Source organism: Heterocephalus glaber, unplaced genomic scaffold (assembly GCF_053883595.1).
Source record: "Heterocephalus glaber isolate CG9 unplaced genomic scaffold, H.glaber_assembly_v1.0 deba00000738, whole genome shotgun sequence".
In the NCBI taxonomy this organism is placed as follows: domain Eukaryota; kingdom Metazoa; phylum Chordata; class Mammalia; order Rodentia; family Bathyergidae; genus Heterocephalus; species Heterocephalus glaber.
Genome location: NW_028258161.1, coordinates 14,116,145 through 14,238,040, shown reverse-complemented (window position 1 = coordinate 14,238,040; position 121,896 = coordinate 14,116,145). Strand labels below are relative to the sequence as shown.

The 121,896-nt window shown below is 48.9% G+C and overlaps 1 protein-coding gene and 1 pseudogene across 11 annotated transcripts; one reads left to right on the top strand and one right to left on the bottom strand.

Moving 5' to 3' along the window:
• The first annotated feature begins 9,948 nt into the window (after nt 1-9,948).
• Jcad (junctional cadherin 5 associated) lies at nt 9,949-91,966 on the top strand. Of its 11 annotated transcripts, XM_087207042.1 has the most exons (5): nt 61,432-61,666; nt 62,066-62,156; nt 62,285-62,421; nt 76,309-80,015; nt 89,492-91,966. In XM_087207042.1, the coding sequence occupies exons 4-5, from the start codon at nt 76,472-76,474 to the stop codon at nt 89,524-89,526; spliced, it is 3,579 nt and encodes a 1,192-aa protein (XP_087063168.1). In that variant the 5' UTR covers nt 61,432-61,666; nt 62,066-62,156; nt 62,285-62,421; nt 76,309-76,471; the 3' UTR covers nt 89,527-91,966. The 11 variants fall into 11 exon arrangements, with proteins under 11 accessions (XP_004861845.1, XP_021097652.1, XP_087063164.1 ...); XM_004861788.4 differs by lacking the exons at nt 61,432-61,666; nt 62,066-62,156; nt 62,285-62,421 and adding exons at nt 9,949-10,452; nt 60,687-61,026; XM_021241993.2 differs by lacking the exons at nt 61,432-61,666; nt 62,066-62,156; nt 62,285-62,421 and adding exons at nt 51,034-51,240; nt 60,687-61,026.
• Nucleotides 91,967-109,390: 17,424 nt separating this feature from the next.
• LOC101716797 (centromere protein H pseudogene) lies at nt 109,391-110,113 on the bottom strand (annotated as a pseudogene).
• Between the last annotated feature and the right edge of the window lie 11,783 nt (nt 110,114-121,896).

The window sequence follows — 121,896 nt, the reverse complement described above, 5'->3', positions numbered from 1 at the left end:
TTTTCCTTGGAAGTAAACTAACCTCTTCTCTGGATATTAAGCCATTCTCTGAGCCGCGCTGAGACAGAGATGAGCCTTTCTTCTTAAAATAACTCCCTGTTCTTAAATGCTCTTCGAAGCCCTGTTTCTGGCTCTTCTTTCCTCAGATGGAATTGGCATCGGTGAACTTTTCTGCGGGGCTCACTTCGATTGCCGACTTGACTTGCTCTGCTTTTCCATCCCCCACTCTCGAAAATTGCAACCGCGACCGAGAGGAGTAAATTAAGACAATTTTTGATTGTGCTGTGGGCCAGTGACGGATGAGGCGTAGCTATTGTCCACTCCACTCCTGTTCAGTCTCTGCACCGTATTGTTCCCAAGGCCACAACCAAAGGCGCTCAAGTGTAAATGGCTCCCAAACCTCGGGGAAGGGCAGCAGTGACTTGGCCGCCTTCCATGTCATGACTTCTCCTGCTCAAGGCTATTTTTGGACCTTACCATGTCCTGGGGCCATCCAAGGTCCTAGACTCATCTACACTGGACTCATGAGCAAAGTGACCTTCTAGAGGGAGGACATTTGACTCCATTCATGTCAAAGTCACCGTGAGACACTTTTCTTGTCTCCTCTGATGATCTGAGGTATTTGGGGTAATTGGGAGGAGGCTGTGCCTGTGGCAGCCTTCTCTGGTAGGGTCCTCTGTCCCAGTCCCAGAGGGACAGGGCCACGAAGTGTGTCTGGGTGTGCCTTCTCTCCAGTGCCCACATGCAAATGTGGTTCTCAGAATTCTTTACCCAAGTGTTATTTTATCTGCGAGCTGGAAACCCTGGAGATGTATTTGAGAGCCTCACAAAGGGAAAACTTGATGTCCTGAGAGCCTGGATGCCATTCCGATGAGCTCTCTGGAGAGATATGGAGGGGAAAAGTAGGACATTGTGAAATCAAACCAATAATTATAGTGTCTTATAACTTCAACATGGTTGTGAATTATTGATTCGAGTCCCACTTTCCACTGAGCCTGTGAGTAGTGTTCTTAAGAAAGAATTATGTAGGTCCTTGCTAAATATCTGTTAGTCGGGTTTATTTCCAGCAGGCCCCTACGTGTCCTTCCGTCTGATCCGCTGTCCTTCCTCCCAGCTTAGTGTCATTTCTGAGGCCCCATGGCTGTCACAGGGGTGCTCCGTGCCTTTCTAGTCTCAGCACATCCTGTGCCGCATTGACACCTACGCAGAGCCCCTTTCTGTCTCATGTTTTCTTTAATTCTGTCCTCGAGATTGTTCATCACTGAAGGTGACCCTGGAGCTACGCTTCTTTTTCCGCCCTTGGTAGAGTGTAGAAGAAGGAGCTTTACACCAGTGGGGCCCCAACCCTGTCAGTTTCTGGAATCACCTGTGGAGTTTTACAAAAGATCTACCAAATCAAAATCTCCGGAGGCAAACCCAAGAATTTGTCTTTAACAAAGAATTACAGGAGATAAGCATGGTGATAGGTATAGGTTGAAATCCACCCAGCAAATCTGGGAGGACTTTGTGTGGCATCATACTCATGGTACTTCGATGGTGGAGCTGCTGAGACTCGGGTTGGTCCCAAGATACAACAGGCCCTCCTTCCTAGGGGGTACCCTGCAAGTTTGTGCTGTTAGTGTCCTTGAAAACATCTAGCTGCTATAGCACCCAGACAGTGAGATATTGGCTCTTTGTTCTGCACATGTATTTATTTATTTTTTAATATCATGCATCCCATCCACTTCCAAGCTCAATATCATTGCTCTGCCTGGCTAATCAATTTTGTATTGAGATATACAAAGCTTCGCTTTGCAACTATCACTTTCCATCCCTCCTACTTGGAAAGAAGGTGCTTCCTTGGTCAATACACAGAACAAATTCTGTTGGGCTTAGTGAATAATAATGGTTTTGCTCAGGACATGCTGGGCCATTCCTGGTAAGTACAATGACGATCCCGAACATTGCCACATGCACCATACTTTTCTAGGCAGGGCATCTTTAAATGTGGTGTCTGTTCCTTACCCATTCATGCTCTGGGCTGCAGGGTCTGACTTTAAGACTCCTGGCCCATTTTACTCAAATGTTATCTGCAGCCATACTAACCTGTGGCTTGGACCATCCCCATCAGCCACTGACCTTGTGTCTTGGATATTCTTGGACATGTCCATGTGATAAATCCACACAACAGCTATTTCTTTCTCTGAAGGCATCAAATGTCACTTCCTGTGTAATGCCTACCTGCTTCATTGTCAATGACTAGGACAATGTAATATCAGTCTCAATAAAACCCCTTGTTAAGAAGGTGATACATCTAGGGCAATGTACTGGATAGGTGCTACAGATCCAAAGACTAATAAACCCAGATCCTTGTCCCAGACAAGAGCATACTCTGATGGGAGAGACAGACAGCCGTTCAGCAAGAAGCATTTACAAGGCTGGAAGGCAGATGCCAAGAACCGAAAGAACAGCCCGCTGAACTCCGCTGGTGCTGCTTGAAAACCTCACTGAGGCCCTGTAACATAGGGCCTGGTACACAGCAGGGGCCTAACACGTGCTTCCCGATGATGGGACGCGCAAGTGGGTAATGGTAAGACCTGAACTGTGCCTAGAGCTAACTCAGAGAGCACACACACACACACACACACACTCACACTCACACACGCACAAACACAGACTTCAAATCTGCTCTACAGGGAATAACATGAGTAAGAAGCTACAAAATCACACCCTTTCGTTAAGCTTCATCTTTGCATTATTGGTGTTGTCATTTATGAGTGATAACTAAATTAACGGCACTTACTAGATATTGTGTATTTGGTGTACATGTTACTGTGAATTCACTGATGTGAAATATAACAAGAAGACGAGGGAATTGTCTGTACAATAAGCCAGGCCATGTCGGTAACTACCTGATTTAGCTTGCAGTCTAATAATTTATATCCCACATTCTTCCCAAACAAATTTGAGGTCAAACAAAACCCAACATAGGAAGCCAGATATACAGGGGGTGAGGAAGGGAGCAGAAGTTAAAAAACGTCCAGAAAGAAACTGGAAAAATTGAGTCTTCCTGCAGATTGAGCTAGAAAGAAACTCTGGGGTTAATTAGAACTAGGGAATAAGCACATCGGGGGAGAAGAAAGACAACATCTTTCTCTCTTTTTTTTTTGCTCAAATTCTTTTAGTGGTACATGTTAGGTATACAATACGTTTACATTTATCGTTGGGTGCTTGTTCCTGTACATGATGTTGCTTCTTATTTTTCCCCATTCCCTGCCCTCCCTTTACCCCCTCCACTCTTCCCTATTTACAAAGACTTTGTTTCCACTTTTTTCTTTTCTCATAATTTTCCCTTTCCCTTCTTTCCTTTCCCCTTCCCCTCCTACTTCCCCTACACCTTTGAACCTTTTCTTCCTATTTCACATTATCAATTATTCATTTTAATCCTTATTTATACGTTAGGTAGAACCCTTGAAGACATTGGCATAGGAAAAGACTTTATGAACAAAACCTCAGTAGCACAGGAACTAGCACAAAGAAGCAACAACCGGGATCTCATCTTACTAAAACGCTTCTGCACTGCAAGAGAAACCACCAACAGAGCTAAGAGACCACCTACAAGGTAGGAAAACACCTTTAGCAACATCTTTCCCTTGATCCCCATTGCTGAAGGAAACTCTGTGGCAGGCCACTTTCAACCCCAGCCTATTCATTGACTGCTGCTACTCCTACTTTTACTACTAGTGGAACTCTCACTGCCGGCTAGATGGCCGACTTTATGTGGTCAGCACTGTGTGAAATCATATACGCATTTAAAAAACTGATCCTCCTCAGGGCATGGTGGCACTTGGCTGTAACGCCAACCCCGCGGGAGGCTGAGGCAGGTGGATCACAAGTGCAAGTTCCACCTGGACAACCTAGCGAGACCTTATTTCAAAGTTTCAAAAGGGCCGGGGATGTGACTCAACAGTAGGGCATCTCTGAGTTTGGTCTCCAGTACCACGAGCACTACCACTACTGCTGCTGCTACTACTACTGATGTAACAAAGCTGCCCTGAAAGTTGGTCCTATCACTCCCACACACCTCAGCCTTGCACACAGCCCCTTTCTTCTGCCGTCTTTCCCAAGGCAGCTGGATGCTTTCCAGGAGCAGGCGGGTCTTCTCCAGCCCAGGAACGGGCAGAATGTGGTGAGCGCTGGATCTGGCAGCAGCCCCTTGTGCAGATAAGATAAGCTGGCTTCCGAGATGGCCTTTATCTGGAGGGAGGAGCGGGCGGGCACGCAGCTGTGGGGGACGCGGGGAGGCCGAGCATGGGGCAGCCCAGCTGGGCACCGGGTACATGGGACCCACCCTCAGTCTCTCAGAAGCAGCTGTGACGTGGAAGCGAAAGAGCTGGACGTGAGGTCCGAGATTCAGGCCCAGCTCTGCCGTGCGGCTGTCACAGAGACCGTCTCGTCTGACTTTTCTCAGCTTCAGTTTCTTCATCCGTCTCCGTGGAGCTTTACCATCTACTGAGAGTGCCCACAAAGTACAGAAAATGGCGGTGTGATGTACCATTTGGCCCCAGTCTGCAGTGCTCTGCACTCTTGCTTCTACAGGCTCCTAAGAAGCACCGAGGTCCCAAATCGCCAGGTCTCCGGACTCCCTTACTTTTTCCTTACTGCACGTCACAACCTCAGTGTGCCCTCCCGTGCGTCCCACACCTCGGTGGCCGCTGCCTGAGCCCTCCCTCCTCTTTCATGTCATCACTGAGCATTACACAACCCTAGATAAGAAGGGGAAAGGATGGAAATAATATTTATTGATGTACAAGAGCCCACCCGGGCCCCTCAACCAATGACGCCATCATTTCCCCTTGCCTTTCTTAGGCCATCCACAGACAGCCGTGGTTTTCAGAGTACTGTGAGCAGAACAGATACATTATCTGCTTCTGCTAGTTTCATTTATTTAGCACGGCTATAAATATTCCCTAACTTGCTTCATCCCTTCATAATTATCTCTGCTACTTGTTGTAAACCATTCCGTGGGGTGAAGCATCATATTGAGAATCATAATTTTCTAACTGTTGGGTCTTAGGTTTATTTAATAAATAATGCCATAATGATTACCTTCCATTTATAGCCTCTCTTCCCTCATTATGAGTTAAGAGGAAAATGTGTTTATACTGTTTTTTCTAAAAGCCGGGCAAGGTTTTCCAAACTCCCTATGAGCTAAGTATTTATCAGCCACCCTGACTCGTCTTTGCTTTATCTTGCTATATTTTCATGGGCTCTTCGGGTCACCGAGGAAAGGATTTAGCTGCTGTTCTAAGCATGAATTTTCCCATCAACAAATGTCTGAACACTGTGTCTTGTTCTCCGCAAAGGCCGAAGCTTCGCAGATCCCTTGCTAACACTTGGCTCATTGTAGCCCTCACTGCAGAACTGATTCTGTCCGCAGCTAGAGGAGGAGGAAGAATCCCACGGAACAGAGCACAGCCCTGCAGGCCCAGCCATCGCCAGCCTGATATGCAGGGGCTCTGTGAGCTGGGCCTCTAAACCCAGGCCCGGGGCCTGAGAACCACTCTGGCTTGAAGCAGAGCACATGTCGTAGAGTCCTGCCATCGCCCGGGCGGTGGAAGGGCCTAGTCCAAGTGGGGCAGGGGAGGGGCAGCTGAGAGGCTGCAATGGGGAGTCACTCGGACCCCCAGATCAAGGACGGACCCAGAGGCACCTGGCAGAAGCTGTGCCCAGGAGCCTGCCACACAGAGCTAAGGCGATGAAGGAGGCGACACAGCCCTGCTGGAGACCCCGACTGAGGCAGAGAAGGATGGACATGGGCTTCATTTGCAGCCTCTAGCAAGGCTGAGGCATAGCTCCATGGTACAGGTCCTGCCTGGGTCCCCTGAGGTCAGTCAGGGACAGACATCCACTCATGCACAGCTGTGTTCCTAGTGGTGGGCCGCTCTGTCAGCTTTCCATTACCAGGGCAAAATGCCAAAGGAGGAAAGGTACTTTGGCTCACAGTTTCAGAGGTCACCGTCCATGGTTGACAACTCTGTTGCTTTCAGGCCTGTGGTGAGGCCCAAACGCCATGGTGGAAGGCATGGAGGAGGAAAGCTGCTCACCTCTTGGAAGGCTGGAAGCAGATGGAGTGGGGAAGAGCCGAGAGGAGGGGCCAAGGGGAAGATAAAATCCCCAGGATTGCTTCCCCATGATCCACTCCCAGCCAGGCCCCACCTCCTGCTTCCTTCACCTCTCCGTAATGCCACCAACTAACTGTGACCCCACCAGTGGGGTACCCCACCCTGTCCAGGAAGCTGGATAAAGTTAGACACCCTATGACCCAAGCCTCTCCTGGAAGGCCCTCCTCTGGACACATGAGCCTTTGGGGGGCATGGCAGGCCTAAAACACAACATCCTCCTCACTAATTTGAGGCAAAATTGATTCATTAAAGGATGTCAGTAGGCCACGGCGTCTCGGGGAGGCCAGAGTCAGACCAGGAGTAGCAGGCACGGGCCCTGGTGAGTTGGGTAGGCAGCTCCCGCAGAGGCAGAGCAGGCCCAGGATTCCCCTCAGACCCTGGGCAGGACACTGAGACTGGCCCGTTCCGCAGCTACCCCAGAAGCTTCCGCCTTATGCCACTGGCCACCCCTCTTGGCAGTGGACTGACCCTCTTCCTGTGCACTCCTGGATTTCACTAGCTCCACGCTTCTGAGGTGCCTCTGGCTGTGTGGCCTGTGGCACCTGCCTGTGTGCAGCCGCAGGAGAGGCTGAAAAGAGCCCTGGCTTCTACTTTGGGGAACGGAGTCTCTGTGTGCCACAGCTACGGAAACGCTCAACCTCGGTGCGCTGCTCCTTGTTTGCAGTGTTGCTACACCCCTGACCTTGGTGCGAATCAGTGGAGCGGTGGTTCCACCGACACCTGGCCTGTGGCAGGTGAGTGCCTTGGGGCTGTCTGCTCTCTTGGCCATGCCGTAGTTTTATCTCCCACAGGCATCAGGACCACGGTGTGTGTTACCACCCAACTGCAGAGCTAGAGCGAGGCTCAGCCGCCAGCCAGCCTCCTTCCCACCCAGCCCCACACCCTTCCAAGTCCCCAGCAGCTCCACCTGCTAGGAAGATTCCCTTTTTCTAATTGCAGTTGATGTATATTTCTGCAAGGAAATGTTTTTCCAAAAATTCAAAATTAGATAAATAACTATCACAAGAATGTGTTTGATCCACTCCTAGAATCCCAGCACTCCGGGAAGCTGAGATAAGAGGACGGAAAGTTCAAAACAAGCCTGGTAAAATTTAGTGCGATCTTGTCTCAGAATAAAAAAATTTGAAAAGGGCTGGAGGTATAGCTCAGTGCAAAAGCCACGAGTTCAAGCCCCAGTGTGGCAAAAACAAAACCAAAAACCAAAAACCAAACCCCAAGCCTAAAACCCAACAACAACAGCAGACCAGTGGGTAAAGTCAGCCCCGTCTAGGGGCAAGGGTTAGAAGATTCATTCTGGGGAAGAACATTTAAAAATCCTAGTCTTATAACTAAGCTATTAAAACAGCCAGGGTATCTGTCAACAGATGAATGGATGAAGAAAATCATATATGCAGTGGAATATTGCTTAGCCAAAAGGAAGAAGCCAGTCCTGTCACCTGCAGGAAAACAGATGGAACTTGAGACCATCATGCAAAGCAAAATAAGTCAACAAGAAAGTTAAACATCGCACGGTTTCTCCTTATTGAGAAAACCTAAAATAAAATTAAATAAATGAATAAAAAAGAAATGGTAGGAAATAAGAAATCAGTATCTTGGAGATGAGAAAGGAGATGGAAAGAGATGGAAAGAGATTGCAAACAATCAAGATGTTATGTTACATGCCTGTGCTGTTTCTCCAAAACAAACATCCCCACTCTGTATTGCAAACATACATCAATAAAATACAATGAAAAGAATCTACTCTTCAGGGAAGAGCAGGCAGCCAGCCTTCCATTCATCTCCTCTAAGGCTGTGTTCTGGCAGAATCAGGCTGGGTTATTACTGTAATCACCATTAACAGAGCGAGTGTCTCCCTATGTCTTTCCCTGGATGGGTTCTAGGGGTAAAAGATGAATAAGACTTGGTTCTTGCTCTGAAGAAACCCAGAGTCTGGTAAGAAAGGGAAACCTATGAATAGATAATGGGGGTGTAGCTAAGAACTGCAGGAGCAGAGAGGAGAAAATGTGGTGAGACCCTGGGGTGGGGGGAGGCGGGCAGGAAGCACCAGAGCGGCTGAGGCTGCACTTGGCAATCGGAAGGAGGCCCAGGGCTTCTGCGGCTTTTACTGAGAGCCAGTTGGATGCAGTTCTGAGGGACACAGCCGGACAAACAGCACAGTGCGACCAGGCAGTGACAAGGACACAGGTGAAAGAGTTGGAGGACGGATGAGCTTGGAAACTCAGGACCTCTGCGGGGCTGGTGTTCCTTCCGTAGAACGGCCTTTCGGGGTTGTGGAGTCTCTTGTCCCTCTCTTCCACCCATTAAAAATATCAATGCAAAACAAAATCGCTCCACAGACCAGGTTTGGTGACTCAGACTTGTAATCCCAGCACTCCAGGAGGCTGAAGCAGGAGGATCGCAAGTTTAAAGCAAAGCCTGAGCAACTCAGTAACTTAGCAAGACCCTCTGTCAAAATGAATTTAAAAAGGGCTGGGAGTGCAGCTCAGTGCGAAGGCCCTGGGTTCAATCCCCAGTACCACAAACAAACAAACTCTCCACACAGGGATTGCACACTGTCCCAGTAGAGGACCGGACGGTAGATGGTTTTCAGACCTCAGTGCACTGATTTCGGCTCCCAGCACTCCACTCTGCCCCCGCAGTGCAAAAGCAGCCGAGACTGAACTCGCACTGGGACCTAGGCATCCGCAGGTTCTGCATCGCTGGATTCCACCAAGCATGGATTGAGAATATGTTTTCCCATCTGCATCTGTACTGAGCATGCGCAGACTTTTCATGGTGTTATTCCCTAAACAATGAGTGTGACTGATCACACCCATTTACACTGTATAGGTATTGTGTCATCTACAGAGGATTTAACGCTGCCTCTGGACCTGCCTATCTGCAGGATCCTGGGCCAGTTCCCTGGGGACAACTGGAAAGGAGCGTGGCTGGGTACCAATAAAGCTTTATCAACAAAAACTGGCTAAAGCAAACACCAACCTCACTCTATAGGACCAAATCCAAACACCATCATTTACCTCTTAGTTTGTCAGCTGCTTCCCAGTGCACAGTTCAAGCCTGTGTGTTCATGGGTAGGGCGAGGGAGACAAAGGCCACCGAGGAAAGGCAGAGGGCACCCAGGAAGCAAAGTGGGGTGTGGAATGGAGAAGCCGCTTTGTCTGCATGTGGGAAAAGCCACACTGATAGGAGGACAGGCCGCATTCTTCCTCCCCGAGTTCTCCAGCCTGCCAGTCCTGCTGCCTCACTGTGGCTCCATGCTGACTGCCTGCCCCTTGGCCAGCTGCTGCCGGGCAGGAGCTGTATTCCATCCCTGAGGTGACTGTGCATGCGATAATTTATATTTTGGTGCAAAAGCACCTCCAGCCCCTTCAAGATGAAAGACTCCATATAAAACTGAGTTATGACCCTGCTTACTGGGAGCACCGCTGAGTGTTTCCAAAAGTGGAGTTAAGCCCCTTTGGCACCGGGGGAGGGCTGGCTGTGAAGGATCCTCGGCCATGTCAACAGCCCTAGTTTCTGGTGTTAATTCTGTGGACGATAAATCATTGTCCTCCAAGTCCGAAGGTGGCGTTTGCCAAAGCGAGGAAGATCTCTGACTGGTCCAAGCTGAGGCTGGAGCTCTGGGAGATGAGGAACACACACACACACATGCACACACTCACATATCAGTCTTCCAAGTCACATGCTGCAGAATAGCTATTTCCTTGCCTTGTAACTGCTGATACATTCTCATGACACTGGTTTTCTTTGCTTTTCAATCAAAGACCTGACTTAGTCATGCTCCTTTGTTATTTTTTGCGAAGTGGCTCTTCATGGAGCAAAGGTGTCAACGGGTGTAGCTTTCCCCTGTCCCAAGCCCAGGACTCTGAGGCCAAGCAGCCCTGTTCGGCCCTGAGCTTCTCCTCAGACACTGCTCCACAGAGCACACCAACCTGGCTCTTTAAAGAAAAGATCGTGTCTGTCTTACTCCTGCGGGATTTTCCACGTTTATGTGACCTCTAGTTCAGGAAGGGTGGGTTGGAGGGCTCTCTGCATCTCCCAAACTCTTCCGTCAGGGGCCAGCACTGCACTCACTGGAGGTGGACGGGGCTCCTGCTGCCAGCCTACTCAGTACCATCTCCCTCCTGACGGGAACCTTGTGGTTAAAATAACAGCCTCTGTTCAGAGCTCAACTTAGAGCTGCTTTCCGAGACAGACTGCGGATCTAAAAACTCAGCAGGAGCATCCACGTTGCTTTTGGAAAATTCAGTGTTTTGGCCTCCCAGGAAGAAATCAGGGATCTCCTCAGGTAAATGTTTTCTTCCCTTTCTTCATTGTTCTGTCAAAAAACTGATGAAGAAAATTGGGTCAGTGAGCTTTGGAGGGAGCCAGCTGCTTTCTGGCCTTTTCCTGGTTCTTTCTCTGAAAGAGGAGTAGGGAGAGGGCAGAAGAAAGGCGGGAGAGGAGAGGAAGCTGAAGGTGTGTTCTCTGTGGAGAGAGGGCTGGTGTCTGTGGAGGGAGGGACATGTTGCCTGGGTGCAGCCCTGTGGCCCCTGGCCTGTGCCTGAGGTATGCGCGGTGGGGACCCAGGGTCCCACTGGCTTGCTGGCTTTATCTCTGTCCCACACGGTAGTGCTGGGCTGGAACCCTGGGCGGCTCACCTTGCCCGCCCAGAGTGGCTCCAGTGCGGTGTGGATCCTTTATTGTTACTGAAGAAAACTAAGCCGGGTCTCCCTGCTTCCGCTTCCTGCCTCTCTTCAAGCGCCTGGGTGCTGCTCTGTCTGTCTGTCTGTTGCTCTGTCTGTCTGTCTCTGTTCCACAATTTCCTCTACTGTCTGTTTTCATAGTTTGTAAACTCACACCATTCTCCAGTGATAGATTGCAGAATTTGTCCGAAGTCTGTTTTAAAATGTGTTAACATTTTCTTTGAATATCAATGAAAATAACTATGATCTTCTGAAAGAAAAGAAGGATGCATTTGCCGAGGGAGCCATTTGTTTGGAAAAGCTTGCCACCTTGCTGGGTCTTTCTTGACTGTGTAAGTTTTTCTGTTTGTAAACATTGTGCCTGTGAAATCTCTTTACATCTCATTATGGCCAATCTATAACTTTTTTTCTGAGTGACTGTTATTATTTTTAAAGTTTTCATTCGAACAGAATTTGATTCCTATTTAATGATAAGCCAGGCCAATCAGCTAATGACCCAGTGGTTAGTCCAACATTCATTCAAGATGTGCTCTGCAGCCGGGCCGTCTACAGGGCTGGGGCAGGCTGTGTCAGAAGGTCAGCACCAACCCTGGTGCCTGTCAGGTACCGGGACTCCCACCTCCGCGGGTCAGGCAGGAGGACTTGCAGTGCTGACTTCCAGGCTTCGGTGGGGTGGGACTGAGGTGGCAGTGCAACTGTTGCAGGACCAACACGGACAGCCCCTTGTGCTCCAGGTAGCACACTGAGTATTTGCAGTCTTCTCATTGTATTCTCCACAGCCCTCGTTTTACACACGAGAAAGCTGAGAGGGAAGGAAACAGCCCAGCGTTGTCCACAGCCATAGTCTTACTCATGCTCCAACCTTTAGTCTGAGGCCAAGGCTTGTCGGACAGCAGCATCCAAAAATGTGCCCAAGCAGAAGTGGGCCCTGGGCTGGGGCCAGAAAGGTCATGGGCCATGGAGACGGCAGGAGGAGCAGTTCCGCAGCGAGGGACAAGCAGAAAAGTCTAGATGTCTGGGGGCCACGCAGCCCCACGCCCTGTTGGGAGGCAGGAAGGGAAGCCCTGGGAAAGGAGAGCTAAAGGGCTGGGAGCAGGAGGTGCCACTGTGAGAACAGGAGGGGTGCAGGAGTCCCGCTCAGAGCAGCCTGTGGGCTTCCTGCTCGCTCGCTCACTCGCTCGCTCTCCTGTGGGCTTGGCCTGGTTCATGCCAGCCTCCCATCCCCAGCTCGGGGCTCTCCCACACCTCCCCCCAGCGGCCAGCCTCGCCAACTGAGGAGCACCCTGTGAGCGCCCCGCTGGCTTCCTCTAAACCCTGGCGAAACCCATGTAGCATATGATTTGCCACCTCAGCCTATGTAGAGCAGGTGACTCAGTGGTATTTAAGTATGTTCAGATGCCATGCAGCTGTGACTGCTGTCCAGTTCTAGGCCATTTCATTGTCCAAGTGGAAGCCATGGCCATCGGGCAGCCACTCCCCACTGCTGTCTCCCCGCTCCTGGAAACCACTAAACTGCATTCTCTCTCTGTGGATGTCCCCACATTATATGGAATCACAAATCATGTGGCCTTTTGTGTCTGGCTGGTTTTCCTCAGCGAGGGTGTAATGTCCACCTGCGGTGTGGCACCTGTCAATACTCCCTATGCTTCACGGCTGAATGACATTTCCTTGTATGGATATATCCCATTGTGTTTATCTACTCATCCGTTGATGATCATTTTGATTGTTTCCACCTTTTTCCTATTGTGAACAGAGCTACAATGAACATTGGTGTGCAAGGTTTTACTTGAGCATATATTTTTAATTCTTTAGGGCATATACTTGGGAGTGGAATTGCTCGATCATATGGTGATTCTATGTTTAACTTTTTAAGGGACTGCCAAACGCTTTTCCACAGCAGCTGCACTGTTTTATACTCCCACCATCCATGGAGGAGTGTTCAATTTCTTTACATCCTTGTGCCAATACTTATTTTCTGTTTTTTTAATAGAGCTAGCCTTGAAGTAGGTGTGAAGCGGTGTCTCACTGTGAGTGTGAATTGCATGTCCCCAGTGACTCATGATGCAGAACATCTCGTGTATCTGCTGGCCCTTTGTCCCATTTCCTTTTTATTCCCTTGTCTGACTCTTTCTCCTTATAGATGTCCTATGACACACCATGCCACATTACACCCGTATTTAAATAAATTCCTTGTTGAACATATTCTTTTAGGGCTACATCACCTCAGCGAGGCAGGAACTCTCTTCTGTTCATTATTGTATCAATACCTAGGACAGTGTTCAGAAATGTAAGATCTCTCTTTCTCCTCTCTCCCTCTCCCTCTCCCTCTTCCTCCCCCTCTCTATTTCTGTTGCTTTCTCACTGCTGAGACAAAATACCCAACACCTAAGGTTAAAGGAGGAAGGTTTATTTGGCTCACAGTTGGGAGAGGTTCAGTCCATAGTGGGCTGGCTCCGAGGCGGGGTGGTGTGGCAGAGGAGCGTGGCAGAGGAGCATGGCAGAGGAGAAAGAGCTCCAGTGCAGCCTCCCAGGCCACGCCCACCATGACCCGCCCCTTCCCATCAGACTTCGCCTTACAACATCACACCCAGCAGTAAGCCCATCAGTCGACTGAGCCAATATCACAGACCCACGACCCAGTCGCCTCCCAGGGGGCCCACCTATGAGCACATAGGCTTTGGAAGGGCCTCTGGATATAAGCCATAACGCTTTCTCCCTCTCTCTCTCTAGCTAGCTAGATCTATACATGAACACACATATACACATAAACATGTGCACATACATGGCAGCTGGGCCGTGCATCGGCAGGTGCATACCACACCCCCTCCCCGGCCCAGCTGATGACCTGGACCATATCACCTTTCCACCTCCACACACCATGGGGAGAGGTGACCACCCGGGCCATGGCTCTGAGCGAAAGACAGCCCGTGGGAGGGGGGCAGACCGTGCCCTGGAGACTCTGTAATGATGGCGTCCTTGACGTAGACACCCTCTGAAGCTGCAGTGGCTTCTCGGTCCCATTGTGTGGATTCTGTTCTTCCAGTCATTGCTGCCCCCACTGCGGAGTCTTGGTAAAAAGTGACCTTGGTACACATGGATATGACATCCATCGGAGCAGCTGAGTCTGAGAGCCGGGGCCTGGGCACGAGGAGGGCCAGGTGACGTGCAGAGCCCTCCCCAGCTGTCTGTCCACCACTCTGGCTCCCATCCACAGGGCATTTGGGGCCGAGAGTTCCAAGCTGTGCCTCTCTGCGATTCAGGACAGAAAAGTCTATTCCCAGAACATTCCTGGGCAGCACACTCGTGGGAGCTTCCCAGAGCATGTGATAGTCACTTTTTTAAATGCTGCATGTATGGCAGGGGTCCTTTTATTTCACTGGGAATTTTCTCTTCCCTGGAAGTGTAGGCCGAAATATGGTTTATGAGGAAGGCATTTCATATTTAGGTGGAAGAATTTTGACTTCTGGATGAGAATTTAGTAGCTTAAATTTCTTCCCATGAACTTAGGGGAAATTAGAAGAGGATGATGGCTGCCATCATTTCTTTCTGGCTGTAGACACAACCAGGAAGCTCATGCATGAGAAACAGGTTTCAGTAATGATGGGAGGCTGACTCTACCTAGGCTTCTACTTCCTGTCTGTAGTGCCATCCTTGCCCGAGCCTCCCCAGTAGAATCATCTCCTCCCCACTGCCAGCAAGGTTGCCAGTCATACGGATGCAGCCCCGTCCACACTGCTCCCCTTCTAGCTGGAGTAAAGGGGAACCTTCTGAGAGCTACACACACACTACTGCCACTCCGTGACAGCCACCTGCACGGTGCCATTCTTGTCACAAGACAAAGCTCTCGACGTGCTCCTAGAGCACAATCTACAGGTTAAGGAGTCCTGGGTAGAAAAGGGCATTTTTCAGGATAGGGGTACAAGTTTTGTTAAATGGTTCAGCAAAACACAGATACATTAAAAGTTTTCAAGAGATTGTCCTTTAGGCAATTTGAACGCGAATAAGAGTTTTGTTTTCATTTGGAACTGATGGGGCGATGTGTTTCTTTCTTCCCTTCCCATTGTTGTATTGTGATAATTTTATGCATAAGAATAGTAAGAACTTCTAAAAAATGGAAGAATTCCAAGAGACGTAAAGAAACTCGAGAGACTTAAAAATCAAAAAATGTTTCAGAAATGATATAGTCTAATGCTATCTTTTCATTGAATGCATTCAATAGAATATTGTCCTTCTCTTTACTGCTTTATTTTCAGTACTGGGAATTGAACTCAGGCCATTTGCACTGAGCTACATCCCGATCCCTCTTTTTTTGGTACTGGGGATAGAACTTGGGACCTTGCACTTGCAAGGCAGGCGGTGGAACCACTGAGCTAAATCCCAACCCCATTCCTGTCCCTTTTATAGAAACTTTTAGTATGAGACAGAGTCTCACTAAGTTACTAAGTTTCCTGGGCTGGGCTGTTCTGATCCTCCTGTCTCAGTCTCTCAAGAGGGCTGGGATTACAGGCATGTGTCACTACGCTTCACTCCACTCATTTCTAAAACATGTACTAAAATTAACTTTTATCTTAGATAGAAAAACAATATTGTATGTATTAACTGTACATGTCTGTGTTTTCTGACCTCATGCGATCACTGGATGATCGGGATGCTTATTCATCTAACAAGCACAGCGTGCGCCACTCAGCCCATTAACAGTCCCACTGGGAGGGGTACCAGGAACCCTGTCCCTAAAAGACTCAGGACTGCCCCGGGGCCCACATGTGAGCGCAGAGAAGGGCAGAAAAGCAGGGGCTACAAGGGAAGTTATCAGGACACCTCGGTGCAGTGTGGTCTCCCTGCATCTGAGCTGATGGTCACCCTCCCAACCCAGCCAGGGGACAGGGACTGAGAAAGCTTGTGCACAGGCTTTGCAGGGCAGTGAAGCTCAAGGAACTGCTGTGTTCATCAAGTCAACCTGAGGGGCCGGGACTGCTGCAGCTTTGCAGCGGCAGAGCTCGGGGCTGTGTGCTTGCCTTTCCCTGCAGCGAAGCAGCACTTTGCAGTGCCAGGTGCTGTGAGAGCACCTCACACCATCGTGGCTCTCCTGCTCTGCTGTTGTGGTGGAACAGAAACACTGGCTGGAGTCCTAGGGCCAGAGGACATCTTGTCCTGCATGGAGCGATGGCTTCCTCCCAATACTACCCTAGGAAATGCATACTTTACACAGCAAACGCCGTGAGGTTACTGCTGGGAATGGGCCAGTTCGGGATAGAGGGTGGCAAGGGACCAGTGTGGATCTCGATACAGACGCGGTAAAACCAGCCCTCGGTGCTCTCCATGTATCAAGTGCAGTAATATCAGTCCACGTCAGTGCTCAAGTGCCACAGCAGGTGGTAAAAAGACATCAGCACCCCACTGGCACTGGCCTCTGAAAAGTACCATGTGAATTAATTTTTAGTAGCTGCACTAGCCTAAATTTGAATTTTCTTAAATTAATATTCAAATCCTATTGCATTGTTTCAGCACAACTGTCAGAGCCACAGCCCAGCCTTGCCTTTGTCTTCTATCATCCTTTCCAGCCCAGGGAGGTCACAACATGACCTCCATCTCTGCCCATCTGTACCCCTCTCCAAAAGCTCACTGCCAGTTGGACTCAGCCATACCGAGCAATACAGAACCTCGGTTCTGAGCATACATTCGAGAACAGAGTTGACCGGACGGTCTCCGCATGTGCTTCTTTCTGGCACAGGACTTAACCTCTCTAAGCTTCAGTTTCATAATCTGTAAAATAAAATTAATAAAAGCTCCTAGCCCACGTGATTGTTGTGACAGTCTAGTGAGCTAAGGTGTGCCGAACTCTTAGCAATTCAATCAATTAACTGTTATTTTGTGGATGACACAACTGAGCTGCCATTTTTCAACCAGCCACCAACCGCCTCTCTTCCCTCTCCCGAGTGTAGCCATGAAGCAGGGGCTAATGAAGTCACCCCTCTGCTCAGAAACCTGTGGCCGCGTAGGTTCAGAGCCTTCAGCAAGGCAGTCAAAGCTGCGATGAAGTCGCTTCCCTGCTGCTGTCCTCGCAGGCCCTGCGTGCGAGTCCTTTATTCCAGCACCCAGGCTGCATTTCCATTTTCCTGAGTGCACCGTGCACCAGCAGCTCCATGCACCAGCCTCTGAGCTCCTCCCACCCTCTGCCTTTTCCTCCCACCCTGCCCGGGGGCTGGCTCCCAGCAGAATCCACTTGGTTTCCTTGGGCGAATTCCCAGGATGCTCTCCCTGGTCCTTTACCATAGCCTCCCTGCTGTCTCTTGAGACTGTGTCCCGAGGTTGCAGAGCAAGCTCCTTGAGAATGGAAGCTGCATCTTGTTCATTGTTGGCCTCCCCTGCCCAGAGTACTTTGCAAGCTGCTTTGCATACAGCCAAATGGCAGAAAAGATTGGTTCACCTGAATTGAAAAGTTGATTCCCTAATGGTTATTGAGAGTAGGCCATGATGCTAACAGCAGAGAAGGGCTTGTTTGGGAGAAAACAACTGGAGATACAGCTGTGTGTGTGTGTGTCCCCGTCTATAAAACACACATACAAATCTGAAGTTCCTTCCAAATCTCAGTGATGAATCTAAGTTGTTGGCCTCTATCTTCTTAGAGTATACTTTAAAATATTACAGCAAGGGCCAGGATTTAGCTCAGTGGTGCCGCCGCCTGCCTTGCAAGTCAAGGTCCCATGTGTGATCCCCGGTGAGAAAACAAAAAAAATTACAGCAAAAGAATAACCAGTTTGCTGGATCAAATGATAGTTCTATTTGCAATTTTTCCAGCAAGCCACTTTTGAGTACACATTCCTAAAAACTGGAATAAATATCTCAAAGAATTCTCTGTGCTTCCATGCTTACTGCAGCATTATGCCCAGCAGGCAAGATACAAACATGATTCCCGCAGTGTCCACAAGCAGGTGAAGGAGCAGAGAAAATGCAGGGCACACCTCCGATGGGGCAGGATTCAGCCTCCAAAAGCAGAAAATCCTGCCATGTCCCACAATATGGATGAACCGAGGACATCACACTAAGTGGATTGATCCAGTCACAGAGACAAATACTGCAGGATTCCACTGGTCTGAGGCGCCACTGTTCTAGGGAACTCACACAGTGGAATGCTGGTTGCCAGGGATTTGGGGGAAGGGAAATGGGGAGTTGTTCAGTGAGCATAAAGTTTCAGTTATGCAAGAGGAGTAAGTTTTACAGGTCTGCTGTATGGCATTAGGACTGCTGTACGACACTGTGTGTACACTTCAAAGTTGTTAAGTGGTAGCTCTCGCGTGAAGTGTTCTTACCTCAGTAAAATAATAATAACCAGGGCTCAGCCACCGAGGGCCCCCAGAACTTGCCTGGCTGTGAGTTGAGTTGTGTGTAGGGCAGAGCACTGCTCATCCCCTGGGCTGCAGCGGAGTTGCTGTCCGAAGTTAGAAGGTCAGAGGTTTCCTGTCGCTCACTGCACACTCACCTGTGTGTTAGCACCAGACCTCAGGAGACGCCACTCAAAGGTTTCTGGAGGGAAGGAGGGAACTACCTTCCCTTTCCTTAAAAAAAAATGGGACAAAATAAGAACTGTAAATATGTTATGGCAGGACTCCGTGCTTGAACAACAAAGTTATAATTTATACCGAGAATCATGAGCCCTTCTCTAGGTTAGTATAAATCCAGGTTTTTCCACTGTACATAATATTATCATGTAGCATTACTTATGCAGCCTATCAGTACCTAAAATTGTAATATATAGAATATACCTCTTTCCATGAAAGCAATCTCCCAGAAGGTAAGGATTTTTTTCACTTTATTCACTTTATTCATTGTTTTTTCCCTAACAAAGTAAATGCTTAAGAAACACTTGCTGAAGAGAATTGTGACTATACTGACTTCATTACTAAATAGGGTCTATTCAAATGAAAAAATCATTCAACTAGTGTAGAAACTCATTTCCAAGGAAACGAAGCCTGAGGCATCACAATTTGGTTGGATCTGGGGAAGGAAATTAGGACTTATGGGAGTTTACTCCTGATTTCTTAAGTAAAACAATGGAAGGACACAGAAAAATGTGAATTCTCTGAAGGTTCTGGCAATGATTAAACAAGATTTTCCTTTTGTAATGATGTTTATGCTTTAAATTGTGGGTAGTGAGAAGAGTTGGGAATAAGTTTAGGTTTTATGTTCCCCACTTTAAAAGACGTTTTCTTTAGCAGAGAAAAATAAGGAATAGAAAGATTGAAAAGTTAGAAATCTGTGGTAGAAATCACAGAAAAAGACTCCATGGAGAACACCTACAAATCTCAAAAGATATTCCCACTGTCATGGTAGAAAGCAAGTTAGCAAGGAGCTCAGGGCCTCTCAGGAAATTCAAGTGAAGGAAAGAGTAAAGACATGAAGGAAATTACATTGCCAAGGAAAAAAATCACAGATGTAATTCAGCTTGCCAACATGAGCCCTAAGCGTTCAAGAGAAACAGGAAGATTTTTGAGCCAATGCGGTGAGTGGAGCAAATAAGAGAGAAGTGGGTGGAATTCTAAAGTTGAAGTTTTCATGACAATGAGTTGTTGGACAGTAAGAACTCTGCAATGACACGTAACAAGAATATGAATCATCTCAGAGACTAAAGACATGTTTAAAAAAAGATGTGAAAGTGTTAGGCTTTGGAGAAGACTTGTTCTACTGAAAATCTTACAAAGAAACTAGAATCCATTTTTTTTCACTTGGCATTTTTTAGCATAATCTAGACATGGGGGGTACAAAGGTGAATGGATAAAGACAAGCGCAATCTCTGCTTGCTTGAAGTATATTGATAAATCATGTAATCTCGCTGGTGAAGATATACATTCAAGTAGTTGCTGGAGGGGAAGGAATTCAGATGGGAGAGCAGCTGGTGAAGGATGCAGAGAGGAACAGATAGGGGAGTCAGTGGGCTCTCCAAGGAGCTAGAATCTGAGAGTCCCAGGAGCCAGGTAGGGGAGAAGGTGGAGGTAGGTGGAAGAAACCTTCTAGACAGAGGTTCTGTGGAGGAAGAATCATAGCACCATCAGGAAACAGAAGGAAGATAAGCACAGCTTGAAAAGGTCAAGATAAGACATGTAAACTGAAGCAGGAATGGTAGATGAAGCTACCTCAGCTCTATCCTATGGCAACAGCAGTCATGTGAGGTTTAATCTCAGGAGCAATAGAATATCATAAGGTGCTCCAAGTTCTTCTGGGGATGAGACAGGCCCTACTGGACTCTCCAGGTAACCCATTCTCACCCGTTTGTGTGCCAAAATTGTTCGTATTTTTATCACCTTCAATGGACCAAGGTTTGGATGTGGCTTGTTCATTTTCTCTCCATGTCCTCCTAAAGCACGCATCCCTGAACTCTTAACATTTTCTCGGTGGCCAAAGACATCAAGTTATCTTAGTCACCTTCTCGCTCGTTGCTGGGACAAAATACCAGACCCCCACAATTTAAATGAGGAGAAGTTTATTCTGGTTCAAAGCTGTCAGAGGATTCAGCCCAGAGTCTGCTGGCTCCAAGGCAGGAAGGGCCCGTGAGAAGGATCTGGCCAAGGAGAGCTGTTCACATCATGGCGGCCAGGAAGCAGAGAGCAAAGTGAGGGCAGGGTTCAAAGAAGATGCACGCTTCCTGGTCACGACTCCAGTGACCCCTTCTTCACCCAGGCCCCACCTCCGAAAGCACATTTGCTAGGGATTACTTAGTGGGTTAACCCACCGAAGAGTACAGTGTTCCCTTGGTCCAGTCCCCTTCCAAAGCTCAGCATCTGCATGAGCCTTTGGGGGATATTCGAGATCTAAGCCATAGTGCAAGCTCTAGGCTTTGGAGGAATAAAGGCTCCTCGACAATATGCTCAAGAATCCTGCAGTATTTTTCCTTGTTGAGTTCTGGTCTGTTTTTAAATGGTTTCATTTTGTGTTGCTGCCATTGTACGTTTCTCTCTAATTTGATGCTGTCAATAGTCAGAGGATAATAAATGAGAGAACCCAACTTCCACTGAACACTAGTACAAGGGCTGAGACTCAGGCTCCCTCAGTGCCACTCGGGCTCCCTCCTGGTCCCCGCCATGCTCCAGGTGGCTTAAGGGAGCCCCATTTAGTACCTCAGTGCTGTGCTTTCCGAGGTGGTAGCCACTAGCTACATATTTAAATTTCACGGGATTAAAATGAAGTGAAGAATTCTAAGGCATCTGGCCACAGTTCAAGGGCTCAACAGCCACGTGTGGCTGGTGGCCACATAGACAGCACAGGGACTTAACATTTCTGCTATCGCAGAAAGGCCTATTGTACAATACTGCCACGGCATGTCCCAGACAGCATGAACCAAGGGATTGACATTATTGCTGTTAACACGGCTAAACTTCTATTTGATAGCAACTTCAGGCATGCACCATATACAGAGCTGGATGTGGCCTTTCTTATTCTGCGAAGCTTACAAAAATACGTCCTGCAAATTATTCCTTGCAGAATTGTTATAATTACTGTAATGCTATTGAAGAAATGCTCAGAGATCTGCTATTTCCAGCAGAGAAAAAAGACTCAAAGCTAATTAAAATTCTACAGTTGCTCCCTGGAAAATCTGAGCTCTTGCTTAATTCACCTTCCCAGTGTCTCCAAATAGACGCAAGTTCACACAGTCTCAATGGATTTGAGAAATCCCATGACCCCAGCAGAGCCTTGGCCAGTTTACCGCTCAACCCTAAGAGACCAGGTGTGAGCAGGAAATGGTGGCCTTTGCACAAACAAAATGCTCATTTTTAAACAGAAAAATCAGTTCATTGAATTGATGAGTGAGTTACCCTGTGCTCTAAGCTCAGAATAGCAAATGAAGAACAGATCAAACTATTCCAGCTGAATGTCATATAAAAGTCATGGCAAGGTGTGATGAATAATGCATTAGTGACTTCTTGATTTTCATTCTGTACCAGCTTGAGAATGTGATTGAGCTTTGAGATTTACATACTAATAACAACAGTAGCAGCAGTTATCCATTAGCGCTAAGCCCATAATAAGTTAAGGTAGTGAGTAGCCTTTTCCACATCTGCAGATGAAGACCCCGAGTTGCAGGATGGTCAGCACGGGTTAGCAGGAGCTCAGCCTGGGACTCATCTGGCACAGCAGCTTCACGCACCCACTCCTCCGGTGGCCATGTGGTTCCAGTGGACCAATCCTTGACTTTGCAGATGAGAAAAAAAGTAAACACAGCATTTTTTCCCTTGACTTGTGATTAGTCGACTTAACACAATGGGTTTCAAGAAGTTCCATTGTATTTGAAAAACGAACAGCAGGCAAATAGACATGAAAAAGCCTGCCAAAAGTGTTCAGGATGAATGAGCCCAGCCAATATCTTACTAATTTGGTCATTTTTCAATCACCACTGAACTGGGCATAAAGTCCCATCCCAGCAAAGCCAGGGTTATAGGACACTGCTAGGCTTCTCTCCTGGGCAACTGGCTGCTAACCTGAGTGACCCATAAATATTTTCTGGGCATCTCTCCCGTGCCAGCCACTCACATGCAAGAGGTGAGTAAGGCCTGGTCCTTGGGTGAGAGCTGTTTCTGGTCTGCCCTGGGAGACAACGAGTGACCAAATAATTAAGACACAAGATCAAGTCTCTAAAGTGGGGACATATGAAATGCAAAGGAGTATACCACGAAATGCGCACTTCCAGCCTCCAATTCAAAGCTATGGTGGGTCTGATGGGGATGCAAGCTTACAAACAAGGCGAGCTGGTAGAGCAGAGGCCAGATGGACAAGGCACCTGGGGCAGTGATGCCCACTATCAAGCCCACAGGGCCCTTGGTAAGGCCAGCCCTGGAATTTATTTAGAATTGTGGGTTCAAAAGCCATGATTCATTCACCCAGGAGAGGAATTAGCTTTAATAATTGACTGGTAAGTATCTATCAGCAAATCAACTAAAAGGGAAGACATAGATTAGGGGGTCAGAGAAAAACTTCCAAGAATAAGAGCCATGCACTCATTCATGGGGAACCAAATTGGGAACTTCAAGCTCAGTGCAGGAGAGGAAAATGGGGACAATTGTCCAAGGAAGGGTTCAGAGCCCTAGGGCACATAGAAAAGACACGGAGTCGGCCCCAGGGCCAGATGGAAGTGCAAGGGGAAAGGATGAGATGATCCAAGCCTCCCAGAACCACACTGGAGCTGGCAGAGCCTCAGTCCAAATCCACCCTGGACTGAAATACATATCTCTTGGGACTGACAACCTACACAGACAATCTGAATGGAACTCATTTCCGGTGCAAACAAGATGTTCTCCTTCACACTCCCAAATGGGGGATTTGGCGCACTTATTTCAGAGTGTGTAGGAGGAGACAAAGATGGGAAACTACTCCACACCTCAGCAAGTCAGGGGAAGAGAAATCTGGGTGATGAAAGTGACAGAGAATGGGCAGGCTAAATCTGGGAGGTGCGTGGGAAAGGAGACAAGGGAGGAGCAGCTGCTGGTCCCACAGAGGCAGGAACGACGCCTTTGTTTCCAGCAGCAAGGGGAGCCCTTCCCTCAGATTGCCTTCCAGCTCCTCTAGGACAGCCTAGGGGACCTTGTGGGCAGTAGTAAAGCCCCTCTGCTCTCCACATCTTCTCTACAAAGCGACAGCAGCTCGATGGCACCTGGAAATGTGACTTGCTCCTTTATAGAGCCTCTATTTCAAAGTAACCTTCCGTAAGCAGTGAATGGACTTTCATCTTGACTTCAGCGTGAGGGTGACAAAGCAGGAAGGCTAGTTCCTAAAGATTTCCTAAGTCAGCCCGGAGAGAAGTGTCACATTCTTTCCTCTCACATGATAGCAACCATCTCATGCTCAGTCCTCCTGGTTTTAGCAAAGTGCTGTGCAAGGACGACAGAGCCCAGAGAGTCCCCAGCCTTTTTATGAGGAATTGTCTAATCTGTCAGGTGAGGGTGTAATTATTGCTAGCAGTAGTCAGGATCCCAACATTCCTCACAACCAAAGAGTTTAGTTTCCCTTGAGGACATTTGCCAAAGGACTTGGCCCTCCAGACCCTGGTGGGGTCTGTGAACTGTCCTCTACCCTGGGGCTTTGCTTGGCTTTTGCTTGCCAACTAGAGTTCTGCCCTAAATCTCAGTGCAGGGGTCAGGGCTCAGGGTACATTTTCGGGAGCTAAGAGTGGAGGGCACTGGCCAAAGCCATTTGCGCCGCTGATTCTGTGGACCCCGCAGCCTACCTTTCTGTTCGGTAGTCCTGACGGGGCCAGCTCTGGGTCTGAATCCATCTGCACTCCTCACTCCTCTCTCAGGCAGTTGTATGCTCTGGTTCCACTAAAAAGTCAATTCCAAATTATGCAAACTGACATGTGCCAGAAGTAGAAAATATCTTGTAAGCAACAGTAATATGTGGACACTGAATGCTACCACTACTGGGCTCATAGGCAACAATAACATGGGGACATCAAGTCATCGCAGAAGGAATACCAACATTTAAAGCTCTCCCAGCATGAGCTGTTCCGTGTTCATGCCTGAAGGCAGATTTGTTTTGTTGTGTGATCTCAGTATCTGCATCGACGACCTGGCTCTTTCCTACTTCAGAGCTGAAAAAGACCATAGATTCAATAACTGAACTTTGGTGTATGTTCACATTTTGAATTCTTCCTATAATATGGCCTTTTCATTTTTTCTAAATTTTTATTGTGGTTAATCCATTATTTTCAAATTTATCTACAACTTCTATTTTCTTGCTAATTCCCCTGGCTTAGAGCAGACCACATTCTTTTCATTTTCAAAATTCACAGAAGTAATTGTCTTTCTTTTGGAACAGTCTTAAACCATTTTGCATCTCTGTTACAAACTACTCAGTATTTTATACAGCAAAGAGGTTTGCTTAACTTATGCTTTTGGAAGCTGACAGTCCAAGACGGTGACTAGGTAGCTCCATCTCTCTGGCTCCTGGTTGCAACACGACATGGCAAAGAGTATGTCTTAGTTACTTTTCTTGTTGCTGAGACAAAATACCTGGCACCCAAAGGTAAAGGAGGAAAGGTTTATTTAGCTCACAGCTTTTAGAGGTTTCAGTTCATAATCAGCTGGCTCCAAGGCAGGGTGGCATGGCAAGCAGGAATTGCAGAGGAGAAACAGTTCATGGTGGGCAGAAGGTAGCAAAGCAAGCAACAGAGAGGACCTTAACAGTGTCTTTCTGCCCATTTTATATTGTATCTAACCTACGAGGATTAGGGCGGTGCCAAGCCAGTCAGTGGAATGATTTAGTAATCACCTACCCTTAATCTACACACAATGTAGAACCAGCCACCTCTGAAAAAGCCCCAAAGCATGATACTTTGGGGGGACATCTAGACACAGCCATAACAGAGCATTGTGTGTATGTGTGCATATGTGCATGTATGCATGTGTGTGTGCCTGTGTGTATGTGAGTGTGTGTGTGTGTGTGAGATCACGTGGTATGGCAGGAAGCAACAGAGAGTGGGAGGGGCCAGGCTCACTCTCTTGCAACAACCTGCTCTCCAGGAACTAATCCATCACCATGAGACCTGACCCCTCCGTGAGACCCACACTTGAGACCACTTCACAGAGGTAACCATGACTCCACCCTCCACCTGGCCCTAGCTTTAAGGCCTCATTTCAATCCCACCACACCAGGGACCAAGCTTCCAACACAAGAGCTGGTAAGGCACAAACCATGGTAACGTAGCAGGCTATGTCCTGTCGTAAGCATAGCCACATAGGACACTCCATTTTTCAATAGCACCTCCAAGAGCAACAGGAAAGTAACGAAACCTGAGCTGAAATGGAGCTTCCAGGCAGGGAGCTAGGTCCATTCTAGCCCAGGCCTCAGTGGAAGTCCAAATCACTACATGCCGCAAGCTCTGGGCAGCTGCTCACAAAGAGTCAAAGCCAGGAAGATGAAATGTTCAGACGCCAGGCAGCACACATACTGGCTCCTGTGCTGTTACGAAGCTGGCCCGCAGACAGGAGGGTGCTTCCTTCTGGAAGGCTCTAACCATTCACTGGGTGGCTCCTGACACCCCAAATGGACCTTGTGCTGAGGATGAGGCCCGTGCCCACTGCCCCTGGCCTGGGAAGCTAAGAACAACACTCAGGCTATGTCCTGTGGGCAGGGTCTGGGGATGAGAAAGGGGTGCAGGGTTGGTAGCTATGGTCTCGACTCCAGTGGAAGCTCCCGGCTGCTGCGCTTTGCCTCTGCTAGATGCCAGGAGGTGCAGTTCCACAGCAATGTGCAAACGCTGCTGTGGGCTTACGTGGGTGGGTCCCGGGACACAAAACAAGGCTTAACCCTGCCCACCCTGTGTTCCTCCCTTCCCCTCCTCCCTCCCCTTCCCCATGCTCTTCCTCTTTCTTTTCTGCAGTGCTGGGAATAGAGCCCAGTTCGAGTCCTTCTCTCTACCACGGAGCCCACTCCAGCCCCTATTATACTCTTCTGTCTCCTTACAGAGGATCCCTGTCTTACAGAAAATGTATTCCGATCTTAGAACTTAAGTAGATCGACTTTAAAGAACTTGAATAGCGTGAAAAACTGTCACTGCTATCGTGAGGAAATTGAAGTCATCTTTTCACGCCTTTCCACCCTCGCCCCTCCTCCCACGCCCTCGGCAACCCCTGACGTGAGCCCCGTGTGCTGTCCCACCTTCCCCACCTACCGCCTCGGCCCTGCTTTTGACTGGAGCTCCCCTTAGAGATAAATTTAAACAGAAGTTCCGTTGCTGCTATTAGAATCTCATCCAGAATCACATCTATTTTTGAGGTTTTTTTCTCAGCTCTGTTTAGTGGTCTTTTCATTATGTCAAATGCCTGTCAGAAATCGTATTGCGAAGCTTCTTGCAAATGTCCCAGTGGGTTGTTTTTAAGTCACCATCTTGTTACTCCTCTCGAGCTTCAATGGTTTTATTTAGCCTGGAGGAAGCCACCGGGCCTGTGCACCTGGGGCGGAACCAGACAGTGGGCCTGGAAGGAGACGGATGGGCGTGGCCCGGCCTGGAACTGTGCCGCCCAGACCTTGGCTCTGCTTCTTCCAGGGCTGGGGCCGTATCCCACTGGCGTCTCTAGCCCTGCTGTTGGCTCCCGTTCCTGCCCTACCTCAATCTTATTCATCAGTAGCATGGGAATTGGAGCCCTTCTTGAGGGCAGCTATGTCCCGAGACCTAGACACAGCATGTTCTACAGTGACTTGATTTTCAACTTCCTTCCTCCTCTCTCTCTCCCACTCTCTCTCCTTCTCTTTTTCTGTTTGAGATGGGATTTTGCTGTGTTGCCCAAGCTGGCCTCAAACATGAAATCTTTCTGGCTTAGCCTCTGAGTGGCTGAGATTTATCAGAATACACCACCATCCTTGGCAAATTCAGTTTCTAAGATCCTGATCTGCTAGGACCTTCGACTGAACACAGAAAGGGATTTAGGAAGAGAGAATAATCAGAAGTCCAACCTTCAGAATTTTTTTTCATTTTTTTTAGTACTGGGGATCAAACTTGGGTCCTTGTGCTTGTGCAGCAGGCAGTGAAACCACTGAGCTAAATCCCGGGCCCTCAGATTTTTTTTTTAATCACTTCTTTTGTGCACTCTTCCCCCAGTAGCTATCTATCAGTTTTGCAAATATTTACTCCTAAAAATTTCCTCAAGTAATTAGCAAGTAAGCAGAGGGTATCCCTGATGATTCTGGGCCTTTATGTCCTATCAGGGCATTTTGGAGACACTAGCTTTGGAATGAAAGGAACACACAGAGCAACATTTACCACATCCCTGGGTTTTTAGGCTTTTTGGAAACAATAAGCTAAAGATGTTAGCACTTAGTTAAACAGGCACCTATCAAGTTCAGAGGAAAATGGCAACATATTCTCTAGCTGTTGGTGAGTTTAGCCGGTTATGTAGGATACATGCATTCTTTTTGACCATTTTCATAAAAATAAGTGGAAACAAAACAAACGAGTCATGTTAAATTCATTTTAAAACAATCGTGTTTTCATGAATCGTGAATAACTTATACAGTGGAGTTGACATGTGCTTGCATGTGTGCGTGTGTGTGTGTGTGTGTGTGTGTGTCTTTTAAAACCTCGAAATACAGAAAAGCTCTGCTGTTCACTAGACATCTGGCATCTGCTGCTCTATTCCAAGTGATTAACTCATCCACAGTGACTTCTTCTCCTTTCGGATAATGAGACGGCACCACTGGCTTCAAGAATTGTGGCGGCCACCTGATACTGTGTGACACAACCACCTAGTGAGCTCTAGATATTTCTGTGCATTTCAGAAGAGATTTCCTAAAAGGTCTTCCAACATTTCTCTCCCTAGACATCCATTAGTAGCAACTAAAAAAAATATGAAAGAAGCAACTGCATTGCACACCCTCTCTCCCTGATGCTGCGCTGAGACTGGGCAGATGGAGTCGCAGCAGTAGTTTGGCAAGTGGCTGCTGAGTGGGGCAGCCCGACCAAGCAGGGAGAGAGGAGGGGCCAGGGGCGGGTGCCCTCACCACCTCAGCTTCTCTTCCTCTCGGGTAACCATTCCCTGACACTCTGTGGTCCCGAAGCCGTGGGAGTCAGGACCACCGCCCACCAGCGATGGGAGAAAGGTGCCCAGCCCTTCAGTCACAGAGGGCCTCTGATGTCCTTTGTCAAGGACATGGGACGAGTGGGAGAAGCCGGCCTGGAATCCAGTTCAGCCCCAGCACAGGGCATGAAGCACCTCTGCCCCGGTGTATCACGCTGGAGGGAAAGGATGTGAGCAGGTTTGCCGTCAAAGGCTTCTCAAATTTTCCCTGAAGAGGGAAGTGCAGCTCCATTCCGGTTCGTGAGCATTCTTTGTGCACAGTGTCCCTTGGTTGGGATAGAAATGCGTCGCCTGTTCTCATTCTCTTCTCTCCCCATACCCCGTCCTGGAAACCAAACAGATTTCACCCAGTCCCTGATGTTGGGTCTCTGTATTTTTGAATCTTATAGTTTTTAAAAGAGACAGAAACTGAAATCAAATCAGGCCCTTTATCTTGCTAACGCCTAGACTACTTGATTCAGAACCTGAACACTGAGCTGGCAGGTCTCTTGCCACTTGCTCTAAACAAACGAATAAGAGGTCTCAGTGAGGATCCCTCCGGCTGTGGCTGTGGCTGAGCCTGACAGACTGAGATCAGCGGTGTGCGCCGGACCTCCTACAGGTGACAGCTTCTGCTGAGCTTCTCGCGGCCAGAATGAGCGCCCACTCTCCATTCTGCCACTAATGTGGCCTTGGGAGCTTGCAGCTGGACCAACCCTCCAGTGGCCTTCCTAGGGATGACTTTTACACCCAGGCTGCTTGGCTTTCTTCACTAGACCCACTCTCTACCTTCACTAGTTTTAAGTAAAAAAGAACCAAAGATTTACCACGGTCCTGGGAGGTCTCAAGTATTATGCTAAGCCTTTTCCAATAGGGATGAATAAATAATAACCCCACGCACCCGCACACTCAGAATCAGCTCGGTGGCAATTGTACGCTGATGAGCTGACGCTGGTGAACGGTGCTTCGGCCTGCCCAAGGAGTGGCCCTGTACCATGGTCCAAATTAGATCCAGGTTCCCCGTCTCAACAGCCTCACTGCTGTGCAACCCTGCACCTGGGCACAAGTAAGAGGCCTGGCAGGCTCCAGGGGAGGGAGGGGGACAGGCCCGGCAGAGGGTGCTCAGCTGCTCTCGTCTCGTGCCTGACCGCTGACACCAGCCGGCCTCCTGCCCGGTGCAACGTGGAAGGGGAGTGGAGTCTGCACTGTGCTGCCTCACCCAGGGGAGCCAGGCCACCATTCAGGGGAAGAGCGACACGCCCGCCCCCGAGGCTCCTGCCACTCAGCTCTTCGGGGCCACAGCGAAATACCTGAGGCGGGGCATTTTATACAAATAGAGGTTTATTTAGCTCACAGCTCTGGAATTCAAGGGCTTGCACCTGGTGATGATGTTTTTGCCAGCAGAGTCTGGAGGCGGCACAGGGCAAGGGGCAGGAAACATGCTTGTGTATTTGTGTCCTTCCAGTCTCGCTCTTTTTAGAAACGCAGCAGAATCCACTCGTGGGGCCTCTCACGGCTGGGGCCCTAAGCAACTTCCAAAGACGTCATCTCTGAACACCAGACTGCGTTTCCATGCTCTTCATACCTCAGGACAAGGCCTAAACTGCAACACACAAAGCCTGGGGCAGAACTAAAACCATATCCAAGCCGTGCTAGCTCCACACCCCAAGTTTGGGGTTTATCCCACTCTATTCACTCCACCTTTCTCACAGAAAATAACAGCACCCGTTCTGTAGCAAGAAATTGAAATCTACTAAAACCCAAGAAATTTGCCCTGTGGTTTAAAACTAGAGAGATAAATGCCTGTCACCTTTTCAGAAAACTATTTGATTCTCAGGCTGATCTCCTTCTTTGTTTATGAGACATGGTCAGACATTTTTAAGTCACATGCATCAGGTCAGATTGGAAAGCGTCCAGTTCTGCTGGTTTGAAGAAATTTGGGGTACCCAGTGTGGACCTAGAGCAGCATCACTGTTAGAGAAAGGGCGGTCGCCTCTCTCAAAGCACTGGGAGACTTTTTTCAGCACTGGGATTGGATTTGCACCCAGGCTAGGTAGTAAGTAATGATCAGAGTTTGTGACATGGCTCTCCACATGCAGGATTGCCTGGAAAACCCAAAGCTAAAGGCACAAACGCATTGCACACATAGAGCTTCCCACCTTGGCTCTGCTCTCCTCATCCTGGGCTGTGTACTGCAGCCACTGGCTCCTCAGTGGACGGTTCCTGCACTAACATGCTCCCTCCCTCTGGTGAGTGTGGCACCCCAGTGTGCCCCGAGGTCACAGAGGGCAAGCTCCATATGCAGAAAGAGGTGGACAATAAGTAGACTTTATCTCTGCTGCTTTTCTGGACAGTTGCTCTTTAGTGCTTTTTTTATATGTTCATTTTTCCTTGAGAAAACAATTTTAAAATTAATACTCTCTTATTTTTTGATGGCAATTTATTGTTTTTTAAAATAAATTTTATTTTATCCCATTCCCCTCTCAAACCCCTCTCCTCTCTATGTACAAAAGCTTTATTTCCATGGTTTTTTTCTATTTTCACTTTTTTTCTGGTCCCTCCCTTCATTTCTTCCTCCCTCCTCCCTTGCTCCCCTTCCCATTTGATGATGATTTATTGTTTAAAATTTTTTAAATCTCCTGTCTCTCTAAATAGTTGGTAAAGATATGCAGAACTTAATAAATTTTGTCCACAGTCATTCAATTTGCTACATAATTTCAATTTCCAACATTGCAAAGGAGTTGCCTTATTTTATTTCTTAAATTTTTGTTAAATTATAACGCATATATAGCTTGTAAAAATTATTTTTATTTTAATGTAATACAAGTAGATATTAGTAAAGAAAATATAAAACAGTTCTATGAAAAAATAACTTTATATGACAGAAATAAATAGAGAATAACAGTGGTAAGTACACTGTGTAATGTGACCTTAAAAGAATGTATTTTTGGGCCGAGGATTTAGCTCAGTGGTTCCACCACCTGCCTCACAAGCACAAGGTCCTGAGTTTGATCCATGGTACCCCCCCCCAAAGAAAAGAATATATATTTTCATTTGCTAATCTCTCAACTCATTTCCTAGTAATACTATACCTTTTTTGCAAAAAAATATTTTAATTATTAACAAAGTATCTCACTCTTGGTATAATTTTGAGCAATTTCTTCCTATTTCACAATACCTATTATATATTTTGGTCTTTATTTACATTTTCAGTTTCTCACACCAAAGAGATAATGTGATATTTACACGTGTGTGTTCAATTTATTTCACTTAAGAGTATGATCACAAGGTGCATCCACTTACATAAAAATGTCTCAAGTTTATCCTTCTTTATGGCTGAATAGTACTCCATTATATATAAAAAGCACATCTTTTCTTATTCTTTCACTTGTTGATGGGCACGTGGGCTGTGGTATGATTCTTTTAATTCTTTGGGGAAGACACCCAGCAGGGGAATAGCTGGGTCAAATGGGACCTCTAGCCCTAGTTCTTTGAGGTATCTCCATACTGATTTCCACAGTGGTTGCACCAGTCTGCACTCCCACCAACAATGGAGAAGGGTTCCTTTCTCTCCACAGCCCCTCTAGCATTTGTTATTGATTGATTTCTTGATAGCAGCCATTCTTTCTGGAGCGAGATGGAATCTCAGTGTTGTTTTTTGTTTTTTAAATTAATTTAATGGTACATTTTAGGCAAACAATATAATGACATTCATCATTGGGAATTTGCACTTTTACGTAATCTCTCTTGGTTCTTATTTTTCCCCCTTCCCCTGCCCTCCCTTCAACCCCTCCATCCCTCCCTATTTACAAAGACTTTGTTTCCATTTTTTCCTTTTCTCATATTAATTCCATTCCCTTCTGTCTTTTCCCCTACCCCTCCCACTTCCCCTTTCCTTTTGCTGCTTTTCTTCCTGTTTCACATTATCTATTATACCTTTAGATCCTTATTTATACTTTCAGTTTCTCACACCCAGAGAAACTATTCAGTATTTACACATGTGTGTCCTATTTATTTCACTTAAGAGTATTGCCTCAATGTGCATCAATTTACCCATAAATATCTCTAATTTCTCATCCTTTATGGCTGAGTGGTATTCCATTGTATTAAAAAAAAAAACACATTTTCTTTATCCAGTCTCCAGTTGATGAGCAATTCGGCTGTTTCCAAGTTTTAGCTATTACAAACTGTGCTGTCATGAACATGAGTGCACATATATTGCTGCGGTGTGATTCTTCTCATTTTTGGGGGAAGATACCCAGTAGGGAAATAGCTGGGTCAAATGAGACCTCATCATACCACAGCAATATATGTGCACCCTTGTTAATAGAGTGTAGACTGGTGCAACCACTGTGGAAATCAGTATGGAGATACCTCAAAGAACTAGGATTACTGTTGTTTTAATTTACATCTCTCATATGTCCAGTGATGAACATTTTTTAATATATTTATTTGCCATTTGAGAAGTGTGTATTCATCTCAGATGTCCAGTTTTGGATCGGGTCTTTAAATTTGGGGGTGGAACTGAGTTTTTTTCAATTCTTTATATGTTCTAGATATTAGTCCTTTGTCTGAAGAAACACTAGCCAAAATTTTGTTGTCCTTTCACTCTGTTGGTGATTTCTTTTGCTGAGCGAAAGTCTAATGATTTGATTTAAACAGAGTGTCTTAGTTATTTTCCTCATTGCTGAAACAAAATACCCGACACCCAAAGTAAAAGGAGGAGAGGTTTATTTGGCTCACGGTTTGTAGAGGTTTTGGGTCATAGTTGGGTGGCTCAAGGGCAGGGTGGCACAGGCCAGAAGGGCGTTGCAGAGGAGAAACAGTCCTTGGCAGGCAGAAGACAGCAAAAGCAAGCGAAGGACCTTAACCTGGGCTTTCTGGCTGCTTTATCCCATCAGACCACCTAGGGCGGGCAGCACTCGCCCTTAATTCTAGCGCCCTTGAGCCTAGCACTGCACCATGAGTCCATCCCAGCGTCACACCCTAGATCCAGCCACCCCTGGAAAAAGCCCCGCCTATGACCGCATGAAGCTGTGGGGACCTAGACACAGCCTCAACACGGACTTTCGGGAGGAGGAAGAGATTCATGTTGGAAATGGGCTTAACAGAACTCTGTGATGTCACAGATTCTTCCCACACAGATGTGGAGGGCGTGCGGTTAGGGTCCCCCAAATTGAGAAACGTCCTCTCAAGTCCATGAACATTCTTAAGTAGAATAGGCAAACCGAGTCTCGTGTGATGCAAGGGGACCCGGCCAGCCTCAACCCCTGCCGTCCCTACTGCACCCCTCAGTGCGACCCCTAACCTGCATCTTTGGTTCTGGAGACTGACTCCCATTTCTTTAGCTCCTGACTGATACTGCTCCTCGAGGGGAAGCCTTTTCCCTTCCCACGTGAGCGGGAGCTCCCCCCCCCCCCCCACGTAATCTTCTGTGATGGTGGGAGGTGCCATCGAGCCTTTGCTTACACGGAGGAGCTGTTGCGAAACACTCGTCTGTGTTAGAATCCAGCACCTCTTCTCTCTGACTCGAGGAGAGCAAGAGCTTATTCTTACTGAGAGCAAAACTGTGTTGCTTATTCATTACATATTTTTGAGCTAGAAGGAATCTTACAGTAAAGACTATCTGACAAATATAAAAATACCATGGAAGTGCAAAGACCAAAATAAGTTTGCATAAAAATAGTGCAGATAAAGCAGAACAAGACCGTGTATTAAATCTCAGGATGTGCTCATTTCTGCAGAATTCACGTATTTCAGGCCTGGTCTTGTCCCCACAATTCAAAGCCCTCTGACTTTAACACCAAAGGTGCAGATCGTACAGACCCGCTCAGATCAAAGGCAGTCAGATTATTCCTCTGAAATAGGTAAAATATAAAAATTGAACTTGAGTTCCTAAGAAACCAAAAGAGTAAAACAAGAAAGGGTATGTATCTTGACAAAACGAAGCTAGTGCGTGGCAGGTGGCTTAGTGCTCTGGCATTGGGATTGTTGCTTCATTTTCATCAGGGGAGAACAGGAAGGAAAATCAATTTGCAACCTGAAAGTACAAGCAGAATGCACCTTGATTGGGTGGCTATGATTATGAGCAGAGTGCAGATGATTGGCCTGTGTACTCAACACAGTTCTCCATAGAGACAAACCTGACAGTGCACATGCAGACAGACAAACAGATACATGGATACATGCGCTCTGTTATAAGGAGCTGGCTCATGCCAGTGCGGAGGCTGAAAGGACCCAAGACCTCTGGCATAAGCTGGCAGGCTGGCGAGTCAGAAGAGTGGATGGTGCAAGTTCAAATCTGCTGCGCAACAGGCTGCACGCCCGGAAGAGCCAACGTTCCTGTGTCTGTGTAAAGGCAAGGAAAGCCGATCTCTCATTCAGAGAGAGCAGGAGGAAGGGGTCTCTTACCAAGCAGGATCCGTCTTTTCATCCTGTGGGGCCTTCGACTGACTGGACAAGACCCACCCACTGTGCTTTACTTAGTCTACTAGTTTGAATCTCTTTTCTTTTTTCAGTGGTGCCTATCAGTTCCGAAGGCTGGTGGGTTTGGTTGGGGAAGATTTGTACATGAACGTGACATGCTTTGGTTGTTCCTCCCATTACTCTCTCCCTTTCCTCCCATCCTCTTCTCCGACAGTCTCCCTTCTATTCTCACATCAGTCTCTCTTTTTAAAATGTTTCCCCAAATTCCTCATTTGACCGTCTGGGTCTGACTTATTTCCGTTACCATGGCCGTAATCTCAATGTCATGCCAGCAACCCTCACAGAAACACCCAGAATCGCAGGAGACCAAGTATCTGGGCACTCATGGCTCAGGCAAGTCAAAACACAAAATCAATCATCACACCTTGTGTTTTCTGTTCAGTCAAATTCATTTCTCTCTTCCACCTCATGAATAACAATTTTGTTTCCCAATTCTTTAAGATTGCTTTGCCCATTTGGCTCTTTCCTGGTTGAAATCCCTGTGTTTCTGATTCATGCCTCACTTGTGCTAGTGCTGGTGGACAGAAGTTTTATTTCATTTCTTTGTAAAATTTAAACCCACTTTGATGACTTAATAAGTAAGCACGTAACATTAATTCGGAAAGTGGCCCCTGCTGCCTCTAGATCTCTGCACACAGAGAACTACTCTGTTGTTTCCCCTGAGCAGAGAGGGACACTTATACTTACATGTATTTGTTTATCTTGAAAACACTTTGTGGTCAGCAGAAATGTTAAAAAGTCACTTGTCAAAATACTCAACCTAGAAGATCCACACCAACATGCGTACCTAGGAACTCTGACCTGAGTGCCTCTTTATAGATGCTCTGTGTGAAAACGACTGCCTGCCAGAGGTGGACAAGTCCAAAGGGCACAGAACGGGAAACATGCTGCCTGCTTCTTGCTGTGGCTCAAATGATTGGCAGACCTGGGATAAATGACTCACTTCACCCTTCTCAGGGCCTCTCTCTCCCAAGTAGAAATGTCTACTTTTGTATAATCATAGATCATTTCTTTCTCCTTATTATGGTCAACGCAAGAGATAACAAGCTCCACCAAGGGAGACAGGAAAACCATGCATATCTGGAAAACCCCAGAAATTTTCATCATTGCATACCAAACCAAGTCCATCACCTTTAAAAATACAGTGTAAATTAATTTCACATCATTTGATCAGAAAAATCTTTTTTTTTGGCAGTTTGTGACATTCATTAATTGTGAGTTGCCACTATCTTCCTATGCCAAAATTTTTAGAAAAGAGCCCATATCCTAAGGTATTAGAATATGCGAGAGCTTTTCTTAGCACCACCTGAGAACAAATTTTATTTTTCATCCTACGGGAAGCTGGGTTTGACAGCTAATAGATCTGTTTTGTTCTAAAACTATCATATGTTCCAAGGTTCTTTTAAAGGTTTCTATCATCTCCATTATCTGTGAACTATATAAATATATATTCACAATTATTCATTTCCAAGAAAAAACATAAAAGCACAGTTACACTTGGACATAAAAGATATAAAACTTAAACAATGTAGTAAGGTTAAGTTTCAGCAAATTAAGAAGTTCGTATACCCACCGACCCTCCAGCTCCAGGCACATTTGCTATCTCTAAAAACAAAAGGAACGTCCTACTTCAAAAGAATTCTAGTAATGTCGGACTTGATGGTGCTACACACAGCATCTAAATATTCTACTAATATTCTACTAATTCCCGGAGCTGCTGGGCTCCTGCAGTCTGATTTCTTCCAGAGCAGATCTCGGGGACCGTCTTCTCTTTTCTAGTAGGGCACTTTCTGTGCCATGGCAGAAGTTGCCCTTCATGTTCTAATCTTAGGCTCTGATTCAGCTTCATGCCTTCATTTAGCCAGCCCTTTCTCCAAACCTGTAATCCAATCAAATCTTTCAAGATTCATTGACCAAGATACTTCAAACTTGATGTGGGTCATTTCTAACCAAAAATTCTTTTACTAATACTTTAAATATCAAAATGTAGCTGCTCTTCTTTTCTACCTTATTCCTTTTTTCTAACTAATCTGGAAAATTTGTCCATAGTATGAGTTTATTAGAAGCCAATAATGTCTTCTTGCTCCCAAATAACATAGGTGCCCTGGCCGCTAGACCTCAGTAACTTGCCGTCCTCTGGGGAACAGGGCGTGGTCAGCAGCAAGGAGAATCTGGCCAGAGCCAGGATCTGACTCTTCTTCAGTGAACCGACACACATGGCTATCTCTGGGACGACACTAAAATAGGGCCGCTGTGCTGGAAAGGAGGATTTGCCTGCTCTTTCCCTAAGCTGAGAATAAGTCTTGGGAGACTCCTGTGTCGTGTGGCAGAGGAGTTGAGGGAGCCAACAGAGCAGCAGGCAGTAAGAACAGGAGGCTGGAGGAGGCACTGGAGGGCAACGGGACAGAAACACAGCATGTGCAGGCCTGGGTTCACGCAGGGTGACTGTCTCTGCAGTAGGATCAAATGGGGCCCGGGAGGGTGGTGGTGGGGCCAGCATTTCCAGGGGCCACAGCCTTTAGACTGGGAGTGGGCCTGGTACTGGGCTGCAGAGTGTGAGAGGGGCCGCCTGTCCTGTGGGGTGGGCTAGTGGTCTCCTGGCGTGTGATGAGGAACCTGACTGCAGGGAGCACATGATGTAGGAATTGGACTGGACAAAGGCTTCGCCATGGTCTGCAGAACAGCAGCGTGATCAGATGAACTAAAGGGCAGATTGTCACCCCGGCTCCATAGGAAAGCTGAGTGGGTAGAGGAGGGTGAATAACAGCCCGATGGACAGCACTGCCAAAATTGCAGGAACAGGTTGGAAGGGATGAATAGGAAGGACACAAAACACTGCAGGACTCAGCCTTGACTTGCTTCTAGGGGAGAAGACAGGAGGCACTGGAAGCTGGGAGCCTTCAGAATCCAGAGGAAACTGGCTTAACACAGCTATCTGAAGGTGGAAGGGGGAGAAGAGCAGGGAAACCAACATCAAGCCTTTCAGAAGAGAGGCACAGATGCTGCCTAAAACCTTGGTAGTTCTTCTAAGATGAGAGCTCCAAAGCAGGGAACTCCTTGACTATTAGACCAACCCCTGGGCAGTAAGGAATTAATTCCACCTGCCCTCAGTCTAGGCAACTTCTTAGCTACTCAATTCAGGTAACTCATTAAGGAAAGCATTTTGTGTATATATATATTTGTATATATTTTTCTGCCAAAACAGTAATACTGATATTCTTTCTCATCCTTGCTTTCTTTGTGAAAGGGCAAAGGGTTGTTTGAAAAATTGAATAAATTATTAAAAATAATGACTGGGAATAATTGTTCATGCAAGTAGTTCTGACCTAAGTTCTTTTTGTAATGTATTCTCATAATCTATATAAAGTGTTCTAAGATTTGAGCAGGGTAGATAAATGTGAAGTCCAACCATCTGGTTTTCATAAGTAGAGAATTAAGTATACATATGTCAGATCCAACAATCGCCGATGTGATACCTAGCCCCCCAACTCCAAGAAATTCTCTTGCCCACTTCCCTCTCTTCTTTCACAAAAGCACAGGGGCAGCCATGTTGTGTGTGTGTCATGTGACCCAAAGGCAGCCAATCCATGTTCAGTAACTAGGAAGAGGATTGCAAAGAAATTCAGTCCCTATAGATAAGGATGTCAAGGAAGACTGGTCTGATTCTTCTCTTAGAAATTTTGTTTGTTAGAAACAACTCCAAATTTCAATTCTACCTTTCCGGTCTCTACTGCCTGTTAGCCAGAAACTCTTATAGTACTCCTCCCCCTGACCTACTAGCAAAATAAGTCAGACCCCTATACCAGCAGGTCCAGCAATGGTGAATTTCGCTGCAGTTAATGCGCTAGCTTCACTGCAGTCGGACTGTGAGGGCCTAGAGCCAGAGAGTGGAAGCCTTACGCCCCTGGCTCTTATTCCCTCCATCTCTGCAACATCAGATAAGATGCCCAGGTTCAAGGCACACAGAAGAAATGACTGCAGCTGTCCTCCACTGGCATGCACTTAAGAACTGGCTGAGACTCTTCTGTCCTGCATGTCCCTAGTGTCTGTCCCAGGATAAGAGGCACGGTCCTCCTGGGTGCCATCAAGGTGACGAGCCAGCTGCAGCTCAGACACAGCTAGTTCTGAAGACAACCATGCTACTGATGGCAGCCTTTTAAGGTGGTAGCATAAAGGGGCCTATTGCCATTGGCCAGTCATGCCAGGAGCAGCTCCTCTGATTGACAGCTTCGGATCCAGCGCTTCCCAATTATCCCAAGGATAATTTACTGATCCTGCTGTCAGGTCAGAGCAGTCAGCTTCTTGCTTAAAAGCAGCTGCCTTGGTCCAGTATTCAGCGTTCGGAGCACCCAATTCTATGGGCTTCATGGGCTTGGCAGGTGAACTGTCTGCTTTGCACTAAATGGTAGTCCTGTGATGCTACTCTATTTAAAGAAAGAGAGAGAGAGACCTTTCATCCTGCCCCATAAGGAGTGCAAAGTGCTCTCTTGATTCAGGTGCTTGCCTGTCTACCATTCCAATCTGTCTCTGCATGTTGCCTGTGGTGACAGTTACAAGGCAAGGTCCCTGCAGAGAGGCTCTGAGATTTATCAGGTAATAGGCTTCCTGTGAACATGGTGTGCTGGCATGGGGGAGCTACTGCATTTCAGAAGGAAAGACAGACTTGTCTTTGGTGACTGAATTAGGATTAGTACGGAATGCAAATCAAAACCACAATGAGATATCACTTCACACCCGCTAGGGTGGCTGTTTAAAAAACAACACACAACAAAATAACAAGTGTTGGCAAGAACGTGGAGCAATTGGAACTCCTGTTCACTGCTGGTGGGAATGTAAAATGGTGCAACTCCTGTGCAAAAGAGTTTGGGCAGATGATCAAAAAGTTAAACGTAGAATTACCATGTGATTCAGCAATTCCATTTCTGGGTATATACCTAAAAGAACCAGAAGTAGTAACTCAAAAGAGATATCTGACATCAGGGTTCACAGAAGCATTGTTGGCAACAGCCAAAAATAGAAATCAACTCATGCCCATCCATATGAGTGGATGCACAAGATGGTAGTCTATATAAACAGGGTAGGAGAGAGTTTAGCCTTTTAAAGGAAGGAAATCCTGACACTTGCTACAATATGGATGATTCTTGGAGGTATTATGCTAATGGAAATAAGTCAGGTACAAAGTGAGAAATATGTTGGTTCCTTTGTATGAGGGACCTAGAATAGATAAATTTACAAGCAGAAAATTAAATAGAGTTTTGCCAGGGGCTGAGTGGATGAATACAGAGCTTCTGTTTGGGATGACGAAGGTGCTCTAGAAATGGGCACAGGTGAAGGTTGTAAAACACAATGAATGTGCTTCATGCTAACAAAATGTACCCTCAAATGGTTAAAATGCTAAGGAAGGAGGAGGGGCTGGAGAGGAAAGGGATGGAAAGATACATTTCCCTTTCTGAATGTTTTGCGAAGGGCTTAGGAGGGTCAAGGAAGTAAACCCACTGCTTTGCATCTGGGGTGTGTAAATGTGTTGTTATGTCACAGGAGGGAAAGCTAGATATGCTGGTCCTCTGATTGTGGACAACAGGTTTCAGGCTGCCTGCTGCAGCACTGGGAATGCACTCTGAAATCCCAAATGTCTTCATACATTTTCCCAATCCCAGCCAGACATGTGCCTGTTTCTCTGCCTGCCCTCCTGGGTAAGTAAGTTCTGTTGGAGACCATGCCTCTTCCTCTCCCCCAGAAATGTTTCAAAGGCCCAGCCCTGCAGCCTGCCCTGCTAGGTCCCCACAGCCTTCGGTCCTTTGTTTCCTTCTGCCCTCGACAAGCCTGGTGGCTTTGGGCATATGCTGACTTTGATTCCTGTGAAGCTGAGAATACAGGCTGCCTGTCAGACCCTACTGACTAGCAGTGCCATGCTGCCCAGGATGACACATGTCCCTGCCATTGTCCTAGCCGCACATGGCTTTCCCTTGCCAGTGATGCAACAGGAGTAGAAAGGGAGGATTTATCATGCTAGCTCACTGTTTACCCCACGCTGAAAGGGGAGCCCTTTCCCCATCACTGCGTGTGACACATAGTCTTGCAGGGCTAAGATTTGAAGCTTCGCTTCTGCTGTGGTTTCTGTATTAGCAAATGCCTGTGCGTTGTGAATAGGTTGCTGGAATAAAAAGGCTGCTGTTTTCACTCTAGAAAGAAATACAGCACCTGTGTAGTTTCTGTGTGAGTTCTGTACTAGTCAGCTCCCCATCACTGTAGTGAAATACCTGAGATAATTAACTTGCAAAGAGAAGAGGTTTACTTTGGCTCGTGGTTTTTGAGCTTGTAGCCCATAATCAATTAGCCCCATTGCTTTGGGCCTGTGATGAGACAGCGCAACGTGGCAGTAATGCGTGGCAGAGCAAAACCGCTCACACTTGATTCCAGAAGGGAAAGGGAGGAAGAGAAAGGGACAGGGATCCCACTATCTCATTGAGGTCACGCCCCCGGGACCTAAAGACCTCCCACTGGGCCCCACCCCAGTGTTCCCACAGACTCCAGGCCTTTGACTCATGGGCCCTCAGGGAACACACGGGATCCAAACCATCACAGGTACCAGATGCTCAAAAAGGCCCTGTTTGAACCACAAATATAAATTAGAGTGAAAACACACATGCCCCGGGAAGCATCAGGCTAACTCCACTTGTCATTTCCAGCTATTTGATTTGGAACACGTGACAGTGCTTGGAAATAAGTGTTAAAATATAAGGATACAGCAGTGGCAACCGCAGGAAACACAGTTGATGCAGAGCGTGGCAGCTCCTTTGCTTTGTGCCTAAATACTTCTGAGGGACTTCTTCCCCATCTCACAGATACTGGTAAAACAGAAACAAACCGCCTTCACCTGCAACACAGCTTCCCCCTCCCTACTCACGCCACTCTTCAGTGTGCTGCTCTGTAATCTGACAGCACGATTCTGACAGGTGGGCATCTGCTCATGTTGGTGATGGGCATTTCTGATGTGACACTGGCTTCATTCTGTGTGGGAATTTTTAACTGGAATGCATGTCAGTTCCTAGGCTGGGTTAAGGCCGCAGCTTTGGATCGATATCTAACAGCTGGCACAGATCGTGGGCTCTCAGTCTCCTTAGCCAACCTCTGGCCCACTGAAATGACAAGTATCCAGAGTCACTGGTCCTGACACGAATATTAAGTCAATTAGGTCATTCTATCAAATTAGGACAAAGCTGTGTCAGTGTGATCTGATGCAGGCTAGTGACAGAGCATGTTGTTTCTAAAGCCACACCGAAAGCAGCACGTGACCAAGTCTGTTATGAGCTTGTAGACCACAGGCTTCTTCCTTGTGTCCGAGGACAGCATGGTCACCTTCCGCCCTCTATAACCAAAGCATGCTTACTCCGTCCAGGGGCCAGGACGACAGCTGGGCATAGTGACACTAATCTGGAATCCCTGTGCTCAGGAAGCTGAGGATCATGAATGTTTGAGGCCACCCTGGGCAAGAACATAGAAAATATGATGGTTCCTAGAAGTCTGTATAGATTTCTGATTTGTGCAGTCAAAATTAATAAAACAATTAAGCCCTTTAAAACCTAGTCTGGCTGGGCATGGTGGCGCATGCCTGTAATCCAAGCACTCAGGAGCCTGAGTCAGGAGGATGGCTGTGAGTTCAAGGCCAGCCTGAACTACATAGAGAGATCCTGACACAAAAACCAAACAAACAAAACCTAGTCTGACGTGGGGAATAGAAAGTAAGTATTGCTTCTATGAGAAAGCAATCATGGTGGGCACGCAGCTGGTAATGAACGCTACACGGTCTTCTCCACCAGCAGCCTCCCCATCATTACATTGTTATATAAACACCTCCAGCCTTTCTGGACTCTTCTTCCCCATGGGCATCACTGGCAGCTGGAGGCCAGCACAGCTGCCAGTTCTGCTTCTGGTCTCTGGAAATTGCTGCACTTGTGCGCCAGGGTGGATGCAGAATTTTGCGCCCAGCACTCCCTCTGCACAGCCCACTGATGCTATGTGCGTGGAGACATTGTCAGCTGAGAGCAAGTGGAAGCTTGGCCCCAACAGACAGCAGGGCTCTTCTGGATGCTCAGGTTAGAGATTCTGGCCCCGGGTCTGGTTCAAGGTACTTGACCTTGAATTGTAGCTTTCAGTGAGTTTATAACATAGTCACATTGCTTTCAGCCCAGCCAGTTGCCTGTTTGGAATTGTCCTATTAAATTTGGAGAAAAGGATGAATGGCAGAAAAGTGCTGTCCTAGCCATGGGCACAATGTTGCTCAGTGTTGTGAGTTTAACATCCTCCGAGTGCCTCAGGCAGGCTCGCTTAGCATCAGAGGGCTATTTTGGCCACAGCATTTTTGTGAAGATTTCCAAAGCACTTATTTATCCCATTGTTGGACCCAAACTACTTTTCTAAACTCCAAAAGCTGGAGTTTTTACTTCCCTCTTCACATGCAAGCATCACACATGGCATAAACACACACACACACACACATACACACACACACAGAGCCATATGCTCAGATTAAGTGCTGAGACTTTGCATTTCACATTAACTAAGAATCCTCTTGTTAAAGTCCTCTCTTAGATCTCGTGTTTTCTGAGTTCCCTAGCAGAACGAAGGTAGCACTAAATAACTGGCTTTTAGGATATATTGACTAAATACTTTATGGTATTGCAATAGCTGTGCACATCTCTACTTCTCTACCTTAACCTGAAAATGCACACATTCTTTGTAAAACTATTCTCCTCTGAGGAAAGAAAGAAGAAAGGAAGAGGGAGAGGGAAGGGAGGAAGAGAACTACAATTATGCTTTCCAATTAAAAGGTTGAGTAGAAAGGTTCTTCCTAAAATTTGTTCATCATGTTATTTCTCTAACAGTTTTCCTACAAGAAGCAAATAAATATAGTTCACATAGTTCAGATGAAATAGTTTCCTCCCATGGTTTTCAACAATTCAGGGAATTGTGCAGATAAATTGTATTTAATCCCCAGAAATGGAAGCTAACTGTCATCTGCATGAGGCCATGTTGGGCCAGGTGCTTTGCATAGGTCCCATTCGCTTGCACACGATCTTAAAACACAAAGAGAGCTAATATTTGTGAAACATTGACTCAGTACTGAATGTTTTCATGCAATATCTTATTTAATCCTCATAACCAGACAGTTTGTCTTCATATACGAAAACAGGCTCAGGAGACTGAACTGATTTGCCTAACACTCCACAGTAAATGGCAGCATTGAGATCCACCCACCCCAGTCTGTTTGACTCCAAAGCCTGTATGCTTCTCCCTCCAGGTATGGTCACCTTCTGACACCAGGAAAGCTGGGAACCCTTTCCTCTGAGTATATCCAGCCTCTCAAATGGCCGTGTGCCCTGTGGTTAGTAAGATTTATAGAGCAAGTGGCCAGGTGGCTCGGAGCTCCTGCCAGGGCTAGGTTGTCATTGGGGTTGGTCATGAGCCTTGGCTTTCAAACTTTGGTGCGCTTCGGGATCAGAGAAGTTGTTTAAAACTGCAAATTTCTGGGCTCCACCCTAGGGTTCTAGCCAATTGCATCTAAGCATTGCTTTTTTCCAAAAATAGTTCATGAACTTAGTGATTCATGACTTAATAGATTCAGACGATGTCATTTCTTGTCTTCATAGTTTATCTTGTGAATGGCAGGTGTCACCACCCACCTTGCCATTAGGAAACTCGGAATCTGGTGTGGCAAAAGAGATCTTTGTGCATCTGGGTGTGCTGTAGGAAGGCACACACTGGAATTGAGGTGCTAGAAAAGCCATGTCTAATACAGCAGGGAAGACAAAATAAATTATGTAAGCTGGAAAATAGGAATGTTAAGTAAAGACACACAATGAGTAGCAGGGAGTATTGACTGAACTAAAGATGTTGCATAACCTCTCATTTAAATGCTAGGTAAGTGATGACAGTACTAGCTTCAGGTTACCCACCTCTTATGAGAAAGAGGAGAACATTCTGTTTTCACAAAGCAATGATGTATTGGTATCTGTGGGAGTCCTTTTATTGTGTTTACATTAGAGTTTAAAATCTATATGAAGTAATCTTGTTTGTTTTTTTGACTCTTAAATATATGCTTTTCAGCATAATGATTAAGACCTCAACATTGAAGGGCTGGGGATGTAGTTCAGTGCTGGAATGCTTGCCCATCACTTGCAAAGCCCTGAGTTCAGTTCCCAGTGCTGCCAAAATAAATAAATAAAAACCTTGAACTTAGATAGCATCAGATGGCTGCCATCCACCCTTCCCATCCACAGCTGCTTCAGCACTAGGAGACTATACTGGGTGACCCATTGCTGGGCATCCTCCACTTGCCAGAGCCCTGGTCTTACCACAGCTCATTAGGAAAGACAAGAACTGTACAAACAACAACAATAATATTGGAGCAATGCATTGTGAGGTAGTGGCAAAGAATTAGTAACTGGGAAGTGTTCTACTTTTTTATCAACCTTGGAAAATATAAAATTTATCACAAGCCGGGGATTTAGCTCAGTGGTGCCACCACCTGTCTTGCAAGCACAAGGACCCAAGTTCGATCCCCGGTACCAAAAATAAATAAATAAATAAAATAAAATAGAATAAAATTCATCACAAGCTTATATTTAGATGCGCCCACTGATACGCAGGTGCTATAACAAACAGATGCCTCTGGGCACAAAAAAAGTGTTCCCCAAGAAAGATGTACATTCTGTTTACGAATGGCATGTGTGCTAAGAACAGGGTCTGCTGTGGAGAGAGGGAAAAGAAGTGGGGTAGATTTCATGACATCTGTGACTAGTTAGTTTAGGTAATCTCCAGGTCTTTGGTCATTTCAGCAGAAGTTTTCGTTCACATTCCAGGCATCCACACTGTAGGGAAGACTGTGAGCTTGTGTAGACCAAGTGTTAATCTATCCATTAGTTTGAGAAAACTAAAGAGCACATGCAGTTCCCTGCCGACCTCAAGCTCGTGTTCAATGCCTCCTTGCATGAGGCAGTGGCTACAGCTATCCACGCATGGATGGAGGCCCCAGTGACAGTGGTGCAGAAATGTAGATTCCGCAGGGCCTTATCAGTGGTGATTGGGAAAAATGCACTGAATCGTCAGGGGAGGATGTGTGGAGGATACAGCTAAGGAAACATTGTTGCTGTTCCCAGAGCTCAGAGACACTAACTAATTGTTCCAGCAAGATAAGACACTGGCTTTGGACTGTCACTGTTATTTCTCAACTATTGCTGATGAAAGCTGCCTTTCATTTGATTTATTGTTTTCGCTCAGTCATATTTCGTGTCTATTATTTGCCTTTCCGCAAGGTGTAATCATGGTGTTTGGTCTTTCTTGTTTGCACGTTATTTTCTTTTAGAAGAATTGGTTTATGTTGGATTAAACAGAGCATGCAAATAGCATGCTTGATGTACATATCACCCAGGTATAGAAAAGGGTCCCAGGCAGAGGTTTAGGACAGTAAGCCATGCCTAAAGTAGAACCCAGACAAAGCAGAAACGATCTCAGACACACTGAAAGCGAACTAACAAAGAGTTCAAAATCTGGACATTTTCTGAAAGTGCTAGCCATCTTATCTTTATTCTTATTTATATTCTTCAGTCCTCACCTAACTCCTTAGATCCCATTCATGTGGCAAAGACTTATACCTCAGCCACAGAGTAATGAGTATAGGTGACCAGTTGACTTCAGAGGCATCCAACTGTCCAGTCCAGCGGGTGGCCGTTTCATCTACCTGTTCAAATGGTCGGTGCTTTTAGAAGCACCGACCAAGCTAGGTTGCGGTAGACAATGGGACTGACTGGGGCCTGGATCTTAATACAGGAGGTTTCCAAATTTGTTTCTTCATTTGTTGTTGTTGCTGGGAATTGAACCCAGGGCCTGGAATATGCTAAGTACCGCTCTAGTGTTGGGTTGACTCAGCGCAGGGAGAGCAGAAAAGAAGGGGGTACAGTTTGGGCTCTCAGAATAAACAACTTTGCCTGTTAGTTTGGTGCTGTGACCACTGGAAACCAAACAGACAAACACAGAACCTAAGAAAACACGTGGATGAGCAGGGCCTCCCACTAGCACTCAGAATCTAGTAGCTGAAGCAAGAATGTAGACTGATAAGGCAGATCCAGGTGTATATGCTGAGTGCTGTATTACCAGTGTGTTGTGGCTTGGATCTTACACGCCCCCAGAGGCTCTCCTGTTACAGCCTTGGCCCCAGCCGAGGTGGGAGGTGGTGGAACCTTTGGGAGGTGGGGCCTACTGGGAGGAAGTGAGGTCACTGGGGGGCGTGGCCTTGGAGGGGCTATGGCGACCTTGGTATCTCTGCTCTCTTCTTTTGCTTCCCAGCTGCCATAAAGTGAGCCACTTTGGTCCCCCGTGTACTCCCTACAATGATGCTCTGCCTTACAGAAGCAACACAGCTCACCTGGCATGCACAGAACCTCTGAGAACACAGGCCAGAACAAATATTTCCTTTTCATGAGCCGACTACCTCAGGTGTTTTGCAACAGTGACAGAGAGCTAAATTTACACAAAAGGCGATAGAAGTTTTAGATAGGCAGACAATAATGGGATGGAAAGTTTTCTTTAATGGGAGATTTACATCTACTCAACACCTAGCTGAATAACTACTTGGAATCACCCAACCCTGTTAATAAATTCTATTAACACTAAAAAATTAATTAATAAATTCTGCCCCTATGGTCATGGAAGGACACCAATCAAGGCCAAGCCGACCATCTGACCCATAGGGAAGAAACAAAGAGCCGTTCCACCACGCTCTCCTTCCTCCATGTCACCTTTGTGCTGTCAGCCACCGATGAATGAGTGTAAGGCCGTTCAATCATTCTTTCCCCAAAGGAAGCATTCTTTTTGCAAGTAATGTTGGTAACCAGCTTGGTTCATGCTGTTCACTTTTTGTGGTGTTGTTTGTTTCATTTCAGTAGGTTTGTTTCTTCAGTGCTGGCGATGGAACTGGGGCCTTGCATATGCTAGGCTAGTGCTCTCCCGCTGAGCCATAGTCCCAGCCCTGTTGTTCACATATTTTCTCTTTCAAAAATAAAGTACACAGGATTAAGAGATTAGCTGGCTTACTTTTGGCTGATTCTTTGTTAGCTGGTGTGTGATGGGGGAGAGGTAGTCAAGGGCATTCGTGTCTGGACCCTTCCAGTGCCGGCTGTATCTCTGTCTGCAGGCTCAGATCTCAGCCAGGCACTGCACTGCCTGGACACATCACTGCTTGAGGGTTTTCCTTAGAATCTGGCAGAGTTATATAGACTGCAGGGTGGGGAATGCTGGACTGCCCTCTCCACCATGATAACAGCTGGTTTTGGTGATGGTCAGCAGTGAGCGGGTCCGCGAGGAAGACAAACAAGCTGTTTCCCATTAGTGCATAAACCTATGTGGGGAATGCTGACACAGAGCTCATAAGACCCGATAACTGAAAATGATTTTTCTCATGCAATAACCATGCAGATTCAAGCTCCTTAATCTGAAGGTATACGACTGAAAAATGTTTTATCTTTTTTTTTCAGACCCCAGGGTTGTAAATTTTGTCTCAGTTAATGTCCAGGTTTCCCAGACAGTAGTTACTGAGCCTCAGGGTCACTTGACTCATGAGGACCTTGCTGTGTTGGTCTTTATTTTCACAGTGGTGTCGGTGACTGCTGTGTTTGGAGTGGGTAGTGTGTACTACTCCAGTTACACTGGGGCACACGTTATTTCCATTTCTTATGCTGAATGCTTTTGCCTCTCAGACTTCACTGTGTTTAGGAATCATCTAGACATTTACTTAAAATACAGATTCTGGAATCTCACCCACAGAAAGTGGAAATACTGATCAAATCTATTAATGAAGAGGCGCAAGGGTCTAATAGTCAAATCCCCTCAGCAATCCTGAAATAGTTGCTTCACAGAGTATATTTGGGGAATGATTTTTAGTTCATGGTTAAAAAGAATTACACAGTGTGGCCGCCAAGTTAATATAAAGCATGGAAATATCCCCAAACAAGTTTTACTAGCACTTTCAGTCTTTTCAAGTTTTTGTACAACTATTGTTGTTTGCTTTCTAGAACAAGTGAACAAGAGAGATTTCAAGGACCTTATCAAGAACATTATCTTTTTAAAAAAAATATGAGAACTAGTATTGTTTTTACAAACCAAGGGGAAAATATCAAGGAATATTTAACTCAGCTAAAGGAAACTTTACAGCATCACAGAGGGGCCCTAAAAGAAAGAGAGCAGAGGTTGTTCTAGGCCCTTGGAAAAGCAGTGCATTAAAGAAACAAAGCTTTTTGTTTTTTTTTAAAAAATTGTTTCCTTAAGCAGGCTCTTGAGCATTTTCCCTCTGGTCATCCAACATCTGCCCCGATGACTCAATAATCCAAGTTCTTTCCTGAATCTGTGAAATCCTTTCTCCAGGACTCAGAGGAGGGTGGGGACATGGGGCATCCAGAGCACATGTTCACAGAGTGTGCTAGATTTCCAATACCACTGTGCTCACAGTTGTTTGCAATCAGATTTTATGCTTCATGGTATATAATGATAGGTATTTTTTTCCTGAGTTCAAATCTTCCAACACCAAATAAGTGGGACAAAGGGATTGAAGTTGCAGGAATGTGGAGGGTGACTGAGAGTCGAGGTGGTGAGGAGAAGCAATGTGAAGCCTCTCATAGTCAAATGAAAATGTACACAGGTGTTTTCTGAGGTACGAGGACCCAATATATGAAGAAATGTCTTATGTTCTAAAAACATAACTGTAAACACATGTGTATGCATCTATAGACAGACATACATAAAACACATAGATCGAATGTGTGGGTAGATACACCTCTCTTCCCTGTCTGCTGCCACCACCCACCTCTACACACTGGTGCCAGTGTGGAAATTGGCCGATGGATCTTCTCACTATCTCTCCACTTCAGTTGTCACCATACACTTAGAACCCAGATAATCACCCACTCATCCTCAGCATCTTTTCAACTGTACCCCCCTTCCTCTTCATAGCTCCATTTCCAGATCTTCAGAAAAACCCTCCACAAGGGCCGGGGGTTTAGCTTCGTGGTTTCGCTGCCTGCTGCGCAAGCGCAAGGACCCCAGTTCGATCCCTGGTACCAAAAAAAAGGCTCAGAAAAACCCCCCACCTCTTTCCTTGACTGCTGTGACTGTCACCATCTTCCATCCCCTGCTCTCCATTTGAATTGGCCTTAAGGCTCTCATGGCTGGTGACACACCAGCGCTGAGCAAAGAAGGAAGCCAAACCTTTTGAAACAAGGTCCTTATGATGAAGAGCCAAGGTCAAGAAACCCTTGAACTTATGTAGTCATGTTCTTTTGACTCCGGTGTTTCCATTTCATTACCTTTCCCTAATTAAATCTGCCTTGTCAACTTTTCTGCTAGAACACAATTTGTTATTAAACTTTATTTTGTTTGGTTTAGCTTCTGTCTAGCATTACATCAGTGTTTTCTACTGCAACTCTACAGCGTTTTAGCTCCATTATAAAACTCGTGTGGGGTTGAGCCAGAAACCAACTGCATGACATTAGTCTATGGGGAACAAGGCCTAGTCTTCATTCACAAGCTGATAAATGTTTTTGCAGGGACATCTGGCTCCATATGTGTCTGACATGTAAACAAGTAGACAGACGGCGATGCATGTACAGCTTAGGTGTTCTATATATATGCACACAGACATGCATATATGCATGTTTACGTTTTTAGAAAAGGGGCACATATCGGTGGCCCACAACCGCAGTTACTCCATGGCGTTGGCAAATCGAGAAGAGAAAGGAATTGCATGCCGTAGAAGTGACCCATCCTTGAAAGACGATTTTATGACAAGCCATGAATAACTTACTTCCCACAAAAGTCTGTGTTTCATTCTTCTTTCAAAAATATTTTCCCATCCTATCTCCCCAGCCCGGAGACACTGAGCCCGCCTGGCCCCGCCCACGGCTCCCTTAGCGGGCTCCCCAGTTTGCCCCGGTTACACCTGCCCAGACGCAGTGCCATGCTCAGGTAGCTACTGTTTCTTACCAGGAGCCCGGGCCACGCCAGCAGCTAAGCAGGCGTCATTTCCGTTCACTCTCACGACTGCCAGGGGCTGGGCCCGCTTCCTACCCTTCTGTGAGAGAGAAATCTGAGGCTCACAGAGGTCGCGCACCTAGAAAGTGCTACAAACAGCCAGCGCTGGGGCCTCGGGTGACGGCGTCCGCTCCCCTCAGAGGGCCTGGTGCTGCCGGGGATGCAGCCACCGGTCACGGCAAAGCCGGGGGGGTTCTGAAGACCCAACCTCACTCGCGCCGGACAGCTTGGCCGCACCCTGCCCCGCAGCTCCTGGCAGCGTGGCGGGTTCTCCTCCTCCGCGCCGTGAGTGTGCGCCCGTGTCAGTGTGTGTGCGTGTCCCGAGTATAGTGCATCTCTGCACATTCATGCACAAGTGAGAGGAAGAGGACAGGGTGGCCAGTCCACCTGAGCCTTCCGCGCCTGCACCACCAGGCCTGGGAGGCTCCAAGGCCAGGCCTCCGCCCAGGTGCCGCCCCCAGGCGGGTCTGCGAGAGGAGAGGAGGCCGGGCGGTGGGCGGGGAGATCCGGGCGGTGGGCGGAGCGATCCTGGGCGGTGGGCGGTGCTTGGCACGCTCGGCCGCGGCGGCTGAGGCGGGGCGGCTCGCGCTGGTCCTCGGCCGGCCGGGCGGCGGCGGCGGCGGCGGCGCGGTGCGGCGCGGGGCAGCGTGAGGGAGCCGCTCGGTAAGTCCCGGCGAGTCCCGCGCCCCGCCCCCCACTCACCCCCCCCCCCGCGGCCTCGCCGGAGACCCGCACGCCCAACTTCCAGGAGGGACCCGCGGGTGTCGGGGTCTCCGGGGTCCGCAGCCGGTGGGCGCCTGCAAGGCCGCGGGGGTCCCGCTTAGGCCCGGGCGGCGCCCAGGAACGCGGGTGGGCGCGGGCGGCCGGGCGGGGCCCCTCGCTGGCCCCAGGGGCCGGGCCGTGGCGCCCGGAGCCGGTAGCCGGTAGCCGCTCGAGCCGGTCCGGACCGCGGGCAGGGGCGCGAGGGGAAGCGGCTCCCGCGATCCCGCCCCCCGGCCCGGCCCGGCCCGGCCTCCGCGCCGTTAGGGTCTCCCGCCCGACCCGAGCGGGGTGCAGCGCCCGACAGCGCCGCTGGCCGGACGAGCCCCTGGCCCCGGATCCGGCGCGGGCTGTGGAGGAGAAGCTGCGCTCGCGCTCCGAGCAGTCGGGGAGCGCTCCCGGCGGGCGGCCCGGGTCCGGGGCGCTGTCAGGTGGATGGGGTGTCCCAGGGCCTGCGCCTTTTCCTCCCCGTCTCACTTCACAAGGAATACGCATCCGAGGGATTCGGGGTGCGGCTTGGAAGATGGGACAATGTTGGGGCGGTGGCAGCCAGAAATGTTCTGCCAGGATAAAATAAAAATAGGCTCCGTAGTGTAAGCTGAGCGGTGACGGGCTGACCAGGTAAAACTTTAGGGAAACGATTCCTCATGTCAGGTAGTTTGAGAATTTAAAATGACAAGATCGAGACATCCAGCAAAGCAAAAATGCATGAAGGTCTTTGGAAATTCTACGAAGGCGGTGTTTCTTAAGAGCTGGTTCCCGTGTAAGTGGGAGTTTGGTAAATTCCTCTGGCTTCCATAAGGCTCTGTGGGTTTGGGTTTAATCATTCACCTTGGTATTCGCTGGCTAATTCCTAGTCACCGGCTGAATGTGCTTCCTGGACGTCTCCCTGTTGCTCTGGTTGGACACCAGGCTGCAAACTTTCCCTTGGGCTGCCTTGGCAAGCAAATATTTGTGGAAGAAAGGCCTCTAATCTATTAGGCCTTCCTCCTGAAAAATTTCACCCTGCACTGCAAAGAGTAGAAGGTCAGGCCCTTGGCAGGCCCAGGAGATTTGGGGGACAGGGTGGGTGGAGGAAGCCTGTTGGGGGTGTGCGTCTCCTCGCCCTTGGAAAGAATGCCAGAGTGCCACATGCGGTGAGGGCTGTCTGCTGACTCCTGTGAGAGTTCGGGGTTCCAGGGGCCTGTGGGGTGCTGTCAGTAGCTGCAAACGTAGCTGGTGCTCAGGGATGGGTAAGGAGAGCAGTGTCCAGCTTTTCACCCAAAGGCAGTATGAAATGATTCTTAACATGCAGTGTTAAGGCAAATCCCTTCTTTGTCGCCAGTAGAGCAAGCCCAGGAGCCGGTGGCTTCCCCAAGCCCTCCTTGTCCTTGCTGGGAGAGCCCTCTAGTCTGGAAGAACGGTAAACACAATCATGGTAGGAGGCCAGAGTTCCCCTCCTAATGAGCTTGGCGAGACTCTACCATGATTAATCTAGAGTTTAGAACACAGCGCTGGCTTGAAACGATTGTCCTGTGCTGGCCTGTATTCTGATAAGCAGTGACTCTGTCTCTGAACTCCTCTAGGCCTGTTATTAAGCCCCCGGCTGCATTTTCCTCTGGTTCTCAGCAGATGTTTTTTACCTTTCGGGAGGGAAGGGTTATCTGCCTCTTGGAAGCCTTGTTAACTGGGCTTTGCTCCAGAGGTCTCTGGCTTGTGGAATGCAGAGGGACAGGCACTTGCTATTCCAGAGCCCAGGAAAGGTGCATCAGTCTGGCAGTGCTTCGCTAAGCCCTTTGAACACTAGTGCTGTAAAAGTACAGGAGTCTCCCCAGACCACAACCTCAGCCACCGTGATTTGAATTTGAGATGTCTTATTTTAAATTTATTCATGACTTTTCATATCCAAATGTATTTTTCAAAACTTTCTGTAGATCATATGCTTAGGAACAGCCTGGCCAAACTGGCAAAGACTTATTATCGGTCCACTAACTACCTTTAGAGTTTTCTGCTATTAGTTATCTCTGTATAGCTTACCTAAAAAAGCGGTTTCTTCAGCGTGCAAATGAAAGAACTTAGATGACCTTATGAACAGGCACCAAGGTGAATTTCAAAGAGGAAAGAGTGAAAGTAACTATATATTGAAAGAATAGTTGGCGGCATAGAAACCAAGTGTTGCTGCTAGTTATCTCTTGGCCCAATGGGGTTATTAGGAACTTTTTTCTGCTTTTTTTAAGTACTGAATTTTGTAGTGTTTACTTTTGAAATAATTTTATATGACTTATAGTTAGAAAATAAATAAAAATGGAAAAAATTACATGAAATAATGTGAACTCCAACATCTTCATAAAACCTTGGCTCTTTTATCCTAAAGCAATTTTAAAACAAAGAACAAAATTAGTATGTTAGAAGTTTAACAGAATATTTCAGAAATCTTTATGTGGGGAACTTGATATACAGGATGATAACAGAATAAATTTCTAACCTGTTAGAAGTTTTAGCTATTTTTCTAAATAGCCTCAGATTCCAAAGGGTTTCTTAATGACTTAAAACCTTTCAGAAATGTTAATGAGGTACTTAGGGTCTTATAAAAGTGTGTGTGGGGATAACCAAAGCACTAATTGTGTGACACAGAATTTAAAGGTGAAAGAAAAAAACAAAAGAGGTGTGTGTGTGTTTCTCTCTGTATGTGTGTGTGTGTTTTCAGGCTAGTTGTGGAAAGTCAAGAACAGAAGAGATAATATTTATTTAAAGATTGACTGCGTGATATTTACTATTTGCCTCTTATTTCCCCTTTTCTCTCTTTAAACCACTGCCTTAACACTAACCTGACCGGCAAGATTAATGGTCAAGATCCTTCTGATCTTAGATCCAAGTTTTCCACCTCATTGTTTTCTTTTTGTCCTTCTAAAATGATTGCTTCACCGATTAAATATCCTTCTTATGCCTTATGAGATCTCAGCAAGTGGAGGGCATGGCAGAGCTGGTCATTGACTATGTACAACACTTGGTGAAGACTCATCCCAGAACTTAGTGCGGAACCATGCCGTTGTTTATTGAACAATTAAGACTGGAAAGGGAAATGGAAAGCCTATTGTTCATAATAAAATAGATGATTCTACTGTTAAAAAACAAGCTGTAGGGCCGGGGATTTAGCTCAGTGGTTTCACCGCCTGCTGCGCAAGCGTAAGGACCCGAGTTCGATCCCCGGTACCAAAAAAAAAAAACCAAGCTGTAGAAAGCATTAAAAAATTGCTGTATCAGTTAGCAACATGGTCCACTCTGGTTTGTTTTATGTCTTGGCTATATACCTCTTGTTTAAATAAACTACTTTGTTATATATTAATCATAACATTGGACCTACAACTTGTCATTTGAAGAAATATTTACACTGAATGGCCAACAATTTGAGGGACCAATTACATATTAAGTATGGAATGTCAGTAAGTAAACTGAAAACTTGGAGGTTTTAAAAGGAGTGATAGTGTAATCAAGACCTTTAGAACCCAGACTACAGTCCTGTGGTAGCTTCCTTGTCAGGCATGGACACTAGGCTTCCCAGAAACAAGGCAGTCTCCATGGCTCAGGTGCCCTGCAGCAGAACTTGCTGTAATTTGCTTCTCATTTATTCTCTTCTCCAGTGTTTCTGTGATGGTCATTGAATCTTCCAAGTATGTAATATATTTTCAAAGACACATTTTCGTAATCCTACCAAAGCACCTCTTCATTTTCAGAAAGGTTTTTTTTGGCTAGAACATAAATTAAAAATTAATAAAAAAAAGAGACAAAGACCCATTCATTTGTCAGATTATTGAAGCCTTTAAAAAAGCAGTATTTGTTGTTGTTGAGGGCATAGTTAAGTATATTATGAACTGCATTTTTATTATTTGTTAACAATAGAGATATTGTTCAGTTACAGTGATAAGTCACAACTTAGTATACTAAGTTATGAGTGATGATGACTAATGACATAATTGATGAGTGATAAATACTATTGTTATATTAATAGAAGTTAAGTTGCTATTAATTGTAATGCATATATATTAAGTTATATATACTTAAGCTAATATTAAGGATATGAAGTTAAGGCTAAGATGCTCAGTATATAAAATTGCCAGTATTTGACCATTTTTGACCTGCAAAATTATAGTTTCATATGGTTTAACCTAATACACTTTGTGACAGAACATCATAAAATACTGCACAGTTAAAAGTATAAATAGGGACTTAAAAACAAAACCTTGGAGTCCAGTAACACTGTTGATATTTTGGCTTGTTTCCTTTTGGTGTTATTCCTCTCCTGTGTGTGTGTGTATATGATATGCCTGTAACTGGGAGCACACCGGTCTAGGGTTTCATACCCGACTCCGTTATTTAAAATGGCAGCCCGGACATTTCCTTGTGCTTCTCGATATTTGGAAGCACAGCATGAGACCTGGGTGCACATAGTGTAGCTCACCATGTGGGTTTACTGCAGCAGAATCTCTTTCACTACCCATTCAGCAGACATTTAGTTCAATATTCTGTCAAAAATGAAACTGAGGTGAATTTCCTTGTATGTGTGTGTGTGTGTCTAATTATTTTGTTAAGATGAACCCTAGGAAATGAGGTTATGACTGTAGGGTTTCAGATGTCTAAGATTTTACTGTTCACTCCCCAACCACTTTCAGAGGGGAAAGGCCCGTCTGCACAGAGCCCTCACATCTACCGCGTGGGTCACCATGACCTCACCAGCAGGGAGCACTGCTTTTTAGAAGCCTCAGTAATTAATCTGCTGGGTGAATAATGGCATTTTGGTTTAATTTTATTTGTCTGATTGCAGGAGAGAGTGAACACTTTTTCCATATTTTTAATTGGGTACATGTCTTAATTTTCAGTTCACATTCTAAGCAGATTTTTTAAAAAAACAGCTCTGGTTGATGTAATGAGTTTGTTAATATTTTTTTTCCTTTCACCACCCTGAGGAGCCTTAAACTGTGTGTAGGAGAATAAGAGCGTTCTTTTTATAAATGGAAAGGGAGGGGACCGCGGTGTCTTTTTAGATGGCATTCACTTGCAGCTCTCCACCTAGGCTCCAGAACGTGTGTCACTGCAGTAATTCCTCCCACATAGTAACATCGGCGGGGAAGGTGGTGACTGGGTCTGCTCTGTCTTTGTATTCTGCAGCGGAGCCGGTGTCTCGTGTGTCCAGTGCGAGACAAGCGCCTCGGTGAGTCGAGGCTGGAGTCGGTGTGCAGCACCCTCGCTGGTAGGAGCGCTGCTGGGTGGCGCCTGCCCGGGCCGCCTCCTGTCCGTGTGTGCCCATTCTCCTGGGTGCTCCTGGGGGGCTCTGCGGGGTGCCAGTGAGACCAAGGTCACAGGCTAAAACCCGTTGTACTGCTTCTCCCCTTGAAAATGACTTAGTGCCCCTTCTTTTTCTTATCCCCTTTGCCACTTCTAATTGCTCAGTCCTCACTTCCATCTCTGTCACCTTAGTCCTCCCTTTCCCACCAGGATACCACAGAACGTTTTCCTTGCCTGGACCCATTTGTGGTTTCCTATTACCCACTCAAAAAGTCTCAGTTCTATCAATGTTGAAGCCAAGGCTTGCTGTTTCTATATAGATTTTTTTTCCTTTAGTTCATGCACCAGGTTCTGTAATAGCTCCATGTCACTTAGGAAGGACTAAATGCCCAAGATGGCCCTAGAGTCTTGTGAAGGTCACGAGCTGCCCAGTGGTGTATTTGTGAGCACATCACTTGCTCAGCATTTAGATATGAACACTAGCGTTGCCATCAAGGCATAGTCAAGGCAGGGATTCACCTGTGCGTGGGTGTGCATGTGTGTGAGAAGAGTCATGTACAAGAGGCATCCTCACTGCAAGGACTAGAAGAATTTTTTCATCTTAAATGTAGTTTTTAAGTGTAATGTCACCATGTCTTCTGTATTTTCTTATTTATATTTATGCATTATTTGGGTAGATTGAGAAAGTTGTTGATTGTAAGGAAGGGAACATAAATGGCGAGCTGAAAACACCAGTAGTGGCGTGGATATCAAAGCTAGGCAGATCTGGTTTCAGCCCTCGGATTTCAGCTGCTTGGTGTCTGTAGCCTCAGCCTCTGGGTCGGAGCATCCTCCCCGGCAGTGTGCTGTTGGCAGTGCACGTCTGCACTGGAGAATTTGCTGGGAATGAGAGGTGAATTGGAGTGTGCCATGTAACTAGTGAGAGCGTGGGGCACCTGCCAGGTGCTCGTGGGTGGGCGATGGCCTCTCCTTTCATGTGTCCTGTGATTGTGGCTACAGAAAACAGGTTTTCCTCATAGTTCATAGCCTGTGTTTATGGGGGTCATGGGGCAAGGGGTGCCGAGAAAATTTGCATGAATTGAGAGATTCTTGGTGGACTTGTGCGCCTACTAGAGAGCATGTCAGGCAATTTACAGAGGTCACAAGCATTTCCAAAGGGGTCAACGATAGCAGTTTACAAACCTGATCATTTGCCATTTTAGGTGTGCACGTACCTTTCTGAGATGTGAAATGTGCGGTTACAGTCAGGGAGGCAGTTTAGGGTTGTGCCAAATTTTGTTGTGCATTTGCCTTCACAGCAGTTCTCTGAGTGGATGTGTGGGTCAGAGAATTAAGTGCTGTTGACTTAAAATGCTGGCATTGAAGAAAAGCTTGAAAGGGTCCATCTTTCCAGTCCAGCAGGCCCAGGCGCCCAGTCCCCTGCCTCGGCACTGGTGAGGGGAGCCCGCGTGGCGTGAGGATCGGGCAGAGGGAGGGTGGCCGTGTCCCGTGGGTGTGCTTGGCAGTCACAGGTCACTGCTAGAGCCCGCCCAGCCCGTGGGCCTGCGCCCTCCACTCAGCTGCTGTCCTGAGCGCTGAAGCGCAGGCATTTGGTCTGCCGTGCTGACTCCGTGCATGCGAGCTGCTGGCCTCTGAGAGGAGAAAGAGGAGTTTCCATCCATCGCAGCACTCTTGCCCCCAGACCGCAGGGTCGGTTTAGGGCCTCTTCACGGCTGGATCTTCCTGGGCAGTGTTTGCGGCTTGGTGTGGGTTGTCACGCCGCTTAAGATTTTGCTGAACAAACTGCAGACACTTGGCCTGATCGGAGACTTGCCTCACCCAGGTCAGCAGCCCGCGTGCGACTTTGGGAGAGCTGCTTCTTCGTCACCACTCTGGCAGATGGGCTGCAGTGCAGCCAGCCCTGGGCACACAGCCAGGTTTGGGGGCCCCGGCCTCACCGTCCACGATTTGGGGTTAACTGGGCTGGTCGCAGGAGCCATGGTCCGTCGCATGTAAAAGGCAGCTTCTCCAATGAAATCCTGTGTCCGAGCCCTTCCCTCGCTGGGTGTTGGTACCCAGAGCACCCTGCGCTGGGCACAGGCACGCAGCCTGGCAGTCCCTGCTGGCCGAGCCCAGCTTCTTGGTCCTCCCTTTGCTGAGCTCCCTGGGTCGGGCCGAGGGAGCACATGGAGTGGTGGGGTGGCCGTGGCCGCTGGGCCTCCCCGAGACCGCGCCCGGAGGAAGGGCAGGTGCTGCAGCGCCCCGGGCCTTTCCTGCCCCTGTGATTGGCTGTGCCAGGCAGGGTGCACTCAGGGCCCCGAGAGCCGCGCCGACAGGAAGCACATGGTCTTCCTCGCACCTGCGGGCCAGCAGGCGTTTCCTGGCCATTGTTCGCAGTGGCCAGTGACTGTTTCCAGCCGCCAGGGCTGTGGGGCTGAGGAGCTGAGCTGGCCCGGCTCCCTGATCCGCCCAGCTTCTGTGTGCAGCCAGCTTCCATGGCTGGGGGGTGTGTGACGGGTCTGTGGCCCGCAGGGGCCACTCCGGCTGTGCTCCTGTGCGGACTTCTGTCCACTTCCACCACCCGTGTGCCTTCGGAAAGATTACACTGGGGCAGGCTGCTGTTGGTGTGGCTGCTGAGAGGCATTTGGGGTGGGCCCCTCGGCAGAGAAGTATGAATCTCGTTCCCAGATGACCGGGAAGAAATTTACTTCTGCAAGTATCGTGTGCAGCTGGGTATGTTGGCATGCACCTGTGATCCCAGCACACTGGGGGACTGAGGCAAGAGGGTCGTGAGTTCCGCTTCATCCTGGCAGTTTAGCAATGTAACAAGACCCTGTCTCGAAATAGAAATCAAAAGAGCCGAGGATGCAGCTCAGCACGATGGCCCTAGGTTCAGTCCCCAGTACTGGGAAAAAATAAAGATTCGCGTGAAAAGGAGAATTTTCAGAGTGTGTTGTAGGTCTCACGTGCACACTTGATTGGTGTGTCGTTTGGTCACTGGGAGCCTAGAGACTAAAAACCCATTTCCAGCTGCCAGCTAACCACTCAGGGAGTGCCCGGCAGCCCCTTTGACTGCTTCCACGCAAGCCCATTGTGGCTGTGCACTGGGTAACACTCTTGCTCCTTCGTGCAGGGCAAGAGTTGTGTGTGTGAGACAGAAGCAGGGGTTGTAACAGGCTGACTGCACATTGGTAGCTTCTCTTTTTAGAAACATAAAACAGCAGTCACAGCTTGCACGCCTGTGTTTATGCCGTTCTCGCCCCTCCAGCCTGATGATTTTAGATGGGGAGGCAAGAGGCGGGTGGGCAGGGTTGGACGTTCCTTTGCTTAAATACTGTTCTGACCAGATGTGGTGCATGCCTGTAAGCTCAGCACTCTGGGAAGCTGAGGCCTGCACATTTGAGGCCAGCTTGGACAACTGAGTGAGACCCTATCTCCTAATAAAAAAGGGCTGGGACACAGCTCCGTTAGCAGAGCACTCCTGGATTCAAGCCCTTGCACTGAGAAACAAAAAGCAAGAACCACTACTCAGCATTCTTGTTCAAGAGGCAGCTGTTCTTGGGGTGATCCTCTGCCATGTCTCTGTGTCGCGCTGCCCCACAAGCACTTGGCAGGGTGTTGGGCGCTGGGAGATCGCCACCTTCACCTTTCGGGGTCTGCCTGGGGAGGGTAGGGGCCACTGCAGCTTTGCAGGGACGACGGTCACCCAGAGCTCTCTCCTGTCCCCCTAGTGATGGGTCACGCCACCACAGCGGTGCCAGCAGGCAAGCGATGGTGAAGCCAGCACACCATGTACAGTGTGGAAGACCTGCTGATCTCTCATGGGTACAAACCAGCCCGAGACCTCCCAGGGCAACGTGGGGCAAAGGCTGATGGGCACCCACAGGCGAAGACAAGGCCCAGAGGCAGCCAGGGCCTGCAGAACGGGTGTGAAGATGGCATTGCTGCCCTGGCTCCAAGCAGGCAGGCCCCGGGCCCAGGCCCTGTGAGTGCCCCCGAGGGCCACCAAGGTGTGCCAAGGCACCACGTGGAGCACCACAGGACGTCTGCTTCCAGAGCTCCAGAGGCGGGGTAAGCTTCCCTATTGCACCAGCAGGTGCTTTTGCCTTGGGACGTTGGCCCTGGGTTATGCATAAGGAAACTCTTCCACCTTTTTCTGTTTGGCTGGGGCCGGGGAGGGACCGAAGGGCCCGAGAGGAGGTGCTTCTTCTCGTGCGTCATGTGGAGTATCCCAGCCCCATACAGATCACAGTGCCACCACAGTGGGCCCTCAGGGACCCACACTGAGTGACAGGACACTCTGCTTCTCTTGACAACCTTCTGCTCTGTGTTTTCAGTGGGAATCTTTTAGAGTCTGGTAAAAGCTAGTTCATTTCCATTCGTGCAGTCATGGTACACTGGCTTTCTTCTAAATCCCTTTCACTGTTTTGCAGGCTACAGAGCATCGAGTGGGATCTGTCTCCCCTCCATTTGTGAAAAAGACGACCATCCTTCTATGGTCCTGACTCCACTGGCGTCCCAGCTGTCCCCTTGCATACACACTGGCCCGCCGTGGGGTCCCATTCCCACACAGCTGCCTCTGCGGCTGTTTCCTGATGGACAGAGGGGACTCTAGCAGCTGACCTCCGAGGCAGCATGGGAGAGCAGCCCTGAAACTCTCTTCTAAACAGTTTCAACCTTGAGGAAACATTTGTTCTCTCCTCATAAAACTGTGACTATCTTTAAAACTGCAGTAGGACCAGGATAGCTTGGGATAGGGAGCGTGTTACAGGGGCGGGACCTGGAAACCCCCAGGAGCGGGGGGCTAAGAGACAGAAACAGAAAAGGCAGTGAAAAAGTCCCTTGGGAATGAACTGGTCTTCCTGGCTTATAGATCACCTTCCCCGAGAAAGCTCCTTCCTTATTGGCTGACCGTTTTCGGGCATAATTGGGAGGGTTTTGTTTTGTTAGAGCATTCAACACCTTGGCTCCTGGGCGGGAGCAAAGGCAAGAGTGCCCCTTCCTGGCCTTGTGGGCTTGTATTGCCAAGTCTGAGCTGTCAAGAGGGACAGGGCTGCAGGGCCGTCCAGAGTGGAAAGTGCAGGAGCCGTGCCCTCCCCTTGCCTTTCAGAATCCTGCCACCCCGCTTTCTTGGGCCTCACTGTGCGCCCTGTGCCCACCGTGGCGTTTGGCAGCAGGCTCTCATCCAGAAGTTAGCTGGGGTAAGGCCGCCTTAGCTACCCTCAGACAAACTTGTGTTTGATTTGCTCCTCCCTTCTGTTCTCTCTAGTTTTGTGCTGAGTGTTTCTGTGTCTTTCAGCTTTGTACTGAGCACTTTTTTGTCTTTCAGCAAGGTGCTGAGTTTGTACCTTGGTCTTGTTTCTTTTGCATTTCCTGGAGAGCTTGTTAGTGCTGCGAGATGGTGGTTACTTAATATCTCACCACTGTGACAGGCGCTAAGAAGCAGAAGACTCCATGCCTAGTGAGGTGAGAGCAGTGCCGTGGCGCCCTGCACATGTGCTGTGTAGGTCATGCGAGCCCTCCGCACATGAGCCTGAATGGAGTTGGGTTTCGCAGTAAGGGACAGTAGGACCCCGTCAGGATCCTGAGTGGGCACTGTGCTCCCACGTCTTCCACACCCCGCTCGGGGCCTCTAGCCCTTGTGGGTAACAAGGTCCTAAGGACACGAGGGCCTCCAGCCAGTCCCGCAGGAGGGAGACACAGCCAGATCTGCGAGCCGTCTGTTTCTGTCGTGAGTGAGATGCTCAGATGGGCTTTGGACATCACTGGGGTGTTTTCACACAGATGCCCGAGTGCTCAGTAGTTTCGGCGTCTTCTCCGTGTCTCTGGAATTTGCTGATTAGCTTGCATGGTGGGCAGTAGCTTTTGGATTGAAGTTTGTTACATTGTTACATTGTTCAGCTGTCCATTTCCTGATGGGTACAAATGCCTGACATGCGCAGCTTCACAGAGGATAGGCTTATTTTGGCTCATGAGTTCAGAGGTTTTAGTCCATGTTCAGCTGGCTCCAAGGCAGAAGCATCCTGGTAGAAGGGCATGGCAGAGGAAGGCTGCTTACCTCATGGCAGCCAGGAAACAGACTACATCCTTCATGACACGGCCCTGGGGACCTAGTTCCTCCAGCCAGGCCCCACCTCCTAGCAGCCCCTTCAGCTGTGAACTCACTAGTGACCTGTTGACGAGGTCAGTGCCTTCAGGATCCAGTCACCTTCTAGGCCTCACCTCTGAAGGGCGCTGCAGTGGGGATCAAGCTTTCAGTACACAGGTCTTCGGGATGACATTTCGTGTTCCAGCTGCCTTGTAGGGCAGAAAGGTAAAGTCCATAGGAGGTGTGATTGAAATATATAGTGAATGTTTAAATTTTAAACATTTATTACGGTAAAAGACACATACTCCGTCTTCCTTTGAACACACCGATCCTCTCATTCTTTCTGCTTTCTGAAGCACTCCTGGAAGTCTTCTTTGGTGAGTGTCTTTCCAAGGTATAATCAAGAATATGGTGAATGCTGCTGCCGAGTACCATCAAACAGCAAGACAGGCTTATAAAGATATTATGGTGTGTCCTCATCCACCTTATCCCTGGATCTGGCATCTTGTGGCTTCTAGCTTTTCCCCAGAGTTAAACTGACCTGAAAGGTGCACATTTTGAATCAATTCAAGACATCCAGTCAGCCCCAACAACACAACCGAAGACGCTCACAAATGAGGATTTCCAGAACTGCTCAGAAAGTGGCAAGAATGATAGGATGTGTGTGTGTGTGTGGGGGGGGGTGTTATTTCTAGTGGTATTAACAGCAATATGTCTTTTACTATAATAAAATTTTTTAAAATGTACACATTCAAGCAAGGGATTTAGCTCAGTGGTTCCGCTGCCTGCCTCACGAGTGCAAGGACGCGAGTTCCTTCCCCAGTACCAAAAACAAAAAATACACATTCTTGTAGTTTTCGGTCATGCCTTGTACATATTTGCAAAACTAAGCCAGTGTCCAGAGGCTCAGCACAGGGCTTCCCGAGTTGGCCTGAAAAGACACTTTTCTCTTTAGTAGCCAATTGGTACATGAAAATAGGAGACCACCAGAAAGATAGGCATGGAAGAAAATTATCTTTCTCCATCAGAAAAAAAAAGTGCTTTGGGAGAAAACAAAAAGGTACCAATAGTTACGGCTTTAAAAATGTAGAAAGACAAACCCACCAGACCACGGCTTATGTGAATTCTGAATCTGAATGCCTGAGTGGCACACTGCCAGTGCCCAGCCCTTGGTCCCTTAACAAGAGCGCCTGCAGTCCTGCTGCCTGTCCTGTCGGCCTGGTGGCCGCTGCTGGGCTGGTCTCCAGGACTGGAGGGCACATGGGGCCCAGGGTGGCTCTGTCCAGCTCCAAGCCATCGAGATCATGGGCCACACCTCAGGCTCATCCTCAGCACCCCACTAGTGTTCTGGGAAGGGTGGAAGTCAAGCTGGTTTGTTTTATTCTGGCAGGAGGTGGAGACATCAGCGTGTAGGTCATGATTTTGCGGTGCGGGGGTTCAAAGGCAGGGCCTTCCATGTGCTAGGTGAGCCTTCTGCCGGGGAGCTCTAGCCCAGCCCAGTGTCGCATTTTTCTAGCTGAAGAACTTGGAGCTGTTGTCTGGGCTCATTGGGATGGAATAGAGCCAGCCCACCTAAGTGGAGCCCTGGCTGCCAGTCACCCAGCAGTGCCACCCTGCAGCCATGCTGGGCCTGGCCTGGCCAGCCCCTTCCCGCCAGCTGAGGAGAAAATGCATGCCACCCATGTACAGGACGCGTAACAGGGAGGCACAGTGCTGCTCTTCTGTGGCTGCTGTAAGGCTGAACAGTGGAGGGCAGCAGTGTCCTCAACCTGGGGCTGCTTGGTGTTTTCACTATAGTTTGACAGAGTGCTGCTGAGACCCAGGATGAGGCAAGAGAGGCAGCTCTTAGGTGGAGGGTGGCGAAGGGCTGTGCCAACTGCTTAAACGCTTACATCGACATGTGGCAGGGCTGAGAGTCCACTTTTATTTGTTGGCCCAAATTATTGATTACAGAGAACGTACTTCCTGTTGCCACAGTGTGGGACCACCCTTCTCAGGGTCTCTGCCCCACTCCAGGGCTGCGCTGGCTGCGTGGCCTGCCGTCAGCCCGGTCTGAGCAGGCCTCCTTCGGGCTCACCAGCCACCCTTTCCTGTGCCTGCCGTGTGGCCACCTGGGTCCTCGTGTGCGCCCTGCTCCTTCTCCACTCCCTCTCCCCTTGGAAGCCCCTCCTCATCGGTTCATCTCCTCAGTTCCTTCCTTGGAAATTACTCTGTCCTGTGCATTCTTCCAGCACGTTCTATCGGCCTTGGCCTCAGGGATCCTCTGCTTCCTGCAGGCTGATAACATATCTAATTCATCTCTGATGTGGCTAATTCCTATTTTAAAGTTTTGCATTTAGTAAACATTCATTCCTTAAGTAAATTCACTAGGCCTAGGCATTGTGTAAGCGCTGAGTGTCCAGAGCAGCAGGCTCCCTGGGCCAGGAGGTGTAGATGTGTGCAGTGACTCTGGGAGGCTGTGGGGAAGGTCGGATCTGGAAGAGGAGAAGCACTGGTCTCCTTGACGGTGTCTGTTTCAATTTTGAGATAGAGTCCGTGGTGTCGGACGGCCAGTGGGGCCTTCTGCTTGGTGAGGGTGACCCCTCCAGCCGGTGGGGAAGGACTGGGGTGGACAGACATGGAAGCTGGGGCTTCGGCCATACCAGGGCTGTGCTGAGGTTGGCTTCCAGGCCAGGGATGGTAAGTCCCTTGCTTCACAGACAGTGGGTCTCCGTGCAGACCTCCTCCTGAGTGGCCTCAGCTCACGCACTGTGCATGGAAGTCACTTGGTGGTACAGAAGCTTGCTGGCAGACACAGGCACGTGTGCACATACACAGTCGTCAAGGGGAAGCTGCCCAGCCACTGTGTATTATCTGGGTGCACAGGAAACAGCACATTTCAGATGCAGGTAGCCATCACTGAGGAATAGTGAGCTGTCATTAAAATATGTAGAAGGCTTGTCAGGCATTCACAGTTTCCTTGAGGTGTTTCCTGTGAAATGCCAGAATCGGAGGAAGCTGTAAAATAACTTACACAACAGAGGTTTGGATGTGAAAGTCACACCACAACAGGCTCTTTGCTGGGCCCCAGGAACTCTGCTAAAAAGGTTCTGTTCCTCCACCATGAGGGTGACTTGTAATTATCTCCTGTCATCGGCAGCAGTTGTGACTAATTAGAGGCTGAGCCAAGTGGGAGAGTCTGATGTGGTGGCTTGGGGCCCTCATCTTGGGAGGTTTGTATCTGATCAGTAAACATCTATCCCAGACAGCGCTACTGGATATGGTAAACAGTGGATCTTCGGGCCTTTTAAAGCTTCTCTCAAATCATATCCTGCTTAAAATGGTTTTCCCAAAAAGGAAAGCTCCAAGTTTAACATCTGTTTTTGTGTATCTCTTTCTCTGCAGAATGATAACCCCACATATTATTTGTCTTTTATCCCGACTGGCAGCCGGTTATCTTGGGCTCTCTGAGCAGGGAAAGTTTGGATTCCTGAGCTGCGTGCTCACGGGCACCAGGAGGACTCAGCTCTCCTTTGCCGTCTCTTTGGAAACCTTTCCTCCAGGCACTTTGTCTTGCGCAGAAGCAGCGTGACGGTCCAGAAGTGCCTGGGTCCTGGTCTGCTCTGGCCCGGACACTCGCACCGCTTTCCCTCAGCAGCTTTTCCCACCCAGAAGCAGACTTTCAGAAGCACCATGAAGAGCTGGCACAGCTGCTGAGGGCCTTGTGCACGGGCAGCCAGGCCATCCCACGAGGAGCACGTCCGTGGGGCATCCTTCCTTAGCCAGCGTGCTGGATAGGTTTGAGGGCTCGGGCACCCACAGAGAGGCCCTGGGACACAGGGACAGCACAGGGGCTCAGCAGGCCCCATCGTCTGCTTTTGGGATGACCACTGCTCTGAGTTCCTGATGAAGGACAAGGAGCCTGGACCAGAGCGCGTTGGACATCTGCTGTGCCCCAGCTGTGGAATCTGAGGGCTGTGAGGCGGCTGCCTCGGTGCAGTGACGCGAGGTGGACGGGAGGCTCTCTCTGGATCCTTGGTGGCTGCCTTCCCTCCCTGGCATGGCTTTCACAGAGCAGTGGGTCAGAGAACAGCCCATAAATACGCATCGAGTGAGTGAGTGAAAGTGAGGTGGGTGGTGGGAATATAAGCAGGAAGTAGAAACTCGGGGCTTTTTCATGTCTGCAGTGACACTGGACGGACTACACTAGGAAAGGGAGTTTATCTTGGTAAAACAGCCTCGTCCACATATTAGAAAGAACATGTGAAAACACTGAAACAGTCGGCCTTATGCATTAGATTTACATGGAAACAAATGGATTAGAGATTGCTCTTCCTGTTTTGTTTTAATAAGCTTAGTATTGGTTTGTTCTGCATCACCACTGTGGAAATGGGTGTAGCTTCTTCCTTAGAGACCAGCCTTCCCTGAGATGGGCAGCATCTTGTTATGACACGCCACTCTATCATCATCTCCTGTTATTGTCAAGGCCTATGGGTTATGATTTGGACACTAAGATAATACTGATCTAAAATAATCACCCCTTAAGACGATCTCTCAGCTCTTCTCTCTTGCCTTTGTGTTCACTTGTGCCTCTTTCCATGAGTGACTCAAGGAAAAAGGACTTCAGTATTACCTATCCACTAATAATTCATCTTAATTGGGTTAATAGCAATAATAGCTAAAAACAAGAGTTTTAGAAATACATCAGTACCAAAAAAAATACATTAGTTCCTGCGCTAAGCATTTTAAATGTATTATCTCAGTCCCTTGTTGCCAACTCCAAAATGCAGTATACTTTCCATTGTCTCTGTACAGGTGAGGGGCAGAGGCAGAGAGAGGTTAAGGCTGTTACAGAAGGCAAACAGTCAGGAGGTGCTTGTCCTAGTTATGTTCTCATTCCTGGGACCAGATGCCCAACCCCTGAGAGTCAAAGGAGGCGAGTTTTATTTGGCTCAGACTTTGTGGAGGTTTTAGTCCACAGTCAGCTGGTTCCAAGGCAAGGTGGCGTGGCAGAGGAGAAACAGTTGACTACATGGTGGTGAGCAGCAGAGCAGGAATCAAGGGAGGAGGAGAGTCACAGAATCCTTCCAGGCCACACCCATAGCAACCCACCTCTTCCTACCAGGCTTCATCTGCCAACATCACACCCAGCTGTAAACCGTCAGTGGACCGATCCAGTGACAAGTATCACACACCCATGATCCAGTCACCTCCCCAAATCCCCACCTATAGGTGCATGAGGCCTTGGGAGGGCATCTAGATATAAACCACAGCAGCACTAGTATTGGCATTTAAGCCCATGCCGTCCCTTCATTGTCTGGGCAACACTCACACTGGTGCTGCTCCCTGTAGGTGTGATGAGAAACCAAAGCTAGTGGATGATCCTGTAGCCTTTGCAGGTGCCCCAGCCTTGGCTGCTGTGTGGACCTGGAACAGTCCTCTTTGGGGGTTGGCTGCGGGCTCACTGGGCTCCTGGGCTTGCGGCAGATGTGTTCTTGTTCCATTTCCCTCCGTCTGGATGCTTCCTTCCTGAAGGTAGCAAGCAAGTCAGGAGATAATTAGTAATCTGCATTGAATGTAGGAGCAGCTACCAGGCATGTGGATGCAAAGGGCCACGTCTCAAGGGAAATGGTATCTGCCTCTACTTTTATTGCCAGGGTTTACCTGGTAGCTCAGGTGAGGAACTACCTCTCGTACAGAGCAGACACCTGTAGGTGGTTTTCGCATGGGCTCAGCGATACCCGCCCATCCCGAGGAACAGGGTGACCAACCATTGGCATCTTGGTATGGATAGAAATGTTGGTGCCTGTGCTTGTGTAGAGGCTGCTTCTGGAATACGGAGGACCCAGAGTGTCACCCTACCTTCAGACTCAGTCACCATCACTGTGTCTGTGGCATTTCAGTCAGTAGAACAAGTAGCCTGACTTTCTGACTGACCTCAGGCTGAGGTGGGCATCTGAAACGGGCCTTCCTCTCTGAGAGGGGCACCCAGAGTAGGGTGTTGCTGTGACGTGCAGGTGGAGGCTCAGCCCTCTCCATCTGAGCAACTGGGCCCACAGTCTGGGCCACCCAGCGGCCATCCAGGTCTCCCCTGCCTGCTCTCCATAGGGTTGCTTTTGTTCCTCCACTTGGGTTCCTACCCCTCCCTCTTGCTTCTCTCTTCTTTCTCTTTTTGCATAGATTTGTCTGGTCCATGTGGAGGAGAATTAACTTTACAAGTACCCTCTTCAGGGCTGGGATACAGCTCAGTGGTGGAGCGCTTGGCTTGCCTAGCATGCCAGAGGCTCTGTGGGTTTGATCCCCAACATTGAAAAAAACCCCAAAACAAAACAAAAGAGGAAGACAAAAGAGAAAAGGAAAGAAGAGAGGGAGAAAGGAAGGAGAGAAGGAAATAGGGAGGGAGGAAGGGAAGAAAGGAAGAGAGAGGGAGGGAAATTCCCTCTTGGGTGAGTGTTGCTTCCAGCCCCTGATTTTGTTATATACATTGAAAAGATGTAAAAAGATTTAAAGATTTAGTATCCTGTATCCAAAATACTTGGGGCCAACAAGTGTTTCTGCTTTCAAGGTTGATTTTTTGAGGCGAGTCCCCATGGGTATTACTAGTTGAATATCCTAAACATCCTTAATCCAAAGTTCTCTCAAGAACTTCAGACTTTGCCACATTTTGGAATTTTCAGATTAGGGATACTCAACCTATTGTACTAGAAATATTATTACAGTTTCTGAAGTGGGTCAGTCTTGCATGTCAGCCTCACCTGTGAATTGCTAATTCAGAACACAGTAAACACAAGCAGCAGCCTGCTGAGTAGAGTCTCTGACTGCCTTGCATGTCTAGAGGTCCTCACTGCAGCTGGAGAACTCAAAAGCCCTAGCACCAAGATGATTCAGAAAACTGCTAGTATCCACAGGAGCAGTTCTGGTCCACTTCTCACTATCAGTTTTTAAAATACCATGGCCCTGGTAGAGGAGTTGGCACTACAGGCTGGATAGCTTCCAAATGCCTTTCCCCTGTTAGGAGCTGATTTCAGAGGAACCCAGACCAAGCTCAGGAGTTGGAGGCCCACATGGCTGAGTCAGGGGCGGTCACCCAGGCATGCCAGCAGGGGCTTTTCCCAGTGACCGCTGTGCCCTCGTTCAGATGTCTACATTTAGTGTCTATTCTGGGTCCAAAATGCATTTCACCTTCTCTTCCACACCCATGATCAAGTTTGTGTATTTTTTAACCAAAAAATAACCTCCTACCTGGTGCTTTATCTCAGCTAATCTACACTGTTGTCATCTGCAGTCGTTTACTGGGAGAAGCAGGTGTCATAGTGCGTTAGCAGTCTGAGCCAGTGTTTATGAATTTTCTAGTTAAAACTCTGCCCGTGCAGCCTATAACTTGTGCTCCAATCAAATAGTGATGTTCCTCCATTATGTTTTCTGAGCAGCTTCAGCTTTTCTGACTGATCTTTAATTTATGCTAACCTCTCCATGTCTGTCTTAATCTTCTCTTGACCTCCCGTTTCCCCTTTCCAAAATTAGCCTGCTTGCTGCCCTGTGTCAGACGTTATGTGCATGGTGTGGTCTACTGAATATCTCACAGCGTGCTGAAAGGTACAGTTGCGGGCTTCCTGGCCAGAGGAGCTGCCCGAGCACATTCTGTAGGAAAGATGGCTGAGCCCACACACAAGTTGGTAAGCGCCTCACCCTGTAGCCAGTGAACATGAGTCACCCTACGGAGATGCCCACGGCTCTTTCTGCCATGCTGGTCTGGAGAAGAAAACTCCAGGGTGGAGGCTGAGTTACCTACTCTGCTGTGCAACTGGATTGAAACAGCTGATCTCTCTGGAAGCAGGTGGGCTCTGAAAGAACAGGCTGGGGCTCAGTCCTGAGTGCCCACCAGTCCAGAAGGTGACGTGAGAGTTTGAAGGTGACTGGAAGTAGCAGCAGGCACCTGCTAGACTGCAGACCTGGAGGCCAGGATGGAAGTGTCACACCGGGACGTGCAGGACTCTCGAGAGGCCTCCCTGCCTCCCACACTGACTGCACCTTGGGCACTGCCTGTCAGGGGCCAGGGCTGGGACTGTGTCTGTGGGGAAGCTGGGTGGCCTCGCTCCCGTGGGACCCCCAGTGCAGGCCAGCAGCATTCAGCCCCAGGCCCTGGTCCCTGCTCCCTGGCACAGGTCTAGGCTGTGCTGTGCAGATGTCCTGTGGGGTGGCTCACGGAACCCTGGGATCTGCCAAGAAGGGAGTCTTGCTAGACATCATTCTCAGTACCAGAACTTTACTTTCTACAGGAAGAAGGGCAGGCGAGTGTGGTTCACTGGCAGAGCACGTGCCTGTGTGCACGAGGACCTGGGCTTGGACCCTGCTGCTGCAAAAAGTAAATCAAAGGACGGCAGTACTTTGTACTGCGCTTGGAGGGATCGTGTGCTCTAACCGATTTCTCCCGATTTTCCCCTTAATCAGCTCTCGACACTCACAGATGGATTTGCTAGTTTTCCTTTAGACCAATTGTTTCTCACATGTCCGTGTTTCGCATGCGGTACTTGCAGACTTTTTTATCAGTTACTTTGTTGGCCCCACTGCTCCTTTCTGTGGCGAGATGTGGAGCCTTCCCAAGTGTAACCTCTGCTTGTCCCTGTCCCTTTCTCCCGGGAGTTCCGGGTAAAGACCCTGCCTGTCCCGTCAAGCTTGTTGGCAGTTTACCTGGGCTCTCACATTCCACTCACTGCCTTCGCTTTTTCCCACCCTGGACCATTGTGTTCAGCATGTGTATGAAAAGAGCCCCACTGTTAACTGTTTTCTAGATGTAAGTCATTAGTTTCATTTTTTAAAACAAAAACTTTGATCTCGCCTTTTTTTCTCAGAGGTATTAGAAGACATGTTGTTGTCTTTGAAGCCAGGTGAGTCAGTTAGCACGTATTTTATATGCCAAAGGCATCCTGACCCAAGCTAATGGTGCACACAGCTAACCTGCCGAGGGAAGGGTTTACCAGAGTCCCCACATGTGGGGTCCACACGTGCCTGCCAGAGCCTGGCTCAGGCTGGGTTCAAAATGGATGTTTGTTACATAAATGCTTTCTAGTTTTCTGGGTCATATGGGCCGTGTTTTAAAATAGATTATTTTAAATTTCCCCAGTAACCTGTGTTTCCATAAATTGAGGGTCTGGTACATCGTGCAACACCCACAGTGCTCAGCCATTCTGATTAGTTTTGGCAAAGTTAAGGTGGGAGCATTTTTTGCGGGAAAGAAAACTGACCCCTTTCCATCTGCAGGGGAGTCGCTGTTTATGTTCTTGTCCTATTTATGTCATTTTTTATCCGTTTCCTGATCATGCTGAGGGCATGCACAGGCACAGATAGCACCTTAGGATTCAGCGCCTCTCTGGGCACAGCACACCTGCACTGCGAAACCACAGTGGTAACTGAGACCATGAGCTGCCTGCACCCCATGCCTTCCTCCCGGAAGTCCACGCCTCCAGGAACATTTGCAGCTGAGGAGTAAAGGTGCTGCTCCTCTACTCTTCCCAATGAGGGCTGCTTCCACTGGCTCAAGGACAGAGAGAAGAAAGCAGATTATTTCTGATGCAGAGCACTAGCCTCACCTCCCTCTCGATGTGCTGCGTTTCCCTCTTTCCCAGTGTAGTCTGTGACAGTTTTTAAGTCTTCTCCCAGAGTCTGATGCCCTGCAGCCAGTAGGTGTTGGAGACTTTTAAATGCTTTCTCTTCTTCAGCTTCTCTGGCTGTGGGCAGTGTGCAGGAGTCCCAGGGGAAGGAGTGGGTGTGCGTGGGGACCAGGGCTGTGGCTTCCGAAAGGATGACTCCTCAGAGCCTGACCCAGGAAGTGCTCTGCTTAGCCTTGGAAACCCAAGGTATCCAGAGGTGATTTTGATACCAACAAAAGCAGCAGGGAAACTGGCCTCCTCCCATGCCCAAGGCTGGCAGCCTGCACTACAGGGAGCAGTGTCTACGGAAGCACCTGGGCCATTCAGTGGCGTGTACTTTGCCTCAAAGTGACTTAAGATATTTTCTACCCATAAGTTACAAGTTACTCAGGAGTTGCCCTCACCTTCTAAGGCATAGAATTCCAAAATAAGGATGCTAATACTAAAAGGGCTGGGGATGTAGCTCAGTGGTAGAGCACTCGCCTAGCATGTACAAGGGTCTGGCTTCAATCTCCAGGACACCAAAAAAAAAAAAAAAGAATTGTAATTGTTATTAAAGACATAATTTTCACCAGGGCTTCTTGCAGAACAGCATCATTCTGCCTGTGTGCGGGGGAATGGCACCCCAGCCCAGTCTGTGCCAGGCCTTCATGCCATACTGGACAGGACTAGCAGCTCCAGAGCATCTGGCCGTGTCGCAGTCTGTACTCTGCCCTCCCACCGGCTGCAGGGTGGGCTGTGTGATGGAAATTATTTGAAACTTCAAAATGTGGTTTAGTGAAAAAAATGACCTTACCAATAATCAAAGAAATTCAAATTAAAATAATGAAAAGTTATTTTCACTCTTCTAATAAGGAAAAATAATTGTAATAAGTAGGAATGAGAACATTTAGCAAGACCAGCTGTCTTCTGCCTGATGGGTGGAGCTATAAAGCAAAATGATTTCTCTGAGGTCAGCTGGCTGATATGCACTGTGACCTCCTCACTCCTGACCTAGGTGTCACCTAATAGGAGAGCCCAGACTCCTCCTAGATAGACCTGCATAAGTTTTGTGGACAACAGAGTTCCTCAGGTGTGCTGGGGTGGATTTGTGTAAATGTCCCACACTGGCACAAAGGATAGATGACCCCAGATGTGTCTATACCCACATACATATTTTATATGTACACACATCTGCATCATGGAATTCTGTTTATCCTTGAAAGGCAAGTGCCTGAGGGGTTGGGAGGAGCTCTACAGGCAGGAAAATGGGCTTTACCTTCACTCTTAGAGTGAAATTAGAGTCCTGCCCCAGCCTCTTACCACTGTAATTTTGGAAAGCTGATTCATCTGTCTGTGCCTCAGCAGTTTCCTTATCTTTCCTTATCAAGGGGTAAGTTTACATGAAATGGCCTGTTGGACATGCTTTAGCACAATACCCGAATGGCAAAAGTGGCCAGGAAATGTTAGTGTTAGCGAGTTACTTCTGCGCCTCGGTTTCCTGCTCTGTACGAAGAGTGGCTGGCATTCTTAGCCGAGAGGGTGCTGGAGCGAGTCCGAGGGCAGCCGCCCTGGGTGTCTGAGGCTCGCCAGGAGACACTCAGTACAGTGACCAACTCTGAGGAGGGAATTTATAGGTAATTTTTGGCTCTGGTACTTTCCTATATTCTTTCAACATTCCTTTTCAACAATATATTTTACTTTAATGATTTATAAGAACAATGATTTTAGAGTGGAAACATGCTGCTTCTTGGCCTGTGTTTAAGCATTCGGTCTCCTGGGCTTGCCCTGGTCAGTGGTTTTCCGTGTCACAGCCCTGGAGTCTGGCCACATGCAGGTAGTGCCCTCATCCATACAATGTTCCGGTGCCGTCCAGATACCTCCTTCACTTCCATTAGAACAGTGATCCTAATCTCTACGTGCATGCTAGAGTCACTGGGAGGTTTTATTTATTTATTTATTTATTTATTTGGTACCAGGGATCAAACTCAGGACCTTGCACTTGTGTGGCAGGAGCCGGAACCACTGAGCTAAATCCCGGCCCAAACTGAGCACTTTTTTTTTTTTTTTTGGTTTGTTTTTCGTTTTTTTTGGTACCAGGGATCAAACTCGGTGCTTTGTGCTTGCGAGGCAGGTGGTGGAACCACTGAGCTAAATCCCCAGCCCACTGGAAGGTTTTAGGTATGCTGGTGTTGGGCTGCTCTGGACCAGTCAAACCCAAATACATGGGGTGGAGCCTGGTGTCTGCATTTTTAAAGGCTGACAGGGACATTCTGTGTGGAGCAGGTGGTGTGGAGCGGCCTGCTCCTTAGGACTTTCCCTGCCTCCCTCGAGCAGAGCCCCTCTTCCCAGAGCCAGTCCTAGCAGTGTTTCCTGGCCATCCGCATAGTCAGTCCCCTGGAGAGCTTGTTGAAAATGCCGTTCTTGGGGCCAGACGCAGAGCACACGGGGAGAGACTTGACACTGCATGTACAGCTGTGGGCCTCTTATTGGCAGGACCGCGTTCTGGGAGGTGCATCAGTAGGCGATTTGATGTAGGTGGCACACGTGGTCAGTGGATGCGAAGCTGAATGCAGAAAGTGAGGTGCTGCCAGCGTGATGCAACATGCTGTCTTACAGTCAACCTAGGAACCACAAGAAGTGTATGCTGCAGTGATGATAAAGGTGGTGTAGTCCACATGCAGTCATTGGTTATCGAGATCCAGTATGATGTCTGTACGTAATCACATGTGTGTATCTTTACAAGGCCAGCGTGGCAGTAGGTGTGTTTCCATCTGCCCCACCACAAGTAGTGAGTTACACTGCAGTGTTACCATAGCGATGAGGCGCTAGGTAGTAGGGATTTTCCATCTGCATTTAGTCTGAAGGGGCATTGTCATAGGTGCCGTCTGGGGCTGACTGAAGTGTGGTGCTGTGGCATGTGGCTGCATCTAACAAGCCCACTGGATGAGTCTCACCATCAGCCCAGTGTCTCACTGCACACTGGGGACACCTGGGGAGCCTGGAGGAATTTTCATGACTAGGATTCTAACACAACAGCCTGGACATTAGGATTTTTTAAGTCACTGAAGATCTGGATGTGCAGTTGTGGTTGACGGTCATCAGTAGAGGAATGTCCCAGGGGCAGCAGCATCTTCAGCTGGAAACTTAATAGAGACCTAAAGTGTGGAGCCCTGCCCAACCACAGTGCCTCAGACTCAGGGTGGCACTTAGCACTCAGCGCCTTAGGAACCCTCAGTGATTCTGACACTCACGGGGGCTTAGAGACCACTTCTGTTAAAAGTGGGCTCCCAGAGGTGCTCAGTAGGTCAGACTGAGCCAGGCATGTACTGTAAGTGGTCCAGGACCACACTGTGAGTCCCCTTAGACCCTTGGGTGTTTCAAAGTTGTAAGGGCCTCAGCATCTCTGGAGTACAACCAGCATCCCTGGTGATCCTGCAGCCAGCCTGGTGCTGCCATCCCTTAGCCCTTGATGGCAAAACATGCGGCTGTCTTCTAGCCATAGTCAGTGGGACTTGTTTTCCTCAAAGTTGGCCAATAGTGTGGGAACCTGTTTTTGAGGGTGCTGACCTAACTTTGACTTGAGAGACCAGTCACAGCAGCAGAGAAGGGTGCATTTCTCCATGAATCACATTTCTGCCTCTTTTTGTTTTGTAGGTTCTATAAGCAGCCTGCCTTAGCATGGTCCTCTCAGGCCCAGATTGGTAACGACCAGGTCTGCCGGAGAAGAGGTCAGAAGGCCAGCAGCTCGCTGGGCCCACGGGACCGGGACGAGCCGGAAGGCAGAGGAGTGGCCCAAGCCCGCAGTCTGCCCGTCCACATGAGGGAGGGTCCATGGGATGTCAGAGGAAGGACAGAGCACGTGATGAAGAAGGCAGTCTGGGAAGAAGAGCCGAGGATGTCGGGTCCTGCCAAGTGGCAGAATGTAAGCCTCGAGAGCTGGAACCAGCCAAGGAAGTTAGGGAGGCAGATGTCTGATGGTGGCGGGGAGAAACTGTTTCAAGATCTGTACCCATTCATTCAAGGCGAGCACGCCCTGACTTCTCAGAACAAAAAGAAATCCCAGTCGTTACCTCGAGTCCTTTCCCCCGAGAGCCTGAGTTACGTGGAAGTTCCCATCGCACTGAATGTTGGACATTTGCCAGGTGTTCCCAAAGTGCCCCCATGTCCTCCCAGTGGTGCACCCCATCTAGAATCGACCAAAACCTCTGAGAAGGCTGGCACCTCGGCCCCCTTCCCCCGGCCAAAGTTTGGGAGACCCCTCAAGCCTCCATCTTACAGCTCACACTCACAGCCCAGGGGCGGGGAACGCGGCAGCCCCCAGGACGGCTCCTGCTTCCCCAGAACCAGTGACCCCGGGCATGAGCCCAGTGCGCCTGACTGTGGCTTGGAGCCCCCAGTTTATGTGCCTCCGCCTTCATACAGGTCGCCCCCCCTGCACATCCCAAACCCCTACCTGGAAGATACGATGCCCAAACACATGAGCGGTGGCCACAGCCCACAGCACCATCCCATTGAAAAGCCCAGGGCCAGTGGTCCGCTTCCTCCTGGCCTCCTCAGAACCGGGAATGAATATGGTGTCAGCTCAGGCTCTCCCCAAAGTCTCCGTCCACACCCTCGTCCTGTCGCCACCTATGAAGGCTCCGTTCAATACATTCCCTTTGATGATCCTCGGATCCGCCATATCAAACTAGCTCAGCCCCTGGGTTTCGGTGAAGAAGTGAAGTCCGATGACAGACCCTATGATGCCTGTCCTGTTCCTGCCCCAGAGCCAGCTCAGGGGAAGAGGCACCGCGATGGTGCCGTTCTGAATGCGCAGAGTCTGACGCCCACACTGGGGACTGGGACGGGCCCAGCCTTTGTCGACCCTGGCCCGTGGTGGCTCTGGGGCCAGCTCCCGGGGGATGGAGAATATGCAAGCTTCCCCTACCAGAGAGGACAGCCGGCCCCAGGGGAAGGTGGCCAGCATGGCCACGCAGGGAGCCACGTTTTCTCCCCAGACCCACAGCGCAGTGAGAGGACCTGCGAAACCCAGACCAAGCTCAGAATGTTTGCAACTGGGATGCAGACCAAGAAAAGTTCAAAGAGAAAACCAAACGAGACTGTATTTTGTTTGGTTTCCATCCCAGTTAAATCAGAATCCCATCTGCCAGCGATAGATAGGAACAACAATGACTTAAAACAGAGTGCTGATCAAAAGCCCGGGGCTGATAAGAGCCTCGCCTTGCAAGAACAAAGCCTGCTGAGCTTGTCTTCCAGTGACCTGGAGCTGCAGGCGCTCACAGGGAGCATGGCTGGGCAAACAGAGTTCCCAAAGCAGGGTCTGGGGGTACCAGGAGACAGACACGCAGATGAACTCAGGTTCATCCACCTTGCAGAGCACAGAGCACTCCAGTACTCTGGCTCGTGGCCAGGGCACCAGTACAGGGACCAGCAAACACAAACCAGCTTCCCCGAAGACTCTAAAAGCTCGCAGCTCCTCCCTGCTGCAAGGCTGGGGGACTTGAGTGACACAGCCCCAGACCCCAAATGCTTAGACCCCACTGCCTCTGACCTTCCCGTGCATGTGGCACTAGGGTCCAGTGACCCAAATTGGAAGGCATGCGCCCCTCACCCGAAGGGCCAGATGTCCCTCAGCCCATCCAGCCACAGTGCTTTCTCCAGGACTTCCCCGTCCGCCACTCAGGCACCTGTGCCGAAAGCTGGCCAGACTCAGCCCTGCATGGATGTCCGTGGGCAGGGAGCCAGCCCTGTGCCCAAGCCGGAGGTGGTGAAGGGGGAGTCCACAGCAGGCCCCTGCAACAGTAAGCAGCTGTTCGGTCAGTTTCTTCTGAAGCCAGTTAGCCGGCGGCCCTGGGATCTGATCAGCCAGCTGGAAAGCTTTAACAAGGAGCTTCAAGAAGAGGAAGACAGTCCTGACGGCAGCAGCGGCAGCAGCAGTGAGGAAAATGAGATAGAACAACGACAGGAAGACTGTGTTGGTTCTAGGCCAAGGAGCTGGGGCTTCCACGAAGACAGCCGCGACGGGAGAGGGGAGCAGCAACCGAGGCGCCTGGTGCTGGAGGACCGCGGAGGCTGGTGGGGCAGAGTGGAAAGGGGGTGTGAGACCTGGAGCAGGGAGCCGGGGGCTGGCCACCCGCTGGCCCACCCCCCATCCCCGGGCTTCTCTCAGGTGGAAGACGGCAGAGGCCAGCCCTTCGGGTCAGCAGGTGGAAGCCTGGTGACAGAGACGCGGGAGTGGGCAATGGTAAATGGGACAGACGGGCCTCCAGGCGGCCCAGGCCCTGGGAGAAGAGGGGCATCTTCAAGAGCGAGTGACACAAGGCCAGTGCCCCCAGCCTGGCTGGCCGCCCCGCGGGAGCCAGCAGAAAGTGAGCGGCTCACCGATGAGTGGCTCCCTGGTGCCCTCGGTTCTGTGTGGCAGAGTGGAGTGGTTCCCCCGGAGCTTCCAGGTGCTGAGGAGGGGGCCACGGAGGCCCCACTGACGCTCACTAGCAAAGGCCGAGGCCTCTCCGAGCCAGACTTGCGGTCCATTGGGCTCACGATGAGACCTGAGCCAAGTGCCAGTAAGCTGGACAGGCCTCTGGGAGAGGGCAGGGCAGCAGTAATCCCCCCAAGCCCTAACGAGTCGCTGCAAGCGCGGGCGGCAAGGATCCTGGGCATCGAGGTGGCCATGGAGTCCCTGCTGCCAGGCACCGGGACTGCGGGCCCGAGCCAGTCCACTGAGCCAGACACAAGTGTCTGCAGCCTGGAGCCACCCAGGGAAGGGCCTCTGCCCTCAGTGACCGCGGATGCCTCCTATGGCAGGAGGAAGTGTGGCTGGACCCAGAGCCCCCTCTTTGTGGGGGAGAGGGCCCCCCAGGCTCCAGGGCACTCGGCTGTGGGCCGGGACCTCGCCAGCCCCGAGCCTCAGCTGGGCAGCCTGGAGTCCAGGTCTTCGGAGCAGAAGGATGCGGGGCCCAACCCACCCTTCAGGACCACATTGTTCCACGTTATAGAAAGGACCCCCAGCATGTTGGGCTTAGAGAAGAGGCTCCGAGGCCCTTCCAAAGTGATCGAAAGTTTGCAAGAGAAACTGGCGTCGTCCCCGAGGAGGGCAGACCCCGACCGCCTCATGAGAATGAAGGAGGTGAGCTCGGTGTCGCGGATGAGGAGCCTGAGCTTCAGGAGCGCAGACCCCACCACGGAGGCCGAGGAAGCAAAGGCCGCTGGGGGCCAGGCCTTGCAGCCCCTGAGCCGGGGAGACCGGGCGTGGCGAGCGGGGCCTCCGCCCGCCCTCTCCGAGGGCCTCATCACGTGGGAGGAGAACGGGACTGTGGCGGCACCGAGGGAGAGGAGCGAGGCTCAGCACTTCTGGTGCCCAGGTGCGGGGTCGGGGGGCGGGGCTCTGGTGTAACAGACAGGGCGGGCGGCTCCCGCCCATCTGCGTTCGCACAAGATTGTCCTTCAAAAGATTCTTCATTTCAAAGAATTGTCTAGAATCTTTCCGTAAAAATTAAGATCTTGGACCGGGATTTAGCTCGGTGGTTCCGCCACCTGCCTTGCAAGTAGAAGGACCCGAGTTCGATCCCCGGTACCAAAAAAAAAAGAAAAAATTAAGATCTTGTCACACATTTTAAAGATTATGTCTTTGTAGACATTAAGTAAACAACTATAAAAATTATCTACCTAAGACAACAATAAAGACAAAACAGTGAAGTATCTGGCATTGCTGCAGGCACTTTGATAAATCTTGTTGGAGACCATGGCTTTTGCACTACTATTTCCTCCCAAGATAATAGGCATTCACCCAAAATGACTTCATTGCACTCCATTAGTTTATTAAGAAAAGATATACCAGGTTGATTTGATGAACTGTCAGTCTTCCTACGCTGTCTCACATCGGCACCTTCTGAAATTCTTTGCCTTGGTTTTTCTGTTGTTACCATCACACCCTTTAGGAAAGTTTAAAAGATTTAGTAGACTGGACTAACATTCAGCCCTTTCTCAACACCTCAGTCCCAAACTCACCCACTGTATTGGTCCATTTCTGTTGCTGTAACAGAATACTCGAGACTGGATGATTTAGAAAGAAAGGAGATTTATTTTGGCTTCCTCGTCTGAAGACTGGGAAGTTCAAAATGGAGCGGTCACATCTACTGAGGACTTTGTGCAAGGCAGGCAGGGGTGTGAAGAGAGTCCCCCTGAGAGGGCCCGAGGGAGGTGCCAGGCTCCCTTAGGCTCTCAAGGTCCGCAGCCACCCTCAGGACCACGCTGTCCCCTCTGACAGACCCCACCACCTTTCCATGCTTTGTCCTGGGGACCATGCCCAAGTTGTGTTTCGGTGGTGACAACCATATTCAAGCCGCGGTGCCCCCCTCTTAACTGTGTTTCTTCAAGTCCCCTAAGCTTTGGCTGCTAAGCCTCGGGGGCGGCGTCCTGTCCTGTTGGCCCTTTGTTCTCTTATCATAACTCCTTTCTGGAGCCTTCTCTGGTTGGAGAAACCACAAGGAAGTTCCCAGTGATAGGAACAGTGACTTTCCCCAAACTCAATCCCACCTTTTTTGCTCTAACAAAAACAGGGCTGGAGAATTCTAGCAATCTCTGGGCATTGTCCTTGGAGACAGAGTTAATCAGTTATACATCCTCGGAATGACTAGGAATGGAGGTAAATATCTAACGGTCCACATCACACACTGCAGACTAGAAGTGGCTGGGCCCTTTGTAGAGTGAGGAAAACTACACCTCTGGGTGAGGCTGCATCTCCCTGAGCTGCCACGTGAGCCACGTGGCCCGTGCTCTCCCCCCTGCTTTTCTGATTTGAAATCCAAGAACTTGGAGGTAGATGGAAAGAGCAGTTGTTCATCTGGAAGAAGCTCAGCAGTTTTATTAAACAAAAATAGATGTACTTGGGGAACTTAAATTTCCCCACAAATGCAGTATGACTTTTCCGGGTGTTGGCCAGTGTTGTTCTGAGGATCCATTTGTCACGGGCCTGTTGGACCCTCAGGGTTGACCAGGCGGGTGTGTGCTGAGGAAGAGGATATCGGGGTGTGGAGACTAGGCGGGTTTGGTGGAAAAGGTGTGACATTGCCTGTTTCTTAAGCTGTTCAGATTGATTGATTTTAAATTGACATAAAATTTTGTTCACTTATCTTATACAATATGTTGATATATATATAGTGGAATTGTTGAATCAAGCTGATAACAAATGCGTAGCCTCACGCAGTTATCATTTTTGTGGCGAGAACACCTAACGTGTACATTTTTACATTTTTCAAGAAGAGTAGCCATCAACGATAGTTGGCGTGCTGTATGTGACCGAGCTGGTGAACTCGTTCCTCCTCCTTAACTGTAGTCTTGTGCCCTTTAACCAACATTCCCCGTGCCCTCTGCAGACGTCTGCCCCTCTGTAACCACTCTTCTCTTCTAATGGCTCCATTCCTCGTGGGGAGCTGTCAGTGTGCACGACACATCTTCATTCTTTTTACTCCCCGCTTCCCCCCTCTTGGTCCCCAGATCTTTTGCAAATGGGATCAACATTTCCGTATTGCACCTATCAGAGAAATCATTCCGTACTTGTCTGTGTGCGGCTGTCCTGTTTCACCTAACATCACGCTCTCTGGTTTCATCTGCACTCTCACAAATGATGGGATTTCATTCTTTAGGGTTCAGTAGGATTTTATTGTGTCTGTACCACATTTTCGTCATTCATTTGTCTGTTGATAGACAGGTCTGTTCCATATTTTGATTGTGTGAATAGTACTGCGTTGAACCTGGGCATACAGGTGTCTCTTTGATGTAGAGTTTATCTCCTTCAGATACATCCCCAGGAGAGGCATGGCTGGATCATATGGTAGTTCTACACTCATGATTTTAAGGAACTTTCATACTATTTGCCATGCTGGCTGTCCTAATTTACGTTCCCACTAACAGTGTGTAAGGTTACCTCTTCCCCCCATCTTCACCAACACTTGGTATCTTTTGTCTGTTTGAGAATTTTTTTTTTTTTTTTTGGTACCGGGCATCGAACTCTGGTCCTTGGGCTTTCAAAACAGGCGCCGTGACCACCGAGCTAAATCCCCGGCCCTCTTTTGTCTTTTTGATAACACCAGAGCAATGATATTGTGGTTTTGATTTGTATTTCCTTGATGATTAGTGACACTGAAAATGTTTTCATATACATGCAAGGCATCTGTATGTCTTCTTTTGAGAAATATCTATTCAGATCCTTTGCCCATTTTTAATCAGGTTGCTTGTTTTCTTGCTGTTGAGTTCTTTGAGTTGCTCATGTATTTTGGGATGGTAATCCCTTATCATATGACTTGCAAAGATTTCCTCCCATTCTGCAAATTTTCTCTTTACTCCTTTGGTTTCTTTGTTTTGTTTTTTGCTTACTGTGTAGGAGCTTTTCAGTTTTATAGAATCTTATCTGTTTTATTTTTGCCTTTGTTGCCTGTGCTTTTGAAGTCATAGCCAAAAAGTTCACTGCTCAAACCAAAGTCACTTTCCCTATATTTTCTTCTAATAATTTCATCATTTGGGGTGTTATATTTAAGTCTGTAATCAATTTTGAATTGATTTTTGTATAGGTGAGAGAGAATGATCTAAACTCATTTTTCTTATGAATATTCGGTTTCCCTAACTATTTATTGAAGAGACTTGTTTTATCCTGTGTGTTCTTGGTATCTTGGTTAAAATATCAGTTGAGTATAAATGAGTGGATTTATTTCTGGGCTCTCTATTCTGGTTCATGTTTGTAAGTTCCACTTTGTCCCCTGATGTTTTGCTTACCATAGTTTTGTAGTCAGGCAGTGTGATGCTTCTAGCTTTGTCCTTTTTGTTTAAGATCGACTTGGCTATTTGGGGTCTTTTGGGGTTCTGTGCAAATTTTAAGGTTGTTTTTCTCTATTTCTATGAAGAAACAGGTTGGTATTTTGATTAGGGACTGAAATGACTCTTTAAGTCATTTAGGTGGCCCGGACAGTTTGATGATACTTATTCTTCTACTCGGCCTACCCGAGATATCTTTTCATTTACTTGTGTCTTTAATTTCTTTCATTGGGGTCTTACTGTTTTCAGTGCTCATCTCCTCAGATAAATTTATCCCTAAGGTAGTTTTTGGGTAGCTGTTATAAATGAGATTGCTTTCTTCATTTCTCTTTCAGTATTTTACTAGTAGTGTATTACTGGTGTTGGTTTTATATCCTGCAGCTTTCCTGAACTCATTTGTTAGATCTAACAGTTTTGTTTTGTTTTGTTTTGTTTTTTGGTACCAGGGATCAAACTCGGGACCTTGCGCTTGTGAGGCAGGCGGCAGAACCACTGAGCTAAATCCCCGGCCCAGATGTAACACTTTTTGATGGAGTCTTTAGGATTTTGTACATGAAATAGATTGTGTCATCTGCAAACAGGCACAGTCTAACTTTTTCTTTTCCAATTTGGATGCCTTTTCTTTCTTTCTCTTGCCTAATTGCACTGGGTATGACATCTGGCACTCTGTTGATTAGAAGTGGTGAGAGTGGACATCATGTCTTGTTCTAGATCTTAGGGGAAAAGTTCTTAACTTTCCTTTATTCCACATGATGTTCGCTGTGGATCTGTCATATGTGACCTGTATTGTGCTACCATGCATACCTTTTACCTAATTTTGTGAGGGTTTTTATCATGAAAAGATGTTTCATCAAATGCCTTTTCTGCATCTGTTGATATGACCCTGTGATTTTTTCCTTTGTCCTGTGAATGTGATGTATCACATTATTGATTACAGGTGTTGAACCATCTTTGCATCCCAGCCTGAGTACCACTTGATCAAGACGCATTATCTCTGTGATGTGCTGTTGACTTTGCTGGCATTGCCTGGAGGATTTTTGCATCTCTGTTCACCAGGGATATTGGCCTATAGTTTTCTTTCTGCTGTTGTTATGTGCTTATCTGGTTACATTATCAGGATAATGCTGCTCAGGTAGAATTGAGCTTAGAAGTATTTCTTCTTCTTTTAATTTTTTAGAATAGTTTGAGAAGAATTAGTACTAATTCTTCTTTAAAGCATTTGTAGGACTCAGAAGTGGGATTTTCTTTAATGGAGGACTTTTTATGGCTGATTCGGTTTCCTTACTCATCATTGGTCTGTCACAGTTTCTATTTCTTCATAATCGAATCCTGGTAGATTTATGTGTCCAGGAATTTATCTGTTTCTTCTAGATCATTCAGTTTATTATATATAATTGTTCGTAATAGTCTCTTAGGATCCTTTGTATTTCTGTGGTGTCAGTTGTAATGTCTCATTTTTTAACTCTGATTTTATTTCATATATTTTCATATATTCATTATTTTTTCTTAGTTTAGCTAAAGATTGTGGATTTTGTTTTATCTTTTCAAAAAACCAACCCATTGTCTTACTGATAGGCTCTGGGGCCAATTCATGTTTCGGGGATTCTTCTCCTGCACCCTTTTCCCCTACAAAAGTGTCTCCACTTGATTTGTAAGTGCTAGTTAAAACTTGGCATGGGCTTCCAAAGTGAGTTTCTACATTTATCAGTCCTTCCTCATCCTGAGAAAAGTCCTGAGGATTGTAAAGGCAGGCAAATCCTGCTGTTAACAAAACCCAGCCGTTTGTAAATATTTTTATGTCTCTGTTCAGGGCCACATATTGCAAGGAGTGATTTACAACATAAAAATTCTAGCTCAATAAATTAGACCCCCTCAGATTTTAGCTTGGCCCTTTGCCATGAGTGGGGTCCAGCAGGTATCTGAAAGCACACAGATGATACAGATTTTATCTTGAACCAGCTGTTAAGAACACCTCTTCCTAAGTCTTTAGTTTTGTGTATTTTTATTCCTTTAAAGCGTTTTTGCAGTGCTAGGAATCAAATCTGGGGCCTTGTGCAGGCTAAGCATGAGCCCTGTCACTGAGCTTCAGCCCCAGCCTTTCATTAATGGGTAGGAATTTTAATGCTGTTTTTCTCCTCTGCCCGGGAGGCCCCAAACTCTGCAGGTGGAGAGCACCTCATCTCGGCAGCCTGCTCAGGCAGCCTCACATCCCTGGAGACAGGGTACATGCAGGGGTGGCCATGTGTGCTTGTGGCACACAGGTGGCCTCCTGAGAGGAACATAGATCCTGTGGGGACCTGCTCACAAGTCAGAGTAGAGCTGTGTTGCCGCCGTAAAGGTGAGCGTCTCATCCCCACCCCCCTCTCCCCAGTTCCCATTACTCCAGTGTGCTGCCGCTGATGCAGTGGCTCTGACTCGTTCCCAGATTCACAGTCCATGTCCAGTCAGGTTCTGATCTAGAACCACACAACAAAATGGTGCCGTGTATCTCAATAGCCACTCCCTGCACACGTGCACGGGGCCCTCTAGAAGTTTATCTTGTGTTGCGGTACCTACATATCATAAAACTATTTCAGATGAAGGGTAACCCTTTCAACTCGCATCTTTTAGTGGTCTTTTGGGCTCTGGCTCAAACAGTCAGCAGCCCAGAACTAATTGAGGTCACAGAGCCCCGTGTCTGCTGGGTGGCTTCTTATTCAAAGGTGTGAGCATGGGCACAGAGAGTGCAGAGCCTGCTGGCTCCCTAGCCTGCGTGGCATCCTCTGTTAACATCAGTCGAGGAAGGCGGGAGAGACTTTCTGCTTTAGGCCAGAAATGGGGGAGGTTGGGAAGTGTTAATGAAGCCTAATAACACCATTAAGAGGCTAGGCGTTAGCACATCTTCCAGTGCAGCAGCTTTTAAGGGGTTAGGACCAGTCATAGGAATTGTCTTTGGCTGAAGTGGAGCCCATTGGAAGCGAGGTTCTAAATATCCAGGTATGTTAGCTTTCTGTCACTGTGACAAAATACCTGATACCATCAACTCAAAAAAAAAAGACTGACTTTTGCTCATGATTTCAGGTGTCTTAGTCCATGGTCTGTTGGCTCCATGGCTTTCAGTCATGGGATGATGAAAAGCATGACTTCAGGGAGAGCTGCTCTACTCAGGCCGCTGGGTGGCAAAAGACGGGAAGCAGAAGGGCTGGGATCTCAGCACCCCCTTCAAGGGCTCCACCCCCAAGACCCAGCTTCTGTGTAGGCCCCACCCCTAGAGGACCCGTCACCTCCCAGCAGCGTCACAGGCTGGCAGCCGAGCCTTCAGTGTGTGGGCCTCTGGGGGACCCTTATCAAACCGCAGCGCTGGGAACCACTGCCCCAAGAGCTGGACTGTCCATATGGCAGAGGCCTTTTGTCCTGTATGGCCGAGCACAGGAATGCAGCCTATCCAAGCTGAGATGTGCTGAGTCAAGCACTAATCCCAAAAGCTCAGCACAGAAAAGGACAAGGGCCACAAACTCTTAATACTTTTACATTCAGTCCTTACATGGTGAAGTGGTATCTTGGGTATATTTGGTGAAATAAAGTATATTATTAAAGTTAATTTCACCTTTTTCCTTTTATTTGTTTTAATGTAGCTACTAGAAAATTTAAAACAATATTACATGGCTCACATTATTTTTGTTGGACCAGACTACCTGTGAGCCGGAGACAGAGTCGTTGTTCTACAGACTTATTTCCGTGGCTCCCTGTGGCCATGCTGTTAGTGTCAGCTGTGGGGCTGTGGGCGCAGGTTCGTCCTGTGGAGGTATCTCGGGGTTCTGGGCCTGGGGGGACCCGTGCAGTGTGCTCTCTGCCCATTTCGGGCTCATGCGGCCCCCCACTAGCCAGGAGTGTGCCCCTTCCGCACCTCTCCCCTGGGGGCCACCTGCCACATTCTGCTCCTGGCAGGCTCTCCTCACAGTCGGAGTGCCATTGGCTCCTTGGGCCCAGAAGTGTATGTAGCACAGCTGTGCCTCTCCGACTGTGCATTACAGTGTTGCTCAGTGTCAAGTGGCAGGAGGTGCAGACTCCCTGGGGCCTCCGTGCCTTTAGCCAGGTGGGCCTGGGACAGCTGACCACGCTGCAGAACAGCGCGCCTCCTGAGCCCGCCCTGTCTGTGTTGTCTGCTGAGAGTGCTCCAAGCCCGGGGCTGCCACTGCACAGTCCTCAGCATAGTGGAGATGCATGGCAGCCAGACTGGACAGCTGTGAGGAGGATGAGGCAGACGTCACAGAGAAGGTGGGGGCTCCATGGCCTTCATAGTGCGTGGCTTTCCAGGTGGATCTTAGGACTGTTCTGTAATTGTTTTTCTGTCAAACTGTACCATCCTTCCAGATTTCTTAACGAATCCCCTTTTTCATTGCTCTGAGCCTTGCTCTTTTTGCTTTTGTCCCTGGCTTTATTGGATATGACTGACAAATGAAATGTCTGTGTTCAAGGTATGCAACGGTATGTCTTAAGATGCATAGGCTTTGTGAGATTCATGTCCAAAGCCAGCTGGCGGGCGGACTCAGCCCCTCCCAGAGTCAGCGTCTGTTAGTGTGGTGAAGACTCTTGAGTCAGTGCTCTCAGGAAATTCAGTGCAGGATTATTAACTGCAGCCATCACGCTGCACTTTGGGTCTCCGACACTTACTCACCATGTAGCTGAAGATGTACGCTCTCTCCTTTCCCCACCCCAGCTCCTGTCAACCACCATTCCTTTCTTTCTCTGTTATTCCGAATTTAACCTTTTAGAAAATTCCACCTATAAATGAGATCGTGCAGTTTTTACCTTTCTGTGCCAGGCTTATTTTCCTATCATAGCATCCTTAAAGTTCATCCATGTTACCATAACATGACAGGATTCCTTTGCTTTCTTAAGACTGCATCTACACTGAGCCTGCATACGTAGACTTTTTTTTAATCCGTGCACTGAATACTTAGGCTCTTTCCATATCTTGGCTGTTTTGAGGAATGCTGCAGTGAACCTGGGGTGCAGACAGCCCTTTGCCATGCTGATTTCCTTTCCTTTGGATGCATACCCAGTAGTGGGATTGCTGCATCATATGGTAGTTCTATTTTTAATTTTTTTTTTGAGAACTCTCCACAATGTTTTAATGCTGGCATCCCTTCCAGATTTCTTAAACGTGTTCTCTTCAAAAGTTAGGAAACCTGGGCCGGGGATTTAGCTCAGTGGTTCTGGTGCCTGCCTGGCAAGCACAAGGTCTGAAGCTCGATCCCAGGTACCAAATAAAAAAAAAGTTAGGAAACCTTTGAGCCAATGTGATGGGCAATTGTAACCAAAGGAGGCTGGTGTGTGAGCCTTAGTCTGCTGGCTCCGAAGCTCCGTGAACCAGGTCCTCTGCAGCTCAGGATTACTGCTCCTGCTCTTTTGTGTGGGTCCCGTTAGGAAATCCAGGTCACCTGGGCTCAGTTTGGGATTTTCCGGTACAGGCTGTAGTGGGACCACATGGTGGCCCAGACTCAGACATGCCATGGTCTGGGCAGCCTGAAAATGTGCCGGCAGGTGAGCACCCAGCCTGGGCTGGTGGCTTTTGGAGACCGGAAGCCTGACGCTGCTGGCCTCACAGTCAGGGTGTCAGGTGACCAGTCCTTGAAGGAATAGCAGTTGGGCACAGAGATGCAGTAAACTCTCGCTGGAGGTGTGATTTACAGAAGAAAAGAAAACATCTCAGCGCCAGCCAGGGCCATTACTGCTGGTTAAGAAGCGCTGTCCTTCTAGTTAATTGAGTTCCACTGGAACAACAGCAAGGGGCCATCACAGCAGTGAGTGGTGAGCAGGTCACATTTTTCCATGTGTGTTTTGAGTAACGGCCACGCGTGTTCCCTGAAAACAACCTCTTAACCATAGTGTTTTGCTCCTTAGTAAAAAAATGATTGTTGAAATGTCTAAAAATGAATTTTACAAACTTGTGAATTTTGCCCTTGAAACAAATTTATTTGTAGTCCAGAGGATCAAACCATACCATCGCTGATTTTATTTGTTCCTTTTTCTTTCTTTTGTGCAGACTCATATGACCCCAGCAGAGTGGAGAGAGTGTGACGAGGTGCTAGTGAAGCCCGGGACTGCCTTGGCTTGCTAACTGAGGATTCTCTGGTCCAGTCCGTCCCCTTCTGGCCCAAGCAGAAGCTGGAAACTGCTGGGTTCCGTGTCGCAACCCCCCTCCCGCTCCACTGCCCGCAGCGGGAAACTCGCCATCTGTACAGAGCTGTTCTCAGACGAAGCTCAGTCCATGGGAACCATGTTTGTGTAGCGTGAAAATCTAATGCTTATGTTTAGAGAGGCGTTTTCACATAACCCCTGCAGCCCGATCTCTCCGACTCGGCCATGCTGGTAAATAGCTTGGTGCCGGTCTGTTTCAGTGTGAGAATTTAAACATGGACAGTGCAGCGAGTGGTTCCGACAGGACCACGCAGACCCTTGGTCCTGGGCTGCGTCTCAGGCTGGGGTCCTCGATCTGGTCGGGGTTTGGCCCTCTCACGAGGGGGAATGCGAGTGAGCTTGGGTGATGTGTTTGTAGTCACTTCGGGCTTCTGCCGCTGGAAGTGACCTAAGTAACTCGCCACAGAGAATGGAAGCGGTGTCTTTTAGCTCCCGAAGGTGACTCGTACTGGAATAACCTGAAGGGTATTATTTATCTGGCAATGAAACGCTTTGATCATTTGCAAATATGCCATTGTCTGCTTTGCACTCAGTATTATCTATTTTTATTTTCTGTATGGATGTTTAGAGATTCTTTATATGAAAAATAATTGCTGGTTTAAAAGAGACCATTTTAACAAAGTGACTATATTTCTTTTTACAAAATTGCTATTTTTCTATGATGTAAACAGTAGTTAGGTGGCAGATTTTAAAGGAAGTGTCATTTTATTTAAGAGTCTATCCTTTTGTGTGAGAGGCGCTCAGAGAGGGTTCCTTTCACGTTAAAGTCCGTGTCCCTGGCCTGTTCTCACCCCTGCCACCTTTCGCTCAGTTTAGGAAGTGTCAGTATGGATTTACCACAAGGTTAAGAAACTTTCTGCAAAGATTTTATTTTACAAATGTAGCTGTAAGGTTATATTTGAAAATAACCCTCTCAAGAACCAGTCAACGTCCTTTGACAGTTTTGGGGCCATCTCAACTCTTTACCAAAAGAGACCCCGCCTGTCTCCATGTTCGTCTGTCAGGATCTGCCTTTCCTCCACACACCCCTGCCCTGTCCCTTTAAAGAGATCTGTATTTTGTATTTTTAAGCTAGAGTGATCTTGAATTAGTCCCACATATGTTTAAAAGTGCTTGGCACATATGTAGGTATATGCTGTGCGGAAGCATCACGAGGCTTCCGATACATTACACTGTATCCCACTGTGTAATACCGAATTAACTGCACGGTTTGTGCGCTTTGTATGCATTTGTCACTCCTTTCCAGGTAAGGTATTCTGGCTAGCTCACATTCTCTAAATAATTCCTTGTCTCCTTCCTTCCTTCTCACTTCTTTTTCTCTCTCCTCCCCCATTTTAATTTTTTTTTTTTTGAGATACCACTTTATTTCTGGACATTTCAAATTCCTAAAATGTGAACTGTTGGCCACCCTGTCCTTTGGCCCTGAGCTAACAGACTGGACTTCCCCGGCACCTTGTCGCCACACCAGGTGGTTTTATTTCCCAGGGACCTCGCATATTTGGATGGTGATAAACAGGACAGACTCTGGGCAATGTGACAAGTCGGTCCAAACGCTCCCACCTGCTCCCCCAGGCTCTCCTTTGAGAACCTGGCTCCTGGGAAGAGTTGGAGCAGGCTTTAGTCGTCAGGGCAGCAGTGGCTGGGCCAGGTCCCTTCCCCGGAGGACCCCAGGGAAGCAATGGCTCCTTCTCCTGTGCCTGGGGAATTGCTCCAGGCATCCGACGGCTAAGTGAGGGCCGAGCTTCCGGAGGTCCCTCTTAGGACCAAATGAAAGAATGTTCTGAGCTCCTTAAATTTTGTTTATATCATTTAAAGACCTCTTTTAAACAAAATACTAAATTTTAGCTTATTCCTCAGGAGAAAGAAGAGGATACTGTGCCTATCTCAAACAACCCAAAATACAGTGCTCTTCTGCTTTGTTTTACTCTAAATTTCTGTATTGTATCTTTCTGAATCCATTCTGAATTTTGTTAAAATTACTAATATTTAAACTTCAGTTTTAACTGTTTTCTGGATTCAAGCCTGTATGTCAATTCTGTAGGAGGGAAAAGATGACTTTAAAAGTAATTTGAAAATTTCATTTGTAAACTTTAATATCCTGAGGTGAATAATAAGTCTTTAATAAGAGATTTCCCATAAGCTTTGAATTTAATGCTATTTTCCAGTATTCCTGTTTCTCATAAGTGTACAACTGTGGCTGGAAAAAGTGTTCCTATTTTGTGTTTGTCATTGTTTTTCTTGTAGACATGATTTCCTATTGGCATTTAACAACTGAGAGCTTATAAAATTAAAGTTCTAATTTTGGCCATTTAAACTAAAAGTTGTCTGAGGAAGTACAAATGCAATGTACGGCTGGATTTACAAGAAGAGAATGATGGTAATTTGGCTGCAGTTGCCTTTGTTTGAAGACAGTTTCTGAGCGGTTGAAAATGAAACGTGCGTTGCCATTTTTCAGCCTTTTGTTCCTGCAGACCCCAGAAAGCCCCTCCCTAAAGAGGCCGCTTGCCCACTTGGCGCTTCAGAGTTCTTCCTGGCTGTGTGGGTTTCTTTTTCAAAAGACCCTACAGTATGGATAGATTCACTGACACCCTGATTTCCTTACAAGAGTTGCAGGTCTAGGGCTTTGGTCCACAGGGGAGCTCGCGTGGAACCTTTCCTGCCCCGCCTGGCTGTGAAAGTCCAGGTGAGCAGCCTCCGGGCCGGGAAGAGGCCCTGGCAGCTCTGCCCCAGCGGTGGCCTCTGGCAGCGGACGGGGCTCCCTGACAGCGACTTCCGACTTCCTAGCTCGGTCAGAGGCTCTGCCGGCCGTGACCCAAAGCTGCCCTCTCATCCTGTGGCTCCCGAAGATTGCGCTTGCTTTCTGTTGTCTGTTTACAACCAGTAAACAATGCGTCCTCAGGCATCAGGTTGACCTCTCTCGCAGTGGCCAGTGCAGCAGGATTCTGTAAATATCTGAGCTTGGAGAAGCACCTGGACTGCCTGTGCCCCGCCCACAGTGGCCTGAGTGCAGGCAGCCTTGTTCTTTCTGCCAGGCCCCGCTGTGCAGGGGAGAGCAGGCTGCGGAAGTGGCCGGCCGGAGGGAGGGACGGTTGTGCCTCTTAGTTTTGTCTTCACTGCGCGCTGTGCATCTGTGGGCGGACTGGAGAGCCGCGTGGTGGGACTTGCGTGCTCCGGGAGCCTGGTTGGTGGAGAGCCGGCGGCAGGTCTCCCTGAAGGGAAGAGAGTTCCAACCGCGGGTTCAGCTGAGGCGCTCCCGCGTCCCGGTCTAGCGGGGCCTGCCTAGCCGAGCATCCCCGCAAGGCGGAGGTGGAGGACCCTGGGGCGGGGGGCAGCTCGCCCAGGAGCGGGGCCCCAGATGCAGCTGGGCGGAAAAGCGGCCCCTGGACTCCTGCGCCCGCAGCTCCGTGTCCTGGAGCAGGAGGGAGGCAGAGGCGCGCGGGGATAAGTGACGAGGCCGCGACCCGGAACTGCGTGACCCAGGCGCAAGCCGGGGTGACTGACGGCTGCGAGCGCGGTGGATGGCGGGCCCTGCGCAGCCACGCGGTGCGAACGCCCTTCCCGAGCTGGTGGAGGTCACGCGTGAGCGCATCCCGGGGCGGCCCAGCTCCGGCACCTTCTGCCTCCACTCGGGGTTTCCTGGGCGCCGCCGCGCTGTGTGCTGCACCCTTCTGGCTTTCCCAGGAACCACCGGCTGCTTCCTCCTCTATCCTGCCTGAGAAATGTGAGAATCAGGTACTTGCCAGGTGTGCTGGGTACTCTGCTCCCTGCACTCTGGAAGGCTGAGGCAGGAGGATCGCACGTTCAAGCCCAGCCTGGGCAGCTTAGCCAGAGCCTGTACCAAATTTTTTTTAAATGCTGGGGATATAGTTCAGGGCGAAGGCCTTGTAACAAACCTCCACTAACACGCGCACGCACTCACGCACGCACGCGCACACACACACATGCACACGCGCGCTCACACACAAATCAAATATATAGGAAGATCTCTGGCAGGCACCTTGTAGATACTTGTGGAGGATGAAACTAGGCCTTCACCTATGAGGAAGATACCTGCTTGGCAGCTTGTAGATTTGAGAGCCAGGTCCTGGTCTCCCAGGTTTACCTCCTTGTTTCCAGTGTGGTGGTTCCAGAAGCCGACAGAGGAGACTCCACGCCCACCATGCACTCCATTTGTGGTGGGAAGCCAGGCCAAGGACTTCTAAGCTGCTGCCTGAGTCCTTCCCGGGATGGGGTTCCTCCTCTCCCATTAGGTTTTGTAAAACATTTTCCCATTTCTGCCTTGACTCCGTGTGGGGTTCAGAACTGGATGGACCTAGGCCCTCTTAGGTCGTCAAGTTTCAGATCACAGTAAGATTGGGTTGTAAAGTAGGAAGCGTCTGAATAGGGCTGTGAGCACGCGCTCGGGCTGGGGCCTGGGCCCGGTCTGGCCTGGCCATTAGCTAGCTGTGGCCACGCCATCCCCTAGTTGGAGGGGATGGACTCAGTGCTCGAACCCCACCAGCTCTAGGGTGATGTAACGTTTTTGGCAGACCTAGAATCCCATGGGGTCTTTCGCCCTGTCAGAAGGGCCTTGAACACAAAAGTTGGGAAATTCCCAATGCGTGTGACAGAGGCCTGGGTCCGGGCCAGGGTGCGAGTCCAGCCGTCTCCGTCACTGGGGTGGTCTGCCTCCCCATCCCTGCTCAGGCTGTCTCCCTCAAGAGGAGGGGCTGGCCAAGGGCCTTCAGCACTGCTGCTCCCCACATGCTTTCTTTAGCCGGGCAGGCTGTGGAGCAGGAACTTGGCAAGTGGCCCCTGGCGTCTCTCCACAGCCCGTCAGCATCCTGCAGGCCGGTGGCCCCGGGCCCTTCACCTGTGCGGAGGCTCCAAGATGTTTGTGTCGCACCAGCTGATCAGGCTTCCCCGTCTGCCCCCAGCACAGACCCCCAGCTGCCAGCCTGCAGGGCCCAGGCCGGAAGTGCTGCCAGTCAGCCCTCTGCTCAGGCTCCGGGGACAGCTCCACAGAACCGAGTGGCCCCAGGGTTTGGTTTTGACCAGAGCCCAGCAGTTCTTGGAGGTAGAGGGGCCTGCTGCCTCCCCTCTGTCCTGGGCTCCCTACCTAATGGGACCCACCTAGTACCCCAAGCTTAGGATGACAGGGTCGGCCCATGTGGGCGTAAATCCAGGGTGCGAAGATTTACCTAGCATGACTAGCGTATTTAGAATGCTCAGCGTGAGGGTGAGGGCAGACACGCAAGCCAACACTGTGGAGTCCTGTGAAATGTACTACCCCACTTGATGGATATCACTGCGCGGAGATGAAGGATTCAGAGAGGCTGAGTGACGACTCAGGGCACAGGGCTGGTGACAGAGGGGGGCTCAGCCCCATTCCTGTCACTCCAAAGTCCCTGCTGCCCGCCGTTCATCCAATGCTTACTGCACCCTGAAAAGCACGAGAAAATGGTCCTCTAATTAAACAGGAAATTCAAGGTAACATTTTTTTCTATTTGGGGGACTTCTGGGAACTGAACACGGGGCCTTTGCACTGAGCTATAACCCCCCCTTCCTACTTTTTTAAAAATTTTAAGGCAGGGTCTCACTAAATCCCTAAGTTCCCCAGGCTGGGCCTGAACTTCTGATCTTCCTGCCTCAGCCTCCCAGAGAGCTGGGATCGCAGCCCTGTGTCACCACGCCCAGCTACGTTCTTCCAACACTAGATGCACTTGTTAGGAGGTCCGGCTGCTGTGCCAGGAAGTAGAAACAGCGGTGGCCTACAAGACAGACTTCTCTCCCCCTCCTCAAAGGAGTGTAGAAGCAGGTGTCCCAGGCTGGCTGTCTGGGGCCGGGCCCCTCGTCACTCTGATCTGCATCCTCGAGCGGCTTCGTCCTGGAGGGCTGGCTGCACAGCCTCCAGGCACTCTGGGGAGCGCCAGGACAAGACTGCCAGGTGAGTCAGCTTCCCAGAGAGATTTCCAGATCTGCCTGCTCCTCCTGCTGTCTTCCTTTCGTAAGAACCACGCCACGTGGTCCACGGCACTGCAGGAAGTCCGTTTAACCTGCACTGTTGTGGCTCCGCATAAACCAATACCCTGTTACTGAAAGAGCGGCACCCAGCCCCCAGCCACACTCCCCGAACCCACAGGTGCCCCCAGCCCACAGCTCGGGCATGGGCATCCCAGGCCTGGTGGAGCCTCACAGGCAGTGCTGTGGGTCCATGCCGTGGAAGACCCGGTCACGGGGGAGACGTCTGCCCTCCAGCGCCCCTCACTGCCCACTGGGACGGGGGCTGTGTCAGGTCACAGGTGTCCAGGCCTGTCCTTCCTTGTCCTCCTCCTGTGGAGAGAAGAGGGCACCGTGGGCGGCCTACACCCAGGCCACCAGTCTCAGGAGAAAGCCCCAGGGCGGACAAGGTGGGGGCAGCTGGGGCCCGGGGCCTCCGGAAGCAGAGAGCAGTGGGTGGAGCAGCGCAGCCTGGCACTCCCCCTGGGGAGTCTGTGAACTCAGGGCGTGTGGCTGCCCCAGGCCTAGGGATCCGCATCCTTGGAAATCCTCAGGTACTTTACAGAATGGTCTCCGCGTTTGCAGATGTGCCCCAGAGCGTTCTTTAGCATGGGGGGAGTGAACAGGAAGGAGGGAGCCACCAGCAAGCCCTTTGGGGGCGCCCTCAGCCTCCACCTCCCAGAAGACGCCTTACATCCTTGGCTCTGCCCTAAAAGGTAAAGAAAGTGCCGCCCCTGACACTGTTCCTTGCCTTTGACTATGAATAAGTCAGTACTCTGTTCCTAAAAAGTGGCTCTGAATATCCCAATGTCAGAGCCAGTGAAGCCTGAGGGAGAAATGGAGGGTCAGGGACTCGCCCTCCTGCTCAGCGCCAGCACCTGAGGGCACCCCAGCCGGGCAGCTCCTAAGTGGGCCTGCCGCAGGCCACACCCACCCTCCCCTGGGGTGGGCTGCAGGCTGGGCCCTCAGGCTGGGGTGCCCCAATGCCTGGGACCCGCTGAGGGAGAGAGGTTGGGGTGTCAGGTCCCGGACAGGTCATTTTAAAGTAATGCTTGCATGAGTCTGATGCAAGCAGCCCAGGGGTGCCAAGACCCTGCTAGTCTTCAGAAGCGGCCTTTTCACAGGCCCACGCACTGGTCATTCAGGCTTGTACATCTGGGCCTCTTCTCCCGGCAGTGTCCCCGTCTTCCGGGTCCTGCTTGGAGCCGCAGGTATCTCACTAGCTCTCTAGACTGCACCTGGTGAGCTCGGAGCTCTGGGCCAGGCTTCTCCTGCTCGGCCCTAGAAACTACCATGGCTGTCACGGTTCCCTCGCAGGCATCCATGTCATGAGTCTGGGCTGAAAATCCCCAGGGCTAGCAGAGTCCCAGGCAGGTGTTGACCACGTAAGTTACCCATTGCTATTCGCTTGGAAGCAAGAACACAAATGCTCAGGTGTTAAACAGGAAGGGAGGTAGAACACACCAGGCCTCTTTTATTTGGCTAGAGGAGAAAGTCACCACTGCAGCACAACAAAAACTGAAAAGAAGGCTGGAAGTGTTTTCAGAAACAGTGTTTATTTCACTTCAGAGGATGGCCTCACTGTAGAGGCCTCACGTGTAAATACCGAATAGTTTCTCTGGTGTGAAAAACTAAGTGTAAATAAGGCTCAAATGGTACAAATGATAATGTGAAATAGGAAGTAAAGGTCTAAAGGAGCAGGGGAAGTGGGAGGGGTAGTGGAAAGGAAAGAAGGGAAAAGAAAAATATGAGAAAAGGAAAAATGGAAACAAAGTCTTTGCAAATAGGGAAGGGTGGAGGGGGTGAAGGGAGGGCAGGGAATGGGGAAGAAATAAGAACCAAGAGACTCATGTAAAGGTGCAAGATCCCAACGAGGAATGTAACTGTATTTTATACCTAAAATGTACCAATAAACTGAATGGAAAAAAAAAAAAGAAACGCAGTGTTAACCATAGTTGTCCTAGTCCGCGTTGTGCCGCTGTAACAGAATAGCTGAGACTCTGTATTTGCTAAAGAGCAGGGATTTCTTTCTTATAGCTCTGGAGTCTGGGAAGTTCCAGACCAAGGGGTCAGCCTCTAGCTCGCGCCTCCCTTCTGCGTCAGCCCCAGCGGGAGGTGCACACGGACACGGGAGCGCAGGGCGGCGTGCCTGGGCAGCTTGCCCTTCAGTAAGAACCCACCGGTGCCCGCTGTGCCAGTGGCCCTCGGTCCCCAGGCACGCAGCCCTGAGCCCCAGCACCCAGTGCGGCCCCCTGAAATGCTGTTGGACAGGGGACCCAGTTTCCCACACACGAACTTCGGGGAACACATTCAAGCCAGAGCAAGAGTGATTTGGAGCTGGGTTATGGATGTGTAGCTGTGTATCATATTTACCTGCATTTTCTAAAACAGCTATTGAGTGAGAAACGAGAGAGGGAAAAGCTGAAAGAGAAAGGGGGGGAGTGTAAAGGACAGGAAGGGAGCTGGATCCTGAAGGTGCTGGCTGGGAGGCAGCAGGGATGAAGGTGGATTCTGGAGCAGGGGTCCCACGTGCAGCACGGGGACAGCGGCAGGGCACACACAGCCCTTCCAACCCGCTCGCCCTCCACAGTGCAGTCTGGGTTGACCCCGGGGTCCGGTCCGAGGCCTTTCTGCATCAGCAGAAGGAGGCTTCCGGGTCCTGCTCCTTCTGCGGTGGTGTACAGCAGTGCATTGTATTCCAGTTAGAGATCAAATCCGACCCTGGTTGATGGAACTGTTGACTGGAACTCATTCTGAAATCTAACCACTGCCTGAGCGCGTGGAAATAATTAATGTTAGACTTTTTCAGTTTTAATAAAAGGCGGATTTGGGGTTTTTTGCCATAAGAGGCCCCTGAACAGGGCCTGGGGGTGCAGCCCCACCCCTGCCTGGAGCCAGCCACCCTTCCTGTAGGTCACTTGTTCCCGGCCCACCTTCAGCAGGCAGAAGGAGAAGGTGGTCAGCAGCTAGCAGGGCACAGAGGCTGGGGCTGAGGACTCTGAAGCCAGATAGTCAGAACTCTCTCTCTCTCTCTCTCTCTCTCTCTCTCTCTCTCTCTCTCTCTCTCTCTCTCTCTCACACACACACACACACACACACACACACACACACACACACACACGCACACTAGAGGCCCCGCAGCCAACAGCCAGGGCAGCAGAGGGGCTCCTCCAGCCCTGTCATCTCCAAGTAACTGCCGCTCACATCTTCAGTTCAACCCCACCAGAGGGCTCCAAGCCCCCACGACCCAGACAGCACTGTAAGAGCAAGTGAGTTTTTGTTCCCGATGTGTTTATATTCGCGGTGCTGGGTATTGAACCCAGGCACCTCGCACCGCTACGTCCCCAGCCTTTTCCTTTACTTCCCAGGCGGTCTCCCCGGGTCGCGGTGGGGCCGCGCTGGGCAATAGAGGGCAGCGCGCCGTGCAGCGGGCGAGAGCGCCCTCCTCCCCGCGGAGTCGGCTCCGAGGGCGCAGCCGCCAGGCTTGGGGGGTCGCGTCCCGGCTGACACCCGCTCGGGGCGGCGCCCGGGCTGGCCGGGCTGAGCAGGTGCACGAAGCACCTCCCTGTGCGTGCGGAGGTCTGGTCTTTGGGTCCTGGCCGCGTCCCGCCCGCCCTCCGGCCCTGTGAGCCTGAGCCAGGGCCCGAGGGAGCCGCTCTCTGGAAGCCGATGCCTGGGCTCCCGCGGGAGCTGGTACCAGGCCCGCCCCGCACGCGGGGTCAGAAAAGCCCCTTTGCACACTTGCAGACCCACAGAGCCTCGGTCCCCACTACCATCCTGCGTGGGCCTGCGGCTCCGGGCCGGGACTCCCGAGGGAGCAGCGAGCCGGGGTTGTGGGCGCTGCACGGCCTGGCCTGGCCTGGCCTGGCAGAGGAGGGGGTGCGCTGCCGGGGGGAGCTGGGCCGGGCCCTCCTTCGTCTCGTCGCGAGGTGGCGAGGTGAAGGCCTCTCTGCCCTGCTCCCCTCCCCCACCCCAGCCCTGCCTCGCCACAGGCCCAGGATCGGTGGCGCCGATCACGGGCTGACACCCCGAGCCAGAGCCAGAGCTATCCCTCCCTCTCTAAGGTGACTTTCCAAGGGCGTTTGCAGAGGCCGAACCGGAACGACAGAGGCAGCCAGGTCAGGCTGGACGGCGGCCAGGGCTGCAGGCAGCATCTCCTTGGGGCACAGGCACCCAGGAAGCGTGACTTCCTCACACAGCTCAGCCCTCATCACAGTCCCAGGTGGGAGCTGGGCTCTAGGGAAGCCCCAAGCCCCTGACTACTGCTGCTTCTGTGAGTGGCATCTCACAGAAGGAGCCTGCATCTCCTTCCAACATCTACGATGGGGCCGAAGGTTGCTTGTCAGCTCACAAGTGGGGCAAAATCTCAGAGCCATCAGAGCTCTGACAGCTTCCAGCTAGTTTCTTATCCCGTTTTTACAGCCGCCCTGCACGCCAGGCATGGCAGGTAGCTTTACCCCATTTTTTAGGCAAAGCAGCCAGGACTCAAGAAGGCTGGGGACACTTCGAAGGCCAGGAGAGACATATCTAGAAAATAAGTGCTACGTGACTAAAGGCGATCAGTTTTTCTTCCCTAGCCTGGATTAAGAGTTTGTTGTGTTTGTTTTTAAAATGAATTTTCAGTTCCACATAGAGAAACAGCGATGTCCGTGGGACTTTGGCCTATCATTGGCGTGTCCGAGGGTCCCAAAGCACACGGGATTTTCCCCAGCCACACATCCCAGTGACCCCCTCACTTGGGGGGCAGTAGCCTTGATGTCCCCTCAGGAAAGCGGCCAGCCCATGCCGGTCAGCTGGGCTCCCCCGCTCACGAGTGGGCCCTAGCTTCCGGCCAGCGCACCGCAACCCGCAGCCCGAGCCCTGCGGGGAAAAGGACCTTCGGGCAGAGGCTGAGCTCCTTGTTCTGCTTGGAGACAAAAGGGCTGCAGTTGCTCAGCTTGCAGTGTCCCCGTCCACAAAGGACAGGCCTTCAGGCACAGCGATAAGAGGCAGCCCTTCCTGGGCTCAGCCACACCGGGGCTGGGAAGACAAAGTGGCCGAGCTTCTCGCCATGGCTCACTTGCCGAGAGTTGTGGGACCTGCGGCGCCAGGCAGTGAAGGAAGTAGAGGAATGTGATTTCCGCCTCTCTCCATCCCTCTGCTTTGTGTTTTGTAATAAAGGGATCCCATGAAAACTCTGACTTCAGACTCCAAATTGTGTGTGGAGGGGGTGCAGTTTTCGTACTGGCAGAGGCGAGAAAAGCAGGCGAGGTTGGCAGTTGGTATTTTGGTGAGAAACTGGGACTTTCAGAGCAGAATTAGTATTGTGTGGCCTGGGCTCTATATTCGTGTTGTTTTCAAAGGCAGGTAATTACTTTGCTGCTCCCCAGGGACGCTAACGGACTTGGAGATCAGAGAAGCAGAGCTGTAGTCCTGAGCTGTCCCGTGTGGTAACCACAGGCCACAGGGGAGCACGGAGCCCGTCCAGGGCGGCTGCTCCTGTCCGTGCTTCCTCATGTCAGTGCAAACGCACCCCCCAGCCTTGATGACCTTGTGTAAAAATAACTGGAAGCGCTTGAGGTTCTCGGACTGCACACTCAAATACTAGCATGAGGGCTCCCCGCATGTGCGGCTCCTACTGTATCTCTGTTGACAGCACTGCTAGTCATTTCCAGTTAGGAAAAGCGACAGCGCCCAGCTGGCCCCACCAGCACCCCAACCTTCCTTAGTGCAGAGCTGGGAGGGCAGCGGCTCCACAGCGCACCTGCTGTCTGGGTGATGCTTGGTCCCTCTCTCCACCCTGACAGCTGTGCCTGTTCTCTTCTGCTCGGAAGCACCTAGCCCAGTGCTGGCACACAGCAGGCACCAGATGCACGCTGTAAAATCGGTTGACCCTTCATGCTCGTTACCTCTGGACCTGAACACTCGTCCTAAAGCCTTGGGCGTGCTGTCCCCTGCAGCTGGTTACTGGAAGCAAAGCGCTCCTCAGTGCTCAGCGGCTGTGTGGATGTGTATGTTGTGTGTGTGCTTGTGTGTGGCACACACTTTTGTGTGGCTTTGTGTACTGCACCCAGTACACATGTGCAGCGTGATGGGCACATACGAGCTGTGTGTTGTGGTGCTGTGTGTTTGGCACGCACTGTGTCCTGCATTATGTGTGCCACGCACACGTTTCTTGGCACTCACACTGCTGTCACTCTCGGAGTCCAGCTGTCTCCTCCCATCGGGCCACGCATCCCCCTCAGACTGCGGTGGGAAGACTTCCACGCTCACAACTCGAGTCCCCCACCCTCAGGAGGGTCTTGTTGCGGGACAAAATTATCTTCTTTCTTCAGGACAAAATTATTCCCCTCACGCCCCAAAGGGCCCGTGCAGGCTTTAGGAGGTCTCAAGTGCGAAGCCAAGCTCAAGCCCGTTCTTGGGGCTCAGCAGCCCCCACGGTGAGAAACCGTTTGCCTTCAGGCCGTGGGGTGCGATTTCCTCGGAAAGGTCTTGGCAGTGACGGAGAGCAGCTGCAGAGAGCTGGACCCTCCAAGGCGGGCGGAGGGTGCTCTGGTCTTGTGCCAGACACAGGGAAAGAGACTGGAACGCCTACTGGCTGGGCTTCCCGCGAAGGTCGAAAACGTGTGGTACGAGTGTTCCTGCGTGGGAAACACGTGTGAACCTCCGATCCACGGTCACCTGGGCGGGGCACTCGGGGACTCAGGTGGGGCCCGACACTCCTCCCTTCCCTAACTCTTCCGAGTGGCGTGAAACCACGCTGTCCTCAAAAGACCCACAGACGACCTGGGCCTCCACTCCAGGCAAACCACCGTTCTCCACCAGGGGGCGATGAAGATGCACTTCATAGATGAGGAATCCGTGAGGCTTCTGAGCACTTTCTGAGGCTGGCTGTCTCCTGGACGCCGGATTCCTCAATGACTCAATTCCCTCTGTGCCAGGGCTTCTCAGCCTCAGCTGCCCTGTGGACTGGTCTGCATCCCTGTCCAGCCCGACGAACGCACAACCTCTCCAGAGTGATTCCACTCCTCCGCTCCAGCTGCCGTGTCTGGCAGCTCCCCTGTGCTCAGCTTTCTATTGCCACACAAACACCTGTGATAATCAGCCCACAAAGACAGAGGGTTCATCTCAGCTCACAGGATTGGACGTTCTCTTCTCGTGTGCACTCGTCGGCTCTTCTGCTCTGGGGCCTGTGGCGAGGCAGCTCAGAAGGTGGGAGCCTGAGGTGGAGCAAAACTGAGCTCAGTGAAAAAGAGAGAGGAAGGGGCAGAGTTGCAGCCAGGACCCCAGTGACCCAAACCCGCCCACCAGGCCACAGCCCTTAGAGATTCCACCGGCTCCCAGGATTACCTCCCAGGGACCAGGCTGCTAAAACGTGGGACTTGGAAAGACATGAAGATCACACTGTCCCCCCCCAGCACCATGGTAAACTCTGCGGCGTGAGAGATTCTGCCTATCATGTGCATGCGGTAGTGAAGCGCTCTCCACAGAGAGGAGCCAGGGATGCTCCGATTGTGCCGGGCTTCCTGTGGTTAATCCACTCTTTCCAGATGGTGGCACGTGACTGGCCTGCGTCCCATTCATTCAGAGGTCCTTCCAGCAGCAGGCAACGGGGTGAGGGGCTGGCTTTGTGAAAATGGCAAATAGGCGGACTGACCTTTACTTAAACTGGGCTCAGGAAGTCCTGGTTTAGTTGGACTAGGACCGACTTTCCCTGTAGGAGACACCAACCTTGTGGCCTAGATGTGCCTCTGTTGGTTGCTCTTTGAGCGCTTAAGTCCCATCATTCCCCTCCTCCTTTGCCTGTCCTCTGCCCTCATGGTCCGCTCCCTTTGAGGAAGCTTTGCTGAGGCTGCCTAGGAGGTACGGAGAGGAGAGGCTCCCTCTGTTTCCTTCTCAGTCCCCTGCAGGGCCACGAAGAGCCCAGGGCAAGGGGAGGCCCTGCCACCCTCTGTTACTGTTCCCCAGCAGCCTTGGGTTCTGTGTGCACTGCACCCCCAGGGAGAGCTGGGGAAGTCCTCTGGGAGCAGAAGGTCACCCTTCAGCCTGAAAGTTGTGTGCCACCTTCAGGCATGGCCCAGCTTCGCAGGAGAGGCCTCTGAGTACCTACCAAAAGCAAGAAGAGCTCCCCTCTGCTTTCAGATGACCTCCACCCTGAACGACCGAACTGTCTCTTTCCCCAGAAGTTCGATTTAGGAGTCCTGGGTACCTGGTTCAAGCAGTCTGTGGTCCAAAATCAAGGAACATGCGGGATATTTTAGAAAATCAAATACAATTCATAGGGATTATTTGAAAATGCGTTAGCCCTCTGCAGGTGATTTATTTCTTCAGCATTTGAAGTTGAATTCCTCTTCTCCTGGACATTGGTTTCCTCCCTGACCCATTCCCACTTCTTCCTGGGTTCATGATGACCCAGCAGAAGTCTCCATTTCCTGCCTTCCCTGCATCTCAGAGTGGCCACAAAGCGAAGTCCTCCCCAGGGAATGTGAGCAGGAGAGGGAGGAGCCACTTCCGCCCACGTCGCAGGACAAACACCTGGGTCCTTGCTGTAAGCCTCGCAGTCCTGGTGTATTTAGCAGAGCCGTCCCTCACCCTAACCCTAACCCTAGCCCAAGACAGACATGAACACCCCCCTTCCTGAGGCACCAGCTTCCAGTCTCTCTGCTTCAGAGCTTCACCTTTGCCCTGTCACACTCACCAGCCCTATGCATTTGTGGACCGTGTCCTCTACATCAGGGATGGCGAATCTTTTAGAGACCGAGTGCCCAAATGCAGCCCCAACCCACTTATTTATCGCAAAGTGCCAACACTGCAATTAAACTGAGGTTTGAGTTTAGAAAAAAATCAATTCTACATTGACATCTTTTGTCTTAAAAGCTCAATAACACGTGTGCCATAGGTTCGCACCCCTGCTCTACATCACGATTTCACTCCATGTGTCAGTATTCACTCTGCCCTTCATAAGGATGGCCACTTGCCTGCCTCTGCGTTCAAAATACCTTGAATTCCATCCATCATTCCTGCAACCCCCGGTGGGCAGCAGGGTTATAACAGTGGGAGCCTCCTACTTAGAGGTTCGCCGTAAAGATAGCGCATCAGGTGAAGATCAATAGAGTCAAAGTGATCTGAAAACTGCATCAGGGTTAGGACGGTGGTTCTCCAGGTAAGAGCATCTCCATCAGCCCGGCTTGGCCACCTGTCCTCCATGCTTGGAAGAGCTTGGGTTTCATCTACAAGCCTTGGAGTAGAGAAAAGGGCTTCATTTGGTGGTTGTGGTGGTTGGGGGGGGGGTGGATTTAACCCAGGGCCTTTGCACTGAACTACATCCCCAGCCGCATTAGTTTATTTTAATTTTTAAATGTTGAGACAGGGTCTCACTAAGCTGCCAAATCACCCATGCTGGGCTTGAACTTGTGATCTGCCTGCCTCAGCCTCCCGGAGTGCAGGAATTGCAGGTGTGTGCCACCTCACCCGGCTGAGGAACGGGCTCGGAGTGAGGTTTGGTGTGGCAAGATGCCGCCAGCATGATGGGGCCTGGCGCAGACAGAACAGAGCCCGTTCTCACGCCAAGCTCAGGCTGGGGCCGAGATTCGCACCCACAGGCCCCTGTGTCCTGAAGGGGGCGTTTGAGCCTCTGCGGAGTTTTGATGCCGTGACTGCTGTGGGCGGCATCTGGTGGACAGGGCGGAGGTGCTTCCAGACGTCCCTCAAGGTGTGGGGCAGTGCCCACAACAAAGAGTTACCTGACTCCAAATGCCAGAGTTTTCTGACTTGGAAAAGCCCTGCTCCGCAACGCAGGGTTCCTGGGGAGGAGCAGGGCACGGTGTCGTGCGATGAGCACTTACTTCAGTTAGAAGTGTGCTGCTGCGGAAGCCAGGCAGGGGAAGGACGCACAGCCCGGGTCAAGGGCAGCTCCTCAGTGTCCCAGCGTCCCAGACACTCAGCCCTCCCACGTGGCTGCGGCAGGAAGTCCTGCCCCTCGCAGTGCTCAGTGCCCTGGCGTGGCCTGCCTTCCGGGGTGTGCGGGTCGCTCCCTGTGCGAGTGAGGTGCACGTCTGTCCGTGCTCCTGTTCAAAGCCCGCTGACCCGACGCGCTGCCCTCCTTTGCGGGGATGCTTTCCTCCACCACCAGCCTCAGAGCTTCTCTCCCCGAGAATACCAGGAAATACCCATCCAGGCGGCAGCTCGCAGTTGCCCTCGGTGAATTCTCCTACTCTCACGGGTCTTGCCTGCTCAGAAACCAGCCCACGAGCTCCTCTCCGAGCTGAGGTCCTCCGAGGTCCCTCCAGGGCCCTGCGCCGTCCGCCAGGTGCCGCCCAGGGGTGGCAGTCTGGTGGGGTCTGCAGGAGCTTCCAGCTGGCTCCTGGGGGTGCACGGGACAGTGGGCAGTGCAGGGAGAGCAAGGGAGGCTGTGGAGGGCACCGTTTCGGGTGCTCCGGGGTGGCCGCTGCAGACAGGCCAGCTGGCTCCTGGCAACACGAGCCAGCAGAACCCAAGGTGCTGTCGAGTTCTGGCCTCACCCTGATGCCCTCTGTACCTTCTGTCACTTACCCTCGTGCTGGGTAAGAGCAGAGAACAAAGCTGGCGAAAGACCCTGACTTTGGCGGGATACAAACAAGCAACAGAAGTAAAACACGCGATATCTTAATTCACCACCTATCTGTGGCAAATGGCCTGCTGGGCATGAAAAACTTTCTAAATATGCTAAGGGGCTATTAGGAGAGATCCGGGCAACACCCTGTCCTCGGGTAGCGTTTCCTTCAGAAATTCCTTTTGCAAATGGCTCACTGATTAAAGGCATCCTAGGTCCTTCTCACCCAAGAATTGGACAAGCCAAGAAATGGCCCCAAATGCTTATTTGACAAGTGAGGAGTGAAGGGATAAGGGAAAAACTGGCTCTGCAGAACGAATGTGGCCCAAACAAGAGAGAAAAAGAGCGAAAATAAAGTACAGCCTTGTCCAGAAGACACCAAGTGGGCCATGCTGAGGAGTCAGGTAGCGGGGTCTGGTCTTTGTGTGCCGCACACATCTGGGGGAGCTGGGAGTGCACATCCTGGTCCCGGGGATCTGTATTGGCTGGTCCTGCTGGTTTCCCAGCCAGCTTTGCCATACCTGTTTTTCTGAGGACTCTCCACACTGATTTCCACAGTGGTTGCACCAGTCTGCACTCCCACCGGCAGTGGAGAAGGATTCCTTTTTTCCCATAGCCCCGCTAGCATTTGCTATTGGTTGATTTCTTCACAACAGCCATTCTTTCTGGAGTGAGGTGGAATCTCGGTGTTGTTTTCATTTGCATCACTCGAATGACCAGTGATGTTGAACATTTTTTCATATGTTTATTTGCTGCTTTTACTTCTTTGTCCGAGAAATGTCTGTTCATTTCAGATGCCCATTTTTGGATTGGGTCTTTAAATTTGGGAGGTCTGATTTTTTTAAAGGTCTTTATAGATTCTAGATGGTAGACCTTTGTCTGAGGGACCACTGGTAAAAAGTTTTCCCCACACAGTAGGTTGTCTCTTAGCTCTGTTGGTGGTTTCTCTTGCAGTGCAGAAGCTTTTTAATAAAATGAGATCCCAGTTGTTGATTCTTCATGCTAGTTCCTGTGCTATTTAGGTTTTGTTCATAAAGTCTTTTCCTATTCCAAAGTCTTCAAGGGTTCTACCTAACATATCTTCCAGCTGGTTTAGTGTTTCTGTTTTAATATTTAGATCTTTGATCCACTTCAATTTTAGTTTAGTGCATGGTGAAAGATATGGATCTAGTTTTAATCTTTGGCAGATTGAAATCCAGTTTTTCCAGCACCATTTATTAAATAGGCTATCTTTCCTATAGTGAGGGTATTTGGCTCCTTTGTCAAAGATGAGGTGGCTGAGTATGGCTGGAGTTGTTTCTGGATCTCCTAATCTATTCCACTGAACCTTGGGTCTGTTTCTTTGACAGTACTATGCTGTTTTTATCACAGTGGCTTTGTAGTATAGTTTCATGTTGGGGATTGTGATACCCCCTGTCATGCATTTGTTGCCCAGAATTGCTTTTGCTATTCTAGGTCTCTTCTGGTTCCAAATGAATTTTTGGATTGTTTTCTCTAGTTAGATATCATGTTGGGATTTCAAAATGGAGCACTACTCAGACATGAAGAGTGAGAAACTAGAGACATTTATAGCTAAATGGATGCACATTGAGGCCATACTCTTAAGTGAAATAAATAGGACACACATGTGTAAATACTGGATGGTTTCTCTGTTGTGAGAAATTGAAAGTGTAAATAAGGATCAAAATGTATAATAGATAATGTGAAATAGAAAGAAAAGATTTAAAGGGGAAGGGGAAGTGGGAGGTGTAGGGGAAAGGAAAGAAGGGAATGGAATTAATATGAGAAAAGGAAAAATGGAAACAAAGTCTTCATAAATAGGGAGGAGTGGAGGGGTTGAAGGGAGGGCAGGGGAATGGGGAAAAAATAGGAACCAAGATATATCATGTAAAGGTACAAATTCCCAATGATGATGTCATCATATTGTATGCCTAAAATGCATCAATAAACTTAATGAAAAAAAAAGAAATTGGTAGGCAAATAACAAAATAATATTGTCTTTATTGTCAGTTGCTATGATTTTATTTATTTATTTATTTATTTATTTATTTATTTATTTTTGCTCTGTAGGGAGTAACACACTCTTGGGAGAATGGCATTCATGACCCCTAAAAGACCTAAAGACCTCTCATTAGGCCACGCCTCCTAACAGCACAGCATTGGGAATTAAGAATTCTGAGCATAACTTGTGGATGACTCATTCAACACCCCTACCACTCATAGCACCCTACCACTGAGCTATGTCCTCTATATAACTGGAGCTTGCTCCAACCATTCATGTCACTGTATCAAATTCCTGGCTGTAAGCCCCAAGGGCATAGGGTTTGGGAGTAAGTCCTGGGCTCTATCTTGATTCTCTATCCAATATCAGAAATTTGGTTTTCAGTGCTGGGCCTTAGGAACTGGAGGTAATAATACTTCTTGAATAAATTGATATATTATAGGAATTTATGGCATTTTTATTTAGAAATGACTGTGAACCCCTTAAGGAAATATGTCAGTATATTAATGTTCCTCAATAATCAGGGCACCACAAACATGACAGGAAATTTTTTCATCTAGCTGTACATGGACAGGAGAATGACTAAGGAAATCCAGGAGAAAATGATACCTCAGGTTGTCTTGCAAGACTGAATAAGAAACTGTTGAGCAGTGTGAAGAAAGGCAGAAAGTAGTAAGGCAAACATGGATGGAACTGGAGACAGATGTGAAGTGAAATAAGTCAGGCACAGAAAGCTAAATCACTTTTTTTTACAGTTTGGATTCTTCTCTATATTTTGATTAACAAATGCATAAATGCACATAAGTATTACAAATAAAAGCTAGGACTGCCAGGAATATAAAAAAAAAAGTCCATATTCATCACAGGTCGGACCAGATGTCTTTTTTCTATGACTAGTATTTCCCCCTTTTTGAGTATTTAGTCACTTTACTATTGTTCAAAATGAGCGATTCTATGCTATTATGTTAACTCAAGTTAAAAAAAAAATTACAGCATTAGGATAGTTCCAAAGCACTGGAAATTCATCTCACTTGAAACTTGCTATTTAAATGACATGCTAAAGACAAAAACCCAAAAATGCAAAATACAGTTCTCTGCTGGCCTTGACCTTGCAGTGACCCTCCTGCCTCAGCCTTCCAAGTGCTAGGATCACAAGTGTGCACCACCACACCTGGCCCCAAACAGAATTCTTATTAGACCATGGTGAGATCCTTTTCAAGCTACAGAACAGTTTCCTTGAGGGCTGGATCCGCTGCCCAGTTGACTTTACTCCCCAAAATGAGGCTCTGGAACACATGTCGAATAACTGTAGCAATCTGTATCTCCCTCTGTAGGCTTTGTTGCGTGATCTTTATCTTGTCTGAATTTTCCAACTCCTCTTTCTGTTTCTTCTTCTCAGTTTGTATTTCTAAAAGCTTACTTTCTGAAGCTTGTTTTAATTGAAATCTCTTTCTAACATCAAGTAGTTTTTCTTCTAGTTCCCAAAATTCCTGCTGTAATTTCATTACTGCTTTATTTAGCTTTAATCCTTCTTTCATGGTATCCACGAGCACACTGTTCCCGGTGTTAATTTTTCCCAGGTTGTTTTTAAGTGCAGTGGAAAGTTGCAGCCTGCTCAATGCAAGACTTTTCATCTCCAAGGCAATTTTTACCTCTTCAATTTCATTTTCCAGGTCTTCAAATTTAGCTTCAGTTTGTTTTTCTTGTATGATTTGTTCTGGAGTCTTTTCATTTGCATCAATCATGGACTTACATTACATTCTGAGAGTTGTTGTTTTGTTTGTGCTCTCAGCCTGAGCAGCCACACCTTGCAGTCCTTGCTGTGTGCTTCCAGGGTGTGGGGACCTGTGGTGGGCCGCCTGTCCCTTGGGGCCTGAGGACGCTGCACCTGGAGGGTCCTCTGCCTGCTGCTCCATTGCCAGCTGGCTGTTCTCACTCAGGTGAAAGCTGAAAAACCTGATCGCATTCTTATGGCAGAGGCTGGGAAGGTGTGGAGACAGGGTGCCAATCTGCAGTTACTAGAGAAATGGATGCCACATGATATGTGCAAGTACAGCGAATTCACAAGACTGGTTCACAGTGGCTACCCAGAGTGGCGTGAGGAAGACTGCAGAGGCCTGTGTGCACGCTGGAGACCCGGGGCCTGGAGCTCAGCACAGCAGGGTCCCACGCAAGGCTGTATCAGGAGGCCAAGGGGTCTGCACTGGAAGGCTGAAGGAAGGTGAAGGCGAAGATGAGCTTCTCCAAAGAGACCGAAGCCGACGGTCCTTCCTCATTTCCCTTTGTCCCATCCAGGCAAGGAGCTGCCCTAGGGGCGTCTTCTGCACCCTGGGGTGTGGAATTGCTGAGCCAGTGTAGTTAAGCTTGTCTTAACTGAACTTCTCAAGTTGACCCAATCAATCAACCATCACAGATGAGATGAGAAAGAAAGGATATTTTAAGAGGTACAGGGGTACACTTGGGCAGGAAGAATCACTTTTAATGTTCTATAGCAGAGTACCGTGACTATGGTTGACAAAAATTTATTGTATATTTCAAAATAGCTGATAGGATACTTAATGTTCCTAACACAAAGATGTGATAAAGGCTTAAAGTGCTGGCCACACCCATTGCTCTGATCATTACACATTGTATATGAGGTGTGATTGAAAAATATAGTGCAAGTTTAGATTTTAAACTTTATTGCAGCAAAAGACACATTGCTATTAATCCTCCTCAAAATTTCCCCTCCCCACTTCAAACACACTTACCCATCATTCTTGAAGCTTGCTGAAGTAGTTCTGGAAATACTCTCTCATGAGTGTCTTGAGTTGCACTGGTGTGGCTGTATTGGTGTCCTGAATCAACTCAAAACATTTCCCTTTCAATATCATTTCAACTTTGTGGGAGAGCCGGAAGTTGCATGGTGCCAAATCTAGTAAATAAGGTGGAAAGGGACACACAATATTTTTTTTTTGTATTGGGACTTGAACTCAGGGCCTTGCACTTGCCAGGCAGGCATTGTGCCACTGAGCCACATTCCTGGCCACCACAATGTTTTCATCAGCCTGCTTTTCCATTGGATGGTAGCCAGTAGTAGCATTCACCACATTTTTGATTATACCTCCTAAAGATACTCATGAAAGAGAACTTTCAGAACTGCTTCATAAAGGGGCAAAAATGATAGATAAGTATATTCAAAGTCTTTTTACTATAAGACATTTTAAAAATTTTTTATTTAAACTTTTACTGTGTGTTTGATCATGCCTAGTACATGTCTTAGTTACTTTTCCTATTCCTGAGACAAAATACTTGACACCCAAAGTTAAAGGAAGAAAAGTTTATTTAACTCACAGTTTGTAGAGGTTTCAGGCCATAGTCAACTGACTCCAAGGCAGGGTTGCTTGACAGAGGGGCATCGCAGAGGAGAAACAGTCCATGGCAAGCAGGCAGGAGATAGCAAAGCAGCAAGCAGCAGCAGCCTGTTTTTCTCATTTATCCAAGTTACCAGCCTTTTGGGTGGTGTTGCCTGGAATTATGCTAATCTCAATCAATGGACTAATTTAGCACCACACACCCTTAATCTGTATCACATGCTCTAGATCCAGCCAGCTCCAAAAAGCCCCACCTGAGAGTGCATGTGGTTTTGAAGGGACATCTAGATACGAGCCATAACAGTGTTCAACTGGCACACTATGCCCTGTAAGTATGTCCAATTTATATATCATTAAAATTTTTTATTAAAGAAAGTAGACAGACCTTTCAGGGCAGCCTTTCCCAATAGGTCGTGTTTCTACCTCATACTTCCACTGGAATATTTCACTGGATTAGTAATAGAAATTCATGGAAAGAGGGAGTTACCAAAAATACATTGTTCACTAGATATTGGGCTGAGCTAAGATCTCTTCTCAATAAGCTAATGGTGCATGTGTGTGTGTGTGTCTGTGTGTGTATTACTAGGGATTGAACCCAGGGCCTTTGGACTGAGTGACACCCTTAGCCCTTTTTTTTTTAAATTTTGGGATAGGGTCTCACTAAGTGGATTAGTTGCCCAAGTGGAGCTTGGACTTGAAACCCTCCTGCTTCAGCTTCTCAGAGTGCTGGGATTACAGGCCTGTGCCACCATGCCTGGCTTATACCAGGGTATATACTGAAGTAGAAAATAGGTGAAAAATTTTCAAACAAGTGAATATTTTTAGATCAAAGTAATGTTTTTTAATGTCAAACAATAGCAAACTTTATTAATTCATGATGGTAATACAAAATAGTACAGCTACTTTGGGAGATAGTTCAATAGTTTTTATTTTAAACTATTTCCTGCAATTACACTTCATGATATTTACACAAATGAATCAAAAATCGATGTCCTCACAAAACTGCACAAACATGGAAGCAACGAAGATGTACTTGAATAGGTGAACAGATTTTAGAAAGTGTACACCCACCCATGAAACATTACTCAGCAATAAAAAGTGAGCTATCAGTTCATGAAAAAAATATGAGGGCCACTTAGAAGTATATCGCTCAGTGAGAAAACAGTGTGAAAAGGTTACGTACTGTATGATTCCAACTATATGAAATTCTGAAAAGGACAAAATTTTAGAGACGGTAAAAATATCAGTAGTTGTCCGGGAATGAGGAAGAGGGACAAATAAGTAGAGCACAGAAGATATTTTTAGGCAACAGAATCTGCTTTGTATGATAAATGATAAATACCATTGTACTGAACTGGAAAAATACAGTTTCTCCTTGCCTTCCATAGGTTCATGGTGGGAAGAGACTCCTATAGCTCAGAGAGATTAGCAAGAGGAAAGGACGCAAGTTCATTAACAAGTGCAGCGCACATTTCACAGGAGAAACTCTGCTCAAAAGTAACTTGAGCCGGCAACTCAGATAACAGATGTGTAAGAAAGAGCGTAATTTCAGAAAAGGACAGGACAAAGAAGAGACAGGTCTACGCCAGTCAGCTTCCTTTTAATGTGACAAATACCCAAGATAAATCAGCTGAATGTGAGAGCAGGTTCACCCCGACTCGTGACTCTGAAGGCTTCACTCCATGGTCCATTGGGCCCGCTCCCACGGTGGGGGTGCATGGTACCGATGCCTGCTTGCCCTCTGGCAGCAGGAAGCAAGAGTGGGAAGAAGAGTCCAGGGCCCCACAGACACTGCCAAGAGCATTTCCCAGGGCCCTAAAACCTAGGCCACACCTCTCAGAGGCTCCACTGCCTCCCAGTAGCTCCTGGCCTGGGAGTCAAGCTTTGCAGCACATGGTGTTTAGGAGGACACTCCATACCCCCCCTCCCCCAGGCACAGGCCCAGCTTCTAAAGATTGGGAAACCTAGAAGGGGTAAAGTCTGCTCCCATATTTCCCAGGCATCACTGCCCTGGAGCTAAAGAACAAGTTTTGTAGAAGAAAATTTGCAATGTGTCCTTAGGTGGGAATGAGGTGGAGGAGGGTAGCAAACCTCTCGCATTTGTGAATCTCGGCCCGTTAGGCAGACAGAAGAAGGCAGAGAACCGCTTGCACTTTGGTGACCTTCAACTCATCCTGGGGAGAGATGATTTTCGTCTCCCTCAGGACATTTGTCCAGACTCAGATTATGCAACACAAGGAGTGACTTTAATAATAATAAGGCCTCAATCTTGGCTCATCAGAAATTAATTTAAAAATATGAGCCAGACTGGGTGGAGCAAAGCTGCAGGGGTTAGAGGCAGGAAGTGTGCTGGGAACTTCCGGCTGGTGCTTGGGAGGACACTTGCAGGTCTTGAAGTGCGGTGTGGACATGGGGCTCACTAGAAGGGGATGGATGTAAGAATGATACAGGAGCTTTAAAAATTATATGTTCTCATGGGATTGGGTCTGGGGACCTGTGTTTTCAGTTCAATAATCCCAGATGATTCAAGTGAAAATTCCTAGTCTTGGGACTCTTCTGGCAATTTTGACTTATGAGTCTCTATTTTGCCATTCAGCCTTAAAGGCAGTAATGTTGCCCTCAAGGCAGGGATTCCATGTTTGCACTTCTAAAGGTACTTGCCAGTTTTACCCCATTTAAAGCAGAGGACTCCAACTTTTAGATGAAGAAAGTGAGGAATTAAAATTCTGGTCTGAACCCACTCTGAGTTAATGGCTGCTGGGAGACAGGGGAGAGGGGTCCAGTGCTCCCCCAAAATGTGCTGCAGCTACTCTGAACTTGCTGTTTGCAGTGCCCCGCAGCAGGTCCAGGGACACTTTCTGGGGTTGTGGCAGGCTTCAGTCATGGACCTATCACAGCTGATGTTGCCTCTTTGCAGCCCTCTTCAGTGACTTGCACACAGGCCCCATCCCTCTCCCACAACGATACTGTACCCTCCTGGCAAACTCCGGGGGTCAGTCTGACTCAGTCTGTTGACTGTGCCCATGATGCTGCAGAGCCAAAGCACAAACTCTAAGACAGCCTCTCTTGCATGGTGCACTCCTCCTGTTTGTGTTTCCGCCTTGGGTAGTGTGTGCCGAGCTGGTGACACCAGGGCCTCCGGCACCAAGAGTGGCTGTCGGCTGGAGCTGATGACTGAAGATGGTGGCAGCCTGGGGATAGAGCAACAGTGAACTGCCAGTAGCTGACTGTTCCAAGCTGCAAAGAGGGAGCTTTTGACACTAAGACAGTTACCCATTGCCAGTCCATGGGCAAAAGCGCCCTCCACCAGCTGGTAGCACTAAGTGGCTGATATGGGGACCCTTTAGGGGCTCAGAGAAGAAAGTGGACAGTGGTGACTGTTGTCAGCAGAACCAGACGAGTCTGATTTCCATCACGCCCGGGGCCAAGGACCCACACGAGGCAGGACCATGGCACCCATCCATTGTCTCACTCGCTGGATTTTCCTGCTGTTCCCACAGACTTTTCCTCCCCAAGCTTTGTCTCTGAGCGATGCGCAGGAAGCTGCCAGTGACGTTGGCATCTACAACCCTCTTGCTGCAGGCATTCTGTTCTTGATGCCAAGAGTCTCCAAGTGTGCCACGTAGACTCTTGCTACTCAGAGTAGTCCAGGGACCAGCAGCATGAACGTCACCAAGAATTTGTTAGAAAGCCTGACTCACAGCCCCACCCAGCCAGCCCCAAGGCATCCAAACTCCCACCAGATCCCCAGGCGATGTCCCCTGCATCTAGAACTCTGTGACTCCCTCCCCTCATATCACAGCTGCGCGCCCTTTTTCTGGATCTGGCCATCCGGTCTGTGGGCTCTGCCGCCACTCTCAGGCTTGGCCTGGTTCCCTGGACGTCCGTCTCTGTCACCCGAGAGCCACTGACTCCACCACCGTGTTGTTCTGACTCTGCCTGTGGAGACCTGCAGGGCGGCTGAGCTGCTATGAGACCAAAAAGACCTGGAGTCATTGCAAGAAAGGACAGGTCCACTACTGACACCTCCGGTTTTGTTTGTTTGGACTTTTCTTTCTCCTTCTCTCTCTCCCTCGCACCTTTGCTCCTTTCTTCCTTCCCTTTTTCCCTTTCTTCCTTCTTTGCTTCCCCTTCCTTCCCTCCTTTCCTTCCTTCCTATTTCCTCCTTTCTTTCCTGTTGTCGTCTTTCTCTTTTCAGTGCTCCCTGGCCAGCAGCAGCAGTGACCCTTGGCAGTTTATGACAAACGAGACAGTTCAGCTAGGGAAGGCCCCACCTCTGTGTGTTAAGCGAATTCCACCCCCTCATTCTCCCCGGTGGCTCTGTTTGGATGCAGCTTCCCCAGTGAGGCAGCATTTCAGGTGAGGGCTCTAGATTTCCTACAGTGTCTCAATCGGTGTTGATTCCCACCTTCCCCACCGTGTATTCTGACTTGGAAAACAAAACAAAAGATGTGCATGACTATTGAACTAGCAGATCGTACTACTCAGGTAGGCTGCTGCTTCTTTGGGATTAAAATACAAGGGAGAGCGTTTCCGATATCTGCCAATGATCCGAGAGGCCAAGGAGCAGTTTCAGCCTGGGTCCATTGTCCTAAGAGATGAGGAGAGGTCACTGGGCCCAGGCAGGGAGACCTCAGGGGTCTGTAAGGCCTCCTTCTCCAGACAGAAACCTGGGCCTGCATTTGGGGTCTTTGGGAGACAGGTGGCAAGGGCAGGAGCAGAGGGAAGGGTCAGGGCAGGGCGTGCCTGAGGCTCCGCTGCCCTGTGCCCTGTGGCCGTTTCTTCACCTTGTGCTCGCCCTGGGCTCCCATCCTCTTCACCCCTATGGCTCCCTCCCTCCGCTGGCAAATACCAACACATCCTCCGTCCTACTTTAAATGCCAGCTCAGAGAGGCATCCTGCCATCTCCCAGGCTGGGTTCCATCCAGTTGCGTAGCTTTCTCACACTGCTCTGCCCCCTCCTCCTGGGTCACGGCAGCTGGCAGTGTCTGTGATGAAGCCCATCTGCAGAGGTGTGTGGGATTACTGACGCTGCTCGGGTGGAAGTGGCCACGTCAGCAGCTAGAGGCAGCCAACCCAGGCAAAGGCCGGGTCCAAGGGCAGCCACTACCAGAGCTCCTCTTGCTTATTCTCAATCGACTCTCTACCCTTTGATTAGCATGAAAAGAAATATGAACTCAATAGAAATGGGGTTTTCAAGTTTGAAAGCATTAGATTGTTAATTGGTGGGCTGAATGTTAACAATAATCACTCCTTAGAGAAATTAATGTACGTCACTATGTGTGGACAGGAGAAAATATTTTAGAAACACTTCTTGCTCTTCTACGGGGGAGGCTGGTAGGCCCTATCCTTAGAAACCATCTTGAGGCTTGACCCCAGCAATCTTATTTATGACCTTTGCTTATGGAGGATTTTGCTGCCTGGTGCCAACAGAATTCTGTCTGTGGAATGTATTCTTATATGGAGCAAACTTTTCATGCTAGAATGTACTTGGACACCTTAACAGCAAACTGGATCTTCATTAAGCTTTCAAATTATTTATCTAAAGTATTTTGGGCCTGTGAGCTAACAAATATTTAATAAGTGTCTCAGTGTGGGACCAATTTTTGGTCTAAGGCTTGCTTTTATTATGACTTGGTAGATAGAGAGAGGGAGCAGCCAGCTCTCAATCACTTTGAATTTCTTCAGAACTGCAATTAGCTCAGCAGAATGCCAAGGGCTATGCATGACCTAATAGTGATTATTTGCCATAAGTCTGGTGTTCACTGACAATTGTCAGCCCCACAAGGGCAAGGACCACTGACTAATGGAATTGCAGGAGCACAGGTCACTCTGGAAAGGATGGATGGCCACAGAGACTAGGCTTCCCCAAAGAGCTACAGGATGATAATCCAGGGGCAGGCCAAAGAAAATAGAATAGACACATGAGGAAAAAGAACGAAAATATATTTGCCAAGTGTATTAGTCAGCTTTGCATTGCTAGGACTAAATACCAGTTGAACAGAACTTTAAAAAGAAGAGGTTTGGGCCAGGGATTTAGCTCAGTGGTTCCACCGCCTGGCTCCCAAGTACAAGGTCCTGAGTTCAATCCCTGGTACCAAAAAAGAAAAAAAAAAAAAAAAGGAAGAGGTTCAATTTGGCTCACAGTTTCAGAGGTGTCAGTCCATGGTCAGGTGTCTTTAAGGCGGAAACATCATGGCGGAAGGGCTTATGGAACAAAGCTGCTCACTTCATGGCAGCTGGAAAGCAGAGTGAGAGAGCAGCCCCAGTGAGCAAGGGATGAAGGGCCAGACATAGTCCCTAAGCCACACCTCTGTGACCTATCCAAACACACCCAGCATGTGTCTTATTAACCTCCAGGCAGCCTCCAATCCAAGCAAGTTGACAATTAAGCTTAATTAGCACACCTGGAAAGTATGTGTTTTTTGCAGTTTTACAGGAAAGAATGGTCAGGAGTAATAGAGCAAGGACATTTATACACTGCCTTGTTTCCTTGGCACTGTTTTTGAATTCAGGCCTTTATTTTCTGACACTCTCTGCCTCCATAATAATTGGAGATTGGGTACTACAATGAAGTGCGGTGCAGTACTTTTCAATATTTTTATTTTATTCTTTTATTTTTAATATTTTTAAATCACTGAGTTTGTTATAAAGTCATCATACACCTTGGCTTCTGTGGTTTTCTTACACTTGTGTGTGTGTATAGTGTACAAAATAGTGCATATAGAAAAGGAAAATATACTCCAAGTACCGATGTGTGACGATTACCTGTTAAATGGGTCTGGGAGAAGCCTGAGACCCCTTCCTTCCGGTGCTGTTGTCCTTGTCTATCACAGGAGAGACCATGCAGTAGCCACAAGCCCTTCACATTGACTGCCGATGGTTCCGGGCTGCGTGCTTTGTGCTAGCCCGTGGCTGACTGTGTTTTGGCCAACTAGGAGCTGAAGACTGGTCGACACTGCTGTAGATCCCGATCCACAGCTCCTCTGTACCATGGGAAACCAGGAGTCACTGGGGGCCCCAGAGCCCCCGAAATGGGGCCTGCATGAGGGGACGTGTTCTCTGAGGACCCTGGACTTCAAAGATTTGGCAGAATAAGTAAACGAAGTATCTCCATCACAGTGTTTATATTCAGCATAGGTTAAAATAATATTATTTTGGAAATAATGATGCATAATGTGTTCAAAACTACGTTCACTTCACCCACTTCTTTTTACTTTTTAAGCGTGGGTAGGAAGACATTTTAAATCATGCCTGGGGTTTGCCTTTGTGGCTTCCACCTTCTTTCTCTGACCCAGTGGTGCCCTGAAGAAGGCGCTCGTGGACTGGCACCTGTTTAGGTGCAACTGGGCTTCCCGTGCTTCGGGACTCTTCACTGGAGCCTGCTTTGGATGAGCTTTCCGGGTCTTCAAACGCAGGCCAAGCCAAAGTTCCTGCCCTTCTGCCTCCGCTCCCTTTCTGTAAACCTCTGTGCTGCGCTAGGAGGCAGCTAGCTAACCCAGTGGCTGGGTGGGCTTTCCCGTTCAGTCTCCCAGCTCTGCAATTCCTGCTGCTCTCTGGATATTCATGAAGATTTAGGTTCATTCATTCAACAAGCAGCTACTGATTGCCTTCTGTGTAAATATTTGTTAGTCCCCAGGCCAGAAACACTCTCTTCTGGGTGATTGGTGGGGGAGGGTAGTTCAGTGCAGTGCACAGGATTCTCGAGTAGTAAAGGTGCACAGAAATAGCGGGTTTGCAATTGCAATCAAGGAAGATAATGCGACTTGACTCTCTCAGAGACCCACAAAGCCTTCACGGAGCACACAGCAGATCTAGACTTAAGAACCTTTTGCTTCCTTCTTCCCCTTTTCCGGTGTCCTGGGGATTGAGCCAGGGCCTCACACACGCTAAGTACATACTCTGTCTGCACTGAGCTGCATCCCAACCTGGACAAGGTTTTTGAACGATCTGTAAGACTCTCTGGGGAAGAAGTTAGGCATCGAGTCCAGCACACGGAATGCAGGATGTCTGCACGTGCCAGTGGGGGGCATTTCAGGTGCCCCAAAGCAAGGTAGGGCATCCGCATTCCTCAGCAAGGGCTCACCTAAAGGACCTCTTCCAACTCTTGCTTCAGGGGATTAAAGAGAAAGAAGCAGCATCTCCGATAGCTGACTGGAGGGTTATTTCTGGCCCAGCAGCAGAATAGGGGTGAATCATGGCTGAACAAAGGGTTTGAGGGCTCCTTACTTGCATGATAATTGTCAAGAAACTCAGGAAAAAGTGATCACTAAGTTCAAATGAGGTAGTTAAGGCATCTGAATTAGAATGGGCCTTTATTTTTTATTTTTGGCTGAGAGGGAGAGAAGGGGGAGAAGAGAGGAGGAACCTCACCATGGATGTGAGATGAGCATCCTCACACAGTTGTCCCCTGCTCCACTCTGAACTACTGAGTTGGCTGTGGCCTGCAGGTGCGACCCTCGGGCTGTATCTGGACACCATGGACTTTTGCCTCAAGATCAGGAGTTTGCAGCCCAGCCATGGCAAAGGCCCTGGGAGTGGCGCTCATGCCTAGGAGTGCGAGCCCTGCCTCCCTCCTGTGGGTCGCTCAGCAGGTGCCGCACTGGGCTTCTCAGTGCCTCCTCCCTCAGCTGCGCCTGGTGGGACTGAGGCTCCCTGGGGACCCACAGATGGAGCCTGATCTGGCCAAGGTGCCAGCCTGAGAAATAAAATTTACAATGTCTTAGAAAAGACTGTAGTTTCTACCATGCAACTTTTTCATTTAGGAAGATGTCTATCTTGAAGAATGGTATACAGTGACTAGCGCTAACAGCTTTTCCTTTTGTCTTGCTCTCCCTCTCTGTCTCTCTGTCTGTCCATCTCTCTTTCTCTCATCTCACCCATTTGAAAATCAGACATCCCAATATTTTATTTCCAGATGTTACAGCATATATCTTGCAAACAAGGAAGTTTTCCTATGGAATTAAAATAAAGTGATTGCAATCAAGAAATCTAATATCAATTTTACCTAATATGCAATCCATATGCGGAGTCCCCTGTCACTTAGTGACCTTTAAGGCTGTTTAATCAAAGTTCCCACATTGCACTTGGTTGATGTGCTTTTTTTAAAATATGAAGAAATCCTTTTCCTTCCTTCCTTCCTTCCTTCCCTCCTTTCTTCCTTTCCTTTTCTCTCTCTTTCCTTTTTCCTCTTTTTCTGTATTTTTCTTTCCCTTTGGTGGTTGGCATGTTTACTGTTCTGTTTGTGTGTTTGTTTTAAAGGTGCTCAGAACATGGTACCAAAATATGCTACTTTTGGATATTGATTACTGTATTTTCAGCTGAAGGCAACTGAGAAACCAGCAGGTACAGGAAAGTACTTCCGCCTATCCTCTTCTAGCTAAAGCAGGTCATAAAATCATCAGAAATATGTACCTCTCCCATACCATAAGGAGAATACTCCTGTGACAGAGACATGAGTCTGTGCAAACCCTACTGAAACACCCCTCCCCCCATCCATTTCCCCTGTACACTTCCCAGTCACTTCCCCACAACTGACCACCTCACCTAGCCCCTCTTTCTTGTGTCTTGGCATATCTTCAGAATGTATCCCTCTCTGTTAAAATGGTATTTCAGCCCCCAGGTTTAATTGCTGCTTTTGGTTTTTTCTTTTTTTTTTGGTACCGGGGATTGAACTCGGGTCCTTGCAATTGCAAGGCAGGCTGTGGAACCACTGAGCTAAATCCCTGGCTGCTTTCGGTTTTTCCATTTCCTTCTATGAAGAATGTGCCATATAAAAATATAAATATCAAGTAATATTTATTTCTTTTTCCTCTCCTGTTAATCTACTTCTTTCCAGGCATAGCACCTGAGAGGCAAAGTCTTTGTCCCCTGTAGTGCATTTCGCCGCTGTGACATTGAATGTCACGACATTTCCGAGAGGGGCCCAGGATACTTTCTTATGCAGTGTCCACATCCCAGGTCCATCCGATGTTGCCTGTTGACGAGGCCTTGTTAAAAGTGTTTGGTCAGACAACCATATGGTGGTGGGTCCTTCCCACCACATCTCACAGGACATGGATGAGGTCCGTCCGTGAGGAGAACAGACATTTATGAGTTACGAGCTTGACTCTTCCCAAATGGGAGGTACACCTGCATCATTTCACCCGCATGGCCCAGACGTTGGGGACATTTGTGGGGTCTGCATTTGTCCAGTTGTTCATTAGTAAAACAGAACAGTGCACAGAGAACAATGGTTTTTGGGGACGCTGTTGGTGACAGGAAGGGTTTCACCGCGTGTCTCCTCAGGCAGCTAATTTGATGTTAACGCTGTGTTAATCACTCTCTTGCTGCCTCTCCAGTTCATA

Excerpts from the sequence above, each read along its gene's own strand:
- Jcad (XM_004861788.4), top strand. The coding sequence starts at position 60,746 with ATGTACAGTGTGGAAGACCTGCTGATCTCTCATGGGTACAAACCAGCC. Across the intron at positions 61,027-76,308 it reads TCCAGAGCTCCAGAGGCGGG|GTTCTATAAGCAGCCTGCCT; the intron begins GTAAGCTTCCCT and ends TTTGTTTTGTAG. Across the intron at positions 80,016-89,491 it reads TCAGCACTTCTGGTGCCCAG|ACTCATATGACCCCAGCAGA; the intron begins GTGCGGGGTCGG and ends TCTTTTGTGCAG.